The 127002-nt window shown below is 40.0% G+C and overlaps 1 protein-coding gene across 1 annotated transcript; it reads right to left on the bottom strand.

Annotated features, from left to right (window-relative positions):
* Positions 1-20393: 20393 nt before the first annotated feature.
* G6P (Glucose-6-Phosphatase) lies at positions 20394-110749 on the bottom strand. The gene is made up of 7 exons (XM_067148574.2): positions 110405-110749; positions 109790-109954; positions 76582-76800; positions 53094-53224; positions 37621-37909; positions 22752-22930; positions 20394-20474 (listed from the first exon to the last, which is right to left on the bottom strand). The coding sequence occupies exons 1-7, from the start codon at positions 110464-110466 to the stop codon at positions 20407-20409; spliced, it is 1113 nt and encodes a 370-aa protein (XP_067004675.2). The 5' UTR covers positions 110467-110749; the 3' UTR covers positions 20394-20406.
* Positions 110750-127002: the final 16253 nt, after the last annotated feature.

Genomic DNA, 127002 nt, shown 5'->3' on the forward strand with positions numbered 1-127002 from the left:
TTTCGTTAATGGTATTAAGGGGTTCATAGTTGAACATGCAGTACTTTTCCAGGCTTTTGACAAAATGTATTGGCTCACACGTTTTTATATGAGAACGTTATTTCACGCAATAACTTCCAATTTAATTTAATTTCGTGTGGCTATTACTAGCCGAGTGCAGCCCTTGTAAGGCAGACCCTCCGACGAGGGTGGGCCACTGGAATTAACCAATCGAACCCGGGGCCCTCTGAACCGAAGGCCAGTACGCTGACCATTCAGCCAACGAGTCGGACACTGCCAATGATATACTATCAAGTTTACAGTCGTAGTTACTGGTACGTTGCACAGCTTGCACTATAGGAGGATCGGTCTCGAGATTCTCGCGAGAGTCTCGAGCTAGATCGTTGCCCCATCACTAGCGTAATCTTGACACAGCAATATTCACGAGGTGACAGCTGATCAATGGCATTCTTACATTCAGCATGTGGTGCGCGAAGAGAAAAAGTTGTGGGATCTGGAAAATGGCATAGATAATGTAGGTAATTGAAAAAAATGGTTACCTATTTAAGAGAGGAATCTAGTTATGCAAGTGACAGCGAATCGTCTGATCTACAGGGAATCGAGCTGCTTGCAAGTTCTGATTAATGAAATGTCACGTAAGTAGGCATACTTGTTAATTTTCATGGCAAATATATTTTATAGCAATGATGTATTTTTGTATCGTATCTCAACTACTGTATGCTCAAATGTCTACATCCTTCAATTTTCATTTATGACCATATTGAGGTAAAAAGCAGGCAGCGAGACACGTGGATACGCAGAGTGATACAAAATGTTTGTTCTGCTTTATTCTCTCGTTGGAAATAGTTTAGCTTTAATGATCTTGGCTGCGCGGTTTATAATAAGTTAGTGAGTGAGGACATTGGACTCATCTTGCCTAGTACACCTCATTTTGGCTTTGCCATCAGTTTTTGCGGTTTCTCTCTAAAGTATAACATCATATACACACACACAAAAAAAGACTTAAGCCTATCTGTGATTCCAGCACTTTACTACCGAGCAACTGCAGTCGCTTAAGAGCGGCCAGTATCCAGTATTCGGGAGATAGTGGGTTCGACCCCCACTGCCGGCAGCCCTGAAGATGGTTTTCCGTGGCTTCTCATTTCCACAACAGGCAAATGCTGGGGCTGTACCTTAATTAAGGCCAGTGCCACTTCCTTCATACTCCTAACACTTTCCTGCCCAATCGTCGCCGTAAGACCTATCTGTGTCGGTGTGACATAAAAACAACTTGTAAAAAAAAAACTACCGAGCAAATCCAAGAATGATATTACGCATGGTATACAAAATGCAGAAATATGATTGTCTCATAATTGTTATATTACACCTTTGTACAGAGGAATGGCATCACTGATCAGCAGCAGCGATTGGTGGTGGGGGGAATACCTAGCGGAAATACGCACAAAATGTCGTTCGTCGCGGCTAACCGAATTATACAGCGCCACAGCAAGTAGTGGAGGCCCGCGGAGCAATGTGTAGCATGTTCTGCGACGAAGGATAGCAGAGATAAATTTTTGCAAGGTCACCCTCTTGCCGCACGCATTCGTCAGTCTGACAGTCTCACTCAGTCAATATGTCTGTTCAGTTTTGTCAACTGTGTAGTATTCGGGAGATAGTAGGTTCGAACCCCACGATCGGCAGCCCTGAAGATGGCTTTCCGTGGTTTCCCATTTTCACACCAGGCAAATGCTGGGGCTGTACCTTAATTAAGGCCACGGCCGCTTCCTTCCCTGTCCCATCGTCGCCATAAGACCTATCTGTGTCGGTGCAACGTAAAGCAAGTAGCAACTGTGTAGTCAAACACTAAATGACTGTTGAATTGTATACTCACGCCGTACTTCTATTTAATTGCAATACATACTAGCAATGCTAGTAACGCCATTCCTTATGCAGTCAGTCCCCGCCATGAGTGGTGTGAAAATGCTGCTCATAGGGTCGGACGATGCATGCATTTCGGTGGGTTTGGCAGACTGATATGTAATACCAAGTTCTGGCTCGGTGAGGAAAGCAACGGGAGACCACCTCACTCCTCATTTCCCTAGTATGCCTTTTCAGTGATACCTAGGCCATCTATGACAGCTGATGGCAGAGCTGTTGAGGATCCAACAAGCCTTAGGGCTGAAGACCAAACCAACATACATACATGCATACATTATTGTTCCTTCAATGTATAGTACTATTATTACCACACATAAGTTGATAGGCTGTCAACCTTTATATCTCTGTTGAAATTCCCTCAGAAAGCATTTAAAAATACTTCAATTTTATGGCTTGTTTTTATCAAGTTTGATGTCACTCCCCCCACCATGCTATATCCAACAGACCTGGGTAGTTTTTGCTGTCTATATGTTTTTGTGCCCCCACCCACACTTCTTATTCCCAATCGATGCTACTGTCATTGATTACAAGAATGGGATACATTTAATTAGTAAAGAATGAAAATCACTCATTGTTCTCCCTTGGCACTAATCACTTCCTAAGAGTAACTTCACCTTCTACCGTTGTCTGCATTCTTTGTTCATGTTGGTCAGTTTTCTGTATTTTCAGTCCTCGTGTGTATTGCACAAGCTATCTGGACAGTTTTGATTGTGTTGAGTGAAAGAGATGACCGGGTCCAGAAAATGTTGAAAGAGCTGTAGCCCTAATTGATTATGGGTGCAGCTTCTGACATGTTGCAAAGGTCCCAAGATTATGTCCTAAATGCATACCAGTAACACCGCACTTTTCATAGGAAACCTGGATCTGGTCATTCAAGGTTTACAATGGCCCGAGATGATCGACTGTTAATTCTACAGGTGCTAAGAGATCATCATATCACAGCCATAGATGTTAGACATCACTTAAGAGGACGTGCACGATGTCAGAATTAGTGAGTGGACAGTGAGTAGTGAGTGGACAGTGAGAAAAAAGACTCAGAGAGGCGGCTCTAGTTTCAAGAACTTTCAATGGCCTTGATTTGATACGTCAGCATTGGGCAGCCCATCTGCAATTTGCTTAAGAACATCAGAACTGCACGCAGGAGCAATGGAGCAATGACCTCTTGACCGATGAATTGAGGTTCAATTTCAGATCTCCAGATGGAAGACAGAGAATGCGAAGACCTGAAGAGCGCTATACTACCTGCACCTTCTCAGCAAGAACAGCCTATGGAGGATGTTCTATCAACGTTTGGGGAAGCATTAATTCTCATGGCTGGACTGAGCTGGCGTTTACTGAAGCACTAAATGCACACCAGTACATCAAGGGGTTCTTTGCAAATATGTCAACACTTTCGCCTTTCATATGGAAGGAAACTTTATTTTTATGCACGATAATCCACGCCCTCATGCTGCTTGATGTATGACAACATTCCTCCAGGATTCTGGAATAGTCACTCTCAACTGGCCTTGGATGAGCATTCTGTCGACAATTTTTTCAAACCTTGCATGAGCTTAGGCAGCTCTTTGTGTCGCACAATCGACACCTTAACTGAAAGCCTGCCAAAGAGAATGAAAACTGTTATTGATGCAAAAGGTAAATGAGGGTCCTGGGTCCTGTAAAGTGGTTCTGTGGCCAGGCATTCCATTTCAGTGGCTTGTAGGAGGGCATTCGGATGGTGAAATGGATGGTGCCCATGGATCACTGTGCAGAGCTTCTGTTTATTCCATTTCTGGCTTTGTTTTTGTTCTTAAAATTGTGTTCTATGGTTGCTGAAGGTTATTACTAAAGAGTGTTTGAAAGATCATGACAATATATTGCACTTGGGACGTATACATTTAACATATCTTTGATCGACAGTGTGTATAAAAAACTCAAAGGTCCAACAATATTAACTAAAATACAACCTTGTGGAACCTCTCTCTTATCATTACAGGCTCAGGTAACTGCTGGTTTCTCAATTCACAGAAATATGTTTAAGAAATCTCAATAAATTGGGATAACTAGCCGCTAATGCAGTTGTATTTATAATTTTACAATCATACATTTCCTTTCAGCTTGTTATACCCTAGAATACTTTTCTGGCTTATGCCTCTACAAGAGAACCAATGATTCTTTTATAATTTGTAATGATTTACACAATATCAATCATTCTCTTGTTTCTCACATCAGTACAAAAGTAAGATGACAAAGATGCAGACAAAATACGTTTTATGAACAAACATGAATTCACATTTTTCTTCCCAAAACTAAAATATAAAAGACAAGAAATTAAACAGAAGTGGCTCAAATGATAGGATGATAAATGCAATGCTCACTTTGATGACAAGATCTTTAATAGAACACAATTGTGAAAGCAAAGTATTATAAAATTTCAAATTTTCAATAACAGATATTTCAAAATGCACAACAATAGCATACAGAAATATAATAATGTGGGTAACAAGCTTATCTCTAGGTTGTGACTTCTCAAATAAATAAGTAAATACTGATGCAAATATTTAATCTAATAAGGTACATTAAAAAAGTTTTACTTCATAAGCAGAAGAGATTTTTTAGGTGTTCCAGAAGCAATACACCATAGGTGAAAAGTGTAAAATTTTCTTGAGGTCTGCCAGTACAGAGGACAATGTCGTAAACATTTCGGTAGAACTATTTTCAAAATTTAAGGAGATAGGATTTGTGAAAAGTTACAGGTCGAGCTCAAATGAAAAACATATAAGTAACTAACCCACATTCCTAAAGGTAGCCTACTCAAAAATGAAATGAATTTATCAACAGTAACAACATCAGTCATTCCACCCTTAGTATCCATAATAATAATAATAATAATAATAATAATAATAATAATAATAATAATAATAATAATAATAATAATAATAATAATGTTATTTGCTTTACGTCCCACTAACTACTTTTTAAGGTCTTCGGAGACGCCGAGGTGCCAGAATTTAGTCCTGCAGGAGTTCTTTCACGTGCCAGTAAATCTACCAACACGGGGCTGTCGTATTTGAGCACCTTCAAATACCACCGGACTGAGCCAGGATTGAACCTGCCAAGTTGGGGTTAGAAGGTCAGCGCCTTAACCGCCTGAGCCACTCAGCCCGGCCTTTAGTATCCAAGACGGAAGGTCTAAGATTGGGAAGGTAGCGACAATGGACTTAATGAAGGTACAGCCCCAGCATTTTCCTGGCAGTCATTCGACCCTTAGTATCCAAGATAGAAGGTCTAAGATTGGGAAGGTAGCGACAATGGACTTAATGAAGGTACAGCCCCAGCATTTTCCTGGCAGTCATTCCACCCTTAGTATCCAAGATAGAAGGTCTAAGATTGGGAAGGTAGCGACAATGGACTTAATGAAGGAACAGCTCCAACATTTTCCTAGTGTAAAAATGGAAAACTACAGAAATGCGGATGGGAAAAGAGTGCTATTTACAATCCGTCAACTTTCTGTGAGTCACGCGGAACAGTCCAGAGTCGAATACTTGGCTTTGTCGTTATTTTGGGATTCAAACCCACCATCTCCTGAATGCAAGCTCACAGCTTAGCGACCCTAACCACATGGCCAACTCGTTCGGTACATACATTTTACTCGAGAAGCTAACTGTAGAGGATCTTGGCACAAGCAAGCTGTGGCAGAAGTGAATCATGGTCCACAATTTGACAAATGATACTTTGAAGCATCAAAGGGAAGTCGATTCTAGAATGTTCATTCATACTGTTATCAGGAAGCAATCGCATGTCAGACTGTATTTGTTATGGCCTCTAAGAAAACTGAGTGAGCGAGTTTACCTTCCGTGATAAAATCATCACATGCAAAATGAATCTGAAGTCTTAAGATGTTCTCTATGATGTTCCCAAGTATTCCAGAACCTGAGAAAATGTTTCTACCTTGGCTTCATCGGTATAGGTCTCTACTACTGCGATGTCCTTAAAGGGTTCCAGATAATCAGACCTAGCTGGATGTAAGTCTAATGCAAACCAGTTTTTCAGATATACCTCCGTGTGTAGGGTCTCTAAGAAGTCTGTTTAAATTCAGTTGGAAACTTTGTGATGAAAGCGCTCTCTCAAACTGGCGACAGAAACATGAAAACATAATATATGAATATGATACTGAGTGACATACATATATCACACACTTGCAGTGTATTCAGAAGTAAAAGATATTATTGTCATTATTATTATTTCATTTATATATTTATTCTTAATATTTTAAGCTGGAAGGTACGAGTAATTCGTTTTGTACAAGCGGATGGGAAAAGAGTGCTATTTACAACCCGGCAACTTCCTGTGAGTCACGCGGAACAGCCCAGAGTCGAATACTTGTCCTTGTTGTTATTGTCTTGGGATACGGAAGAGGTTCGGGGCGTGGTCTTGGTATGGCAAGAGGATCTTGCACTCGTGACTGGATGAAGAGGATCAATCTAGACATACCATATGAGAGTAGGGACAAGATGAGGTCAATATAGGCACATGAGAAAACAGCGGATGACTTGACTGAAAACAGTGGAGGGGTTGATTTTGAAACTTTGGTGTACGTGAGAGGAGATGTAACTTATGAGAAAAATGCTTGTCTTAAAATATTTCTTTTTTTTTTTTTTGTTATTTCGTATGTCTTATGGTGATGATGAGGCAGGAAGGGGCTAGGGATGGGAAGGAAGCGGCCGTGGCCTTAATTAAGGTACAGCCCCAGCATTTGCCTGGTGTGAAAATGGGAAACCACAGAAAACCATCTTCAAGGCTGCCGACAGTGGGGTTCGAACCCACGATCTCCCGAATGCTGGATACTGGCTGCACTTAAGCAACTACAGCTATTGAGCTCGGTCTTAAAATCTTTGGTGGAACAGGAGAGGAGATGTAACTTTTTGTGAAATATGCTTGTCTTGAATCTTTGGTGGATCGTGAGAGGAGATGTAACTTTTGTGAAACATGCTTGTCTTAAAATGTTTGGTGGAAAGCAGAGGAGATGTAACTTTTGTGGAACGTTGACTTGAAATTTTGTGGAATGTGATATGTGGTTCTGACCTACAAACTGTGGAGTGCTTAGGCACTAGGTATTTTATCACGTTTGGCGGCTTGGTATCTTATATGTTGGTCAGAACTATGGGATGCTGTATTTCAGACTCCATAATTTTTGTTCTGGAACAAGCGTGTGTTGCTCGAGTGTATGTATCTTTAAACCAAGTGTTAGAATCAGTGAACACAGAATAATAAAAGACAGTATGTATGTATGTATGTATGTACAGTATGAGAATATGCAAGTTGTTGTGTTGATACACAGAAACCGTGAAGGGTATTTATCCACATATGTGCTTTGTAATTAATGTTCAACAGACTGACTGAAAATGGTAGCTTGGTCCTCGCTTTTGGTTTCCCTGTTTTTATTGTGAATGTGGAGTCTTCCAGCAGTATTTTGTGAGTGTATTTTATGTATATTTTGGTGTGTTGATGTGCTCATGCACGGATGTTATTCAGAATATAGTTAGTTGTTATAGAATCAGTGGAGTTACTGATGAACCTAGGTGCAGTTCCTACTTATTTAGTCATTTTCAAAACATTAGGTAAGGCCTGAAGCAGATGTACCAGTACACAGTTTTATGTACACACCCTGGGAGAGAGAGAATCATCATGCTGTATTAAAATTTGGGGGATCCATTCTGGTGAACTCTGGCGCCCATACTACAGACATTTCAATTAATTATTTTTATTAATTTATTTTATTAAGTTACTTGAGTTATTTATATATTTTAATCATACTTCAAATACAAACAATTGTAACCAGTTGCTTTTAGGCAGCATTTGTCCACTGTTCTGTTCCTACCCTATCAATGCCGTAGTGATTGTATTTGAATTGTTTGTTTATACTTATCCAGATCATATTGCAATGACAGAAGTGATTCATTTCACTGACATGAGAGATTATTCTCATGAATTTCATAGTGCAATTTATTGAACTGTTCAAGTTTTCCCCATATCTTTCTGAAAATAACAGCAAAGATTGTGCAGATTTGGTAATGGAGAATTTCAAGTCCTTCAGGTATCCTCAGCCAGAACTGTTTCTTCATGGGATGGGATCAATTCACTCATTACTGTGTTTCTCTTTGCAAAAACGGGTACTAACCTCTGAATGAATGAAGGAATAGGATATTCTTCTCTCCCAGTTATGGATGACCACCAATTAGGGAGAAAGCCATCTGAAGGAGCTCGCAGTACTTTTCCTCATCTATCCGTAAATTGCTATACCAATCGTAGCTCACATATAAGTTTATATGCAAGTGTTTTCTTCTCTCCAGTAATCACTTTATGTGTTGTTTCAATTTCATGTACTTATCATATAGCATTAGTATGAATAATTATAATAATGCCATTTGCTTTACGTTCCACTAACTACTTTTTTACGGTTTTCAGAGATGCCGAGGTGATGGAATTTAGTCCCGCAGTAGTTCTTTTACGTGCCAGTAAAGCTACCAACACGAGGCTGACGGTTTTTAGCACCTTCAAATACCACCATACTGAGCCAGTATCAAATCTGCCAAGTTGGAGTCAGAGCAACTGCAACGTGCCTCGATAATGTTGTGAGATGAACAGCAGGCAATGGTATGTTGATAAATGGGGTTAAAAGTCAGGTTGTGAGTTTCACAAACAGGAAAACCCTCTCAGTTTTAATTACTGTGTTGATGGGGTAAAAGTTCCCTTTGGGGATCATTGTAAATACCTAGGTATTAATAAAAGGAAAGATCTTCGTTGGGGTAATCACATAAATATGATTGTAAGTAAAGGGTACAGATCTCTGCACATGGTTATGAGGGTGTTTAGGGGTTGTAGTAAGGATGTAAATGAGAGGGCATATAAGTCTCTGGTAAGACCCCAACTAGAGTATGATTCCAGTGTATAGGACCCTCACCAGGATTACCTGATTCAAGAACTGGAAAAAATCCAAATAAAAGCAGCTCGATTTGTTCTGGGTGATTTCCAACAAAATAGTAGCGTTACAAAAATGTTGCAAAGTTTGCACTGGGAAGAATTGGGAGAAAGAAGACGAGCTGCTTGACTAAGTGGTATGTTACAAACCATTATTCTCGCCATTATTCCGTATTGATAAATAGCTAATCACAAAGTTGATACAACGAGTAATTTTAATACCACCTATTCAATACAATTTATTCCACTATTGTGTGGTTAAATACACATGGAAATTACCAGAAATTTGTGGTGTACATGTTTCGCCCAATAAACAGTGGAGGGGTTGATTTTGAAACTTATGCGATAAATGCTTGTCTTAAAATTTATTTATTTATTTATTTATTTGTTATTTGCTTTACGTCGCACCAACACATGGCGACGATGAGGCAGGAAGGCATATTTAGTTCTGCAGGAAGTGGGCGAAACATGTACCCCTCAAATTTCTGGTAATTTCCATGTGTATTTAACCACACAATAGTGGAATAAATTGTATTGAATAGGTGGTATTAAAATTACTCCTTGTATCAACTTTGTAATTAAGTGGTATGTTCCGAACTGTCAGCGGAGAGATGGCGTGAAATGACATTAGTAGACGAATAAGTTTAAGTGGCGTTTATAAAAGTAGGAAAGAACACAATATGAAGATAAAGTTGAAATTCAAGAGGACAAATTGGGGCAAATATTCATTTATAGGAAGGGGAGTTAGGGATTGGAATAACTTACCAAGGGAGATGTTCAATAAATTTCCAATTTCTTTGAAATCATTTAGGAAAAGGCTAGGAAAACAACAGATAGGGAATCTGCCACCTGGGCGACTGCCCTAAATGCAGATCAGTATTGAGTAATTGATTGACTGATAGAAGGCCAGCGCCTCAACCGCCTGAGCCACTCAGCCCGGCAGTATGAATAATTAATGTGTAAAAAATATTTACATTGACTCAGATCTAGTACACTCCTTTCAATGCTTTCTATGCACAGCACACAGATCAAGTTTACTAATATCTTGTCACACATATTAACTAATTATTTTAAGTCCTTTTAACTTAACCGAGCATCCAAAGTTCATCATCATACATAGAAGACAACTGGAGAGCTGAGCACAAATTTAACCAGCAGTACCTTAAGCGACTTCTTGGCAAATCATTAAGAGAGAGAGAGTGAGAGAGTGAGAGAGAGTGTGTGCACGTGCGTGCGTGTGTGTGCAAGATAAAGGCAAGTATCACAAAAATCAGCATTTGCATGAGGCCCTTTAAATGTCACTCTACGGGTAATGGATTGGTCAATTAGGGTCTGTGAAAAGGTCCCTATGCAGCCCTAAACATACAGTTTTACCAGTGGTTTGTTACCATTTGAAGATCTGGATCCTAATTCAACTAGGCAGTAACCCCCAGGATCTTGGAATGTGTGTAGAATGATTGTCACTGGTCAGTAAGAGCCTCATCATACAACATGCTGTGCTCATGGTATGAGGCTTCTGAAATCACCTCTAAAATGTGACAGGTACAAATTGTAACTACTGATAAGGATTCAAAACAATTAGTAATTAATATTAACAATCACAGATTTCTAGCATATACTGTAACTACTGTACTTATAAGGAATTAAAACAATTATTAGTCTACATGGGCATGGAATTAAAAAAGACTTAACCACAGATTTCTAGCATATTCATCCATTACAAACAATGAAACAAGTTTCAAGAAACAAAGTAGACTAACAATAAAGAGATCGTACAAATTTGTACATATTTTTGGCTTAACAACTGTTAACAATATACAGTATATAACATTAATTAAGAACTAGTAACTGCTAGCTTTTATCTTTTCAACTTGTAAAGACTCGCATTCATATATCTGGTACAATTTTCATACTTAAAAATTCTTTGTCCACAATGAGAAACAATCATAGTTTTACACCGACGTGCTGTAGAATCAACAATACGATCTCCATTACTCTGGACAGAATCATTCATTATTCCAATGCAAACATTTCTATAACTTTTCTCAGAACAAAGAAGATATGATATGATATAGAAACTATATTCCAGTTAGAACTCAGTAATTGCAACACATTTTACGGCTACAGAAGCAGATCATTGTCCCAGCTTACTTGTAACTTATGTAACAGCAATTTGAGTGTTGTGTAGAAGAAAAATATTAATTAAAAGCAATTAAATTAAATTCCTACATGACACTTATTACAACAAATTTAATATTATGGTCCACTTGATGCCTTTTTGTTCACATGGAAAATAATCACAGAGAGTATCATTTCACATAGCACCTGAAAATACAATTTAGGTTGGGCATCAATAGGCTTATTAGTAGGACTACAAGTTATGGTATGAGAAGGACATGTTTAAGTGTAAGAAAGGGTCAGAAGCTCCAACTTTACCATGAGCAATAAAGACATCTAATAATAATGAAAACACTGCAATGTACTAACACGCTATGTTCTTCTACCATAGATCCACTCACTCAATGAGTACCCTTCTCTGTGGAAAAATTATTTGTTTTGTTTGATGTCTCATTCACTATGGAATTTTAGAGCATAATACAATTAATTTGATTGTCAGGCACTAAAACATCACATTCCATCACACCAATTAAATGAGTCAAGTGAATCACAGAGTATCAAAAATTATGAAATGAATTTTATAAAAAAGAATGTATTACTTCAATAGCAAAATACTGTCAGAACAAAAGCAGGAGCAAAAAAGCATAAGACCAATCCAGGTAAGGACAGCTTTTCTCAACAAAAGAGAAATCGATCACATCAAATATGTAAGAATGAGGAAGTTATTTGTAAGGGAATGAGTGTAACCTGAATAAAAATCAGTGAAAAAAAAAAAATAGCAGTCTTTAAAATGTTAAAGGAGAATTATGATGGTGAGACAGGAGAACTGGATGATGAGATACTGAATTTTGTTCCAAGGGATCAATCAATTTGGCAAAATCTTATCACAGAAAAAGAAAGGTTGATAGAACACTCGTGGCATATTCAAGACTCGTTCACATAAAGCATAGAGGAAGACCAAGGCAGACTAATGTCTGTAATACTGTGCGTGTAAATCACATCATCAGGAATAATAATAATAATAATAATAATAATAATAATAATATTGGCTTTATGTCCCACTAACTACTTATACAGTTTTTAGAGACGCCGAGCTGGTGGAATTTAGTTCTCCAGGAGTTCTTTTACGTGCCAGTATATCTACCGACAAGTGGCTGAGGTATTTGAGCCCCTTAAAATACCACCGAACTGAGCCAGGATCGAACCTGCCAAGTTGGGGTCAGAAGGTCAGCGCCTCTATTATCAGACATGGGGAGGTCACGATGTCCGCATCACCGATTTTGCTCAAAACTTTGTAGGTTGGTAATATTACATCATAAAATCACACTGGCAAAGTAGTAGTACCAATATAAATGGTCCGTTATTGGACATTATAAATTTTCCAGCTAACTCATTCCTGGTTGCCAGCGTTTCGCCCTCATGTGCTAGGCTGGGCTCATCAGTTGGTACCTAGCACACCTACCAAGATGCTGGCTAGTGCATACCGGGGGGGGGGGGAGGGGGGCATTTATATTGGTATTATAAATTTACTCAATGGAACAAATATTTCAGATTCCCTATGGGAATCAACATCTATATCATCTGATGGCCAAGCAGGCATCAATTTTTGATAATGAGACAAAGTATCTCATAGTGCATTGGCACTGCCGGTGGCTACAATTAGCCTACGCAGTGCCCCCCCCCCCGGTATGCACTAGCCAGCATCTTGGTAGGTGTGCTAGGTACCAACTGATGAGCCCAGCCTAGCACATGAAGGCGAAATGCTGGCAACCAGGAATGAGTTAGCTGGAAAATTTATAATGTCCAATAACGGACCATTTATACTGGTATTATAAATTTACTCATTCGGAACAAATATTTCAGATTCCCTATGGGAATCAACATCTATATCATCGGCAAAGTAGTAGCACGCAACTCTCAAACAATTTTGTAAAAAGCGATTTTGAAAATGTCGAAAAAAGTTAAAAGAGGTTTAGCATGCCAGGTACCATCAAGCGAGACACTGTGGCACGGTAGTAGAGTGGTTAAGGTTCTCAGTTATGAAGATGGCAAGTTCAAGTCATGCTGCTACCAGCTTTATATCCCCCTTTTCCCCTTCTTTTTTTTTTCATCTACTAACATTTATTTTCTCCTGTTACAATCAAAATAGATTTAAACACTTTCTTTCCCAGTAATTCGGCCTCTTCTTTAATCTCTACAGAGTTGCCAGGATCCAGTAAGCGATTTATATAAAGAAGGTAATCGATGTAAGCCACGGCCTTTTTCAACTGTTTATTTATTGCTTGCTCTACCGGGAACTCGTTTGAACTTTGCGTAGCTTCACATTCAAAAACATTTTCATTCAAACATAATTCAACATGTGAGATCTCCATGTTGATCGAACTCATGATGAGCATGTCCGGTTACATAGCACACAACCATTACACGACACAACGCGGTCAGACAGTGACTAACTGCCACTCTCATTCGCAACACGAGGAAAAGGGGGATCAGGAAATGTCAGAAGAAAGTTGAGACGAGCGTGACTCGAACTCGCCATCTTCACAACAGCAGTGGAGAACCTTAACCACTCGACCACCACGCCACAGTCTCTCACTTGATGGTACCTCGCATGCTAAAGCTCTCATAACTTTTCTAGATATTTTCAATTTTTTTTTTCAGAAAACTTTGAGAGTTGCGCGCTACTACTTGCCAGAACAAAATCGGTGATGCGGACATCGTGACCTCCCCTTGTGAGCTACTCAGCCTGGCATCAGGCATAACAAATTCCTACTGAGCATTCTGAAGATGAAATTTGTGGTTAAAAAAAGGAAAGACCTAGGAAAGATATTTTGACAAGGTTACAGAAACTCTATGAACAGATGAAGAGGACAGCAAACAACAAAGAATAGTGGTTGCAATGCCAAGACAGAGCCTTTAATGACCGATTGTTTAGTTAGATATTGCACAGCTTTTAGTGCTGGGAGTGTCCGAGGACATGTCCGGCTTGCCTGATGCAGGTCTTTCTAAATGATGCAGATGGACGACCTGCACAACTGGATGTGGGATGATGATGATGATGATGATGATGATGAGGTAGGAAGAGGGTGAAATCTGGTGTCAGCAAACAGCCTACTTCTGTCGAATGCCCTCACTCCATACAAACACTAAGGAGAGGTCTGAAACTGAATCCAAGCTTTTGGCACGCTATCCAGTGATTATAAATTGTATACCATCACCTTTCCTACCCTGCTGGCCAATATTCTGTTGAAATATTTTTCCAAAAGGTGAATATAATTGGTGATCATTTGAGATCGTGAAAATGAAAGGTATATGATACAATCACAACCCCACCAGTACTTACCAAAGTAGGGAAAGTCTACACCAGGCTGACTGAGAAATGGACGCAGGAGAAATCGTGAGAAGATTCAAAATGTAAACGAGTGCTTCAATGAGATGGTGTGGCAAGGTGAGCAAAACAGTTATTTGGGAGCAAAAAGTGTGATGTTACAGGTGATAGATGCTATGTCCCACTTCTATTCTGGTTTGCCTGTAGAACTGGGACTCTACAAAAGAATGAACATAAAACCTGAAAAGGGCATGACTGAAGAGGTAAAAGAACTGAACCACAAAACGAAATTTCAATGAAACAGATCACACTGGAGAGTAAGGCAAGAAAAACATACTTAAAAGAAGAAAAAAATATTGGAAGATAAAAAGGAGCATGCTGGGGCCCAGGAACCATTTATGTTCATTTTTTATGGCTATTTCCCAAAATCTGATTTTTTTAAGCAGTTACTTGCTTGGAACATCACATCTTCCACACTAATTAATATAAATGCATAACTCCTTTTTTAATTACAATGTAGAATTTTCAAAATAGTGCATGAATCAAAATATGAGATGTAGGGCCTACAAGAAATATGTCTCAGGGCACTCACTTCAAGCCTAGATCAAAATAAGCACATTTACCTGCACAAGCTGTTAGTGCTCATGAACACAACCATTAACCAAAGATGACCTGAACCCTTAAAAACATCAATAAACAACATTACATATAAATGTATCAAACAGGTGCAACTCAATGGAACTGTTTTTCACAGCAAATCTTTTTTTTTTTTTTTTTGCTATGGGCTTTACGTCGCACCAACACAGATAGGTCTTATGGCGACGATGGGATAGGAAAGGCCTAGGAGTTGGAAGGAATCGGCCGTGGCCTTAATTAAGGTACAGCCCCAGCATTTGCCTGGTGTGAAAATGGGAAACCACGGAAAACCATCTTCAGGGCTGCCGATAGTCTGATTCGAACCTACTATCTCCCGGATGCAAGCTCACAGCCGCGCGCCTCTACGCGCACGGCCAACTCGCCCGGTTCACAGCAAATCATCTGAGGTGAAGATGACTTTAATAAACTGTTCTCCAAATATATTTTCAAACTTTAAGATGAAAGAAATAGAATGCAGATTCACTTTTAAAAAGGGCCATTTGATACTGGAATGCTTTTGTGCAACCCAGTCCTGCCACTTTAAAGAATGGTTCAATGGACACTAACAATACAATATAATAACGACAACAACATTTTTTGGGGTCCAAGTATATGGTAATAGACCACTATAGCATTTAAAAACTAACACGCTTTCTCCACCAAAAAAACTAGTACACTATACTCCAACAAATATAGGGTCTATATTTTAGAAAAATATAATTAATTTGTGCAACATTCAATGCATAATCACAACCAACAACATTCAATTGCAAGCTATATAAAAATCAACTTGTATTATACATAAAAGCTATCACAACTCAACAGGCATATATATAATATATTGTCGTCATGCCTAGAAAAAATGCTATGTGAAATATTTTTGAGCTTAGAACTTTAACTAGTAAGGTTCTGTCACCTAGGGTGCAATATTGTATGAGTAAAATCAAAGAATTCTCATTCTTAACAATATGTTATATCTGTTATGTGACAATATTTCTCCAACAGTATCGCCACATAGGAGTCTTCTCAGACATAATGACAATATATATTTCTTTGGAAATTCTAATGCTCCTACAAAAGCAAATGTGTTTAGAAAGTGTACAGAATAGTAATAAGCTAACAGTTTTTATGACTTCCAAGGTAAACAGCACGAGGCTAAAGGAAGAACTAACAGGAACAGAATGCAGGAAAAATAATTAATTATCAATAGACTGATATTCAGAAAGCAGCAACAAGCAAAATATTCTCAACACGTACGTCAGCCCTGTAAATACAATGTTACTGAGGAACATTCCAGATGCATTTAACAGAAATTATTAAATGTTGCATATTGTATATATCTTTAATGAGGTACCTGTGAAATTTTGTTCATAATACATTAAGTCATGCTCCTTAAGCTCATGACAGAAAGTGTAACAAGGGAAGGTAATTAAATGATGTTAAATTGAGTTCAGAAATTGAATCAGGGTCCTACACTGATGAGAATTCTGAGGGCAGACATTACCTGTGAATCCAACTCGTCCCGTTTCTTCACAGGGTCAGGTACGAAGTGAGATGAATCTATTCTTTCTCAAAACCAAACCCCATGGCACTACAGCCCTTAAAGGGCCTTGGCCTACCAAGCGACCGCTGCTCAGCCCGAAGGCCTGCAGATTACGAGGTGTTGTGTGGTCAGCACGACGAATCCTCTCGGCCATTATTCTTGGCTTCCTAGACTGGGGCCGCTATCTCACCGTCAGATAGCTCCTCAATTCTAATCACGTAGGCTGAGTGGACCTCGAACCAGCCCTCAGGTCCAGGTAAAAATCCCTGACCTGGCCGGGAATCGAACCCGGGGCCGCCGGGTGAGAGGCAGGCACGCTACCCCTACACCACGGAGCCGGCTTTATTCTTTCTCAATTACTGTAATGAAATATATTTTATACATTAACAAGCAAAACCAAACCCCATGGTGCAACAGCCCTGAAGGGCCATGGCCTATGAAGCGACCGCTGCTCAGCCCAAAGGCCTGCAGATTACGAGGTGGTGTGTGGTTGGCACGACGAATCCTCTCAGCCACTATTCTTGGTTTTCTACACCAGAGCCGCCACCTCACTGTCAGACAGCTCCTCAATTGTAATCACGCAGGCTGAGTTGACCTCGAACCAGCCCTCAGATCCAGATAAAAATCCCTGGCCTGGTTGGGAACCGAACCTGGAGCCTCTGGGTAAGAGGCAGGCATCCTACCCCTACACTGCTGGGCCAGCATTTTATCCATTAGGGGAATGTAATCATAAATTATAATTTCTTATTCAATCCACCATACAGTACTTCTCCATGATCAATGACGAAGCCCCTAAAACAACAATCACCACCACGATACTATTATATCACTGAAGTTAGGGGTCAAACTTGAAGGCCATAAGCATATTAATTATTTTTCATGAAGATTCAAACTAGGAGGGTAGGACTGTGAAGATTGTTCACAAAGGAAGATCTTCACAGAAACATTTCTCAAGAAGAAAAACATAAGAAAAAAAGATGTTCTCTAGCTAATTAAAACTGGGGGTGTGTACAGGAATCTAGCCTACTAGAAAAGAGTTCTGGAAGCTTCCTTTAAGAGTACTATAAAAACAGGGCACTTAAGGGCCGTATGGTCTGAACTGCTCCACTGCTTGGGAGTGCGACTTGACCTAGGTAAGGCAGGGGCGAGGCCAGCGTGAGGAAGATCCAGCGGCACAAGCTAATGGCAGAATTTACCTAGACATGTGATAGCTCCTGTGGATAGTTTGGGGGGAAGGTTTCAACCTCTTTTCTTTTAATGTAATTTTGTAAACTGGTGGTTTCAATGTAGAATTTTCAGCAAGTCTGAGGATCTGGTTCTATTCCCTTCTGGGAAATATGTAATGTAAGGGAACAAAGAGTGATGACCCTCTGTTGTTGGGTGATTAAAGCTTTCAACCTCTAAATTTCCTAAATCTTGTCATGGCATTAATGTTTCTCCTTTAGTCACCCCCCCGTGTAGTATAAAATTGGCCTCTGTATCTTTGGGCCATAAGCCCACTTAGGGTTTTAACATTTTATATAAGGAATGCTGGTGTTTCGCCTCCTTGCCTTTTATTTACGACCGGTTATGAGCAACCTGTTCTTTTACCATTAAGGCCACATAGTATGGGCAATTATGCCCCTGTTTATTTACTTGTGAGTGTAAAATTTCCCTTATGTCAGTTCCCTTTGGGAACATTGACTAATGTAACTGTTGAGCAAGAGATAAGCCCACATCGGGGCAACTGTGTACTAATACTTTAATGTGAGGCCAACCGATAGGTTGTCAGGTGGAAATTTAGTGCGCTATAAGAAACTGATGCTTCTGCGAGGCTGGACTACGGTATATTTGGAGCGCAGAGTCCTATGCAGTATATATGACTGGAGTAAATCGTGCTCTTGTAAAATATTGTACCTATCAAGAGCAATAATGTTCTTTTCTATGTAAATTATTTGACTGGTAATTATGTCATGTTTTTGTACTTGATTTTTGGACTTTTAAGTCCCTGATACTGTTAGAGCAGATGAGCTCATTAATAACCTGTGCTAGTTGTTGTTACTGATTCAGATTTTCTATCTCTCAATTTTAACAAAAGGAAAAAAAAAGTATTTTCAAATTTGTTGTGTTAAGTTCTGCTTTAGTTAATTCCTTGTCCACCCACTCAACTTGCAACTTGAACTTGCAAACTCCCAAGCGCTTCTTATCCCTCTGTGAACCACAGAAACCCCGGAACAATTATTATTCCTTATTGATATTTTTGTTCTACATTTGTTTTGAATATTTTATGGTATTTGTGCAGATACTTAAAAACACCTATCTGTACTCCAAAGAGAGGAGCATGAAAGTGAATGGACCACAAATAATGGACGAGGTGAAAATGGATGAAAATTTGTGGATGTAAAATCAATATAACAATCGAGTGTGAGCACAGGGAAGTGGAAGAAAGTGAATGGACTATAAATAATGAACGAGGTGAAAAATGGATGAAAAGTAGTGAATGAAAGGCCTACCAATCTTTCTTACTGGAGAGTTCCTTTAAACAGTACTTAATTTATAAAAAAATGTATGAAAACATTATTTATAAAATGTTACAACAATAAATGTACAATAAAACACAACCAGTCACAACATTCACTTTTGATATTTGCAAGGTATGTTTCTCTTCTTGAATAAATATCACTTTCTCTTCTAAAATGAGATAATTTTTGTCTTGTCACTAACTCCTGTTGTAGACATACTGATCACCTGTATTGACGTGAAAATTAAAAAAAAAACTTTTATTCCCACGTTATGTAGTGAATGTATCATGTGGGCCAAATGTAGCAAAAAGTCATCTCACAGCACTGCTTTGTATACCAGCATAGTTAGACCAATACTATGACTTCTGTCTTTTCTTTGAACCAGTTCTGTCTGTCATGTGATAAAACATGTGCAGCATTCTGATAACAAGAAAGGAGAAAGAATATGTTCAGCTTATATGACTCAGAAAAATATTATATGTACTACACTCCCTTTTTGCTGGGACCTGTAAAAACTTATGCTTAATTCAGAACTATGTACAACTAGGCTATCTTCACCTCTATAAGTTTACAAATAAAAAAAAAGGTAATTAAAAAATCAGTAATTTGCTGAAATGTGATGCTCCTCAAAGTTCTCTAACAAGTTTAGAAAATACTACCAGGATAAGACAAAACCCCTTTTTTTTTCCTTGGTACCGTGTAGTTTACCTTCAATTAAATTACCATTGGTTCATTACCAATCTCATACTACTTGAAGTTTTTCGAGAAAGAATAATGTAGAAATCCTAACTATTGAAATAAAAAAATATGACTTTTGGTACTATACTGTCGAGCATTACCTTCTTAGAATTCCGAATGAATGGAAGATTTCCAGTCTGTCAAATCAGACAGCCCAACTGCCTTGAATGAAAAGTACAAAAAAGATATACAGTACGTCCCAACAATAATACACTGTATAAACTCTCTAAACATATAAGAGTAAACACGAACCTGAGGGACGACTTGCCAAGCCACAAAACATCTGGGTGGAAGAGCGAAAAAAGGAGAAGTCAAACACCTGAGGGCCTTTAACAGAAGTGGAAAGAAAAAAGCACAAGTCTGAGGAATATGACAAGTAGCTTGTGTAAACAAGAACCATAGAACCATGAATAATATCTAAGGAGTTTTTAAATTTAATCACTTGTCCAAATTAACTTGAAACTTTATCAATATCTACAAACTGCCTAAAGGGCATAGATTATTATTTTAACAAATTATAAGATATTTTATTGCAATCTGTACTTAGCAAAGCAATAACTTACTAATCTCATTCTGATGTTGTAGACTAGACAGTTTCAATTATGTCTGCTTACAAGTTCATAAGTGTGTAAAAGTATTTTACACAAGTACTGCACAATCTGTCCCTAATCCTGCCATTCAGTAGTCCAACACGTCCAGTAAACAGTCCTATTTTTCTGTCCGGTGTACCATGCTGAAAGAACAGGATCTGAATTTTGTCTCTGAAGAGATTACAAGAAAATGCTTTAATCTCTTGACATAAATAAACTAACTACCATCACTGAAAGGTTTCTTACCGACAATAACAACGGGCAGGCTAATTTCCTTTCCCAAAATGCAATGTGCAATACTGTTTTATTTTGATGGTTCGTAAGTGTTCTTAAATGAAGTGAGTGTTATTTTTTTAATATTACCCTAAATACACTCATGTTCATAAAAACCAGAACACCTTGAAAGACTAGAGTTAGGAAGTTCATATTCACAGGACATGTGCAATAGTATGTTCTGAAGAAATGATTAGCATTTGAATCATGTCGGCCCTTAGGTTCAAAGTCCACATCAATATCTCGGTGCACCACCACCAACTGGTAAAATGTGGCTGCGGCTCTCGTTGTCACTATAAACCGAAGACCTGAATGAGGGTGCATTATTGGCATGAGAGAACGTGATGCATCCATCCAGGAAATTGGGATGAAGTGTATCAGCAGTGCAAAGGGTGTGTACAGAATGGTTCACAGGCCATAGAACACAGCGAGATGGGTCTGGTCGCACCACTCAGACCACCCCCCGAGAAGATCGATACCTCATCCAAATGGCATTGCAGGAGAGATCTGCGTCCTCCTCAGCTTTGGCGCAACAGTGGAACAGTGTAACACATCGTACACTATCAGGAGTGACAGTTCGTCACTGTTTATTATGGTCTGGGTTACCAGCGGGTCATACACTTCTCTGCCTACCTTTGCCGAATGTGCACAAACATGCTGGACTGCAATGATGTATGGAACGACATTGCTGGGGACAGGAATGGCAGCAGATAGTGTGTTCGGATGAATCCAGGTTCTGTTTATTTGAAAATGATTGGCTCCTTTTGGTTCGCCGCAGACAGGGGGAGAGGTATCACACTGACTGCATTCGCACAAGACATTCAGTGCCAACTGAAGGCCTTATGCTGTGGTGTGCTATCAGTTACAACCACCAATCACAGTTGGTGTGCGTCCAGGGCACAGCGACCAGTTTGACCTACATGAATGACATCCTGTGACCCGTAGCCATACCCTTTCTACATGACACCCAGACGCCATATTTCAGCAAGACAATGCACGACCACATATTGCTGCATGAACACGTGCCTTCTTATTGTCGAAGGATGTCAGACTGTTGCCCTGGCCCACCCAATCACCGGACTTGTCGCCAATTGAAAATGTGTGGGATATGGTGAAACGAAGGGTGCGGCACTGTGACCCAATGCCAACCACAAAAGATGAAATGTGGAACCAGGTGAATGCAACATGGATGGCTATACCCCAGGACGCCATTCATGCCTTATACGTGTCGATGCCATCACGCATGGAACAAGTTATCAATGCCCATGGAGGACTGAGTACCTACTAGGCAACAGGACACATGCTGAACCCAGGTGACTGAAAGACAATCGTTTCTGTAGAACATATTAATGAACATGTCCTGTGAATATCAACTTCCTATCTCTAGTCTTTCAAGTGATCTGTTTTTTATGAACATGAGTTTATTACCTGTATGTACATAGTATACAGAACATAATTAAATACAGTATGCATAAATTAACCTCTTTGAATAAATACAGTATTCTTTCCCCTATAAGACAGAAATGATAGCCTACAAATTCCAATATTTTGGACTTTCTAGTAATCTGGCACCCACCTGGTAGCAAGAGGGCCAGATTTCTGAGATGACACTGTACTTTACCATTCAGTTTATGATGGTGTGTGTTTTATATGTGTACTCATGCATCATGGTATTTTATGCATTTATTTAATAATTACTGAAGGCATCTGAGCTGTCCAATACAACACATTACGCAACTAAAATGCTTCTTTTCAATTAGATTTAACATACAAACATAGGACACACATTACAATCTGAAAGATTTTTCAGTATCAAAATTCTAGCTGTCAACATCTTGTGTTACTTATGTTGAAATATATACATAACATACTGTACACCTAGTAAACACAGCTACTGTAGAAAAAGACTGAGCCTTGTTTACATTATATGAACTAAATTGTAGCATCTACAGTACTATATATTTCACGTGCTTGCATCAGTAACTTCAAATCATGTGCATATCACTTTAATCTCTTACTTTTTAATCATCCAATGCCCAATTATAAAGCTTACAGCATTCGTGGCAATGTGGTGGTAAAAGAAACTTATCAATATTAATGATGCATAGCTTCATTAAAGCATTATTTGAGTTTTGCTTTGGTTATACCAGCAAGCTTCTGAGGTATGATGAGGAGGAGGAATGCTTCTGTTGCAAATAGCATGAACTGGCAGCCATAGAAGACATGAACATCCTTTGTAGGAATTGCATCTGTAGCCATTCGGAAGGCTACAGCTAAGAGGAAACAACAGCCTATTCCTACCAGATAGCTTTGTGGTTTCCGGAACCTGAAATACAAACAAACTTACTGACAACTAGGTAACTGCTGCTATAAAAATGTAAAACTGGGGAGCATAAAGGATATATAACACAAAACTCAAACATTTTTAGCATATGGATGAACAAAGAACAGATAAAGTGTTGTTTGAGAAAGAACTCAAAGGCAAAAGATCAAGAAGTTGGCCAAGGAAGAGAAGGATCGATCAGATTAAAAGCGATTGAGCTGGACGAGGACTGGATTTGCTGCAGGTTATGAAAGAAGACATGTACACAGACAGAAGTAAATGGACAGCGCTCATTCACCGCACCCGGCAAACTGGAGCTGTTTCAAGATGATGATGATGATGCTGATGGGTGAAAAAGAATATATTATACCAGAAACGCGAGTACAGATTATATAGTTTTAAATAACAAAGTATTTCAAGGTGAAGACAGGCAATCGTTCTGTCTTGGCTGATGTGGAATGAGTGACGTAAGCCACGCTGCCTGCTAACCACGGCTGTGACACGCCACTCAAACCACCTGATTTGTCATATTTAACAAATCCCAAAGTAATTAAGTTATGGCTAAATGAATAACAACATCCTGTGGACAATCATTCTAACTGCAACATATTCAAGTTTCATTAAAATCCAATCATGGACATAAGAGTTATTAAGTATAATAAACTGATGCAATTAACATGATGTAGCCCACCGGCTGTGGCATTCCAGTATATGACAAAGGCAGTCAATGTTGAACTCAACTCATTCGTGATCCAGAGCTCTGCGTGGCAAGCTAGCTGCTGGACATGACGACAATCCACACTGTCTTAGGACAAAGTTTTTAAATTTTTTTTTTAGTATTTGCTTTACGTCGCACCGACACATAGAGGTATTATGGCAACGACGGGATTGGACTGCCGACAGTGGGTTTCGAACCCACTATCTCCTGGATGCAAGCTCAGAGCTGAACGCCCCTAACCGCACCGCCAACTCGCCCGGTTTAGTACAAAGTAATACTGTACGAAGGACTTAGAATTCTACAAGAGAAAGTTACACTTAAACTCTTCGCGGACTTGTATTACTACATGGTGAGTTGGACTTGTATTTTGAGCAACCGTGTGAAAGAACCTTGAATATTTCTCCTGAAATTAACTTTCACTTTGTTAATCATTTTTAAGTGAAGAACTTTGATCAGATAAACTCTTTCATTTAATGCAAGTGAACACTTACAATAGTGAGGGAACACGCAATAACTTCCCATCACTGCGAGAGAAATTGTAAGCCGTAAATAGTAATGACTGTGCTTATTATTCACTTGGACGCTCAATTCAAGTGCCAGTGGGGAGTAGAAAATAATATTCGAACAGATCCGTGTAATATAAATTTACATTCTTATTGATAGTCAGCAGTGTTCACTCTTGTGAACAAACTCTCTATTTCTATCTACAGTAGAAGTCTGCTATAACGAGAATGGCATATAACAAGAACCCTGTTATACAGACAGTTCTTTTCTGTCCCTTCAAAACTCCTATATTAAACTGTGGATTATCCTTCGGTTACAGCAAGAGCCCTATCGCTGACACATCCTTTATTAAGAGCGATTAAGTGTGCACGATTTTTTCTGTTACCAACATTTATCCACCCAGCGATTATATTGCATGCGATCGATCATCTTCGGTATCGTTTCTTCACTATGTCCACTAGCGAGCTTTCTCGTCGACATTTGAAGGCGATGTTGGAGTCGATTAGCACTACCCGTCGACTGGTTGTGTAAAGAAAAATGGAAATGAAAGAGAATATGTTTTCGTAATACATGCATAAATAACGTGTCAGATGGCAGTTGTTATCTCTTAAAAATAAAAGCTGAAGTAAACAATTGCTTAATTTTAATGCTAAATACTGCAATTAAGTAGGAATGGGATACACCTCAATATATGGCAGAGTGCATCATAGATTTCAGAGGTTAGTTTTATATTTTCTTGCGTCTGGTTAAATTTCAGCCGGCCCCATGGTGTAGGGGTAGTGTGCCTGCCTCTTACCCAGAGGGCCCGGGGTCAATTCCCGGCCAGGTCAGGGATTTTTATCTGGACCTGAGGGCTGGTTTGAGGTCCACTCAACCTACGTGATTAGAATTGAGGAGCTATCTGACGGTGAGGTAGCGGCTCCGGGCTAGAAAGCCAAGCATAACGGCTGAGAGGACTCGTCGTGCTGACCACATGAAACTTTGTAATCTGCAAGCCTTCAGGCTGAGCAGCGGTCGCTTGGTAGGCCAAGGCCCTTCGAGGGCTGTAGTGCCATGGGATTTGGTTTGGTTTGGTTAAATTTCAGAGAAGCCATTCCCATGTAAACTTATAGTGAGCATGTTGTATCTCTACTGGCACTTGGAATATGTTTTTATGATACATACAGCACGGTTAAGTTAGGTTAGGTTAGGTGACTCTGTTTGAAAAAGAAAACAAACATTTGCCGTAAAATACAATTTGTTATCTTCGATACCATATCGTTTTCTCACTATGTTCATACATACATACATACATACATACATACATACATACATACATACATACTGTACCGGTTACGACCTGTACATAAGTATTTTTTGAGCATAAATTACGTTTATTTACCAAACGTAATGTTCCGAGCGCGGATGGTTTGTCTACCAACAGCGAGGACCAGCTAGCGAAGTGTATGACGACTGTGAGCTGTGACGTAGCCACAGGGGCTAGCTAGGCCGCCCGCTTGTCTCAACACGTGTTGCCAGCCTTGACTGGTATTTTCTGGATTCCACGTCACTTGTTCTAGTGAGTTCGATGGAGAAAATTTGGAAATTTCTATAATAATTGTGCTAACGAGTCGAGCGATATGTCATCTTGTTTGGGATCACCTAAACGTCCCAATGCTCGAGTTTCAAGCAAATCCATCGAGGGATTCGGGAGATATTCAATCAAACCGTATTATGACGTAGACATCCCGGATTGAATAAAAAGGGGACCTACTGTAGCCTATTCACACAGTCTCAGCTGAGTAGTCAGCGAGGACACTCTTGCTGCTACTATCATCGTGGAACTCTGTCATTATACAAGTGTGGGAAGACGATTCTTCCAAGTTTTATAAAGTGGACTCATAAGACTTCGAGTGTGGTAGAAATTTTTTTAAGTCTTCGTAATTGAACTTGGAATATTTACAAGTGTTCATTGAATGGACTTGTATTATTTACGTGTCATCGAAGTTGGAATTTTTTTAAGTGTTAACTGAATGAACTTGTATTATTTACGCGTCTTCGAAGCTGGAATTTTTCTAAGTGTTCACTGAACGGACTTGTATTATTTACGCGTAAACGAGATTGGAACTTTTCTAAGTGTTCGTAAAATGGACTTGTGTTTTTTACGTGGAATATTTGCAACTGTTGAGGAACTCATTCTTCTAATAGACAGTGATTGATTAACATTGCTAGTGATGAACTTTAACTTTCCAACGGCTTTGAACAGAGTTAGGATTTCACTTGCATTTACTCAAAGACTTGTACATTTGCCAGTGTTGGGTTAAAAGACTTATAAATTTTGTCAGTGAATTTATTTATGTGAATGGACTTGTGTTTTCGTAAGTGGTCACTCAAAGACTTTATGAATTTCACCAGTGATTAACTTTAAATATATTCAAACTTCCAAGTGAATGGACTTGTGTTTTTTCGTTCGAGTTTAGGCAAAGACTTGCACCTTCGCCAGTAATGAACTTTGAGTTTAACTATAATTTCACAAGAAGGGACTTGTGTTTTTTCATTGCCAAAAGTCATACAGGGAAGGGGATCTTCCTAGTGATGAACTCTAAAATTATTAATACCACTCATATCATTTTAGGAGTGTTGGAAGTCTTGATGTACAATTATCAAGATCTCTGCTTATAAGTTGATCATCCAAGGTGTTCATGGACTCAGTGCTACTAGTGACCTTGGGAACATCAATCCTCTCAGTCTTATTGGGCTGAGGTAGTACATGACTATCTACAACATCGCCTGGATCATCGGGGTTCAACCCGGGCCTCAGAGTTCGAGACACCTCTACTCGCCGTCAATCCAGACAGTCCAGCTGCCTCTGTCTGGAGTATCTGGAGTCCCTGGAATCCCTCGAGTCTTCTGGAACGTGCTTCAACCAGCTTGGCTTGGTGAGCTGGAGAACCCAAGCCATACTATTGGAATACGAGGAAGACAGTCCATTTCTACTTAGAGGTGATGTGCAAACTCATGACTTATTTGAATAAACTCTTATACAATCAGAGTCAAAGTTTTTCTGTAGATAGGACCCTACCTCCTGTACCGAGCCCTAGCTACGATTAATCCAGTTTTTTTGCCCTGAGATCTCTATTTCATGCCCCTATCAAATTTAATCTGAGAGTCGGGCTCTTTTACTGGTACAATACATACATACATACATACATACATACATACATACATACATACATACATTCTCTACTGGCACTTGAAATATGTTTTCATGATACATATAGTACGGTTAAGTTAGGTTAGGTCAAGGCCAACTAGATAGACAGGCCATAAGGCTCCCCCTCCACTTCGGACGCTACGTCACACAAGTCGCCAGCCGCTTCACTTCTCGCCAGTGACTTGTAGGCTGATTTGAACCTCGCAGCAGTGAGGCTATCGATGGTGTTGAATGATTTAAACGTGTGTGAACATTGTGAATTATGGCTAAGTCATGTTGTATAGCTGATTGTATTTCAGTGTTTAAATTTCCTACTGACTGGTTTCAGAAACAAAAGTGGATCATAGCCATCCATCGAGCCAAATTCGTCCCTTCAGCAAGCTCAGTTTCGTAATTAGGGACGATTCTGTTAAAAGACCTGATGAGTCTATTTTAACTGTAAAACCTAACCATTTAAAACTCTCAAACGACGCTGTTCCTAAGTTTGAAAATGTGCCTGCCTATCTGTCTAAAAATCTTCCAACACCGAGCAAAAATCCTATTCAAAAACAAGAAGAAATTGAAAAACGGGAAGAGGAAGGAAAAAAGAAAGCTGAGGAAGAATCTGACAGGATCAAGGACTTCAATGACGCACAGGGTAATTTCAGTATTAAACGCAAATTAGATTTGGACAAAGTTTTCGTCAATTTTAACAACCAAAGTCTCTGTATTTTCAAAATGTATATGACTGAGGAAAATATTCTGAAAATTGGCACTTCCTTAACATTAAATGAGGCTGTTGATTTTAAAACCATTAAACATGATATTTTCATGAGTGATAACCCTGATATACGTGCACTAGGTGACGGGGGCAAGATATTAAAATGGTCATATTAGAAAAGTATTTATAACTTCCTGTTTAAACCTGCTTGTAACTCAAAAGTGACTGTCCACGACAAAACAGAAGTATAATTTTGCAAGGAACAGTTAAATATAGCCTTTGCAAAGAAAGTATCTTAGTCCTGTATACCAATAACATGCCTCACTTCAATATTTTTCGCATTTCCTGGGGCGTAAAAGAAGATAAGACAGTCAACGTTTCTTACAATGCCTCACCCGGTTATTCACAGTCTTTTACTTCAAAACTAGGCACGGGAAATTCGGGTATTGATGATTCACATTGGAATTACTTGAAAAAGAAACTAAAATTGTTAAAGGAGCATGAAAGATTTTGTAACTTGTTGGATGGAGTCTACGTAAAATGTGAGCTGAACTATAAAGGAGGACAGGTTTTATTTTTTGTTTTTATTTTTGCTAGTGGCTTTACGTCGCACCGACACAGATAGGTCCTTTTTTTTTTTTGCTAGGGGCTTTACGTCGCGCCGACACAGATAGGTCTTATGGCGACGATGGGATAGGAAAGGCCTAGGAGTTGGAATGAAGCGGCCGTGGCCTTAATTAAGGTACAGCCCCAGCATTTGCCTGGTGTGAAAATGGGAAACCACGGAAAACCATTTTCAGGGCTGCCGATAGTGGAATTCGAACCTACTATCTCCCGGATGCAAGCTCACAGCCGCGCGCCTCTACGCGCACGGCCAACTCGCCCGGTACAGATAGGTCTTATGGCGACGATGGGATAGGAAAGGCCTAACAGCTGGAAGGAAGCGATCGTGGCCTTAATTAAGGTACAACCCCAGCATTTGCCTGGTGTGAAAATGGGAAACTACGGAAAACCATCTTCAGGGCTGCCGACAGTGGGATTGGAACCCACTATCTCTCGATTCAAGTTCACAGCCGCACGCCCCTAACCGCACGGCCAAATCTCCCGGTAGGAGGAAAGGTAGAGGGAGCTGCTTTTAGTAGTAAAAGCGGAGAAAATAATACTACTTTAGCTACAACTGCACAAACTTTTATGTTGTCATCCAACACAAAAAATAAATAATTGTTTGATACTGGTCATTTATTTAAAATCTTAATAAATAACTGGCTTAATAAAGCTGACAACTTATCCTGACTTTGACAACCCTGAGTCAGACAAAGAAATGTCTGTCTAGTGCGGCCTTGGTTTACTCTTGCCCTGGACCAAAAGGCGTCGTACCAGACTCTTTTAGAGCTACAAAATGTAATACTACTTTAGCTACAACTGCACAAACTTTTATGTTGTCATCCAGTCTTTAAAAACATAAAGATGTTGTTGATTTGTTTCCATGTAAGAACCTAACGTGACATTTCTTAGAAGAACTAACTTTGCAAGTCTTTAAAGTATTAACAGGTAGGCCTATAGCTTATAAGGTTAGCATGCATAATTTCTAATAATAAGAGAGTTAGTAGGAAAATGTTTGAAAAGCTGTGCAAAAGCAATTTACAAACTACTTTTCAAAACCCATTTGACGAAACACAAAAAATAAATAATTGTTTGATACTGGTCATTTATTTAAAATCTTAATAAATAACTGGCTTAATAAAGCTGACAACTTATCCTGACTTTGACAACCCTGAGTCAGACAAAAAAATGTCTGTCTAGTGCGGCCTTGGTTTACTCTTGCCCTGGACCAAAAGGTGTCGTACCAGACTCTTTTAGAGCTACAAAATGTAAACCTGTATACTAATGTTTTTACATGGGGATTCTCAGAGAAAAATTCTGATTTCGCTTGTCAACAATGTTCTGGAAAATGGAAACATCATATTTAAAACATGCAGTGATTAAATAAATAGTTTTAAACATTTCGTTGACAAATCTATAAGTTATACATCTTTTGCAATATATTATTGAATAACAATAGAAAAGTTACCGTAGACAAACTCATGGCTAAGAAGAAGAAATCCTCAGGAAAATAAAAACCTTAGGAATTGTTAGGTAAGTTTTAAGTTGCAGCTTAATTTCTAAAAAAGGTTTCAGACTATTGTTGTGAATTGCCATCATGTATTTTCCTAGTAACAATACAACTATTTGTATACGTATTATGCGTTCTAATCTTTTACATGATACTGTATTCAGTTACAAGTGACAGACGTCAGCATAATTTTACGTAAAGAAATGTACATATACTGCCCAGCCAGTTTTCTCCCCGCATAAAACTCGTGTAGTATACAAGCCTAAGTAAAGCCACAATTGAAGGAGTGTTCAATTATATCGTTAAGGTTGAATAAATGAACAATATTATGGTGAAAGAGAGAGCGGGGCCTACACTGCCATGCTGAACGCCAGCCACTCTTGTGACGTCACGGTCCGAGCCTTGTAGTCTGTCTATCTAGTGCGGCCTTGGTTAGGTGACGCTGTTTGAATAAAGAAACAAACGTTTGCCACAAAATGTAATTGATCATCGCTACGGTACTGTTTTCTCACTATGTGCACTTGTGAGCTCTCTCGTCGGCAGCTGAAGGCGATGTCTGAGTCGAAAATGTTTTCGTAAAAAATACACAAATAACATGGCTGATACCAGTTGACTCATTAGAAATAAAGGCTAAGTAAACAATCGCTTAATTGTAATACTCTACACTGAAATTAAGTAAAAATGCGATACAACTCAAGATATGGCAGAGCGCATCACTGATTTCAGAGTTAGTTTATGTTTTCTTGCGTCTGGTTAAATTTTGGAGAGGCTATTCCCATGTAAACTTATAGCAAGAATGTTGTATCTCTACTGGCGCTTGGAATATGTTTTCATGATACATACAACACGGTTAAGTTAGGTTAGGTGACGCTGTTTGAATAAGAAAACTGAAACACTTGCCACAAAATGTGATCGGTCATCTTCAGTACCATATCGTTTTCTCTCTATGTACATACACTTGCGAGCTCTCTCATCGACATTCGAAGGCGATGTTGGAGTCGATTAGTAATGGCCGTCGACTGCTGTTCTCTAAAAGAAAATTCAAAATGAAAGAGGATAACACGTTTTTGTAATAAACACGTAAATAACGTAGCCGATAGCAGTCGTTAACTCATTAAAAATAAAGCTGAGGTAAACGATTGCTTAATTTTTAATGTTATATACTGAAATTAAGTAAGAATGTGACACAACTCAAGATATGGCAGAGTATATCTCTGATTCAGAGGATAGTTTATATTTTCTCGAGTTTAGTTAAATTTCGAAAAGGCTGTTCCCATGTAATTTTGTAGCGAGGAGATTATCATTTCTCTACGTGCGCTTGAAATACATTTTCATGATATATACATAGTTAGGTTAGGTGATGCTGTTTGAAGAAGAAGAAAACTGGAATGTTTGCCACAGGGGCCTCTGGATTGATACTTCGATCATTTTTTCACAATGAAAACGAGCAAGCATTAGTGTGGATATCATCCGTGAAAATGCAAGTCTTGAACAAACTTATTGCCGTTTCATACAGATTTTAATGTGTACGGAATTTTTCGCAACTTTTACAAAAAAAATCAGATATAACAACACTCTGTTTATGCCGTTATGAATTCTTGCTATAACAGACTTCTCTTCATCATCATCTTCATTTCCCGTTTCCAGCTTCTCGGGTCAGGTTGTGAATCAAGGATCTCCATCACTGCCTGTTTCTCCACCATTCTTCTCCTTTTTTAAAATACATCTTCTGGGTTTCCTCCCCTATTCTCTATGCATTTCCACCCTGAATCTGTCCACATTTTACGGGGTCTTCCTCATGGTCTCTTTCCTGTTAACTTCTCTGAAAAAGCTTTATTTGGCACTCTCTCTTCTCCCATTCTCATCATATGCCCATACCACTTAAGCCCTGTTGTTTCTATTCTGTCTGGAAGTTTCAAGATTCCTGCCCTTTTCCTTATCTCTTCATTTCTAATTCTATCCGTTCTGGCCTTGCCCTAGATACCTCTTAGGAATTTCATCTCCGCTGACTGTATTCTACTCTCCTCTCGTTTTGTTGTAGTCCACGATCCAGCTGCATAGGTTAGTATGGGTTCATAACAGGTTGAATATAATACTTTCTTACATTTCTTCAGGACATCATGGTTCCACAAAATATCCCTTACACTCTGGTAGAAGCTGTTTGCTTGTATTCTTTCCCCAATTTCCTTGGTTATCTTTCCATCTTCTGTGATCACACTTCCCAAGAACTTTAAACTTATAACTTCTTCCAGAATTTTACCATTCAGGTTTACCTTTCCTCTTCCTTCCTTCCCTCCCCTTGCCATCGCTATTGTTTTATTTTTCCCTGTACTTACTTTCATCCCAAATTTTTCTATCTCTTGATTCCGTACATCTAATTGTTTTTGCATTTTCGTTTCATCCTCACTCCTTATCACTATATCATCTGCAAACAACATGGCTTTTGTTGTCTGTCTTCCCAATCTCTGTTTAATCTCCTCTGGGACTGCAAAAATACCACAGAAAGCGAAAACAGTCATGTACCACACTTACTTCGTACCAATCTTCACGTATGGTTTAGAGACATGTACCCTACTAAACAAAGACTTCAGTAGAATCCAAGCAACTGAAATGAGATTCATTAGAACCATGAACCAAACAACCAGAAAGGACAAGATCAGAAATGAAGTGAATAGGAAAGTAGCTGGTATTGAGGTTCCTATTATCAGTGTCATAAAGAAACGCAGACTTCAGTGGTATGGGCACGTAATGAGAATGAACAGGGAAAGACCTGCCAGAAAATATTTCAACCTTAATCTCGTAGGAAGAAGACCACAGGGAAAACAAGAAAACGTTGGATAGAGACTGTAAGATCAGATGTGGAGGAGAGAGGATACAAATGGGAGGATGTACTGGATCAGAAGATGTATGAAGACAGGAGATGGCGAGCGCTTGTACACCACACCCGGGAAATCGGAGTTGGGAAATGATGATGATGATGATGATGATGATGAATTTCATCCATGACTATGATGAATAGTATGGGGGATAGTATACTTCCCTGTCGGAGACCAGTTTCAAATTTAAACCATTTTGTTTTTTCTATACTAGTCTTCACACTACTAACACAATTTTTGTACATAGCTTTTATCATTTGCTCTTCCACTCTGTTAACTTGTTTTTTTCCTTAATGTGTCCCATACCAACTGTCTGGGCACACTGTCATAAGCTTTCTCAATGTCAATAAATCTCATCACTATGCCTTTTACAAAATCCCATCTTTTCTCCATCAAATGTCTTCATGTAAAGATCAGGTCAAACGTTGATCTGTCTTTCCTAAAACCATACTGTTTTTCCATTTCTCCTTCTAGCTTCCTCCTCAGTCTTCCTTCCAATACTCTCTCAAATAGCTACATGGGCAATAAGGGTGATCCCTCTGTAGTTATTACATTCCATTTTATCACCTTTTTTAAATATCAGGATAATTAAACCCTTTCCCCACTCTTTTGGGATCTCTTTCTTCCTCCAGATTATTCTAAATAATTTATACAGCCATTGTAGCCCTATTGGTCCTGCTGCTTTTACCATTTCCGTGGTTACCTCATACACTCCTGCTGCTTTTGTATGGCTTCCTCTATTTCTATCAACGATATCTCCTTTTCTTGTTCTTCTTCTTTCCCCATTGTTTCTTCTTGCTCCTTCTCATCTACCAGTTCACTATATTTAATATTTAGCAATTCTGAGAAGTATTCTTCCCACCTTTCTAGTATGCCATTTCTTTGCGTCAATATCTGCCCCGTTTCAGTTTTTACAAATTTTGTACCTTTCGTAAACCATTCTTCACCAAACCATACAAAACCTTTTTACTTCCCTTAATATCCTCCTGTAAAGTTTCTGTGAAACATTCCCAGCTCTTTCGTTTCTCTTCTTGTACTATTTTCTTACATACCTTTTTGGCTTCTTTATATATCTGCCAATTCTCTGTACTATTGCTGCCTATCCACTTCTTCCAAGCCATTTGTTACTCTTTAACTGCTTCCTTTACCCTGCTGTTCTACCAAGGAATCACCTTTTTCCTCCCTCATAGTATTTCACAGGTGTTTAATGCACATTTTACAAAACCATTCCCGAAACATGTCCATTCCTCTTCCACGCTGCTCACGTCATCTTTGGGAATTTCTTTCTTCAGATCCTCTTGAAACTTTTCCCTTATTTCTTTCTCTTTTAACTTCCATCCCTTTATTTTTCTTTCCCTTTCTTCTATTTACTTTGTTATTTTACCAAGTCTTAATTTGGCTACCACCACTTCATGGTCTCCTTCGAAATCTGCTCTTGGCATCGCTGTCACACCTTCCAGTTGTCTACGTTTCTCCTTCTCCACTAGAATAAGATCAATCACTGTCTTTGTCTTTCTATCTCTCCAACGATGTTGTTTGAGTCATCAGTCCATAGACTGATTTGATGCAGCTCTCCATGCCACCCTATCCTGTCCCAACCTTTTCATGTAACTATTGCATCTTCCACGCTCCGACTCGCAGAATATCAGTATCCATCTTCCTGATTATCGCCCCCTCTCGTGTAGTTCCTACCCAAGATCCGAATGGGGGACTAGTTTACCTCCGGAATATTTTACCTAGGAGGAAGCCATCATCAGTACATCATTCATACAGAGAGAGCTGTCTGTCCTTGGGAGTTAGTTATGGCTGTAGTTTCCCACTGCTTTCAGCAATGTAGCAGTATCAACACAGCTAAGCCATGTTGAGTATTATTACAAAGCCATATCAGTCAATCATCTAGACTGCTGCCCTTGCAACTTCCGAAAGGCTGTTACCCCCCCTTTTGATGAACCACTTGTTAGTCTGGTCTCTCAACAGATACCCATCCGATATGGTTGCACCTGCGGCTTGGCTATCTGCTTCATTGGGACACGCAAGTCACCCCACCGCAGTAACGTCACATGGTTCATAGAGGATATCTAATTTTTTTAGTTCTTTTTTTCTAAACCACGAATTGCCAACAATTAATCCATTCCTTCTATAAAAATCTATTAACAAATCTCCTTCTTAATCTTGGTTTCCATACCTATAGGGGCCAATTATCTCTTCTTTTCCGTGTCTGTCTGTTCCAACATGTGCATTCATGTCTCCCATTGTTACAATCTCTTTGTCTTCAATACAACTTTCCAGTTCTTCTAGAAACTCTTCTAAATATTCATCTACATTCCCTGCTTGGGATGCATAAACCTGTATAAAATTCTTGACTCCACTCTCAAGTCCATGTCAAATTTTAATTATCCTGTCACTGATCTGGTCAATTTTGTCCACATATTGCGCTAGGTCTTCTCTCAATATAACACAAACAACATTTGTTGCCATCTTTCCTCCACTCCAATATAATCTATACCCTTTCTTCAATTCTTTTTGACCTTTCCCCTTCCTATTTGTCTCACTCGTTCCCATCATTGCCAGTGCCATTCTCCATATACTCGATCAGTTCTTCTACCTTGCCTTTCAAAGTCATGATACTGACGATACTGATTCTTGTGATGTCTGGTAGCCCACTTCTCACAGTTCACTTCAGGGTGACGCCCTAGCATTTTCCGAGACCTCGATTCACTCACACTTATTTTCTAAGCTGTTTGTACGATGCCCCTTTCGCCATCTCCACTGTACCAAAGTCCATCTTCTCCGCTGTAGATGCCATTGAGGTCTTCATCCATAACCCATAGCCCTCCATATTTATGACCCCTGGAGAGAGGGTGTCCCAGTATTTTAAAGCTCCCAAGAATTGGGCTACCTGTTGGTCCGCGGGTTGTAGTGGGTATTACAACCAGCCCTATGTACTTTAGGGACCCCCTATCTGCCACCTGGGGATGCGCTCTGTAGGGGTCAGGTTCCCCTGGTTACTTATTGGAAGTTAACCCCAACCACAAAGGCTGAGGTCATCTGCAGACTTGCGGGCTTCTACTGTATTTAAATAAGTGAAGATTACAACTTTCTATGTGACGAGTGATCCAATGTTCAATTCCAGTAAACATTCGAACCTAATTCAGTTTATTATTCACATCATTAGTGAAAACCAATTAGTTCCTTTCTACAAGAGCATTCATTATTTGTGTAACATAGAATAGGCCTGTTCTGGTGGAATCCAAGGGACTTACAATATGACACTCGTACAGTAACCCACAAGTGAAGTGAACCCCGCAATGAGACCTTCCAGAACGTCCAGAGCTTCTGTTGAGAGACCCAGGGGTGGTTCCATTGTGCTGATATGAGATCCATGGTGAGGGCACCCAAGGGGACATCATTCCATGGCAATGACATAGCCAGCAGAACATAAAGGAAGACAACACCCCAGAACAGCACCACTTATAAAAGGCGATACAATTTTGAGCTTATGAATAATCTCAGTACTTTCAAAGTGATACAAATCATTGAACTAGCATACTTATGAAGTTATTACTAAAAATTACGGGCATTTCCTGGTACAATATGCTACAGAGAATTGTGAAAAATATCCTTTAGGTTACTGTACAAAAGAACAATACATACAAAACCAAAAAATAGTACTATAAAATCTCTAGAGTTAATAGTGCATATTTTTTACAGATATGTTATACCACTATGTAGACATTATTGCATACCAGTGGCGGCGCATGATCCTTATCAAAGTGTTAGCACACTAGTTTGTAGAAACATGGATAAAAGCAATTTATCGGTATTAGTGCTTAAATAGAAGCATACAATTTTAATTAAACTTACACAAATCAATCCTCCCCTTACACCTGCAGATATTACATCTTGTAACATAACTCTTGCCAGCGATTTTTGGCAGCAAAAATGTCTATAACAGAATCATGGAAGCCCAGATTATTCTTACAGCTTTTCCAGAGGTTCTTCTCAATTGAAATGATCATTTTGATAATCTTTTTTGTGTTTGCGTACTTCGTAAATAAGCCTTTGTCCATTTTATATCCGAGAGAATTCGTTCGACAAAGGGACTAGTAGCAAGAATAATCAAAATTAAAGAACAGAGTTTGATTACTTAAGGTATTGCCACATTTAATCCTGAACATGTTAAATATTTATAAAGTTCTAGTATGCAGGACTTCTTTAATTCTGTTGGTGAATAAATGGCCAACAAATCGGTTTTAACTACCAGGATGTTGAAATGCGAAGAGTGCAGCTGAGCAGCAAGGGACAGTGATACATGGTTTGCTCGCACACGGCAGTCTTTGCTGACTGTTACCCCTGGCATTTATTTTGTTGATGAACAATGATGTTCTTTATAGGTAGCAGAAAAATAAAGTAACTGTGAAAGACGAAGAGGAAGATGTTATGTTTGAATTGGTTACTTTCTTTAAAAAATGAGAGATTATTCTCTTTCCAATCAGGCTGAGTCCAAACTAGGGAATAGAAAGAACATCTTATAGGTGTCAAACCAGAAATTAAATTACTCAGAAATATGATGCTTATTTATGAATTACCTGGAAACTGGTGATGCCAGAGCAACACCAAAAACGGCACCTGCATCTCGTACAAGTGAAAAGAGAGGGGTTGTGTTCACATGAATATAATCTGGACTGTCGCACCACTTGAACGCCATGCGAACTGACCATTGAGGATCAATTCCCAGAGCCTTCTGCAGCCAGTATGCACCAACTGATATACTTGACATAAGAAGAGAAGCCAGTAGAAGTTTCGGCCGTGATCCATCTTGCCACCATCTTGTCACTGATGACTGCTTACTGGTGAATAGCCAGCCAACACCAAGACCTGAAAAAAAGTTTCTTTTATCTACCTTTCTGGAAGCACAACAGTAGAGCAATGAGCACTTCCATACAATGTTATCTGAGTACCTAAGCAATAAATGAAGCTGCTGATATGCATGCTGAAAAGTCTCAAGCTCTTAGGTAAGAATCATAACACTGATCTTTCAACAATATTTAGACCTTTGTCATGGATAGTGCTCTACTTTAATTCACTGTTGATCACAATTTTTAATATATCATGCTTTGTTGTGTGTGATTATTTTGCAGCAACCAAATTTTAGAAGATTTATCAGTAACAGCTGTTATCTGGCTAGCCTATTGGCAATGAAATAACATACCCTTCATAAACAGTTTAATGCATTTTCAGGATTCCTAAAACTAACTAAATAGAGATGCAGCATGTTTTACTTCACTTAAATTTATTGAAATACTATTTACAGTTATTTGCAAGTTCATTTTGCATTCAGAGTTTTCCACACAACACAGATTTTAAACATATATGCTTGAACACACCATATCCGGCTACTTGACTAAATGGTCAGTGTGTCAGTGGCCTTTGTTTCAGATGGATTTGGGGTCAATTCCCAGTTGAGTTGAGGATTTTAATCACATCTGGCAAATTTCTCTGACTCAGAAACTGGGTGTTTGTGTTTGACCCAACACACTCCTCTTCACGAAATAGTGAATACATCCCTCCGCATTGTGTTGGTGTCAGGAAAGGCATCGGCATAAAGCAAGGCCAAATAATTGAAAAATGGCGGCAGTGAGGAAGTGCGAGCTCAGTAAACCCATAAACCACCTCGCAAATCAGCAAGTTTAGCTAAAATTTGTGTGTACCCTACTAGATCAAGTTACATTATTACATAACATTCAGTGATTAGATAATTCATTCATAATGTCTCTAAAGTCTGTGAACAAGCAGATTTCTTCATTCGAAGAAAACCTTAACAACATCCAAGCTCACTTCGAGAAGGCAACGCACGCCACCAACAACAGTGCTAACAACCCCAGCAATGTTCCCCTAGATGAATTCGCCCCCGAGTTCCAGTCTTTCAGAGCTTCTGTCTCCAAGGAGCTCAAGGAGGTGAAGTCTGAACTTCATAACTGCATAACCATACCTCCAAACAGGATGACCTAATTGACGAAGCAGAGCAGTACAGCAGGAGAAACTGCATATTACTCCACAGGGTGGCAGAAGCTCTGATCGAGGATGTCTACGATGAAGAGTTTGGTATACAATAATAAAGTTTTATTATGAATCCACCTGTTCAATACATTATAATGTTGTCACATTTAAAATAACTTCATTAGTTAAAAAGTTATATATGGGACATGTTTCGCTCCCTTATAGAGCATCATCAGCCAAATCTGAATCTCAGAATAATTGTTATTTACGTAAATAATGACTTAAGAACTATTAGAACATTTTTGACAAACTTAAAACTTATTCTATTAGAATATCATAAAATATAAAATCTTTGTATACATGGCTTAATGACATGTGCTTAATAGGAAGATACATTAAAATTATGGAAGAGAGAGCACTAAAATATAAAATAAAATAAAAATGTATATATCATGTCCAAAATCTTAGAAAGACGTGAAAATCAATCTTAGGAGCTAAATTTGAGGATTGATTTTCACGTCTTTCTAAGATTTTGGACATGATATATATATTTTTATTTTATTTTATATTTTAGTACTCTCTCTTCCATAATTTTAATGTATCTTCCTATTAAGCACATGTAATTAAGCCATGTATACAATGATTTTATATTTTATGATATTCTAATAGAATAAGTTTTAAGTTTGTCAAAAATGTTCTAATAGTTCTTAAGTCATTATTTACGTAAATAACAATTATTCGAGATTCAGATTTGGCTGATGATGCTCTATAAGGGAGCGAAACATGTCCCATATATAACTTTTTAACTAATGAAGTTATTTTAAATGTGACAACATTATAATGTATTGAACAGGTGGATTCATAATAAAACTTTATTACCGGGCGAGTTGGCCGTGCGCGTAGAGGCGCGCGGCTGTGAGCTTGCATCCGGGAGATAGTAGGTTCGAATCCCACTATCGGCAGCCCTGAAAATGGTTTTCCGTGGTTTCCCATTTTCACACCAGGCAAATGCTGGGGCTGTACCTTAATTAAGGCCACGGCCGCTTCCTTCCAACTCCTAGGCCTTTCCTATCCCATCGTCGCAATAAGACCTTTCTGTGTCGGTGCGACGTAAAGCCCATAGCAAAAAAAAAAAACAAAACTTTATTATTGTATATCAACAGATTTCAATACGGATTAAAACATGAAATTAGTCACTTGCAAAGAGTTTGGTGTTGTGAAATCCCACCTAGGGATAGACTTGACACTGGACAATTTAGATCGCTGTCATAGGATTGGAAAAGCAAGGAGAACAGCAGCTGAGGTAGGGACGGGAGGGAAAAGACCCATCATAATAAAGTTAACACGATATTATGAACGTAAATGTGTCTGGCGTGCAAAGAAATCGCTGAAGGGATCGGGTACGCTGATAATGGAATCGCTAACAGCAGAGAGAAAGGACATACTAAACACTGCGTATGACCACTTCGGTCAGAAATCTGCATGGACTCAAGATGGACGATTCATTTTTTTTTTTTTGCTAGGGGTTTTACGTCGCACCGACACAGATAGGTCTTATGGCGACGATGGGATAGGAAAGGCCTAGGAGTTGGAAGGAAGCGGCCGTGGCCTTAATTAAGGTACAGCCCCAGCATTTGCCTGGTGTGAAAATGGGAAACCACGGAAAACCATTTTCAGGGCTGCCGATAGTGGGATTCGAACCTACTATCTCCCGGATGCAAGCTCACAGCCGCGTGCCTCTACGCGCACGGCCAACAGACGATTCATTATTCTAAGCTCTGATGGGGAAAAATGACAAGCAACCACACAAGTTGACCTTAACAATGTTATTCAGGCAGCTGTGGAGTGAAACAGTGTAGTGAAGTAATGACAATGTGAATTAGTTTCAGTTTGTATTGTAACGTGTTGGCGGGGTAAATAAGTAAATAAATGAGTACAGCACCTGGTAGCGTTCTATTTCTACACACACACACACACACACACACACACACACACACACACACACACACACACACACACACACACACACACACACACACACACACACACACACACACACACACACACACACACACACACACACACACACACACACACACACACACACACACACACACACACACACACACACATTAAAGCCGAGATTATAACTTACACGCGTACACGGTCACACACTTACACTGTTCGCGCGCTCTCTCTTAGTTTCTCTTATGTTCCATCCACACACACACACGCGCAGAGAGAGAGAGAGAGAGAGAGGGAGAGAGAGAGAGAGAGAGAGAGAGAGAGAGAGTCATCGATTATGTACACTACACTCACTCAGCCTCTCGGTCACACTCGCTAGCGCTGTCACGGTCTACAGCCTACACGTCAGTCTCGCAGGTCGGGATAGTATCCGCTGTTCACTCAATCCGTCGAACCCCATTCGCAGTCTACACACGTCGTCACCCAGTGTACCCTTCTTCACCACTCCAGAACACCCAAGGTTCTTCTCTAGCAGCTGGCCACAAGGGACTCGCACACACACGACATCAGGGAAACAGGAACGAGTCCTTGGCTCCAACAGGCAGATACTTCATCAGGCTGCACTCTCCCAGGCCACCACTGACTGCGCTCCAGCAAACTAAATCTCGCTCTCACTCACTCTTACTCACTAACTCCGTCTAACTCTCACTGACTGACTAACTGTCACTCCAAGTTACTCCTCTCCTTATATACCTGCTCTGGGCCTTCCAGAACAGTCCAGATGCTAGATGTATCCAGGAACCTCGCGAGATGGAACATTCCAGATTAATAGTCGAGTAATTTCTGTTGTCCCATGCGGTGCGACCACGGATAGAAGAGAGAAGGGGCGGCCCAGCACTTAAATGTTGCTCGCGAGTGGCGTGGTCGAGCGTAAGGGGGGTGGGGCGATGGGTGACAAGCTCGGCCGGCTGCCAGTTAGCATAGCGGACACTATAACCATTACAGTATTATAGTGTTTTGTGAATGTGATTGAGTGCATGGAAAGCTGGCACGATATCAGAAGAGATTCAAAGGAGAGAAGCATGTATTCTACTTTGTATTCTGCTTTGTGTGATGAGTACCGTTATAACCAATGCTAGCTGTGGACCTGACTGTTCCCCCTACCCCTAACCTCTCCTAACCGAGAAAGGAAACACCCCGCTGCCAGCTCTCATTAGTGAAAGTATTTCACGCCAATTCATGATCACTGAACTGCATTCACTTAAATTCTCAATCCCTACCTGCTCACCACGAGGATCTAACATCTCTCCTTGAAAACAGCATTGTGCATGTAGTGTGTGTTAGTGAGAGTTGGTTACGCACAACTATCCCTAGTAGTATGGTACACATAACGGGCTATAATATTTACAAGCATAACCGAATAGTTAAAAAAGGTGGAGAAGTAGCCTTGTAATGTAAAGTGCGGCCAGCATCCAGAATTCGGGAGATAGTAGGTTCGAACCCCACTGTCGGCAACCCTGAAAATGGTTTCCCATGGTTTCCCATTTTCACACCAGGCAAATGCTGGGGCTGTACCTTAATTAAGGCTACGGCCACTTCCTTCCAACTCCTAGCCCTTCCCTGTCCCATCGTGCCATAAGACCTATCTGTGTCAGTGCGACGTAAAGCAACTAGCAAAAAACAACAACTTCTGCCCAATGCGCTCATTTTCATTCGGTTCATTTTTGCAAAGATCATTGTGACAACAGTTAAAATCCTAATAGGAGTTGTTTATTGGCCACCTCTCAGACATTGAAGACATTCTACAGAGACTATCACCTGCTTATGAACATATTTTAATATTTGGAGACTTCAATACTAATTTACTGGAACAGGCTGGAGATACAAAACAAATGTAAAGTATTTTCCACACGTATGACATGACAATACTTCCACTAAAACTGACAAATCATACCTCATCTTCATATACACTAATTGCTTAATGATTACTAAAAACCCACAGAAAATAGTATCACATGGACAGATTCCTACCCCTAGAAAATCGACACATGAATTAATATATTTGTCTTACCCGCTCAAAGTACCGAAGTATAAATCGAGATACATCACATTCAGCGGCATTAAACATATAAACTTAGATCATCTCAGAGTTGATGCCTTGAATAGTCCTTGGGATGACATAAAAAATATAAACAATATCGATAAGAAAGTTGAAACTTTTAGTTCACTTACACTTGGCCGCCTTGATTAACATGCTCTTAAGCACACGGCCAGTCTCTCAACTTCCTTCTCCATGGCTGAACGATGACATTAAACAAAGGATGTCTCATCGCGGCGCGTTACACCAGATCTACAGACACACACTCTCTCCCAGCGCGCTTGAACAGTATCGGACACTTTGGAATAGAATTAAAGTAATAATCCGAACTAAGAAAACTTTCTTTTTACAATCACCTGGCTGGAAATTTAAATGTGTCAAACCCTTGGAAGCAACTTCGTTCCAATGGAATTGGGAAAGCTTCACCCCAGCCATGTAATGCAATAACCTCTCTGGAGAGATGAAATGCTGATTTCTGAAATAAAAAAATTAAACTGGAAATGCAAACGATATCTCGGACTGTAAATTCACTTCTGAACCAGCCACCACCAAATAGGCCATTCTTTGAATTTTGCAAAGTCACAGAGATTAACGTGAAACGTGAGCTATTATCAATCACACCATCTGCTAAAGGACCTGATGAAATACCCACTCATAATAAAACACATTATGACATTCTTCCTGTCATTACTCATATATACAACACGTGCCTCACAAGTGGCCTTTTTCCAAAAATGTGCAAAAATGCCATTATAAAACCTGTTCCCAAAACTTCTTCACTTGTACTTATAACAGATTATTGACCTGTTTGCAAACTTTCGCCTCTCTCCAAGCCTCTTGAACGCATATTACAAGTGCAATTAAATTACTATTTAAATAAATACAAACTATTTGGCCCTTTACAGTCAAGTTTCAAAAAGGGACACAGTACGGCCACTGCCCTGCTGAAGGTTACAGACGACATGAGACGTGCTATGGACAAAAGGCAGGTGACATTTACACTTCTTGATTTTAGCAGTGCCTTTGACACAGAAAATATGGAAGTATTGGTTGCTAAATTGAAATCATTGCATCCGGGAGATAGTAGGTTCGAATCCCACTATCGGCAGCCCTGAAAATGGTTTTCCGTGGTTTCCCATTTTCACACCAGGCAAATGCTGGGGCTGTACCTTAATTAAGGCCACGGCCGCTTCCTTCCAACTCCTAGGCCTTTCCCATCCCATCGTCGCCAAAAGACCTATCTGTGTCGGTGCGACGTAAAGCCCATAGCAAAAAAAAAAAATTGAAATCACTTCACCTTGGACAGATAGCTCTAGAATTCTTTTTTCTCGTATCTTACTGAACAACGCGTAATTCTTCAGAATAGGTCATCTGAATGAAATAATCAGAACTAGCACAAGGCTCAGTACTTGACCGCTTTCTTTGTTATCTATATTAATGACAAGCTGATGTGCCCGTGCTTCGCTACGGAATTCTACATTGTATACAGAATTCTAGGTTAGGTAGAGTACATGTTGTGGGTAAGATTGTACTCAATTGTATAGCTCTTACCGTTACCCCAGAAACGCGATGGGGAAGTCACCAAACATCTTTTCTCATTTAAAGACTGGTTAGGGAACTTTCGTTGTAATGGTAGGCCCTCTTACCCACCATCAGTCAAAATCAAGTTGGGGAATTCTTATTATAAAGGCAGACACTCACTCTCCACCTGCATTTTTACATCCTTAAAAAGGCTGTCTTAGTGGTTTTTGCAACTGAAACCAACATAGGTTGTTACAATGACGTCAGTAGGAATGTCACGCTTATAAGCAATGCTATCATATGAAATATTTGATCAAATGAAAAACCACAAATTTCCTCATTTTTAACGAACAATACTATGCTGCCAATCTAACAATCCAAAGTTCCAGAGCTGGAATGACCAGACAACAGACAGCTGTGAACACTCCTCTGCAGTATTCCGTTAAGTTTTGCATACTGCTCATTCAAATCAACGCGTCAGAGTAGGGATCGAATTGCTGGAATACTATGATGAACCACTGTGTTACGTACCAGTAGTATCAGAAAATTTATGAACCAGAAGAAAGGCATGCTAAAGAAGAAAGTTATCTAACTCTCCAGCTATTTCCCGCTAATATTCAAGCAGGCTGTTATATTCGATATACAGCAGTAATTCCATCTATCAGAGATGAGTGGCACCATAAGAGACAAAGAACATCACAACAAACAATGGTCGATGTATTAGTTTTCATCCAACCCTCAGACCCAAGTAAAAATCCCTGACCTGGCCAGGAATCGAACCCGGGGCCTCCAGGTAACAGGCAGGCACGCTACCTCTACACTGCAGGGCCAGCAAAAATCTACCCCAAGCAACAGAAAAACTAGAAAAGAGTGGTTTGTCCCTTCATGATTCTATTTCAATCCTTGAGAAAGTGAAAAGTAAACTTAAGTGTGCCCCTCTAAAATATGAATAAATATTGAGTGCAAAACTGTGCAGAAATCTCATTTCAGTATTTTATGCTCTGTTAACAAATAACTTTCAGAAAACCAGCAACAATTCGCTTTACGTCGCACTGACACAGATACGTCTTACAGCAATGATGGGATAGGAAAGAGCTAGGAGTGGGAAGGAAGCAACCATGACCTTAATTAAGGTTTAGCCCTAGCATTTGCCTGGTGTAAAAATGCAAAACCATGGAATCACAGAAAACCATCTTCAGAGCTGCCAACAGTGGAGCTCGACCCCATCATCCCCTGACTGCAAGCTCACAGCTATGTGGCCTGAAGTGTGTAGCCAGCTTGCTCAGTCTATTCTACTTTTGAGACAAGCAGACAACACCATTACAGAAGTCATGAAGTCAGGTAGAGGGAGAGGCATTTCTGTTAATATGTGATTCCAAATTCATTGTGGGCAAAATGCTCATACAGTGACCATCAATGGGTTAAACAGCTTTTCTTACATAGTAACAATCTTTGACACATCTGCCAAAAGGTCATAACATTAGGGATGAGCAGACAATTCTGGAAGCCCAGCCGAGTCTAGCATAGGAACAATTTTCTGGCACTAGGTTCCTCTCTTTCAATTTTATTAACCTACTACCCTGTCAATCCTTGTTCTCTCCCAACCCTTGAGGTATTAGGTTTCACAGCTCTATACTTATTTTCAAATGATCTCAACACATCTTACAGGGCATCATGATAATAATAATAATAATAATAATAATAATAATAATAATAATAATAATAATAATAATAATAATAATAATAATAATACATACATACATACATTATCATTATAGACTGTTATGCCTTTCAGCGTTCAGTCTGCAAGCCTCTGAGAATTTACTAAACGTCGCCACAATCCTCGATTTGCAACTAGTGTTGTGGCCTCATTTAGTTCTATACCTCTTATCTTTAAATCGTTAGAAACCGAGTCCAACCATCGTCGTCTTGGTCTCCCTCTACTTCTCTTACCCTCCATAGCAGAGTCCATTATTCTCCTAGGTAACCTATCCTCCTCCATTCGCCTCACATGACCCCACCACCAAAGCCGGTTTATGCGTACAGCTTCATCCATCGAGTTCATTCCTAAATTAGCCTTTATCTCCTCATTCCGAGTGCCCTCCTGCCATTGTTCCCACCTGTTTGTACCAGCAATCATTCTTGCTACTTTCATGTCTGTTACTTCTAACTTATGAATAAGATATCCTGAGTCCACCCAGCTCTCGCTCCCGTAAAGCAAAGTTGGTCTGAAAACAGACCGATGTAAAGATAGTTTCGTCTGGGAGCTGATTTCCTTCTTAGAGAATACTGCTGATCGCAACTGCGAGCTCACTGCATTAGCTTTACTACACCTTGATTCAATCTCACTTACTATATTATCATCCTGGGAGAACACACAACCTAAATACTTGAAATTATCGACCTGTTCTAGCTTTGTATCACCAATCTGACATTCGATTCTGTTGAATTTCTTACCTACTGACATCAATTTAGTCTTCGAGAGGCTAATTTTCATACCATACTCATTGCACCAATTTTCAAGTTCCAAGGCAGGCTTTCGGAACAGTCTGCCATTAAGACCAAGTCGTCAGCATAGGCCAAACTGCTTACTACATTTCCACCTAACTGAATCCCTCCCTGCCATTTTATACCTTTCAGCCGATGATCCATGTAAACTACGAACAGCAAAGGTGAAAGATTACAGCCTTGTCTAACTCCTGTAAGTACCCTGAACCAAGAACTCATTCTACCATCAATTCTCACTGAAGCCCAATTGTCAACATAAAGGCCTTTGATTGATTTTAATAATCTATCTTTAATTCCATAGTCCCCCAGCATGGCGAACATCTTTTCCCTCGGTACCCTGTCATATGCTTTCTCTAGATCTACGAAACATAAACACAACTGCCTATTCCTCTCGTAGCATTTTTCAATTACCTGGCGCATACTGAAAATCTGATCCTGACAGCCTCTCTGTGGTCTGAAACCACACTGGTTTTCATCCAACTTCCTCTCAACGACTGATCGCACCCTCCCTTCCAAGATTCCAGTGAATACTTTGCCTGGTATACCAGTCAATGAGATACCTCGATAGTTGTTGCAATCCTTCCTGTTCCCTTGTTTATAGATAGGTGCAGTTACTGCTTTTGTCCAATCTGAAGGTACCTTACCAACACTCCACGCTAATTTTACTACTCTATGAAGCCATTTCATCCCTGCCTTCCCACTATACTTCACCATTTCATGTCTAATTTCATCTATTCCTGCTGCCTTATGACAATGGAGTTTATTTACTATCCTTTCCACTTCCTCAAGCATAATTTCACCAACATCCTTTTCCTCCTCCCCATGAGCTTGGCTGTTTGCAACACCACCATGATGATTTCCTTTTACATTGAGAAGATGTTCAAAATATTCCCTCCACCTCTCCAGTGATTCCCTGTTACTCAAAACACTGTTCATTTCCTTTTTCCCTCCCTTCCTAAGATTCTTTATTACTGTCCAGAAAGGTTTCCCTGCTGCTTGACCTAGCCTTTCCAGGTTATTACCAAAATCTTCCCATGACTTCTTTTTGGATTCAACAACTATTTGTTTTGCTCTGTTTCTTTCATCTACGTACCAATCCCTGTCTGCCTTGGCCCTTGTTTGGAGCCATTTCTGATAAGCCTTCTTTTTACGTTTACAGGCTGCTCTCACTTCATCATTCCACCAAGATGTTCGCCTTTTCCCATCTTTACACACAGTTGTTCCTAGGCATTCCCTTGCTGTTTCTATTACAGCATCCCTGTATGCCACCCATTCACTTTCTATATCCTGAACCTGCTTACTGTCTACTGTTCGAAACTTCTCACTAATCATATCCATGTACTTCTGTCTAATTTCCTCGTCCTGGAGACTTTCTACCCTTATTTGTTTGCAGACAGATTTCACTTTCTCTACCCTAGGCCTAGAGATACTTAGTTCACTACAGATCAGATAGTGGTCTGTATCATTGAAAAATCCGCGAAAAACTCGTACATTCCTAACAGATTTCCTGAATTCAAAGTCTGTTAAGATATAGTCTATTATGGATCTGCTAACCCTAGCCTCCCATGTGTAGCGGTGAATAGCCTTATGCTTGAAGAATGTATTCGTAACAGCTAAACCCATATTAGCACAGAAGTCTAGCAAACGCTTCCCATTCCCATTAGCTTCCATATCTTCCCCACATTTACCAATCACCCTTTCGTATCCTTCAGTTCTATTTCCAACTCTCGCATTGAAATCGCCCATTAGCACTATTCTATCCTTGCTGTTGACCCTGACCACGATGTCACTCAATGCTTCATAAAACTTGTCAACTTCATCCTCATCTGCACCCTCACATGGTGAATACACGGACACAATTCTTGTCCTAATTCCTCCCACTGACAAATCTACCCACACCATTCGCTCATTTACGTGCCTAACAGAAACTATGTTGCGTGCAATGGTATTCCTGATAAAGACTCTGCCCTTCCCTTTCTAACACCCGTCAAGTACACTTTATAATCTCCTATATCTTCCTCGTTATCTCCCCTTACCCGAATATCACTTACTCCTAGCACATCCAGATGCATCCTCTTTGCTGACTCAGCCAGTTCTACCGTCTTTCTTCCATAAGCCCCATTAATATTGATAGCTCCCCATCAAATTCCATTTCGTTCACCAAGTTGTTTCCAAGGAGTCCCTCGCCTGTCAAATGGGAGTGGGACTCCATTACTCCCATAGGTCTGAGGCTTGCCTGAAGTGTTCTGAGCTCGGTAAATTCATGAAGCAGGATGCTGCCCTACTTGCACATAGTCCAAGTGAGGACCTCTCCTCTAACGGGTTATGGACCACCGGTGAATTGTATAGTCCTAGCCGCCTGAGCACAAGGAGGGCCACGACTCAGAATATGTCCGAGATGCCCACTCCCATTCCATAGCAACTGGTATCCCGACTCTCAGGACCACTTACTAGGCCACTCAGCCGTTGCCCATGGTTCACGAAATAATAATAATAATAATAATAATAATAATAATAATAATAATAATAATAATAATAATAATAATAATAATAATAACAATAACAATAATAATAACAATAACAATAATAATAACAATATGCAGTTTCCAGCTGTTGGCCAGGTCTGCTTGGAATAAGCCCCTCCATCTCTTCTCGTCTTCCACCACTTTTCCCTCTTCACTCTTGTCTAGTCCTCTCCTCTTCTCTGCACACACTCTTCCACTCCTTTTATCCACTGGTCTCTTGGTCTTCCTCTTGATCATTTTCCTGTTGTCTCCATTTCATGCATCCTCCTGGGTATCCTTTCTTCTGTCATTCTCTTCATGTGTCCATACCATTTAAGTCTAGATGCCTCTATCCTGTTCTGTAGTGGCTCTTCTTTTACTGTATCTCAAACCTTTTCATTTCTCATCTTATCCATTCTTGTCACTTCTATCCTGCTTCTCAGAAATTTCATTTCACTTGCCTGTATCCTAATCACAGCTCTCTGCCTCATTATCCAAGTTTCTGCTGCATACGTCAGAACAGGTCTTCCACGTTTGATTATTTCCTGATCATTTCTTCCACTTTCTTCTATGATACTTCTCAGGTACTTGAAAAAACTCTCTACCTTCCTAAGCTGTTCCCCTCCAATCATTATCCCTCTCACAGGTCTCTCCTTCTTTCTAGCGTGATCACTATCTTGCTCTTTTTGGCATTAAATTTCATTCTGTATTGTTCCATATCATTTTCCCATGCATCTAACTGTTCATGGATATCCTCTTCCTTTTCTCCCCAGACTAACAGGTCATCTGCAAAAATCACCTTCATTTTTCCTTCCCCAATTATCCTTGCCACTTTTGTCATAATCTCATTCATTACAGCAATGAAGAGCAAATCAGTCTGTTTTCTCTCTCCTCCTACTTTCACACAACTAACACTTCCATGGTACATCTCCCACGCTCTTTCTATTGTCTGTTTATCGACACCTGTTTTCTTTAAGGCTTTCCATACCATGTTTCTGCACACACGATCATATGCTTTTTATTGACTGCTTCTCGACACCTGTTTTCTTTAAAGCTTCCCATTCCTTGTTTCTGCACACACGATCATATACTTTTCCTTGTTTCTACACACACGATCATATGCTTTTTCAAAGTTCAAGAAGGCCATCAGTAGATCTTTACCCCATTCATAATGAACAATCATATCTCAAAGTGCATTTCTTAAAGGACTACCACATTGTCACGTATTTTAAGTGAAGATGACTTACAGAACTATAGCATCCCATCCACCCTAGGGTTATTTGAATCTCTTTATTGACAAATTCATATCCTCTGGTAATTTTAAATCAGAGGAAGGAAGACACTTTCTCAGAATTATGTTCAAGGAAATAGAGTGTCATAGGGAACTGCACTGGATGTTACACTGTTCATAACAGCCATTAATGGCAGAGTTGGCACTGCTGGGTTCACAGTACTGTACTTTTTTTTCTCTGCATTGCAGCTCGAGAAAGATGGTAGTTGCTGAAAGACAATTACAGTCACATAATCACTTTAGTTTGTTCTCTCTCTCATCACAGTTCAGTCAATACAAGTTATTCAGTTATTTACGAGCTAAAACAATTACACTACGGTCACTTCTGAAACTGTCACTTGGACCCAGGGCAGTTTCTATGCCACAACAGCAGCAGCACACTTCACAGTTTACGCACATGTACACAGTCTCACAAATATGTACGTGGTACAGAGTTCGGACGCTAATGGCAGTCTTCACACTCTATCCCAAGTTACTCAGCTGCACTGTTCCATCAGTCAACACTCAGCACTTTACTCAATCCATGACTGTAGCACTCCTCGCTCTCAATCGCTCTCCAACTGAGCCCACACTGAACCATCTCAAGCTCATTCGGCCTGCCTTGTATAGGGAGGCCAGAACTTCCACATACTTCGCGGAAGTAGAAACGCCTGGCAATCACTGGAATCAGAAAGATCTTGGTTCCTCTCATGCTATCAGGGATGTCTGCACAGAGATAATGCAGCAATGTTAGTAGTGGTGACAAAGGGCTGACCAATGCACTCTTGACTGGTTGCCTGCAGTAGAGAGAGGACGGGACCGCAGCTTGGTGATGTCCACAGGTGGAACCAGGCTGACTTGCTTCACCCAAGGCCACACATTAAAATGGTGGACAGAGCCACATTATTCCAGACATTTGACACTTGTCAATAAAGCAGTTTATTTTATGCTGTGAAGATACATGAAAAACTGCAATAATCATGTTATAAATGTGTTTAAACACTTACCATCAGAAAATATAAAAGAATATAAAAGAAACTGGCCAAGAGCTTCATGGAGAGCTGGGATATGTAATAAAAATGTAAGAATTGAAAGTAGCTATAGATACCCTATCTAGACCCCTACCATGTTACTATACTTCTATTGTGAGTGGAAATAATATGACATAGATACTCTTGTCTGTCTGAGATATTTCCAGAGCTCTGGTCACCTGTTTTGAGATTCATATCATTTATGAAAAGATAGGAAAATTAAAGTAGCGATGTTAGTAGTGATGACAAAGGGCTGACCAATGCGCTCTTGACTCATCTCTTGACTGGCTGCTTGCAGTGAGGAGAGGGCGGAAATCAATTAGGAGAAAGCCTATCGTGGTGTAGGGGTAGCGTGCCTGCCTCTTACCCGGAGGCCCTGAGTTCGATTCCCGGCCAGGTCAGGGATTTTTACCTGGATCTGAGGGCTGGTTCGAGGTCCACTCAGTCTACGTGATTAGAATTGAGGAGCTATCTGACAGTGAGGTAACTGCCCTGGTCTACAAAGCCAAGAATAACGGCCGAGAGGATTTGTCATGCTGACCCCACAACACCTCGTAGTCTGCAGGCCTTCGGACTGAGCAGCGGTCACTTGGGAGGCCAAGGCCCTTCAGGGCTGTAATGCCATGGGGTTAGTTCTATTGATCTGAAGACAGCAATGTATAAAGATGTGGAGACTGTTGTGTTTTCATGTTAGTCCTTGGTTCCTTTATCTATTACTCCCTCTTTCCACAATGATCAGTCATTGTGTTTATCCTATATATGTTCCTTTTCATATTCCTATTTCCCTCTATATGACCTGATTTGACATTGGTTTGTTCCTTTCCATTGCTTGTTTCGAGACTCAGAACTGATGTTCATGGATAGATCTGAAAATGGTACGAATTACGAATGAATGTTGAATGTCCATACTTTGTGACAATGTAAGTATAAGATCTTGCTCTCAATGGTATCCAGCATATTTATTCACTATGGAGATTTTTGCAACACTATAGGCTCTGCAATTTATACAAATAAGCAAATTACTGTACTTCCTCATACATACCAACCATCAGCAAGTTACAGACCAACAAATATTTCCAAAATTATGTTACCAGAGGATGAAAGCATTCCAATTCATTCCCTGAAGCAGAAACTTCCAGAGATCTGCAATGTTCTTCTGACTTACCACAGAAGAAGCCCAGAAAACACTGGTGTGGAAAATGAGTGGCAACATAGAGTCGGGACAGTGCTACAAAAACCATGGCTAGGACAAACAGCAGCCACAGGAAGCGGATCACATTTTTCTTCTGACCATTACTGGAACAAACAAAACGAACGAACAATCAGAACCACTTTTTTTTTTTTTTTAGGGCTCTTACTCCCTGCTTCCTACAAGTAATGGAAAGGATACATATGAGTGAAGAATTAAATAAAATCTGGGAGTGTAAAAGCCTGCCTTCCTGATGTTTGACTGATGTTTGTTGTTTAAGGGGCCTAACATCGAGGTCATCGGCCCCTAATGGTACGAAATGAGACGAAATGACAACTTAAAAGTCCAAAATCCTCCACTGACCAGAATTCAAAGCACGAGTACGAAGAATAAATAGATGGATATGAATTTAAAACGATCAGTGGATCCAACCCACAGTGCCTCACATGCACAGAAGCTGGCACAAAACAATAGTATTACTGACCAAAGGACTGCTTCTAAAGCACGATGCTGAATCGATTATGCTTATAGTCGAAACGGGTCCAAAATCCAGGTCATTAGCCCCTCATAATGGTATTTATCGCTAGAAAATTAGAACCATGCTGTGTGTAATGTTGCGGTACTAGTCAAAAGTAGCGGAGACTCACGGTATTCCACAGTACTATTTACAGGTAGTGTAATGCGCACATGTAACACAGATCTATGGCGTTTCGCACATTGCGGCGCTATTTGCAGGCAACGCAAACCTATGGCATTCCTCACATAACTGGACTAACCACAGGGACTCGTACTATTCCGTAGAATTCCTCACATGGTGGAAACTGAGCACAGGTAAGGCAGAACGTGGTGTCGCTCATATAGGGGTACGAATCACAGGTACTGTAGGACCCACCTCCTGATTCACACACTGTCGCTACTAATCACAAACCTTTTGCGTACCTAAAAAGGTGGTACTACACGCAGGTAAATGCAATCCATGGTGTTCCCTGCATGATGGTACTAATTACAGGTAGTTTCATGGTTCTAATTGGATCATCCCTTGGTCACCCCTTTTAGTTGCCTCTTACGACAGGCAGGGGATACCGTGGGCGAATTCGTCTGCCTCCCCCACCCACAGGGGGTGTGTGTTTGGTCCATGAGAGGTATTTTATTTCCCTCAAGTCCGCCGGCAAGCCGATTAGGACCACCCTATCCGCCACCTGGGAGTATCACCTCTCCCCCTGCTACGCCAGCGTAGCAGGTTCGTGGCCTTCCTGATGAAGCTGGTATGCATAAATGAGCTCACCAAAGACTGAGAAGAAATGGATGAAGAAAAATGGGACTTATTAAAAGAGAGCCTATTTACTTGAATACAGCAGTCCCTTTGTGTTTTCATGTTTGTCTTTGCCTCTTTATTTATTGCTCCCTCTGTGTTGTACATGATTGTCTTTATCCTGTTAGGTGTTGCTTTTCATTTTTCTATCTCCATGAATGACCTGAAAGCTAGGTATAAGGATAGAAACATAAAACAAGGACAATATATCACGTCACTTTGGAGATAGGACGCAACATTAAGTAAGGATAAGGATAAACATCAAAATAAACAAGGTTTATACATGTGGTAGAAGACTAGGAACACAAACCCAGAATGAGAAAATGAATGCTATGGATAACTATATATAAATGTCAGGAACAAAAGAGAGATGATGTTTTCTTCTATCTTTTCTTTGTTTATCTGGCTTTCTTCCTATCTTACACTTTCCACATCAAGAATAAAGATCTTTAAAAAAAAATTAGTCTTAACAAGTGTCATCTGATGAAACATGAAAGCTTACTGAGGACAAAGAAAAAATTGACCGGGAAGACCCAAGGAAGATTAAGTGAAATCAAGCTACAAGGATACTACTGTGTGAAGAAAGGGAGTTTGGTTTACCATTATGTCAGCATTTATGAGAATACGTTTGCTTTTGTGATAAATAGAAACAGACATCCATACACATTTTTGGAAATCCTCCAATGTCTACATTTTTCATACTATTATTACAGAAGTGCAGACATAATTCTGAAAAACAACAATTGCAACAATTCTGAAAAAATTATATTATTTTTGACCAGAACCCAGCCACATCAAGCTCATTCTTTGAGGCTTCATCAAGGATATCTTCCATGCATGAAATTGAACACAGCTGACACTGGTGTGCTAAGTCCCAACTGACGAGCCTAACTTAGCACACGAGGGCGAAACGCAGGCAACCAAGAATGAGTTAGCTGGAAAATTTATAATGTCCAATAACGGACCATTTAAATTGGTATTACTGAAGCATGTGCCGACAGTCTGCTCATCTCTGTAATCAAATTCGACATTACCATCTTTAATGTAGCTCCATCTTTCCAAGTTCTTCTTGGACATGCCAACTCCTAACGTCAGCTTGTTCAAAGACTCTCATACCAACTATCCCTCATCATAGCCAGGAGGTAAACATTCAGCTACTTCTTTCCAACCAGAGGACAGGCAGCTGTTTGCTGTCCACAGTTGCAGCCAGCTCTTTTCAACTGGGATTGTAAGCTCACCAGACAAAAAATTAGTCACCCCTGGAGAAATAATTACAAGCACCATTTAATACCGTGTAACTCAGACTCTGGATTTGATAACCGCCTGGATTCGGTTAGGAAGTGAGTCCACAAGGTTGTGCAGGTACGTCACATCCAGATTAAGCCTCTCGCCGACGATTTGATCGCACAATTTCACCAAATTGCGGGGATGCTGATGCTGGCGTTTCACCCGCTGTTCCAACATGTCCCACAGATTTTCAATGGGGGTCAAGTCAGGTGATTTTGCAGGCCAATCGAGATGTAATAGGATGGGGGACTGTTAATAAAATGAGTCACATATGCGTCCACCCCGATGAACTTTGCTGTCGTCATCTTGAAAAATCGGGGTATCAATAGCATACTCATGATGCAGATGTTAACTGAAAGGCAACATTTATCATCCAGAATGTTTAAACAAACATGCTAGTTCATGTTAGTGGTCATCTTAGTGAGCGGGCCCAATCCATGGTACAAAAAACACCCCCACAACATCACAGACTCATCTCCGGCTTGAACCTGACCTTGCACACATCCCTGATGAAATGTTTCATTTGGCCCTTGGTGCACTCAACGATGTGCGCCATTGGAATACAGGCAAAAATGTGATTCGTCAGACAACATTTCATTCTGCCAGTCAACTACTGTCCACATTGGATGATTTCTAGCCAATTGAGAACACGCAGCTTTATGTGCCTGTGTGAGCAATTGCCTCTTGCGAGGTAACCGACTACAAATGTTCATTGCATGCACTTCCCGTCACAATGTTCTCCTGCTGATAGGTTGGAATGGACCTTCATTCACTGACTGCAGCAATTCCTCTTGGGTTTGGAAGCAATTTTGATTCACAAGCTGTGAAACGCGTCTCCGGTCCCTCTCAGCCAGGATCTTTTTCCGACCACAATTCTGATAATACCAATATAAATGGTCCGTTATTGGACATTACAAATTTTCCAGCTAACTCATTCTTGGTTGCCAGCGTTTCGCCCTCATGTGCTAGGGTAGGCTGCTCAGTTGGTACCTAGCACACCTACCAATACGCTGGCTAGTGCGTGGAGGCCACTGCGTAGGCTAACTGCAGCCACCGGCAGTGCCAATGCACTAAGAGATTTTGTCTCATTATCAAAAATTGATGCCTGCTTGGCCATCAGATGACGTGTTTCGTGACCACGTGTAATACACCACTGCTGGTAGACACATTGAACAGTCTGCTATGAAACACTAACAAATTCAGCAACTTCACGCACTGTATGACCAAGGGCACAGCCAAATACGACTGCCCCCTTCCTGCCACTCTGTCACATCTTTACATCTACCCATGTTGACGTACACTGTCTGCTTGAAACATCAATGCCTCACTGATCGCTACCGCCTTATCCTCACGTAGAGGCAGTGTACGTGCGGTTGAGCATGGGACTCATTCGCTGCGCTAGCTGTACAGGCTTAACGATCCATCTGTGCATGCGCACTAGGGTGAATAATTTTTTGTCCAGTGAGCTTGAGTTCCTTTGATGTTCCCAGATTTGCATCTTTGCACAGGCGGTTATGTCCATACGACAGGTTGGTTCTCTCGTGTTTCACTTTCATTCTTTCCTCGTTTGCTGCTGCTTCCCATTGGATAGAGGGTGGTGCTGCTCTTGTAAGAGGATAAAGCCATTAAGCTGGAGTAGACTTTAGACAGCCTGTTACTAATTTGCAAGTGTCACTGAGCGCTATATCCACATGTCAGTTGTGATATGAAATGTACCAGACAGGACAGGTGTACTCTGCAGTAGAATAGCACAATGCTAATGCTGAAGTTCGGATAGTCTGCGGTATGTAGATTTCGCAGCAGGTTGTTCCCGGAGAAAACTTGCAACTTGCAGTTCATGCAGTGTTATTTGAATGTGAGAGATCTGTCAAGGTCTGTATTCTGGAGTGCCACATGGTTTAGTTCAACACTTGACAACTCATCTTCAACCTTCAATGGGCTTCCCTGTTTCTCAGATGGAAGGTGCACACTTGTGTCTTAGAGGGATTTGGTCTAAGCTGGTTTGCGCTGTAGTAACTTGATAGACTTTCAAGGGTATTAGACTTTTCTCCATTGTTTCAGAGCCTGTGCTCTGTGTGGCCAAAGTGAGATCAGCACCATACAGTAAACTCCTACAGCTGGGGGCTATGGGTTGTTTGTATGTATGTAGAACAGAGTTGGGGACAACACACTTTCTTGGGGAAAGGTGTTCTTGTGCATTCTTAATTGACGCACTGCCCTTGAAAGTCTACAAAAAAACCTACAATTCTGGAGAAGAATGGGGGGGAGGAATTGTTAGCTTGATATCATTGCAAGTAATAAGCTTTAACAGCTTCATTTTTATTAAATATCTGCTACTTGATATCACTGGGTAGATTGTAGACCTTAACCAGTGGTAGCTAATGGATGACAGAGCCATATGCTGTTGATAAATCGATGAAAACCACTCCTGTCACCTTACAATCTTCAAATTTATCCTCTATAAACTGTGTAAAATTCAGAAATTCAGAGAATTAGAGTAGGTGAAGTGAGAGAAATGTGTTTCCATGTATGTGATTGTTAAAAATGTCAATGCTGCTCATCCAGATACACCCTTCAGTTTGTTAATTGTAAACATCAGTAAGCTTATCAAGTAAGTCATTAAATATTCTAAAAATCATGTTGAATTTTTAGGTTATGTAGCCTCTCTAAAATATTACATCAGAAAACTATACTATTCAAAAAGTTAGGCCCTTCTTTATTTCAGATTTTCTGTACTATGAGGAAGTGCTCATTTAATGACAACCAAAGGGAAAAACGCACTTGTTTTTGCCAAGGGGGAAGGCTGAATGTAGGGTATTCAACCCAGCCACTTACATTTTTGTTGCCCAGCATGGAGTGAGAGTCTTGCAACAACACATCAAAACAGAAAAACATATGAGGTGTGTTAAAGTTCAACAGGGAAATTGATTAACAATTTTATATCACAAAAGTTGTCCATGGACTGTGCTCCTCGATTATTAAAACAGATATATCCAAATTAAAAATTTGCAGCTCAATATCGAAAAGTTGTACAAAGGCAGAAGCATTTTTAAATTCTGTTCTTACTCTGCAATCAATAGAAATTATAATCAAAGCTGTAGCAGACGGATCCTTTATTGGTGTTTTACAGATGCTACTAACTATGGTAATATGAAAGTAGTCTAGCCTATTTCTAACACTCATTCTTCAGAATAAATGTATTGCTTTCAGGGGGTGATAACTGCAATATTAAGGAATATTGAATTTTCACGACCCCATTGTAATCAAAACCAACTTTCAACCTATTAGGTCGTTTTACGTACATTTAGTACGTGTTGAAGAGATGTTAAATACAGAACAAAAATGGCCAACCGGACACCAGTGGGATCCGAACCCACAACCTCCCAATTTCGAGTCGGTTGCTCTACAGTGTGATGGCAGTAGTGCCGGACCTTGAGACAGTATTAAGTAGTTTGAGACTCCCCCCATATCCTTTTCGAACTGGCGTGTGTGCGCTGCCATCTGGAAATTCTGTGGCAATCGGCTTTTGCCAATATATTTTTCTGAGGACAGTATGCCATTGCGCTGCTGTTCTGGGTACCGCGTCTGTGCCTACTGCGCGTGCGCGAGTGGTGCCAGGCGAGTCTAATGCGGACGGTCCGCGACTACTTCCGAGAGGAGTTGGCGTTCTGCAGCCGCCATGGATGGACGTGAATGTGTGTGTTCCGCTATACGGCGGGTGGTTGTGCTAAAACCCCCTAAAATCGTACTTAAGAGGGATAATCCCTTATTGCATTAGTTGTTGGCCTCCTACTGTTTTATTGGACTACGTTTTTGCTACGATAATTCTCCAGGATCCTTGGTGAACAACCTTAGTTCACGGCCTCGTGGTTGCCGCTCTTCAATAACAATGGCCAGGTTTGAACTTCTCAATTTTTCTGGACTCAAAGGTATGTAACTGTTTTGGATTAAAGTAATTCTGGGAAAGCAAGAAGATTAATGTGTTTCGGAGCACTTCAAGATAATAGTAATAATAATAATAATAATAATAATAATAATAATAATAATTGGGATTAAGGCTTCCTCTTCAAAATTTGTGCGGGATATCGTGTGCGTCTGTGAACCATAGGAAACGGTTTCGGCAATTAATCATTTTAGAATGCAGTTCGCACGGTGAAAGAAATTAGTATGTTTATCTTAAAATTAAGAAAAGGTTTTTTTGCACTTTGATTGTACCTTAAGGTGTGAACCAAGGCGCTGTTTCCAAGGTAGCGGGGTTAGCTTTCCTTCGGGTTCCTTGCCTTCTGGGATTTATTTCTCCTTACTTTGTTTTATTGCGTTGTTTCTGGGATTTCTGTGATATTTTATTTTAAAACCGTTTGTTTTCCTTCTTATTTGTAGACTGTGCTTCGCTTTTCGTTACTATGGCAACGCGTGTTTGGGTAATTGTTGTGGGCAGTTTTGTTTTTAATGGGGATTGTTGTTGGTTCATGTGTTTTTCTTGAATGAAATATTTTTGTTGCCTGGTATCGTTGGCTTTTCTTTCATATAAAGTGATTAATTTCGGCCAACCTCTTTGTGGTTTCGCCTCGTACTTTGTCTGGGCGAAATGTGTAGCTTCTACCTTTATTTTCGTGTGACCTTGGAAATTGCCCTTGGTAGAAATTGGAATGAATTGTGGTAAAGTTAAAAGGCAACCGGCCTAAAGGTCATGGAACTACTGATTGTTTACTAAGTATGGTATTTGTTTTTCTCTTTAACGCGTGATCGATCACAATTAAATCAATATTTTACTTATCTTGTTTGAGGTATGGAGGTCACTGTTGTTTTTCCTTGTTGATATTTACGGATTAGTTCCTTTATTATTTGTTAAATGAAGTCTACATTTTCTTATTTAAAGGTGCCTTGTTGGCTATTTATTAACCAAACATATCAAGTTCTTGCAAGTTAATCCAATTACTGTTAAACGAGTATTTACTTTCTTTAACACCTGGTTCAAGTTATTATCTGACTTTAATCTTCTCCCTTAATGATGAACCTAGATTTCCTGCAGATATTATCTTTTGAACTGTTACCTCTCATTTTAATTTCGATTAAAGTTTTCTTTCATATCACTAAAAGTTGGTTTTCATTTACCACATTTGGTGCGGCACTGCAACTATTTCTTTGTTTGAGTGTCCACGGGCCTTAAGCCGCTTTTCCTCTACGTTTTGGGTAAGTGTCTCTATTTTTCCTTTTGGGTAATTTTAGTATCATGTTGTTGGCTGGTGTTGTTTTTATCCTTTATTTTTGATGTACTGTGACTTGTTTTAATTTTGCCCCTTGATCTCTCTTGTGTTCGCTTTATCTACCCATTGGGGGCGGGCACAATAGCAACCTTCACACCAGGCTGTGCCTCTCTCTCTCTCTCTCTCTCTCTTTCTCTCTCTTCTTCCTTTTTTTACCTCAGCTGGTGGGTAAGGTTATTAACCTCATCACCACTAGGATGTAACCGGGATCCTAGAGGGTGGTGCCGGTTAGAACCTGTAGCTTAGATCCTTTCCAACAGAACAAGGATGACCTAGGCCACCATAGTTCAATTGTAGAGCAACAGACGCAAAATCGGGAGGTTGTGGGTTCGGATCCCAGTGGTGTCCAGTTGGCCATTTTTGTTCTGTACTTAACATCTCTTTAACATGTACTAAATGTATGTAACACGAACTAAAAGTTTGAAAGTTTGTTTGAATTGTAATATTAAGGTTTATGGGGCTCGCAAGAGGCAGTGATAATAATGAGTTTGTTAACTTGAAGAGGATGGTTAACCAATCACTGCTTGGAATGGGCTGTCCTGCACAAATCCTTAATAACTGCATCCAGCACAGCACAGAGTTGCTTGACAATGGCATTTAAATACTGATAGTGAAAATATAGAATTACTTTCCAATTTATCCAGTGCAACTGAATTGCACAAGAAGTTCAGTCACTTTCTAGACATAAAATACCTACAAATTTAAAGAGCAAATCTCAATAGCTGCCTGTGTACTCTGCTGTTCAGAGATTAATACAAATGTATCCATCCCTGAAGACATTCCTTTTACCCAAACCAGACCACCAGCTATAATAAGAACTTCTTTGAAGACCCACTCAGCAATATCTATTTGTGACATCCACAGTCTCTAATTTATTAGTGTATTCCATTCATATGTAATGAAATGATGTATGGTTTTTAGTGACAGGAGTATCAGAGGACATGTTCAGCTCGCCAGGTGCAGGTCTTTTGATTTGACTCCCATAGGCAACCTGCGCATCGTGATGAAATGATGACGAAGACGACACATACACCCAGCCCCCGCACCAGCGAAATTATCCAATGATGGTTAAAATTCCTGACCCTGCCGGGAAGTGAACCCAGGGCCCTTGAGACCAAAGGCCAGCATGCTAACTATTTAGCCATGGAGCCGGACATTCACATGTTAGCAGACCAGAAAAGGAAGACAGTTCTCTTACTGATGTAATCATTACATAATCTCCTTTAGGAAAGACCCAGTAAAAGCAGACATTTTTAAAATAATGGAAAATGATTGTTACGCACAGGAAGTGAAAAGATTTTAGCGCAATATAAAAATACTGTATGTAGGCTACCTAGACTAACTGAATATTTGGATGGAACCTATTACCGTTGTTCATTGTTCTATTTCAAATGGCTTCATCTTACAGAAACAGAACACTCTTGGGAAAGCATTGCAAAATTTATACAATTTTTGATGAAGTGAGGTGTCCAAATTGATGACAGTGAATGTTATGACCAATTTTTCAATTTGAAGAAATTTGTTACTTCATATAATGAGATAACAGAGTCAAGCCAAGAAAAATAATGTGACGATATTAAACTCTACAGAAGTGAAGAACAGCATGCAAAGATTGTGAAGAGGGCTCAATTCCTTTTCCCAATACCAAGCCACATTGCCAGTGTTGAAAGTCTCTTTTCTCTAATACAAGCACAGTGGGCCAAGGAAGGAAACTGACTTACCAATGATTCTATGAAGGGACTTGCATTAGTGATTAAAAAAAAAGAAAAAAAAGGCCTGCCTAATGGTTAACAATTTAAATTTTGAGCCATAACTCAAACCCTGCTTGCACTGATACAGATTTCAAAAATATCGTTCACTGAACTGATTAAGAGTGACTAATCAGGTGGATTATCTCTCTCCTAATGACAAGATATATTTGACTACATTTAACGTTAAGAATTTCATATTTAGGTTCCGTATTGAAACAAGATTTACATCAAAGAAAGGACAATATATTTGACTACAGTATTTGTGTACGAGGACGGTTTGAAAAGTTCTCGGAATCACCGCTAGATGTCAGTGCTAGAGCAACGAGGTTCCCGCGCAATAATCACACACCTTTTGTGAGTGAACACGTGGCGCATCAGTGCTCTAGCTGCAGGAGTATGGTAGTGACGACTCTTTGTTGTTGTTCCCAAAACAACAATGGAAAAAACTGAGATTCGAGCAGTAATTAAATACTTTGTAAAGAAAGGTATGAAAGCAAAGGAAATTCATGCCAACTTTCAGAACACACTGGGGGGGGACTGCTGCTTCATTTTCAACTGTTGCCAAGTGGATCAGCGAGTTTAAATTTGGTCGGGAGAGCTTGGATGATGATCCGCGTAGTGGACGGCCAAAAAGTGTTACGACCCCAGAATTTATCGCGAAAGTGCATGAAATGGTCATGGAGGATAGTTGACTGAAAGTGCGGGAGATTGCTGAAGCTGTAGGGATGTCTTCTGAATGGGTATATTATATTTTAACTGAAGAATTGGGTATGAAAAAATTATCCGCAAGATGGGATATTGGACATTGGACATTGACATTGGACAATAAACGCACCAGATTGGAAATGTCTGAACAAAGTCTGGTCCGTTTTCAGTGCAATCAACAAGATTTTTTGCACCGGTTTGTGTCTACAGATGAAACTTGGGTCCACTACTATACCCCACAGACAAAACAGCAGTCAAAGCAGTGGAAACATGCTGATTCACCACCACCACCAAAGAAAGCAAAGGCAGTGCGTTCGGCTGGAAAGGTCATGGCCTCAGTTTTCTGGGATGCAAAAGGCATTCTGCAGATAGATTATCTTCCTACTGGCCAAACAATTACGGGGCAATACTATGCAAACCTCCTAGACCAACTACAGGAAAAGATACGCGAATCAAGGCCTGGTTTGGCAAGGAAAAAGGTCATCTTTCAACAGGACAACGCTCCGCCGCACACAAGTGTTATTGATGGTTAAAGATGGTTTTCCGTAGTTTTGCATTTTCACACCAGGAAAATGCTGGGGCTGTACCTTAATTAAGGCCACGGCCGCTTCCTTCCCATTCCTAGGCTGTTCCTGTCCCATCATCGCCATAAGACCTATCTGTCGGTGCAACGTAAAGCAAATTGCATATATCTCTCCATGAACAGGAGAATCTTACTACCTTTTGCACCCATTTTTGCATCAATTACTCTCAACTGATCTTTAAACTGCAGCTTTGCAAATTTTCTTACTGTTAAACGAGGTAGCTTTTCTGTTCCACCTATCTGTGCATAACAATGCTATCTCATATTCCAAACCACAGTTCGCCCAATGGTCAGGCATTAAATTTAAAAATAAGGACTTGTCTTGTCAGCTCAAAATGTGTCAGGATGTCAGTTCCTTCAAATGATCTCCTTTCCACTTGCGTACAGTATAATCATGAACACCCTTACAGCATCCATTCACAATGAAAATTAAACATAAATGTAAAGCAAACATAAAAAACAAGATGCTATGTAATATACTGGAACTGTTCACATACTGTTCGTAGTTGCACACACAATTTATCAGAATCATGTTAAGGTAGGAGGTATGCACATAACCTATTTCCTATTTAGCCACAAGCAGCTATTTTAAATCAGCTGGCAGCTATAGAGCATAAACCAGCGCACATCTTCACTTATTCTCTTTCTTTATTGGTTAGTATGTTTGCACCGTCATTGTAAATGCCAATTCTGAAGGCCCCTTTCACAAGGAAAATTAAATGTTAGTAACTTCATCTTTTTTTTTTTTTTTTTTTTTTTTTTTTAACGTTGTACCAATACAGATAGGTCTTATGGTGATAATGGGTCAGGAAAGGGCTAGGAAGGAAGTGGCTGTGGCCTTAATTGGGGTTCAGCCCCAGCATTTGCCTGGTGTGAAAATGGGAAACCACAGAAAAACATCTTCAGGGCTGCCGACAGTGGGATTCAAACCCACAATCTCCCAAATGCAAGTTCACAGCTGCACGCCACTAACCACACAACCAACTCGCTCGGTACCATAATAACATGAAACTTAATATGCATAAGTGTTGACATTAATACTGTACATGAGTGGAAAGTAGGTCGTGAACAGATTTCACAAATATCTTCAAGATTGCTGCTCACCCTCTTGGCGTCAAATTAGTCTCAGGCTAATATTTGTGTTCTAACATAATCATGGTTTTGCAGCAAACGCCAGCATAAATCAAAATTAATACTTAAACGAATAAATGATGTTCTAGTAAGTTATATCTCTAGGATATGATTGCATAAGTATAAAAAATGAAAAATATATATCCGAAGTAAATTAACATAGGAAGGACACAAATTTTGCTGGAATCTCAGGAAAAAATGAGTAAGCATAAAAAAACACATTACAAAATATGTAAAAGATGTTTTACAGTAGTTTTTCTTTTCTTCTTTGATCCTCGTCTGTCTTCATCAGGGTAAGGATGCTGCCATGTTCATTTCATCTACATTTCACTCCATTACATAGCAGCTTCTTGTTTCACCCACGATCTTCCTGCAATTTGGTAGTGAACTCATCCCAACACTTATCTTTTTTTTCTTCCTTTCTGGATTTGAGTGCTAGATGTTCTGTTCCCTATTCTAATATTTTGGGATGATCTATCATCTAAACTCCATAAGACAACAAATACTGTAATCTTTACTGACAGGGAGAATAGAATCTGGTCATCTTCAATCACCACTCGAAGTTATCCCTAACTGGTGTCATACTTGGAAAACTTTAATCCCAATCCAGGAAAAAAAGTAGTCATTTGATCATAACACTATGAAAATTATAATCCACAGCTTGTTTCCAGTCATTCGACCAGGTCAGGAATGGAATGAATGAAGCCCCCATCTAGTGGTGAGGATGGGAATTGTGCTGGCTGCCAAAGCATGTCGCACTCGTCTGGGGCAATTATTAATGAATGACAGATGAAATGAAATGATATTGGAGAGTGTTGCTGGAATGAAATATGACAGGGGAAACTAGGGTATCCACAGGAAAATCTGTCCCGCCTCCACTTTATCCAGCACAAATCTCACATGGAGTGACCGGGATTTGAACCATGGAACCTAGCGGTGAGAGGCTGTCGCGCACTGTCGCCTGAGCCACTGAGGCTTAGTTTGATCATAACACTATGTAACTTCCAATTAACGACATCCTTCCTGATACACAAGCCCATCACAGCAGTTGCAAAGAAAATAATAAATAAACACATTAACTATCAATAAACTGAGATGTTCTAGAAGGCAAAAGTAGCCCCTCTAGCTACTTCCACAACCAAAATATAACTAAAACATCCCTTCTGTTTGCTACATAAAAGTACGGCATTTAAGAGAAAGTAAACATGCTGAGCACTCACTCAAATTTAATGCCTTGATGTAGAGAATAATTGAGGCGTCTAGTATCAAAACCGGCCAAGTCACTCAAGGCATATTTTTCAATATGGACGAAAAACCTGTAGAGACAAAGCAATGATGGTCAGAAAAGATTTTTTTTCACAGTTATATCCTTAATGGTTTAATATTTAAGTTCCGCTGTTTTGAGAAATCTAACTCATAATAAACCCATCTTTTTTGTTAATTTAAATTTTGACTTGGCTGTTTTTGTTGCAATTTTGTACAATTTCACAAGGTATGAAAGTAAATTTTTCAGTTCACCACTCGGAACAATATCCACGTTACAACACACAATAATGACAAAATACGAGCACACCGGAAATAGGATTGCTTTGGCGCCAATGATGGCAAGAAGCCCGCGAATACGTAAACCAGTGTTGCAAACGAACAAAAAACAAATTATTATGACTTCAAAGAATATACATTACAAGGAACGATTTTGCCTACTGATACGATCACATTGTTGCTTAATGTAACAATACAAGCTTCCAGACAATAATGCTGCATCATAAAGATTGTTGCTCGTTCCTTGACTTGGCCGGTTTTGAATTCACTGGCTGCATGACTTGGCCGATTCTGTTGCACGACCGAGAATTCAGTGCTCTATAACATGAAGACATGGACGATTTTAAAGCATATTCTTGTTTCACCTGATAGTGCTATACTTCTACTTCAAATTTATAACCTTAACTCATTTTCGCAAATTTTGTGACTTGGCTGGTTTTGATACTAGACGCCTCAATTACAAAACATGAACCAAATTAAAATCAGGGATGGAAAAAATAAATTTTAAAATGTTTAAAACATTTTGTTTCAACCGCCTCTTTTGTAATATTATCTGGTAGAAAAAGATAGAGTCTTGCTTTTCACATTAACATACTGATGCTGTGAAACATTATTTAATGTATGCCTATTAGAAAACTTGAGTGAAATTAAAAATACTGTTAATGATCGTGTTATTAACGAAATAAATCGTCAGTCCTCGAATGAGGGTGACCATTCAAATCCGGAATACAATCAGGTTACAATTTCAAGAGAGTTTAAAAACATGAAAAAGTAATTCAAACTGCAATACTAACCTACTCGTCTCAGAACTGGACAGATTAAGCTCACTCACCACTCCATACTTACTAAAGAACTCCCTCCCAATATGTTTACGTTGCTATTCTCCAATTTCTATCTGACTAGACGGAGGCAAGAAGCCAAAATCAACAACCTTCATTCTGCACTTAATGACATCAACAAATCAAAAAACACATTTTAGTTCTTAATAATAACATTCTTAATCAGTTATAACTGAGTATCTCTGCATATTTAGCCACTTGTTATTAATACTGCATATTGTATTTTATAGTTAGGTCACAATAAGACCAAGCAGTGAAGTGATCTTTAACACGTTCAGTGCAGATCATGGGCTGGGTGTGCGACGCTAGTTTCTAAGTACGTGCGGACCACATGCCTAGCGTGTTGTGGGACAGGTGCTGAAAAACATGAATTAAAGGTTCCCCGCATGCTGTGAAAGACTCTCCTAGTCATCCCGCACACCGTGTAAGTCCAATCTACTAGCAGGTTCATCCGTAGCCAGATTTGCTCATGCGTATTCCATTTCCCACGTACTTCCTCTCCCCAGTTTTCATCATACGTCATCATTCCTTTTGGGATCTTTGAGTAGCAAGACAACTTCAATGCAAGGTAAGACACTGAATTTTTCAAGAGAATTTTTTTTTTTTCCTAGTTGTTTTACGTCACACCGACACAGCTATGTCTTATGGCGACGATGGGACAGGAAGGGATTAGGAGTGGGAAGGAAGCGGCCGTGGCCTTAATTAAGGTACAGCCCCAGCATTTGCCTGGTGTGAAAATGGGAAACCACGGAAAACCATTTTCAGGGCTGCCGACAGTGGGATTCGAACCTACTATCTCCCGAATACTGGATACTGGCCGCACTTAAGCGACTGCAGCTATCGAGCTCGGTTTCAAGAGAATTACGAGCGATTCTGCTTTTGAAATAAATTCCACTACTGCAATAAGTTCAGTGAAAGGACTGAATTTGTAATTGTAATTTAACCTTGCATCATATTTATGAATAACTTTCAAGAACTTATAGTCTTCATGTCTGACTGAGTCATGATGCTTATGTTATCATTTTATTTATAGTTTGTTCAGATGGTAGTTCAATGCAATTCCTTCAACATCACAAAGTCCACCCAATAAATGGCGAACTTCAACAGAAGAAAATAAGCCTCGATAGTTGGCAGTTTTGTAATAATAAGGACACTGTGACATAAAATTGTATAATAGAGAAGAGTAAATATGAATATGTTTGTAATCATACTTATGCATTTATTTGTTATCTGCAGAAAATAATGCACAGTAATCTACCCACGCACCTAGCGTGTGATCCGCCCAATGATCGGTATTACCTCTAGATTTCAACCACTGTGTGGGTCATGCACCACACGCGTGAGTGGGATAAGTCCTTGAGTTCGATATAACACATCCTACCAATGTTCACTACTTTTTCTTTTGGAGGCGGCTCTTTCACCTTTCATAAACTGATACTTGTGACACCATGGACTCACTTAAAAGTTATTCATGAAGCAGTGAGCATTGTGCCTGGACCACCAAGTTCAGTGGTAGTAGAGAACTAGATTTATATTTTGAACTTGCAATTTCTTACAATTTTTCCTCACCTTAGTTTTTTCTACTTTCATTTCTTATATCATCAAATGCCAGTTAAACTCTTTTTCCTACCTCTCATTTTACTGCATTAGTTTCAGAACCAGACCACAACATAAGCAATAAGGATATGAACCAGTACAGCTGACACGGGCTGTATACTGATCTAACAATATAGTAGGTGATGTGTTATCTGATCCTGTAATGATTAAGAGGGGGGTCACACAGGATAATATTATTGGGCCTTTATGTTCTCTTATACAGTCAAACCTCGATATCTCGTACCTCCATTATTCAGATTTTCAGTATCTTGATGTAACTTAAATTTCCCGGCCGTTTGTCCTATTCTTCATGTGTATTTATTTCTCTATTACTCGTAATTCGATTAAACGAATTTCTTGATTTCTCGAAGCAAAAATTTCCTCCCTTGAAGCAAAAAAATAACTCTGTAACTTGAATTTTGTGCAACATTAACTGTGCAATATGGCATTTATGGTTTGTGAGAAACAGTTAACAAGTAAAGAAAGGTTTACAGGGGACGGGAACTGATAAACTAAAACTTCTAATGATTGGAAAATCGGCAAAGCCTCGCGGTTTCTCGGGTGTGAATTAATTACCGGTCACGTACAAAAGCAACTTCCGAAGTTGCAGATGACAAACTCCATTTACAAATCTCGGCTGCGTGGTATTGAAGAGAAGTTTCAACATGAAGGAAGGTTAACAGTAACAAATAGAAGAGACTAAGGAATTTTTTCCAATGTGTTAACCGAGGTGTCTTTCTTGTTTCACTACTGCATGTGCTGATTCTTGTCTTTTTTTAAAAGTTGCTATAATAAGGGTTATGATTAAAGTGATGCCGTAAAATAGAGTCTGTCTGTATATTTTTAAATACTGTGCTATACATGCTCAAAAACAGTATTCTCTATATCTCGAAATGTCAATAACTCGAAATAAAATTTAGCTCCCGAGGTGATTTGAGTAGAACCTACAGTACATAGTCTAGACAGAGTGGTCGGAAACAACGTGAACCGGGTATATGAGCGCAGTGTTCTCCCTAGGACCTTTTTAATGGGCGCACCACTCTGCCATTTTTACAGACCACCTGGTTAACATAACCTAGATAGGGAGCTAGTTGCACACTATTAATACATATCTGAGCCAGTGGGTGTTCCAAATTAAAAAGCAAATACTGTAAAACTGTTTATTTAAATGATAAATCTTTATTATTGTCAGCATAGTTACACTAATTACATCAAAGTTAAATGTTTAGCTTGACTATCATGTAGTGTCCTGTGCGAGTGGTGTCTGGATTAGCATGGAATTGCATGAGAGCACTCGATTCCGCCTGATGTCACAAACCCGTCACAGCAACAGTGGTAATCCCCAATGACGCATGATTATAAACGCAGTAGAACATTAGACATTCAAAATTCTCTGCTATGTCTTGTTCGTGATAAAAACACTAAAATAATTCCATTTTGCAGTTAAAGTTTACCTGTCTCATACTGTTAATGCCCTGAGGGGAATAAATTGATTTTTTATGATATTCATTTTTTACAAGGTATTCCCCAATCGGCTGACGAAAATTTCTGGGGAGAACACTGTGAGCATTAGAGGGTTGGTGATGCTTAAAAATAATTTGATATCTCGCACCGTTGTCACTTTATCAGCTGCTGAATTTAGCCAATCACATCACTTTGCAGGCAAATTCATTAGGGCTTTGTGCGACGGTGTTGCTAAATCTGTAAGCGACTTCAAAATCAAATCAAAATATCTTTATTTGCAAATGAGGTGTCTACATCGGTAGCAAATGGTACACTAAAATACATTACTGTCAAGCACTAAATATTAAATTAACAAGAGAAGAAAATTTTCCTATAATACAATATTATACAATTTACGCTAACAATGTTTTCTATTAAACACACAGCTCATCCTTAATAAATTTATATTGTTTACAAAATTCTACTTATAATATCTCCTGTACTACTTACAAATATAGTCAACTGATATACAGTATGTGGAATTACTTCAAATGATACTATACAACAGGTATAAGATTAAACTTTACATTGCATTTATTTACATTTTTTTATTATTATTTTTTTTAACCCATTCTGGAACCTAAGTAGCATAACAACCTGCTGCGTCTTAACCAGAGCCCCTTTTGCCACCACTTTTCAGAGTTCCTGAAGGGCCTTCACAGCTATCGTAGCAGTCCCAGGGCCCTCGAAGTCCCCACTGTATTTCACCCCTACAGGCAGTCCCCTACTTTGGCTGTCCAAACTCCTTAAACCAGGGGATGGAATTAATTTATTCACACACATTTTTTTTTATTTACAATAACCTGCACTGGTCGAATGCCCTCTAACACTTCATTTATTTTCTCTATTGCTGTTTATTCTCTTCTTGAATATCTGTACAGATTTTCGAAAAGGATCAAACACTACCCCTGGTAAAATGTTCCACTCCTTCACACCCTTCCCAATGAATGAAAATTTACCCCAATCGCTTCTGCTAAAATTCCTTCTAATTTTATATTTGTGGTCTATCCTGCCAATATAATTATTTTCTAACTGAAGCCTCTCACGGATATCTCCCCATGCTGCTTCTCTTGTATAGGCTCTATATAATCCTATAAGTCTAGTTTTCTCCCTTCTCTTACTTAAAGTTTCCCCACCCAAGTTCCTTTAACATTTCTGATACACTACTCTTTCTTTTGAAATCCCCTGTTACAAATCTTGCTGCTTTCCTCTGCACACTATCTATTTCTTTTATTAGGTATTCTTGGTGAGGATCCCAAAACACTGTTTGCATACTCCAATAATGGACGAACCATATTTAAGTAACTTTTTTCTTTTAATTCTTTATTGCATCCTTTAAGTAGCCTCATTATGACATGTAACGATCTGTATGCTTTCCCAACAATGTTATCAACATGACCCTTCCAGTGCAAATTACTTTCAAATCTCACACCTAAGTATTTGTACTTGCCATCTTTTGGGATAACTACCTCATCCAAAGTATATTCAAATTCAGTTTTAAATGTTGTAACAGTTGATTTGCCTTCATTAACCTTCATATTATTTTCTTCAATCCATTGTTGGATACTTTCAAGGTCCCTTTGTAATTCTGAACAATCCTCAATGTTGTTTATTTCCCTATAAACAATTATGTCATCTGCATACAATCTTATTTTTGATGTTATATTGTTCCCTAAATCATTTGCGTATATTAAGAAAAGTATCGGACCGATTATACTACCCTGTGCAATTCCCTTCCAAACTTTCTCTTCCTGAGATACATTATTTCCTACTTTGACTTTCCGAACCCTTGAATTTAGAAATGTTTTTATCCAACATGTAACCCTTACATCCAATCCTATTCCCTCCAATTTCTTTAATAATATTCCATGTTCCACTCTATCAAAGGCTTTGGAAAGATCTATGGCTATGCAATCTAACTGACCTCCTGAATCCAACTGATCTGATATGTCCAGCTTGAGAGCTATGCTGAGAAATCAGCATCAAACACAAACACACCGTGGGTTTCAGCCATTGTCACCGTAGCGTACTTGCATTGGCGCAATCCTGTCAGCTCGGAACCCCTACCCTTGCGAAGTTTCATTCTTTCGTCTGGTGCTCTCATGCCAATCTTGAGCCATGTACTGATTCAGCAACACCGCCTTGCAAAGTCCATTTGAATTTGCCTGCGAATTGATCTGACTGGCAAACTCCAGCAGCTGGAAAAATGACAACGGTGCAAGATAGTGAATTATTTCTTTCAAAATATTTATCGGCATGACCAACCCTCTAAGGTTCATATTTCCGGTTCACGTTGTATCCGACCACCCTGTATATAAATTATATGAGTAAGGAATTGAAATCACAGCTAAGGCTATTTGCAGATGATGATATACTGTATAGAGCAGTAAATAAGACATAGGATTGTGACTACAAAAAGACCTCAACAATGTTGTGAGATGGACAGCAGACAATGGTACGATGGTAAACAGGATGAAAAGTCAGGTTGTAAGTTTCACCAAGAGGGAAAATCCTCTCAGTTTTGATTACTATGTTGATGGAATGATAGCCTCATGGGGATCACTGTAAGTACCTAGGTGTTAATACACAGGAATCTTGTTAGCATGTTCTCGGTTACCACATTTTCCCATTTAACACAATGATTGTTTAAGTCCCAGTCCTAGTCCTACTAAACACATGTTAATATATCCCCTTAATATGTTTTCTATTCCCGCTTACGGCGATCAAATTTTCATTGTACTATTTATTAGGGAAGCGAGTTTTCTTCATATTTCATTATATAAATACAAAATTCGGCATCTGAAAAGCAAAACGTGATATTGCTTTCTATCTCTGATAGTTTCTAACAGATTATTTTAGTGTGTTTTGAAGGTGTAGGACTGGTTTGAGCTACGACGCAACACGGAAGTTATAGCTGATACTTCTCTCCCTACCTTCCTTTGTTTCTTTCATAGGTACATTGTTTTCTTGTTTTCCTTCGCGTTGTCTTGGATTTCGCACAACCCTATGTCTAGTCGCTATATTCTTTGTTGAATTACTGTTAGACAGAAGTTGACTTTTTGTTTCTGTTTTAAATTATAAATTTAGGTAAGTCGTGTATGCAGAACCATCAAGTAGGAAACAACAGAACCTGTGGATTAAGTCTATTTTTCTTGTAGAGCTTCACTTAATCCAGTCACTATGATGCTCTTTGAATTATTAGTACATACAGTAGACAGACAATTATGATGATGATGACTGTTGTTTAAAGGGGCCTCTAATGGTACATGATGAAGCGCAATGATATGATTATCAAAATTCTAAAATCCATCCACTGACTAGAATTCAAAAAGACGGCAATGAAAAATTATTATGAACTTAAAAAAACAAATCGGTAGATCCGATCCACAAGGGTATAAACAATGGTATAAACTGAACAGGGGACTGCTTCCAAAACAAAATCATATTTCAATGCCTGTTGTCCTAAGGGGTTCAAAATCCTAAGTCACCGGCCCCTCATACTGGTACTAATCACTGATAAAGTGAACTCGTGGTGTTCCTCCTACAGTGGTATTAATCACCGGTAATGTAGACCCATGGTATATCAGTTCAATATGTTAAGAAATACGTTGTCTTCTAAGCTAGCAAACAAATGATTGTTTCATTCTTGTCCAGGGTCGGAATTTCTTTTGTTAAATCTGGCAACCTTCTGTACTGTGTTGTAATCAGGAGCGTCTCAATGGTATGGTACGAGTTAGCTCACCTGATTGCTCGTACTTGCGTATTTCAGTGGTGTGATAAAAGTTTACTCGGTGTGTTGTTACGACCCATTTTATTGTGTTTTACCACCAACAAAACGTCAGACTGCTCGGCGCGACCCAATCAGAGGTTGTGCTTTCAGATACTCAATCAGATGTCAGACTGCACGGCGCGAACCAATCGGAGGCCGCACCCAAGCAACCAACGCAGTCACCAGTGGGATACAGGAGAGAGTACCTACACAACGCTACAGAAGATGACTACCGCAGCAGTGGTCGAAACGTCTGGAAGGAATGAGAGGAGTGGACCACGGCATAATACCCCAGAAGATTTCTACTATTTTGACAACGGCCGTGAAAGCCTTCATATTTTGAGGACCTGTGTTATTTTTTGTATCTTATGGATATTTGCTTTTATCATTATTCTTATTTTATCTCGCCTTTGATTCGGGCTTGCTCAGCCGATTTACATGCTTATTTTGGGATTTTACTCTCATTTTACTTGTTTCATTTGACTCATGTTTATTTGTTGTTATTATTATTATTATTATTATTATTATTATTATTATTATTATTATTATTATTTGTTTCCGTAACTATGGCAACTACTTTTTAACCTCCTTGTGTTCCATATTTGTTTTCTTTTCTGCCAGCATTGCTACACTGACGTTTTCGATTTCTGGAGATACAATCTCTATGGAGATGGTTGGGAGCCATGTTTCTTTTAAAAAAAGCCTTGACTTTCTCTGGGGAGCCCTGATAATATTTTACTTGTGTGAAAGCTACTACTTTCACCTCTTTATGACATCTGGTCCCTAAGAAAGAAATACTTTGGATCACGTTTTAATTACTACTGTCTGGTACTGATTGAATATAATGATACCGCACTGTTGCGACAGTGTAAAATTTCATGAGATCCAGTATGATGAGTCAAATGACTCGATTGCGATTGACATATCTTCACGAACTATGTACACAAGTATTCGACTCCCTGGGTTTCCCCATTGCTTGTTCTATGACCACATCTTAATCTTTACTTGCTGAGCTTATGTTTATAAAGCTTATTCGTTTTAATTGACCTCTGCTCTATGTTATTGTCTCTCTGTTTTGGGGACATGCCTTTTACACTTTGTTTCTAGCCTAAGATGCCCGGATTCAGCTCCTGGCAGTTTCTAGCCAGTTTCGACCGATCCAGAGTAAATAGGTAGGTAGGTGGTGTAGTGTATATCTCTCCGATAAGACCCCAATTAGAGCATGGTTCCAGTGTATGGGACCCTCACCAGTATGACTTAATATAGGAGAACTGGAAAAGATCCAAATGAAAGAAGCACGATTTGTTCTTGGTGATTTCCAACAAATGAGTAGTGTTACAAAAATTTTGCAAACTATGGGGTGGGAAGAATTGGGAGTAAGGAAACGAGCTGGTGGACTAAGCGATATGCTCTGAGCTATCAATGGAGAAGAGGCATGGAATGACATTTGTAGACGAATAAGCTTGAGTGGAGCTTTTAAAAGTAGCATGAATATGAAGATAAAGTTGGAATTCAAGGGGAAAAATTGGAGCAAATATTCATTTGTGGGACGGAAAATAAGGGATTGGAATAACCTATCAAGGGAAATATTTGATAAATTTCTAAGTTGTTTGAAAACAATGAAGAAAAGCCTAGATAAACAATTAATAAGGAATTTGCTACCTGGGCAATGGCCCTGAATGCAGATCACTGATTGATTGATTGATTGATTGATTTATTGATTGATTAACTGATTCATTGTAAATTGTTAAAATTGTTTAAATTTGGGCAGTCAATGTTGTTCCAGTAATACAATTGGAAAAAAGTAAAACAGCAGGAATAAAAATGTAAAAACCAAAGTATAAAATTGGTTTAAATTGGCCAATCCTGATTTAAATAAATAAATAAATAAATAAATAAATAAATAAATAAATAAATAAATGAAGTAAAACAAACACACTACTGCTTTCTACTCAATTTCTTTTTAGATAAGTGTAGATCTACAACTCTATATTACCATTTTAATATCAACTATTACAACAAATCCATCAAACAAGATGTACCACACCCAATGAAGCAACAAATAAGAATCTCCTGCTCAAAAAATCAAGATTACACCTAACAGGCAAACACCATGTAACACCCGTACATAAAATTTAAAAAATAGAAATGCTGATTAAATTAAAAAGCACACACTAACCTAAGACGAGAGTTGTTAACAACAAATCGCTCAATACACCACTGCACCACGACATAAGCAACGGCAGTGGCTCCCATCACATGCCCTGATGGAGATCCTGGACCTGTCTCACAGGTTAAGTGTGTCTGTCGAAGAGGTGGCGGGACGTTGGTTAACGAAGGTTTCTCCAAAAATGCCATTTCTCGTACCCACCAATATGGACGGTCTTCCATTAATAACCTGCACAAAAGGTTAGCACTACATGAACAGAGTAAATTGCAAGTAAAGAATAAAGACATTTATTATCTATGTGCAAAACACCTTTCATTTTACAAAGGTGCACACAATGTTCTGTATATAAACTGAATACTCTACTCCATGCAAAGGAGTTACTGTATATACATAGCATTCCAGAACACGAAGTGATGACTTAATAAACAAGGCAATTTTGTACAGTGTAACAATGGGTCATATCATAATCTGATAAACTCCTGTGTTGCTAGACATAAAACCTCATCAAACATTTTAATAGGTAATTGCTCACATGTATTCATTAATATATTTTGTATTAAATTTTATAGCTATCCAATTTCTATAAGTTGAAATCTACTTATCTATCAAAGCATTATACACTACAGGTAAACAAAAGTAATTTGGCCAAATAACATAATTTTATAGATTCTGGATCATTTGTAAAATACAGGTATGATAAAAAGAAAGCATGCATTCATGATCCCATGTGCAGAAGACCACCATTTGATACGGTATTTCAGCACTGAGTGATATTCTCTTAACGAGTAAAGATTTAGTAAAACACTAACTCCTCAGGAAGTCAAAGAAGTGATAGAATCCTTGAAAACAAAGAAATCCTCTGGATAGGATGAGGTAACGTCACTTATACTAAACACTATATACTAAGCTATTTTTAAAAAGCAGTTGTTTACTACAAGAGAATATCCAGAAAGAATGAAGTATGCAGTTGTAATTCTTCTTCATAAGTGTGGACCATTCATATTTAAAATTTCCAACTATTATCTACACCATGGCCGGCCCCGTGGTGAAGGGGTAGCGTGCCTGCCTCTTATTCGGAGGCCCCGGGTTCGATTCCTGGCCAGGTCAGGGATTTTTACCTGGATCTGAGGGCTGGTTCAAAGACCACTCAGCCTACATGATTAGAATTGAGGAGCTATCTAACTGTGAGATAGCGGCCCTGGTCTAGAAAGCCAAGAATAACGGCCGAGAGGATTTGTCGTGCTGAGCGCACGACACCTCGTAATCTGCAGGCCTTCAGGCTGAGCAGCGATCGCTTGGTAGGCCAAGGCCCTTCAAGGGCTCTACTGCCATTTTTTTTTTTTTTTGGTTTATCAATGATTTGATAAGTTGAACAGGACGCACAAGGAAGGAGCTAATGCTTCTGCGCACTGCACTAAAATAATGGCCGGTATGTTGTCTGGGTTGGAAGCAGCATGTGGCCGAGTTTTTTGAAAGCTATTAATTAACAGATCAGATGTAAGGCTTTTCAGGCGTTTGCTCTAACAACCAGCGTTTCATCTTAGGTCTGACACTAGACTCATCAGAGTGGGATGTGTCAGACCCTACCCACTGACGCTCGGGTGTATGCAGGTGAACTTATCAGAAGCCCATTATAAGAAGCACAGTCTGATAACTGCATAAGGGAGATAAATCTCCACAATGGAATTATTGCCCGCCTAGCAATTCCGAATGGAGATCCTAAGTTCCCATGGAGGGAATTAGATACTTTTTCACCAAAAGAGCATTAACTCATTCTCCGTGAGTAAAGGTTGGAGAGGGAGAGGGGTACCGGCTGAGGGGGGTTTGGGTACAGATTTGTACTTTTCCGTGACTCATTATAGTTCCCTTTAAATTTCTCACTAAATGCTGTGGCAGTGGCCTTGGGGGAGGTAACTGCTGTCCCATTAGAATAGAATGCCCACCATTTATTCCATAGACCTTCACTTCCACACCACGTCCAAGAATTAATTTCACATTTGGATACTACTTACATATCATATCATATTCTTTATTCTTTCTCCAGATCTACATAATATGTATATAATCCATTTATGTGGAGATAAAATAACAAATCTTACCTAAACCAGCTCACAGAAGGAAAAGGAAAATAACTGTCACCTGATAAACAAACAGACACACGAACAAAACAAAATAATAATAATAATAATAGAAAAAAAATGGCAATAGGCAGAATAAACACTGCCGCCTGACCCGAGATCAACTCTTATTGATAGTCTGTTGGCCGTGGCAGAAATGTAGTCTGGGAGTATAATAATCAGAAACTAAAACAATAACGTATTGCTGCATATAGATATTAAACAATATTGCTATGTAGAATGCGAACTAAACCCATAACACATTGTTGTGGAGAGTGTCTACACAATAACATATTGCTATGTAGGATGCAATAGTATAAGCAGACGGTGTCTGTTCTTTAAACACGCGGCATGTCTCTTCCGGCCTGGTACGTTACTCAGCACAATCTTTTCTGAACACTGACCTTCCTGTATTTCTACTTACATTGCAAAGCCAGCTATCTTGTTACCTCCATTGCCGTGTCCTTGAGCACTCTTTCTCCTCCCGTTTCATTGTTACCTCCACTGCCGTGTCGCTGTGCACTTTTTCTCCTTACGTTTCATTGCTATTGTCCGTCCTTGAATTCCACTGCCTCGCTACACTTATTTACTTTTATCCACACACAGTTCACCTTCTGCTAATTTAATACTTGATCACTCTTATTTTAACTGCAAAAACACACATCCTCCACTATTCCCTTTAGCTTAAACAATTTACTTGCTGCTACTGCTTGTTTTTTTTACTCCTTGTCATTACACCTACGTCCAGGTTACTCGTCTTCTCCCCCATTTCTTTCAGGCTCAAGCTCCTCCCTTTTACCAAGCCACCTCGTGCTTCTGTCTTCTCCCTTTCACTCCGTTTATGTGCACTCATCACGTCTTGTGGTTCCTCCCCCCCCCCCCCCCATTCACTCCGTGTTTCTTCCTTTCGTCTCTGGCACCGAACTCCGACCTCATCTCCTCAATCATCGTCTTGGACTCCCTCCTCATCTCTTCACTGATAACCTGTATGATCTCCTCTACCGTGATGTCTCCTCGTTGCGAGCTCTTTTCTAATGCCCTATTTTCCTTGGTTTTTCCTTTGTTTCCATGCCCGTTTTCACCAACTAAACTATCTGTAGTTCGCATTTCTTCTACCCTCTTCCCCATTACCACTTCCTTCTCATTCTGCTCCATTTCACGTAATTCCGTTACTGTCCAATATTTGGTCCATTGACCATTGGTTACCACTATTAATTGACCGTTGATGTAGGCACTTAACCCTTGCAATCGAGCCCAGACCAAATGTCTTTTCAGGGTGTTTATATTCTTGATCCCATCTCTTCCCATATCTCTTTTAATCCAAATTTTTGCTCCCTGTATATTACCCGCTCCTCTTATCACTATTTCCGCCATCAGGGTGGAAAACAACTTCATTTTTATCAGTCTGTTACCCCGTGTTTTACCTACCCTTCGCACATCATCAATATCAGCTTCGCTAAAATTGATTTTCATCATTTTTTGGATGACTTCCACCACTGTATATAGTCAGCACTTTGTCCTCACCTTTTTCTTCCGGCACCCCATATTTGAATAAGCATTTATTCCTGCGTTCTTGATTACCATATTCTACTGCTGACTTCAACTTTCCCATCTCTTCCTCCATCTTCCTTATTTTCGTCTTGAGTGATGTAATTTCTCTCTCGTTAGTTTCCACTTTGGTCATTGTTTCCTCCGTTTTTCCCTGTATCCATCGCCTTATATTTTCAAGTTCCTTCACTTGTTCCTTCATCACATTTTTAATCTGTTCAAACGGTCAAACCTCTTCTACAACTTCTTTGACCACTTTTCTTATGACCTCCACGTCTTCCCAGTTCATGTTGCCACTGTGAATCGGACCGGGATTTGTTTCCACACCCCCTATAATTAACAGTACCATAATCACCGCTGCCACCTGTATTATCTCACCCATCATTCTCGTTTCTACTTTACCTCCTTCACTCCAGGCTGTTTCCATCTTCCCTGCCATCTTCCAATAACCACCCGATATTGGTCCACACCAATCATCTTACTCTTCCCTCCCGTCTTTCTTCCCACTCGCCAGATACTACTTACAAGTGTTCTGTAATTTCTACATCTGTACACTATTTTTGATTTGTCAAGGAGTGCTTCAGTACTATTACACATTTTATCATTAAAAACATCACACAAACTCTGAGAATTCGTGTCACTATATGCACACTGAAAATAATGTTTATAGTAGAGAAGGTGATCATTGCTAGTTCACTTGTAAGTGCTTTGAAATGTTATTAATAATAATAATGTTATTTGTTTTATGTCCCACTAACTTCTTTGACGGTTTTCGGAGACGCCGAGGTGCCGGAATTTAGTCCCGCAGGAGTTCTTTTACGTACCAGTAAATCTACCGACACGAGGCTGACATATTTGAGCACCTTCAAATACCACTGGACTGAGCCAGGATCGCACCTGCCAAGTTGGGGTCAGAAGGCCAGCTCCTCAACCGTCTGAGCCACTCAGTCCGGCGGAGATGTTATTAAATATATTCATTGAGGTATGTGGAATGAGTTAAGGTGCGAAAAATACTGCATTCTTGCACACTTACCAGAGATATAGAACATTGAATAGTGTACTATATAGGAGTAAGAGAGCACATGTCAAGTGTGTTTACTGTATGACCTACCTCATGCCATAGGATGCAAGAGGTAAACTGAACTTGTTATCAATATTTATCCAAAATAATGTACAAGTACAACTTTGTATTTATAGACATGATATAGGCTTTTAGGCTTATGCCATGTCAAAAAATAAGTGAAATTCTTCATGTTTCGCAGAGAACTGTGCTCTGCATCTTCAGAAGAAGATCTTGACTGTCCACGAGGAAGACTTCTCCAAGAATGAAAGTTTGAATTTAGACGTTACTAATAGAAATGTACGTGGTACGTTCATTCGTCACCAGATGGCTCACCATACGCAGTACAGCACTAGCGTTCAAAGCGGAAGCTGACAGAACCATCAGAATCATTCAGCTTCTGCTTTGAACACTAGTGCTGTGTGGCGTCCGGTAAGCCATCTGGTAACGAATGAATGTAATACTTCCACTTCAATTATAACGCCTAAATTAAAAAACTCATTCTTTGAGAAGTCTTCCTCAAGAACAGTTGAATTTTTCTTATGAATACGCCGAGCAAAATTCTCTGCGAAACATAAAGAACTTCACCTTATTTTCTGGTCTAGAAGTACAGGCCATGAAAGCATCAATGGTAACAACTTTGTATTTAATTACTTTACTGTTTGTATCTTATGAATTTAAATGTTAAGTTGTTGAGTTACCAATTCATGAGCCATGCTGACTATGTAAATAATTAAGTGACAATAAAGAAGTTCAATTTTCATTTCAACTGAACTGGTGATTATTTCTTAATTCATATGCACAACCCATCAAGCCCTCTCCCAGCCATGATCATGAAACATAAAGAATCTCCAGAATGAAGTGTAGCCTATCTTTTAAACAAACAATGCTAATTGAAATAGTCCTGTTTACCTTAATGACATAAATTTCAATCATTGCCCTTCATACTGTCAAAAATGCAAAGCGATAACATCTCATAATCAGCAATTAATTCAGACACAAAATAAACTTTTTATCAGACAAACTGTAGTACAATACAATTTATTATTAACATAATCGATTCTATGCGCACATATAGCATGAATCAATTTTTTAGTTGTTTATGTATCCACAGCATCTAAAATTTATATGTTGAATAAAACCAACATTTGATCTTAACTGACTATAGGTCAACATTACTGCTCTTATGACAAAAAAGTTGCCACATCGAACGGCTCTGCTCAACAGCATCACGGGAAAACAGTGTCTCATATATTCGTGAAGCTCAGTATTTAATTTCAAGATAAAAGGGAGAAGAAACTAAGCTCAAAATTATTTTCAGGAACTCAAACTTTGAAGGAACAGCTAAATAACAAATGAGGGGGCTCATTTTGGTTTTCACAGGAATATGGAAAACCGGTGGTAGGCCTACATACTTTTTTGAAAATCAGTACTTAAAAATAAAAGGAGGAAGAAACTAAGCTGTGAATTATTTTTAGGAACTCAAGGGGATTGGGGGTTTAAAAGGGTCATTTTGGTTTTCACAGGAATATGGAAAATTGGTGGTACATACTGCTTTGAAAATCAGTAATTAAGTTAAAAATAAAAGGAGGAAGAAACTAAGCTGTGAAATATTTTTAGGAACTCAAGGGGATTGGGGGTTTAGAGGGGGTATTTTGGTTTTCACAGGAATATGGAAAAATGGTGGTAGATACATTTTTGAAACTCAGTCAAATTAAAAATAAAAGGAGGAAGAAACTAAGCTGCAAAATTTTTTTTTGCTAGTGGCTTTACGTCGCACCGACTCAGACAGGTCTTATGGCGACGATGGGAGAGGAAAGGGCTAGGAGTAGGAAGGAAGTGGCCGTGGCCTTAATTGAGGTGCAGCCCCAGCGTTTGCCTGGTGTGAAAATGGGAAACCACGGAAAACCATCTTCAGAGCTGCCGACAGCAGGGTTTGAAGCCACTACTTCCCGGATGCAAGCTCACAGCTGCGTGCTCTTAATTGCACGGCCAACTCGCCCGGTGCAAATTATTTTCAGGACCTCAAGGGGATTGGGGGGGGGGGGGCGGGTTAGAGACGGCTCATTTTGGTTTTCACAGGAATATGGAAAAATTGTGGTACATATATTTTTGAAACTCAGTCAAGTTAAAAATAAAAGGAGGAAGAAACTAAGCTGTGAATTATTTTTATGAACTCAAGGGGATTGGGGGGGGGTAGAGGGGGCTCATTTTGGTTTTCACAGGAATATGGAAAAATGGTGGTAGATACATTTTTGAAACTCAGTACTCAAGTTAAAATTAAGAGGAGGAAGAAACTAAGCTGTGAATTATTTTTAGGAACTCAACAGGACTGGAGGGGGGTGGGGGGTTAAAGGGGGCTCATCTTGGTTTCACAGCAATATTGGAAAACGGTGGAACATAAATTTTGAAACTCAGTACTTAAGTTAAAAATAAAAGGAGGAAGAAACTAAGCTGCAAATTATGTTTAGGAACTCAAATGGATGAGGTTTCTTGAGGGGGTTCATTTTGGTTTTTACAACAATATGGGAAACCGTGAAACATAAATTTGTGAAATTCATTATTTAAATTCAAGATAAAAGAGGGAAGAAGCTCTGGTGAAAATTGTTTCTATTAAATCAAGGGGACAAATGGTTTAGACGGAGCTCATTTTAGTTTCCAGGGCATAATGGGAGAAATCGGCGGTGCATAAATTTGAATTGAAGATAACAGAGGGAAGAAACTAAGCTCCGAATTACTTTTATGATCTAGGGTTTACGTTTTCACAGTGACAAGGATAAACTAGTGCATATACAAAACCTCAGCACTGAAGCTCAAGACAAAGTGGGAGAGAAAATAGACAAGAGATAATTGTTATATACTTGGGGGCGGGGATGCAGTTAAATGCATTTAATAAATTTGCCCAGGCAAGACCGGGTACTACTGTGCCATCGTATTGCCCCATGGAAAGAATGGGAAAAATTAAATGTGCTTTTAAGAAACAGCTAAATAACAAAACCAAGCACAGGTAAGAATCGTACCAAAATTCTGTATCAGTTCAAGTCATGCCGTGATGTATCACTGCACACCACAGCATCAAAATCTTCAGTAACTGTTGTACAGTATGAGAACATTAGAACACACACACACACAAAAAAAAAATAGACGACTTCTCTCCAACAGTAATAAGCTGTCGGCAATTCACAGCGTTAACGGATTACGTGTTACATGTACTAAAGCAACTCAGAAAAAAATGAAAGAAGGCAACAAAGCAATGGCTGTTCTCACCATTGTGCTTCCTCTCTGAGAAAGTATTTATGAAATAGAGAATATTAAGTAGTTATTTTAATAACTCACGGGCAAAAATATGCCTCATTCTCTTTCTTTCCTTCTTTCATAATACAGTATAAAGTACATCATAATATTCCTTAATCACGAGGAATTCTGAGTGTCTAAGAGAGGGTGTGTTCACTCCTTGCAAGTCCATAAGAGCAGTAGTGTTTTCTTCACATGGAATGATCTATAGTAACTTCATTACAATTTATTCAAATGTTATAAAGTTGTAGCAAAATGAAAACATTTTAGGAGCTAAGGTCTGACTACAAAAGAAAGGAATATAGAGAAGTTTTTGCTTTGAGAAAGATTAGATTTGGATCCTGCATAGCAAATCTTTTTTTTTTTTTTTTTTTTTTTTTTTTTTTTTTTTTGCTAGTTGCTTTACGTCGCACCAACACAGATAGGTCTTATGGCGACGATGGGACAGGGAAGGGATAGGAGTGGGAAGGAAGCAGCTGTGGCCTTAATGAAGGTACAGCCCCAGCATTTGCCTGGTGTGGAAATGGGAAACCACGGAAAACCATCTTCAGGGCTGCCGACAGTGGGGTTCGAACCAACTATCTCCCGAATACTGGATACTGACCACACTTAAGCGACTGCAGCTATCGAGCTCGGTCATAGAAAATCTCTTCACAGGAATGGACGTACTGGAAGAAAACTTTTATTAATTTCTTGACAGCTAATTTGGGAGAACAACTCATGGAAGATATAAAGCTTCAATTCCTACAGATTATTCTTTCATTAGTGATTGTAACAGCTATCGTACAGCTATTGCTGGCCTTGAAACCATATTTGTAAACCCAAAGAATGGCATTTAAGCTACACAGTGCCTGAATCTGTAGACGAATATTTACAGGCACTAAAACTACTGGGGAAAGAAACTTCTAGATAACATTACAATTAGATGAAGTATTTTCTCAAGCACATGCCTTGGGAATGGCCATCAGACAATCTGAAGAATAAGGATAAAGCAATGCATTGCCTGACAGTGCAGTTTCAGGCAACACACAAGATATAGGTAAGAAAACTGATGAATCACTTCCTGATCGCACAAAGACAGGGTAAATATTTCTTCTTTTTTCTCTTTTTTTCTTTTTTGCTAGTGGCTTTACATCACACCGACACAGATAGGTCTTAAGGCGATGATGGGATAGGAAAGGTCTAGGAGTTGGAAGGAAGCGGCCATGGCCTTAATTAAGGTACAGCTCCAGCATTTGCCTGGTGTGAAAATGGCAAACCACGGAAAACCATCTTCAGGGCTGCCGACAGTGGGATTCGAACCCACTATCTCCCGGATGCAAGATCACAGCCGCGCACCCCTAACCGCATGGCCAACTCGCCCGGTAAATATATCTTCTGTGGTTTCAATTGCCACATGAGAAGTAAGTGTTCTGCTTTAAATGCTAATTGTAAAACTGCAAGAAAAAAGTACAGTAAAGTACAGTATGTCAGTCTAAAAGGAAAGTTTATGATACTGTAGCAACTGCTACAGGTTACTTTTATTAGTTCTAGTCATACTCTCTGTTGGGCTTCACTGGTTTCTTTAAATAAATCTGTCTTACAAACTAAAGTTAACTGAGTTCAGGCTAGAACCCTCACTGACACAGGAAGTACCGCTAGCTTCATTAACAGCTCCCATTGTCAACAGAAACAAATGAGAAAGAATGCCTGCAAATGCACAGATATCAATGCCGGCATTGGCTTTGTTTCTTAGTAAGAGGTAGCTGTATTGCTACTATAGTTCTTAGTAACTTAAAAGCTTTTCGGTCTGTCAAACACACAAGTTAAATATAAATATTACATTAAAACATTCCTGTAAAAAAGAACCATTATTAAACAAGGAATAAACATACACACTATTAAACAAAGAATGACATATTTTGTTCTTCAAGGAACATTATCAGATTCTACCAAGTCACATTCAGTATTTGGAAATATTTATGTTTATTTTTGTCCAAACACCTATGATATTGAAATTTGGTAATGACGTCCTGCCTTGTTTCAACTCCAGCATACATTGTGTGGCGTTTGAAAACACTTGCTCCATCATTGGCTCAAATCCAAACAGTTGCCAGTCCACTGCCCTCTATTACATCACTCCACCACCCTAGTCAGGCCTACTGATTTTTAATGACAGTGTTGTATACCTCTAATGAGTGTGTTGTATTATATGACACAGAGATCAGAAACACATTACTCAACCACAATTAATTTCATTTTTTAAATATTACATGAACAGAACATTACACACATTGTGGAATGACTTGCTGTAAGAACACGAATGTTACATCTCGTTATAAACCTCATCTATGTCTTCTTCTGGATAGTCGCTTTTGTTTATATTACTTGCATGTTCTAAATGTTTAAAAAACTCATGGTAATCTAAAGGGACATAGGGCAATAGTGCCATTAAATCATTAAATTTCTAGTGAGAAACAGGTAGTAGGACATTTGAGAGCTGTTTCAAATCTACAAGAATTGTATATTCAAGTCTGCGGAACCCATCAAAAGACGTTTTTAAATACACAGTCCACGTTCTTTCCAGTTTCACTCCGCATTTTGATACAAGACATTGCCGTTTATCAATATCCCTTTTATTATGAACAAGAGGAGGGTTTGCAAAGTCAGATGAAATTTTTAAAATCTTGAAGTTCCATATTACGAATGGTGCATTTGCTGGGAGTTTGTCTTATCCGATGTTGCCAGTCATAGGATGTTAAATGCTCATATTAATCAGTTTCTTCCTTTTCCTCTTGATCAAGGCATGAACACTGTCAGCCTCCATATGGGAAAGGCCTTTTCATAAAAACTTTTGAGTTATGGTTTGGTGAAATACCAATGCCTTATAATTTGGGTTATATTTCCAGCCATAGTAAATATTCACTAATATAAGGACTGTAGAAAACAACAGCTTACCTACTCAGGCAGTACTACAGTATTACTGCCTTGAAGTATATCGTTCTCAACGAGGTTTTATTTGGTGTAAATAAATATCACACGCGATATGTTCACTTCGTGATTGGAAAATCACTTTATTGTCACAGAGTCTATTCTTCAACAACACACAACTCCCACCCTGTTCGCTTAACGACTATACAATTATACACAATTATAAGCAACACTGCAATACTATTAAGAGAAATACACTGAAGCAATTTACAGTCGATTCTGACAAGTATAGATATCAACAAGTCCTCACACTGATTATTCACTTCACCATCACAAGGCAAGATTAACTACCGGCCTCTTGGCCGTCAGCTCGATATATATACCATTTGGCAGATAGTCTAGAAATCTCTAACTTCTGGAAATGTTCTTTGTCGACTAAGTGGAACACCAACATCTTCTTTAGTTCCTGGTTTCTTCGTTCAGTGGGATTCACCTGTGGATGGTAGATCGGCGTAGTCCAGTGTTCAATTCCCCAATGTGATAAAGCTTGTAACCATTGTCTCGAGATGAACGACGGCCACTGCCATGAATAGACACCAAGGATACCCATACCGACTGAAAACTTCCGTTCTTGAAAGTAGTATGACATATCCTGATGTAGCTTCGGGGATGGCGAATGCTTCTACCCATCTGGCGAATAGATCGATCACCACGAGGATCCCAGTCTTTCTCCGAGATGTCCAGGGGTGCCCATAAGATCAAGGGCGAGAACCAACTTCATAATTTTATACCCATGAGAGTTTAGATTCATTTTTCTCAACTCTTACCATATACACCTCAGAGATAAAGACATCAAATCACATGTAGAACTGACTGGAATGCAACTGTGTTTCCTTAGGTTATCGAATATCGACCAGACTGTGCAGAAGTGTACAACTGTATGTCCATATGGTGTTGTACACCTCTATGTAAAAGTGGACTTTGTGTTCCTTTAAAAGCTTGTAACTCCCCCAATACTAGAAGTAGGACGTAGTGTTGTATACCTCTGGGTAGAGGACAAGAAACCCATATGGGTGCGCCAATAATCCCATTTAGGTTAAAAATGGACGTAGCATCATATACCTCCGAGTGTAGAAATATTTCCAAATATTGAATGCGACTTGGAAGAATCTGATGATGTAATAAGAACAAAACATGTCATTCTTTGTTTAATAGTGTGTATTTTTATTCCTTGTTTAATAACGTGTTTTTTATATTTAACTTGTGTTGTTATATCTGCAGACTTGCCAGAGTGTCCATACCACCCATGTCATTATTTTCTAATCTCAGTCAGGATTGTCATCTTATCACTATAAAGTTTTGCAAACATTCTTGAGAAGGCAACGAATTTCTAAAATCTCTAAAAGTTTAGAGTGAGGGTGTAATCGAAAAGAACATGTCACCCTAGAGGGCGCAAGTTCTTGTTACATCGAATACTAATCACAAGAAGCGAATGGTTGTGGAATATTCACAATCTACCAGTAGATTTACACAACTTGATGCGTACCTCTTCCTAGAATCGAAAGCATAGTAACAAAGATAGCTAAATACAAATTTTTCAGCAATATTGATCTAAAAATTGCATATCATTAAATCAAGCTGGACCAAATGTATAGATTATGTTTATTTTCTGATCTCAGGCTTAAGAAACTCTAAATTCAAGAGTTTTGTTATACTGCTGTATAACGTATGTACACCTCCGTAGTGTAATGGTTAGCGCTATTAGCTACTGTCCTCAGGGGCCAGGGTTCAATTGCTGGTAAGGTCAGAAACTGAAGATTGGCACCACCACCACGGGACAAGGACACAAATTTACATTTAATTTATAAAATCTTTCTCACTAAGGAAGATTTTATAGCTGAATGTACACCACTAACCTCCAAGTATTAAATTATTTATCATCTCTGGAAATGTTCTGCATTCCACCCATGGTTCAATATGAGATCAACTTGATTTAAGTAATGGTGGGAAGTATCAATCATTGATGATGTTGAGTCTTCATTTTTAGGAATTAAAACAATGTCATTCGCAACACCTAATGCTGTTACTAAAGACCTTCTACAAGTTGGTAACTGAACCTCAGAGGCATATTCTCCCTCATGTAATTCTTTCAATATGAAGTCAGCTGTCAAGTTAAAGAGGTGAGAGTGGCAAATCTTGAGATACGCCCTAATGGACAAGTATCTCCTTGGTGCGAGTGGTTGCATCTATTTCAGTATTTACAAAGACACATAATATAAGTGTCTATAAAAAGATGACTATGTTCCACGCCACTTTATGCTTACCAACATGATCTATTAAACAAGAAGTTCCCTAGGCATTGGATTACATACAGTTTTCTAACATACCCAGCACTTCTTCCATGGCCTTCACAAAGCCCTGACCTCACAATAGGTTGCTTTGCATCACTACACATGCAATGTAAACTGGAACAAGTAAAGTGGTATGTCTTCCAATCAATCACACCTGAAATAGACTACTGGAAAGAATGCTCTAACTAATAACTAATCAGGTGAGTTCATTAATTTATATTAAATTAAAAATTTTATCCTAAATCATGGGTATAGTAATACGAAGAGGGAAAACTTTGCAAGATATAAACACACTATGAAGCAGTGGGAATTTTTTTTTATCTTTACAATGTACATCATCATCAACAGGGTAAGAAGAGCACTGTAGTGTGAGGAGACACTGCAAAATACACTCCAGTTATATGTTTATACAGGATGATTCAAAAGGTAGTGTAGAAAGTGAAGTAGCCCTTACAATGGTCAAAATACAACTTTTGAATAGGAATGTATATTCTAGGACAAAACCCTGCATCAGGGAAAGCCTGGGAATATGAGAAACTGCATAATAGACAAGTTTTTTATTTATTTATTTTTCCAAAATTCTCCACATTCCTAAATAATTCCAATCTGACAATCAATGAAGTGACAGTAATTTGTGCACACAGTGAAAGTAGATGCAGGACGTTCATTGCAATGTGGTGGATAACAGTTTGAACAGCTTTTTATAACAACAACTAGCTGATGTACCCGTGCTTCGCTACGGGATACTACAACAGAATTATAGGTGAAGTATTGTACACGTTGTGATTAAGATGTTATTAAATTACAAAGCTCTTAGCGTTACGAGAGAAACAGGACGGAAATGTCGCCATATGTAGTTTCTCATCTAAGACTGGGTTAGGGAATTTTCACTGTAATGGCAGGCCCTCTTGCCTACAACCAGTCACAATGGATTTGGAGAGTTTTCATTATGATGGCAGGTCCCCTTGCCTACTGCCAGTCACATTGGAGTTGGGCAATTTTCATTATAAGGACAGACACTCACTATCTACCTGCCTTTTTATGTCTCAGAGGTTTCCCCAAAGTCTTAAGCTATCTGCCAATGGGCAGAAAATCAACGTGACAGTAGGATTACTGCGAGAAAGCTGTATTTCAATCCTTATCTGCATTAGTACAAATCCAAAGTACAGGTCAGCTATGCTTGTGGTTGAGGTAAATGGAGAAAATAACGTGATTCACAGCAAGAGGTTTTTTTGCTACTTGCCTTACGTCGCATCGACACAGATATGTCTTATGGCGACGATAAGAGTTAAATTATGAATATGGCAGTATGTTATTAAAAGGCCAGTCTTCCTGGTAAGTAACGTATTAATTTAAAAATGAGAGTAGTGTAGATAGTATGGAATACGTTACAGGTAGCATTGGGTACCTTTAAGATATCCGTTCTGTTAGTGGAAGGGATACCATTCTATTGGAGAGCTTCGGTATAAACAATATTCTGGGTCTCACCGCCTGGCACATGTATAAAGAGAGAATTAGAAGAGCTGACCCGAGAGCAAGCAACGTATAATTGTCCATGTGAGAAACAACCTGAATTTCCAAGTTCTACCCCAGCGGTACTTAGTGTTTGGCCTTGCGACTTATTTATCGTCATGGCAAAGCAGACGCTTATGGGAAATTGAAGTCGCCTAAATTGGAACGGATAATTGGTAGGAATTAGGGGAATACGTGGTATATATACAATTTCACCCCTTCCGCTACCTGTTAAAATATCGGCCTCAATGATATTCCTGTGCAACGTCCTTACTCTCAGGCGGGTACCGTTGCACAATTTCGGTGCGTTTAGGTTCCTCAGTAGCATTATCGGCACTCCTGTTTTTAAAGTAATCTCATGTGCTGGCAAACCGGGTGCAGAAATAGAATTGAGGAACTCAAGTGGATAATGAACAGCATCGTCGTCGTTCATGACCGAATTAACTGACATGTATTTTCGTTCTTCGCCCGGAATTCTAGACATGATTTTCCTATTTATTTCTGTGACCTGTTCATTTTTTGGAGCCAAAATAGCTCGCTCACAAAGCCACGTATTTTGAACAGTATGGATATTGTGAATGTCCTGGAAAACACTGTCAATTAGGGCATCCTGAGCCTGAACGATTTTAGCCAATGACGCAGGAATAGTAATAATATCACCAGAGCCCTGTAATGTTCCATTTCCAATTTTCAATAGTATCTCACTGAATTCCTTTTCTCCCTGACTGCCAAGTTGCACACGCATGTTGATTGTGAGAGAGAATTTCTCAATCAAGGGCCATAAGTAAGATTTCTTCAGTGAAGCTTGCACTTCGTCCGCTCTCATCCCACCTGCTACAACTGGCAGAGTCTGACGGAAATCTCCCGCGAATAACATCGTTATGCCCCCCATAACCATGTCCGTCTTCCTTATGTCTTTAGCGTCCGATCTAATGCTTCAACCACCTTTTTGTTTGCCATGGTGCACTCATCCCAAACAATCAAGCGGCATTCTCTTATAACCTGAGCCATTCCGCTGTTTCTTGAAATAGAGCATACGGGCGATTCCATCCGGTCAGAATCTACGGGTATTTTGAACACTGAATGAGCTGTCCTTCCTCCAGGTAAGAGAGTCGCGGCGATTCCAGAAGATGCCACTGCCAAAGCAATCTTCCCCTCACTTCTCACTCTAGCCAAAATTAAATTGATGAGGAAAGTTTTGCCTGTGCCCCCCGGAGCGTCCAAAAAGAAGAGTGTGCCCATTTCGTGACTGATACTGGAGAGAACTCTCTGATAAACGGCTTCCTGCTCTCGTGTAAGATTGCGCTCGTTGTCAAACACAATCGTTCTGAGTGCAGGGGTATCGTAGGATGTTTCCCTCAAATAATCTTGGTTAACAGTTGGAGCTATGACTGGTGCAGGTGGCAAACCGTACTGTTCAAGGTTTAGCCCTCCAATGTGGCAAACGACCTGTTGTAACTCTGCGAGGCACCGGTCGTATACATATGGGCTAAATTCCAAATTTATTTGAGGGTTGTTTAGTCTCTCTTCGTAAATATAGTCTTCTGCGAGGGTGTCACGGAATTTCACCCATAGATCTACAGCATCACTCAAGTTACAAAACACCAGCATAACGGCAAATAAGTGTCGTAGCTGAGGTGCACTGTTGCGTAGGGCTGCCTCCCTGAGCGTATCTTCCCAGTGAGTGTCATCCTCAAGGAGCCCTAGAGCCCTACAGGCAGCCTGATAGGTCGGGTGCACCACTCCATGGACAGATCTCAAGTGTTCAAAAGAAGTAGGTCCCCTGACTGTGTGCAGGAGCAGCCTGAGATGGTAGCACTCACTGTTACCCGGGTGAATTGTGTACACCCTACCAATAGCGGGATCCTTCTTTATGCCTGGGTAGCCCTCTAGGGGCAAACCTACTTTCCTCCTCGAAAATTCCCCTTTCTGCTTATTAAATGTGTAGTAGCTTGGTACTTCGTTGTACAGCAACGTTTGAGCGAAAGGATCAATTTGGCAGAGCTTAAAGAAAGCCATTAGCGTTGTGTTTCGCGGATTTTCCACTCTTTCTCTGACATTTGAAGGTTGGAAATAAACTCTTTGGCCGTTTTCTAAGTGCACGTCCAAATGAATGACAGGAGGGTACCTCTCATGAATGGGAAAGGACAATATTCTCCAGGCTGCCTCCGAAGTGCTTATGTAACGTCCAGTTTGATAAGCAGAGACTTCATCGTTGTCATTTTGGATACAGAAAGTGGCCTGGTCGCTACCTTTATTGACATATTTGCATATGTATTTAACAGACTTAACGCTGCTGCAATATTCTACATTAATGTGTGTCATGAAAGTCCGAGCAAGGACCGGTGAGTATGGGACAACCCACCTATTGTCCACACGTACAGTTTCGCCACCGACTCTTATGAGGGCCGTGAAACCTCCAGAATTTGGGTCCCTCCTTTTGTATATGGGATAGCTATCATCCCCTGTAACTGTATGATCAACAAATTTCTTAGGATACTTTTTGGTGCAGTGTCCTTCCTTCATACACAGCGAGGAACGGTTGAGTTCGCCACAGGGACCGTGCACCATATGACTCTTCACAATTCGGTAGAGCTCTGGATCGATATCAGGGTCAGGGAACTCAGCGTGAATGACGTTATCTATCCTTCGGTCACGAATCGGTTCTTCAAGCCACAGCAAGATATGTGCATGAGGCAGTCCTCTCTTCTGCCATTCCACCGAGTACATATAGCAGCGTGAAGTGCCGAATATTTTACCCTTCGTCAGAAGTTCAATCAATGCCTTCAATTTGAGATAGAAGACTCGGGAGACTATGTCATAACGACACTGAGGGGATTGTTCTGGCAGTAGAGCAGACTTAATTTCGTCCCAGTTAGGGTTGGTTGTTAAGGTTATGAAAAGATCGGGCCGTCCGAACTTGCGGACATAACAGAAAGCGTCCTGGGTCTTAGCATGCATGTACCGCGGCCCTCCGGTAAAACTCGAAGGCAGAATGACGACTCGACCCAGTTCTTCCACATTCGTGTCTTGTCTGAGTGCGTCCTGGAGGTGAATGTAGCTCTCGGCACGCAATTTGGATTGGTTACTTCGTATGAATTGTAACCGTTCACTTTCTATTTTCGCATACATATCAACCAGGTACTGATTAAATAGCTGCCTGAAAGAAAATAGATAATTAGTGACCCCATCTCTATCCATAAGTCGGTAACAGTAGAACTCCATCGCTGACGTCTTCTTATTTGTCGCTTCTCCGGTGGAAGGGTTGACATGGAAAATGGAGAAGTGGTATCCGTCCTCTCCTTGGGTGAACATCAGAGGGTACTGAAGAGCGTCGTATGACCGGTGTGTCTCGCAAATACGCCTTAGTCCTTCCTGTCGTGTCCGCAATATAATATCCCTGCGATCACTCAATTCACCCACCATAAGCACAGCCATTTCGTTTGTGGTGGGAGCATTATACCTCCCAGGGTGCTCCCCTGCGGGCTTTCGGTCTGCCTTTATTACTATTTGGTAGTCTGCGATCCTCTCTGCTTGTAGGGACTCCACAGTTGACTTGAGATCTCGGACATAAGGGTTCACGCTGTGTAGCATCTCCTGTATTCCTCTTATTAATGTTGTGTTTAAATCATTAAAATTGGAGGTTCTTACCCTCACTTGTTCGTTAGTATCGGACACAAAGTAAATTTGTAGGTAGGAAGGTGACTGATCTTGGGCAGGGAAGAGGGACCCAATAAGATGGTAAACCTGGCCCTGAACTTTGAATGTCGGCATATATCCGGACTCTCTAATTTCCTTAGCGCCAAAGGAGGTCATTTGGAATGCGCTATTGTACGCTCTGATATGAGTAAGGAAATGTCGGGATAAGGGATGTGTATTGGTAAGCAAGGATAGCAGGGGTTCCGGTGGCTCAGGTAACGGGGGCAGTTTTACTTTTCCAGAACAACAGCAAATACCCTTGGGTTCTCCCTTCCATCGCAAGGCTTTACAAAATTGGCAGACAACTTCCATTGCGCCTATTTTTGCTCCTTCATTGTAGATGATAAGTGGATCATAAGGAAATCCACTGTTCATTTTATCAGCCCATCTTCTTCGGTTCCGTGTAAGATGCCTCTCCCTCTCAAATTCCAGCCTCTGCACTCTCTCCTCATTAGACTCTACTTGTCTTATGGCTGCGTGCCTCTCACGGTCCTCTGTCAACCTGATATTTCTATCCTCATCCTCTTCATTCCGCCGAAGTTCTCCAATCCTCTCATTCTCCCTATGAAGAATCAACTGCCTTGCTTCAACATTCAAGCGGTACCTCTGCCTCTCCTCAGCAAGTCTAACTTCCCTCTGATCATTAGTTTCATGCAATCTTGTTACAGTATAGCGAGATCTATTAACGGCCAACCTTTCTTCTCTTTCTCCGCTAGATTCCCTGTCCAACAATCGAATGTGGCGTACCCTGTCTCGTTCCAATCTCTCCTCTCTTTCGGCCTCCGTCTCTTGATCCCTGAATTCAGTGTGGCGCACCCTGTCTCGTTCCAATCTTTCCTCTCTTTTGGCCTCCGTCTCTTGATCCCTGAATTCAGTGTGCCGCACCCTGTCTCGTTCCAATCTTTCCTCTCTTTCGGCCTCCGCCTCTTGATCCCTGAATTCAGTGTGGCGCACCCTGTCTCGTTCCAATCTTTCCACTCTTTCGGCCTCCGTCTCTTGATCCCTGAATTCAGCGTGGCGCACCCTGTCTCGAAGCAATCTTTCCTCCCTTTCGGCATCTGTTTCTTTCTCCCTTAATTGAATGTGGCGAACTCTATCTCGACACAACCTTTCCTCTTTCTGGGCTTCAGTCTCCAGTTCCCTCAATTGAGTGTGGTGTACCCTGTCTCGACCCAATCTCTCCTCTTTTTGGGCTTCGGTCTCCTGTTCCCTTAATTGAAAGTGGCGTACCCTGTCTCGATCCAATCTTTCCTCCCTTTGGGTTTCAGTTTCCCGTTCTCTGAGTTCCAAATGACGCACCCTGTCTTGAGTTAATCTTTCCTCCCTCCCGAATTCAGTTTCGTTCTCCCTCAGCATAACGTGTCGTACTCGGTCTTGATGCCGTCTTTCCTCCCTCTCAACCCCACTTTCTCGTTTTCTTAACTCTGTGATACGTGCATGATTCTGAGACAGCCTTTCCTGTGTCTGGGACTCAGTCTCTGCTTGTCTTGACTGCGAAGCATGCTCCCTCATTCCCATCAAACGTTGAGATCTTTGCTCTTGGGATTCACGCGAGCGAATCAATCGCAAGCGCTTAGCCTGCCTAGATACAGCGCTGATATTACTCCTCTTTCGAGAAGGCATAATTGGAAAGAAATAAGACGATAATTATAGAGTCAAGAGAAGCGAAGAAGAGAAAAAAAAAGGAAAATAATCCTAGGCTAATCCCAACTACTATATAGTAGTAAGTGGGACGTAAAAACAATTATTATAATTATTATCCAACTCCAATAAGACAATGACGTCAATAATTCAAAGCCATATGATATATTGGATCAAATGAAAAGCGGAACAGCTTCTCACTTTTCACGAACAGAAATCAGTTGGCGTAAGAAAATAATTATAGTGTGAACAGAATATTGAAGAAGAGAACGAAGACAATATGCCTAGGCTAATTCCAACTAAAATAATATAATGATATCAGTATTCTTGTCAGAATAAAAAATTCAACGACTGGAAAGTCGCGTTTGAAAGCAATGATCTTACAAAAAATGTTCGATCAAATTAAAATTGGCTTAATTTTTCACTTTTAATGACAGTACTATGCTGGCGTTCAAACCGTGTCAAGTTCCAGAGCTGGAATGACCCAGGCACTCAACAGTGCTGAACAATGCTCTGCCGTGGTCCGTTAAGTGAGCATCCTCCCCATTCCTATAAATATAAGATATAACAGAGCAGGGATGGAATAGGTGGAATACTGTGATGAATCAGCGTGACACATACCATTAGCTATCAGACCATGTATGAACCAGAGGAATGGCATGCTGAAAAATAACAATTATTTAACTCTCCAGTAACTCCCGCCAATATTTAGGCAGACTGTTTTAGTCAGGTAGTTAACTCCCTTATTTCGAGCGATATGCAGCAGCAATGCTATCTATCGGTGATGAATGGCAGCATAAGAGACAAAGCACACCACCAGAAACAATAACCAATGTAATGTTATTGTTGATGAGTGTTAAGAGCTTTCCGATATTGTAGGCCTTCACATTTGGGTTTCCTTCCTACTGTCTGATATCAGGGCATCCAATGTAAGGGAGACTTCTTCTATTAATCTTCAAGCGATCATTCCTTCATGATTCTTTTTTTCTTACTTAGATAGTCATATTCACATTTTTGTTGATGACCACGCGGCTTTTAACCTTAACATAATACCGACAGAATCCACCCCGATCGCCAGTTAACAGGATTGAACAATATTTCCATGTTAAGGGTGTTCGGTGTTGTTGTGGAGCAAGCAACAAAAATGTAAAGTCATCAGAGAAGTACCATTTCACCCATTCATAGCATAGAATGTAATACCTTATTCCTGACTGAACATATCGATTTTCATTGAACACTCTCGAGCCATTTCATATAGATTACGCCACAAAAGTGTAAATCATGAGTATCTAGGTTATCATAGCCGGTGCGGCAAAACTGTAGAAGACATGAATGATAGAAAATTGTATTTTCTATAACTTTAGTGATGTAATATTTGTCTATATAACCACTATTAAATTCCACTTGAAGTACTTTTTCGATAGGACCAATAACATAGGTATTTAAACATTAAATTTTAGGTGCCTTCCCCTAAACTACCATTTCACCTAGCGTGAAGGAAATTATTTATACCCTAGACTGAAATGCCTTATTCCCTTACTTTACATACCGGTACCGACTTTCATTAAATTCTGTTCACTTATGTTCTTGTGGTTCGGCATTGACATAGACTTAGCAGCAAAAATTGCAATTCATAAATATCTGTTATCATAGCCGGTACGGTAAAAACGCATAAGACAGAAATGATTGGAAATGTAATTCTATATAACTTTAGTAATGTAGTATTCATCGATTGGGGCACTAATAACATAGATATTTTAGTATTAAATTTTAGGCCTCCCCTAAACCACCATTTCACTCAGCGTGAATACAATTATTACAGACAGATAGACAGACGACAGACAGATGTACCCCGGCTTCACCACGAAATTCTACATTGCATACAGAATTCTAGGTTAGGTAGTGTACACGTTGTGAGCAAGATTGTATTAAATTACATAGCTCTTAACGCTACCCTAGAAACGTGACTGGGAAGTCACCAGACGTCTTTCCTCGTATGAAGACTGGGTTAGGGAATTTTCATTGTAATAGTGGGCCCGCTTGCCTATCTTCTTTTTCTTTACAACTTGTTTACGTCACACTGACACAGATAGGTCTTATGGCGACGCTGGGACAGGAAAGGGCTAGGAGTGGGAAGGAAGCGGCCGTGGCCTTAATTAAGGTACAGCTCCAGCATTTACCTGGCGTGGAAATGGGAAACCACGGAAAACCATCTTCAGGGCTGTCGACAGTGGGATGTGAACCCACTATCTCCCGAATACTGGATAATGGCCGCACTTACACGACTGCAGCTATTGAGCTCGGTCGCTTGCCTACCATCAGTCACAATCAGACACACACTCTCTACCTGACTTTTTACATCCTCAGAAAAACTGTTTTAGTGGTGTTCCCAACTGAAATGAACATAGGTCATTACAATGACGTCAGTAGGAATAGCGCGATTAAAAGCAATGCTTTCATATGAAATACTCGATGAAATGAAAAACCACACACATTCTCACTTTTAACGATCAGTACTACGCTGCCGATCTAACAGTCCAAAGTCCCTGAGGTGGAATGACTAAGCCGCAGACAGTCGTGATCCGTGAACACTCTGGGGCGGCTGTCGAATAGTCGAGAGTCCCAGGGCAAAAACTATGCCCGTTTACTAATCTGTTTCCTGGGAGTAGCCGATGAGTCGAAAAATCTCAATTCACTACACCGCTGGCGGAAACCCCCTCTTCACTGATAATTTGGAATAAAATGAATGTAGAATTTAATAAAAGTTAAGAGGAGGAAGGTTTCTTAAGAAACGACTCTTTTCAGGGTTGATTTTTTACTTATTTAGTGAACTGTAGTGCTACAATTTGGAATAGGCCTAAATTGTTATTCTAGACCAGGTCATACTACTGTTAATACTGCTACTACTAAACGTTTTCATTCCTCCCCTGAAGGGGGAGGTGGGCCTCTTAGACGGTTATGCCGTGTCTCAGGCCGGGAGATTTGTTACGGTGGAGGAGATATGCGGAGAAGGTGTGGGGGTGTGGGGGTGGACGGCCGTGGCCTATACTACGAACTGTCCCGGCATTCGCCTTAGTGCAGGAGAATGGAAAACCCAGGGCTAAAGCTATGCCCTTTTACTAAACTGTTTCCTAAGAGTACCCCCGATGAGTCGGAATATCTTAGTTCACTACGCTGACCGCGGAAAAATCTATCTGACTTGGAGGCAATTTTTACCTCCAAGCCAGAGGAGAATGAAAGTGAAGAGGATGAAGCTCTTTTTAAGAAACGACTCTTTTCAGGGTTGAACTTTGAGTTATTTAGTGAATTGTGGTGCTATAATTTTCCGGCCCCGTGGTGTAGGGGTAGCATGCCTGCTCTCGCCCGGAGGCCCTGGGTTCGATTCAGGGCCAGGTCAGGGATTTTTCTCTGGACCTGAGAGCTGTTTCGAGGTCCACTCAGCCTACGTGATCAGAATTGAGGAGCTATCTGACGGTGAGATGGCGGCCCCGGTCTCGAAAGCCAAGAATAACGGCCGAGAGGATGCGTCGTGCTGACCGCACGACCCCTCGTAATCTGTAGCCCTTCGGCAGGCCAAGGCCCTTTGAAGGATGTTACGTGCCGTGGGGTTTGGTTTGGTTTGGTTTGGGTGCTATAATTTGGAATATGCCTAAATTGTAATTCTAGATCAGGTTATACTACTACTACTATTACTACTACTAATACTACTAAGCCTCTGCCATAAGAGTGTACACTGCTCATTCAAAACAGCGCGACAGAGTAGGGATCGAATAGCTGGAAAACTATGATGAACCAGTGAATTACGTACCAGCAGTACGGTATCAGAAAATGAATGAACCAGAGGAATGCCATGCTAAAGAAGGAAGTTTTCTTACTCCCCAGTTATTTCCCGCCGATATTCAGTCAGGCTGTTATACCCGGTACGCAGCAGTAATCCCATCTATCGGAGTTGAGCGGCTGCATAAGAGAACATCGCCACGAACAATGGTCAGTGTAATGCTATTGTTGATCCATGTTATGCACTTTCTGTATTGTAGCCCTTCACTTTTATTCCGACTCTGACATACCACTCTTAATCATAGTCGGTACGGTAAAATTGAATAAAATGTAAATGGTCGAAAATTGTATTCTCTATAACTTTTCTTATGTAGTACTTTTCGATAGGACCAATAACATAGGTATTTCAAAATTAAAATTTAGGCGCCTTCCCCTAAGCTGCAATTTCATACAGGGCAAATAAAACTTTTGATAGCTTAGACTGTAGTTTCTTATTCCCCGACTCTATATACCGACTTTCACTAAATTCTGTTAACCCATTTTCTCGTGGCTTGGCAACAAAAATACAAATTCATGAATATCTGTGTTATCAAAGCCGGTACGGTAACAATGTATGATATAAATGATCGGAAATTGAATTCTATATAACGTTAGTTATGTAGTATTTATCAATAGACCACTAAAAATATAAATATTTGAGAATTAAATTTTAGGCCTTCCCCTAAACTACCATTTCACTCAGCGTGAGTAAAATAATTTATAGCCTAGATTGTAGCGGCTCATCCCCCGACTTCACATACCGATTTTCATTAAATTCTCGTCAGCCGTTTTCTCGTGATGCGTGTACATACATACAGACAGACAGACAGACAGACAGACAGACAGACAGACAGACAGACAGACAGACAGAAATTACGGAAAAAAAAAAGTGCATTTCCTTGTTACTATAGACATGACCGATACAGAAATACCATTCTTTTCAAATTCTGAGCAATGTACAGACAAAACTCTTACTTTATATATATAGATATACAGTGTCCAGTGTCTGTGTGCACAAATGATTAACACTTCATTCATTGCCATTGTTGAATTGGTTACGAATGTAGAGCATTATGGAAGAATAAATAAAATTCTTTATTGTCCATATACCCTCACATGGGGTTTTGTCATAAACTTATGATCCCATTCAAAAGTTGTTATATTTGAACCCCTCTATCAGTTACTTCAATTTCTACGCAACCTTTTGAATCACCAGCCTATAAAACATGGGATGACAAGTCACAAAATACATGATCTATTTAGTCATTCAGGCTCTTGTTATTATCAGTACATTACAGTACTGGTTTTGACCCTGTGTGTGGGTCATCTTCAGCTGCTGAAGAACCTTGATCTTTTTTAAACATATATACAAACATACATCATTAAAGACCATTATGCATTTCAGAATCCAGTCTGCAAACCTCTGTCTGCTAAGCATTGCCACAATCCTCTATTTGCAACTAGCGCTGTGGCCTTGTTTAGTTCTATACCTCTTATCTTTAAATCATTAGAAAGTGAGTCTAACCATCGTCGTCTTGGTCTCCCTCTACCTCTCTTACCCTCCACACCAGGGTCCATTATTCTCCTAGGTAACCTATCCTCCTTCATTTGCCTCACATGACCCCACAACTAAAGACGATTTATACGTACAGCTAAATCCACTGAGTTCATTCCTAACTTAGCCTTTATCTCCTCATTCCGAGTACCCTTCTGCTATTGTTCCTACCTGTTTGTACCAGCAATCATTCTTGCTACTTTCATGTCTGTTACTTCTAACTTATGAATAAGATATCCCGAGTCCACCCAGCTTTCGCTCTCGTAAAGCAAAGTTGGTCTGAAAACAGACCGATGTAAAGATACTTTTGACTGTGAGCTGACTTCCTTCTTACAGAATATTGCTGATCGCAACTGCGAGCTCACTGCATTAGCTTTACTGGACCTTGATTCAATCTCACTATCTTATCATCCTGGGAAACACACACCCTAAATACTTGAAATTATCTACCTGTTCCAGCTTTGTATCACCAATCTGACATTCAATTATCTTGTATTTCTTACCTACTGACATCAATTTAGTTTTGGTAAGGCTAATTTTCATAGCATACTCACTGCACCTATTTTCAAGTTGCATTATATTAGACTGCACGCTTATGGCACAATCATCCATTAAGACCACGTTGTCAGCATAGGCCAGACTGCTTACTACATTTCCACCTAACTGAATACCTCCCTGCCACTTTATACCTTTCAGTAGATGATCTATGTAAACTACAAAAAACAAAGGTGAAAGATTACAACCTTGTCTAATCCCTGTAAGTACCCTGAATCAAGAACTCATTCTACCATCAATTCTCACTGCAGCCCAATTGTCAACACAAAGGCCTTTGATTGATTTTAATAATCTACCCTTAATCCCATAGTCCACCAGTATGGTGAACATCTTTTCCCTCCGCACCCTGTCATATGCTTTCTCTAGATCTACGAAACATAAACACAACTGTCTATTCTTCTCGTAGCATTTTTCAGTTACCTGGCGCATACTGAAAATCTGACCATGACAGTCCCTCTGTGGTCTGAAACCACACTGGTTGTCATCCAACTTCCTCTCAACCACTGATCGCACCCACCCTTCCAAGATGACAGTGAATACTTTACCTGGTATACTAATCAATGGGATAGGCTTGATAGCTGTTGCAATCCTTCCTGTTCCCTTGCTTATAGATAGGTGCATTTAATACTGCTTTTGTCCAATCTGAAAGTACCAAACCAACACTCCATGCTAATCTTGCTACTCTATGAAGCCATTTAATCCCTACATTCCCACTATACTTCATCATTTCAGATCTAATTTCATCTATTCCTGCTGCTTTTTGACAATGGAGTTTATTTACCATCATTTCAAATTCCTCAAGCGTAATTTCACCAACATCATTTTCCTCCTCACCATGAGCTCCATTGTTTGTAACACCACCATGAGGATTTCCTTTTACGTTTACCTCTCCAGTGATTCCCTGGGATCTATTATGATTTCACCTGATTTACCCAAAACACTGTTCATTTCCTTTTTCCCTCCCTTCCTAAGATTCATTATTACTGTCCAGTAAGGCTTCCCTGCTGCTTGACCTAGCCTTTCCAGGTTATTACCAAAATCTTCCCATGACCTCTTTCTGGATTCAACAACTATATGTTTCACTCTGTTTCTTTCACCTATGTACAATTTCCTGTCTGCATCAGCCCTTGTTTGGAGCCATTTCTGATAAGCCTTCTTTTTACGTTTAAAAGCTGCTCTCACTTCATCACTGCACCAAGATGTTTGCTTTTCCCCATCTTTACACATAGTTGTTCCTAGGCATTCCCTAGCCGTTTTTACTATAGCATCCCTGTATGTCACCCATTCTCTTTCTATATCCTGAACCTGCCTACTGTCCACTATTCAGAACTTCTCACTAATTATATCCATGTATAATCACAGGAATAGAACCAGCTTTTGGGTGGTTAGGCCATGTGCATTATGCAGAGTTTCGTCCAGACGTGCCATTTGGACTCATCAGCTGGAATGGCACGCCCCTCCAGGACTCTGCTTAGCAGTGGCAGACCAAACTGTGTGGCCCCGCCGTGTTAGCAAATCAAGTTTGCTAACCTGCTAAAGGAGAAATGATTTCTCCGATTAAAAAATGCTCCCCCATTGGAGATACAATATCAAAAAAGGCTTTCACAGCCGCAGATCTTATAATCACCCAAAAGCTGATTCTATTCCTGTGAATAGACCGTGAAAGCCTTTTTTGATATATCCATGTACTTCTGTCTAATTTCCTCGTCCTGGAGATTTTCTACCCTTATTCATTTGCAAACAGATTTCACTTTCTCTACCTTAGGCCTAGAGATACTTAGTCCACTACAGATCAGATAGTGGTCTGTATCATCGAAAAATCGCCAAAAAACCTGTACATTTCTAACAGATTTCCTGAATTTGAAGTTGGTTAAAATATAGACTATTATGGATCTGGTACCAATATCCCCCCATGTGTAGCAGTGAACAGTCTTATGATTGAAGAATGTATTTGTAACTGCTAAACCCATACTAGCACAGAAGTCCAGCAAACACTTCCCATTCCTATTAGCTTCCATATTTTCCCCACATTTACCAATCACCATTTTGTATCCTTCAGTTCTATTTCCAACTCTTGCACTGAAATCACCCATTAGCACTATCCTATCCTTGCTGTTGACCCTGACTATGATGTCACTCAATGCTTCATAAAACTTTTCAATATCATTCTCATCTGCACCCTCACATGGTGAATACACTGAGACAATTTTTGTCCTAATTCCTCCAACTGCCAAATCTACCCACATGATTCACTCGTTTACGTGCCTAACAGAAACTATGTTGCGTGCAATAGTATTCCTGATGAACAGCCCTACCCCAGACTCTGCCCTTCCCTTTTTTAACACCCGCCAGGTACACTTTATAATCTCTACCTCATTATCTCCCCTTACCTGAATATCACTTACTCCTAGCATATCCAGATGCATCCTCTTTGCTGACTCAACCAGTTCTACTTCCTTCCGTAAGCCCCATTAATACTGATAGCTCTCCATCAAATTCCATTTAGTTTACCAAGTTGTTTCCAAAGAGTCTCCCGCCTGTCAAATGGGAGTGGGACTCTGTTACTCCCATAGGTCTGAGGCTTGCTTAAAATGTTCAGAGCTTGGTAAATTCATGAAGCAGGATGCTACACTACTGCACATAGTCCAAGTGAGGATCTCTCCTCTAACGAGTTACAGACCACCGGTGGGTTGTATAGCCCTAGCCACCTGAGCACAAGGAGGGTGATGACTCAGAATATGTCCGACGTGCCCACTCCCATTTCGTAGCAATTGGCATCCCGACTCTCAGGACCACTTACTAGGTCACTCAGCCGTTGCCCATGTTTCACAAACTAGGACGTGACTACAGTAACCCACACCATGAACTTATAACAAAATAACATATAATCTCCTCTCTCTTCCTCATTATCTCCCCTTACCTGAATATCACTTACACCTAGCACATCCAGATGCATCCTCTTTGCTGACAGCCAGTTCTACTTTCTTTCTTCCATAAGCCCCATTAATATTGATAGCTCCCCATCTAATTGCATTTCGTTCGCCAAGTTGTTTCCAAGGAGTCCTCACCTGTCAAATGGGAGTGGGACTCCGTTACTCCCAAAGGTCCACAGCTTGCTTAAAATGTTCTGAACTTGGTAATTAACTACTTATTCTAATTTTAGATGACTAATTCTAAGTTATGTAGGTGGATCAAAAGGTTAGTTGCACTAACATGCCGCAGCAGCCCGCTGTGTGTCACGAATGTGGGCACAGCGGAGAAAGGGACAGACACTGCCCACGCGTCTGTTAGGCAGGTCGCTGTGGTGTCTCGTCTAGTACTGTGTGAATAGCGACCAAATGCAATGGCGCATCAACTGGACGTTAACTCCAAATATGAGGTGCGTGCGACAATCCGATGGGCCAAAAGTAAGAACTGCACGGACATACATCGTGAAATTAGTGCTGTGTATGGAGAGCGGGTCATTTCCCGGCAGGGTATCGTAAAGTGGTGTCAGCAATTTGAAGCCGGACGCACGGATATCAGGAACAACCATCGCGAAGGCAGGCCCACAACATCCAGGACCTGTGCAAAGGTCAACAGTGTGAATGCGATCATTAGACAGAACCGGTGAATTAAACTGAGAGAAATCACGACGTAGCTGAACATGTCGTATGGAGGTGTGTTCACCATTGTTCACGAGGACCTTGGATATCGTAAGCTGTGTCAAAGATGGGTCCCACGTCTTCTCACCGATGAACACAACGAACAACGTTTCCAATCCTCCCTGGTATTTTTGAAACGTTATGCCGCAGACGGCAATGGGTTTCTGCGGCGAATCGTCACAGGTGGCGAAACGTGGGTCCACCACTTCACCCCCGAAACGCAGAGAACATCAATGGAATGGGTGCACCCCTCACCACCACAACGAAAGAAGGCCAATGTTCAACCTTCAACCAGTAAGGTTATGGCGACAAGTGTTCTTTGACATGGAGGGTTTGCTGCACATAGAATTCGTGCCGAAAGGAACGACGATCAACGTGGCGACGTATTGTCAAACATTGCACCGGTTGCGTAAAGCGATTAAAGAGAAGCGCCGGGTGAAATTGAGTGCCGGTGTGATTTTGTTGCAGAATAACGCAACACCTCACAAGGCCCGCCAAATGAGAGAACTGCTGCAGCGTTTCAAGTGGGAGGTCTGGCAACATCCACCCTACAGTCCCGACCTAGCGCCATGTGACTTTCATCTGTTCGTAAGCTCCAAACAGAGCTCGGTGGTCGATGTTTCCAGACCAATGAGGAGGTGAAGGCTGCTGTCTCCAAGTGGTTGCAGAACGCTGGAGGAAATTTCTATGCATCTGGCATCGACACGTTTGTTGTGCGTTCACAGAAATGTTTGGAGTCTCTTGGAAACTATGTGGAAAAGTGACGTTACAGTGTATGTAGTTATAGTCATGTTGCTGTTGTATAGGTGGTGTAATAAATGGCCATAACTGGGAAGTGCAACTTATTTTTCGATCTGCCCTCGTATATTGATACATTGTAGTGTTTAAATGTGCTTGGATGAGAAAGTCTAAAATTGTTTAACAGTTCATTATGATGTCACTGACCTTAATGTTCAATCTCTCACACACACACACACACACACACACACACTCTTTTGAATTACTTGTGATCATTGGAATTATCAATACAGGACATGAAGCTAATAGCTTAGGATAATTTCAATAGTTACTTTGTTTTATGAATATTAAAGTATACTTTTATATTATACATGTTCAGTGTCAACTGTTCAAGACCAGGCATGTCAAACAGTGCCCGCAGTGAGACACTGCACGGCCTAGAAATGACCTTGTCACATGCGGGCAGAATTTTTACTCTCTAGAAGGGAGGGAGGGAAGTTGAACTGACAGTACATTTGCTCACAGTAAATCAGATCTTATGTCATGTGAAACAAAAGGATGATGCAAGACGAGATTGGTAAGAGGAAAAGTTATGGTAGGTTTGATCCGGAATGGTTGCACTAGTGTGTAAAAAGCATGGTGTCTGCAAGAGCTTTAATATTAGATGTCATTATGATCTGTATCATCCTCGTCAGTACAGTGGTATTACTGGTGATGAGAGGCTAATATTAATAGTGGAACTATGAAGTACTTTGAAAGCTGTAAGCATACAGTACTTAAGTGATGTGTTTTAAAAACTAGTTTATTAGGAGAACATGAAACAGTAATGTTCCAAATATCGGCTTTCCTTACATTCAAATGTCGGTTAGCTCAAACTGTCCCAGAAAATTGCAGTGAATAGCCATCCCTTTAAAGTCGGCGAGTTTATTAAAGAGTGTATTGTGGCTGCAGTACAAATATTGTCACCTAGTGATGTAGAAAGGTATAAATCAATCTGCTTATCACAAAATACCATTGCTATGAGAATTCAAGAGCTTGCAGATGATACATCATTTCAGCTTAGAAATGTTAGCAAGAAATATGTAACATTTTCATTAGTGGTTGATGAGTGTACAGATGTTGCAGATATTGCGCAGTTGGCTGTACACATCTGTGGTGTAGACACTTCTTTGGCAATAATGGAGTAGTTATTATATTTGATTCTTCTAAAAACCATCACAACTGGTGAAGACATATTCAATGCTACTGTGCAGTCTGTAAAGGAGCTTGGCTTATCATGGGATAAACTTATATCGGCAGCGGCAGACGGATAGGAACAAGATCTGATTATGTTGGCAGACAACTCCAAAATGCAATCAGAACGCAATTGCTGGGTTATTGCCATTCATTGCTTAATTCACCAAGAGGCTCTCTGCATAAAATCGGTGAATGAATCATGTGATGAACACGGTAATAAAACTTGCGAACTGCATTAGAAGTCATGGACTGTCATATCGGCAGTGTATTAACCTTCCAAAGATGTATGAATGTGAACAGTATCCCATACTACTCCGAAGTACGGTGGTTAAGCATGGAAAATATCTCTTCAAGGATTTTTTGAATTGCAAGACCATATTGCTAATTTTGTAGATTAGATGGGCAAGGAATTACCCCAACTCCATGATGTTAAGTAGATTAGCGACTCAGCATTTTTAGTGGATATCACCGAAAGTTGCAGCTCTTTCCTTGTACCGTAGTGTTCAGCCAGAACATGTGCCTCAGAATTTATCATTGGATCTTATAGAGTTTATGATGTGTGGCTGAAGCAAGAGCACAAAGAAAGGGAAATTATTGACTTTTACTGAACACTTCCCATTACGCTTTCCACAACTCCAAAAGTTTGCACCAGAAATCCTGTCAATCTTTGGAAGTACTTACAGATGTGAACAGTTCTTTTCCAGAATGAAGATCAACAAATCTTGATTCCAATCTTGGCTAACAGACATACATCTCAATGCAGTAATGAAAGTAGTGTCTGCCAGCACCATCAAGCCTAACTTTGACCGAATTATTGCCTGCAAACGTCTATAGGGCTCAGAAAATCAGTGAAAATAAATGGATCGCTTTTAGGCAACATATTTTTGTTATTTTTCAGAGGAAGCAAAACCACAATGCCCAGGATGTAGACAAGTGCTCATCCGAAGGCTTTTAAGTTATTTCATCACGCCTTTGTTTTGTCAACTAGACTCTTAATTTTTGAATCTTGTATCTTGAACATGTCAGAATTTGATTCTTCATTTAATATTTCGTTAATGTGTGTGGTATTTATGTAGCCTACAATTCTGTTGTCTTTGTATATATATACTGAAGAACGTGTTTATTATTAATCCATGTAAATTAACAACTTATGGTGCCTTATTAATGACATTGGTGAAGGACAGCTCTCATTTAGAGGTAGCGCACTTCGTTCGCATTGAAGGAAGAAATACAGTGCAACCCTAAAGAATCTCCTTTGAATTTCCCCGCTCGAATCAGCGTGGGCCAGCCGAGACCGCACGGGAGTAAAGGCACCTTGCACGCAGCTCACCTGGCGAGCACTTGACCTTGACATGCCTGGTTTAAGACAATAAGGCTTCTAATCCACAAAAGCACACACAAAAATGTTTCCCTCTTAAGACTAAAGAATGATAGCACTCGGAAGTTAAGCTTTAAAGATGTCAAGTCAAACTACTACTTAGAAGTAAAAAACAAATACAATTATTATTTTTTGTAAAAGCAATTTATGAAATAAATCTTACCATTTTAACAGAGTGTTTGACCATTCAGCAAGAATTGAAACAACAAGAATATCTGCAGCAAGGGTTGTGTTCAGACTAGCAGCAAGAGGGAATAAAATTGTAAATGCATACAATGGGTCTGACACCTGAGTTACGGTGAAGAAGAAGTTATCACTGTTAGGAAATCTGCAATAAAATAAATGCGTATGTAAATAAATAAAATTAAGTAAAATACAACGAACAGTAATATATGAATGCAGCCCTTCTCTATCCCATATAATTTCAATCTACTTTTGACAGATTTTATTTATTTGGTTTAGGCCTATGACTTAGTACGGTATCGGGAGTATCCGAGCATATGTCGGGCTCGCCTGATACACAATTCCAATATATAATAAATAACAATGAGTAACACAGAATTGCAGCTGGACAATGAAATCAAAACAATACAAATTATTTTTACTCTATATCGCCTTTAATTCTTCGATGCATAACTAGGCCTAAATAAGTAAAATTAAGTAAAAGATAAAGAACAGCAACGTATGAATACAGTACTTATTTTTTTATACAAACTCCATTGCGTAAATGACATTTCTCACATAACCTCAATAAGGAACAAACTTTGGAATAACTTACGTGTTTTGAAGCGTTTTGATGCCTGAAGCACCATACTTATACAACCCTTCTGTCACAGTCATGCTTGCTACTTATCAATGAAGAACACAAAATTACATCAGCTGACTGCACATCACCGGCTCATCCACTCACTACGATATCTGTGTTGTGCCAGGTCAGTTCAACTGTCAAATACAATAACAGATTTCATATAACCCCTTGTTTTGACTTCTAACTCTTCGCACCCAATGAAAGAAAAGAATATCATTATCATCTTTGCGGTTAAGACCTTCTTTACGCACGCCTTTATCTCAACATCATCGCCAAGACACACTCCATTCCCACTCGTTCAAGTGGCGCCTAAACACGCATGTATCACCTTGGTGTCATGCAAAATACCAGGGCGGCTGCGTCAAGGCTGCAATGCAGTAGTGCTGGGAGAGGAGGCAGTCCTCCGAGTGATTGAATCGGTTGTAGCAAGTGAAGCGCTCTACCGGTATTCTCCGGTACTACTGCGGAGAATTGCGGAGGTATACGGAGGGTGGCGGAGGAAACGGAGCGAACGTGCTCTGCTCATTCAGACAAAACACTCCTTCCTCTCAGTTGGTGCCTGTGACGGGTGAACTTTCTGGCACCGTTACCTTCACTGTATAGCTAATGCCAAGAGAACCATCAGTTGTTCGGAATTTTTTCGATGCAGAAGGCGATCAGAAGAAATCTGCCAAGTGCAAATTATGTGCACGTAGTTTTTCAACGGGAGGCGGCACATCTAATTTATTTGATCCTTTAAAGATGAGTCATAAGCAGTGTTTGGAACCAACAACTGACCAAAGTAGCGAGGTGTACGCCCCAGGCAGTCAAGAGCATAAGCGCTTGAATCGGAGTGTGGCTATGTTTGTTTCTATAGGTATGCAACCACCCGAAATTGTCCGGGATGAAGGCTTCAGGAAGTTTGTTAACGTTTTAAATCCGAGGTATGAACTACCATGTCGCCGAACTCGGTCTGAGGTAAGTGGAAAATGAACTCATATTGCACCATTTATTGTACAGTATTACAATTAATTGCCAGCTATTTCTGTGATCGATACCTATGTTATATTAATGTTTTCTTACGGAATTCTAGGCGAAATACATGACGAAGTACGCAATAAGCTGAAAATCGAACTGGCAGTCTATATAGCTTATCCCTTTCTCAAAACCAAGCATATGACACTTTTTCAGGTTGAAGTCGAGCTAAGGACTACGATCCAAAGGCGTGATAGGCTATAAGCAGCAGCAGAAAGTTCTACATCGTTGGAAGAAAAGCCTGCGGCAGGAAGAAACGAAGGCAGACGTAATCTCTTAGCGTTTTTGGATGCAAAGCTGGCCCAGAAGCGACGTGCTGCGACGCCTACGTCGAATACCACGATACTCCTAAGGCAGTACGTGGAATTAGAGACAGAGCATAGGTTGACTGACCCTGTCAAGTACTGGGCTCAAATGGCGAACCAATCTAATCTGCTTCATGAAATAGCTGGATACTACCTTTATATTCAAGCTACCTCTGTCCCAGCTGAGAGAATGTTTTCGGCTGCCGGGCAAATAATCATAGCAAGAAGAAATGCTTTATCGCCAGAACGAGCAAACACTTTGCTTTTCTTACATGGAAACTCTAAATATTTCTTCAAGTAACGTATGTAGCCTTGAACTTCGTTTCTTCTTGACTGAAACATTTATTTATTTATTTATTTATTTATTTATTTATTTATTTATTTATTTATTTATTTATTTATTTATTTATTTATTTATTTATTTATTTATTTATTTATTTATTTATTTATTTATTTATTTATTTATTTATTTATGTCTTTGTTTGGTGTATATCTGTGGCTCCGAAGTAATTTTGTGTATTTATTATGAGGTTGCCTTTTTATAACATACTTCTCTTTAATATACCAAAAATTATTAATTATTGTTACATTAAAATGATGTATCGGTATTATATAGTATACGGTAGTTTCTTCATTCAAAACAACACTACTACATCTGTTGCTTAAAAACGGTACCATACGTAACAGTCCAACGGCTTGGCCGCGTTGACACTCTACTTAAAATAGGTCATACTAAAACAAACTACTCCGGTACTACCGCTCCTTTCCTTGGATAACGGTTTTATCGGAGGAAGCGGAGGCAACGGAGGTAATCGGAGATACCGATTCATGTTGCGCGAACAACTGCTCCGCTCCTACCGCTCCTTTCCCAGCACTACAATGCAGCAATAAGCTTAACGGCTTAACATAACTGCACGTGCCTATTGTAAAGATATTCGGCAATTATTTAGTTCATAATGAACAGATTGTATTCCTGGATAAAAACTACAACTCTGCAGTATATTCAAGAAATAAGCTATTCCTGCTAAATAAATGAATGAATAATTTATTGGCAGTTTGGGCAAGTTTGGGGCATTTAACTCGAGTTCTCGACTTCTATGAATGAAGACCGAAAAGAGTTCAGACCTGGTTCAGACTCTCATAAAAGTAGGAGTGACGGGTAAAGAAAGCCTACTTCTTCAGTCAAGAATACGGGGTGAAATTGAAATAAATAAAGTCCGCTAAACCGGTGGTACATTAGGCCATTCTAAGCAAATTATGTTCATAATATTTGGGTCTATCTTTAACCTTAAAATTAAGTTAGGCTATATAAAGTGGTTATTTTTTTTTTTTCGGTAATTCTTCAGGCAACAATGGCCATGTCTACTGTTATAGAGGGGCTTAGAGCAAAGCAAGGTTTATGAGAGAATATAGTTGCGTACTCCAACCATGAAATGCCACCGGCCGGTGGACGGGGAAGAGGCTGGAGGGAAAGGGGGGGGGGCGCTAAACTGGAAAAGCTTTACGGTATTTTTTAATATAAATATTCACGTATGATAAAAAAATGAACAAACCACAAAAACCAAAAGCTATAAAAGGAGCTAAACGAAGAATGTGTGAAGTGTAGCTTGAGCATGAGTTCTTTTTTTTTCTTGCTAGTGGCTTTACGTCGCACCGACACAGATTGATCGTATGGCGACGATGGGACAGGAAAGGGCTAGGAGTTAGAAGGAAGCGGTCATGGCCTTAATTGAGGTACAGCCCCAGCATTTGCCTGGTGTGAAAATAGAAAACCACGGAAAACCATTTTCAGGGCTGCCGGCAGTGGGATTCGAACCTACTATCTCCGGGATGCAAGCTCACAGCTGCGCGCCCCTAAACGCACGGCTAACTCGCCCGAGGAGCATGACGTAACGAATGGGAGGATTGATAGGGCAGTAAACTGTACGTGAATGTATTTTAGAGTGACTTTCTACGCAGCAAGTCATCTGTAGCCGCGCAAAATATGCGAACTGAGGCTAAGGTTTGAAGCTACTGGAAACAAATACTGTAGTTCATTTGGTTTTCTCAATTTTATTATTATTAAGGAAAGAGCGCACAAACATGCATCAAATTAGAATACAATGATCAAATAGATACAACAATACATTATTCTTTGCTATTATGGTTTTCTCAACGGAGCTCGGTTTGAAAAATGAATGGAGAAGAATTTAAGAACCAGGCACTTGAGTTAGCTACTACTTATAAAGAAGAGCTATGTAAGTGGAGAGTTATAAGTATCATGCCTTGGATTTAAGCTCTAATATGAAAACGGCTGTCCCATCAGGTCTTCTGGCGTTAATAGGCACTCGAAGGTGCCTTTCCCAACAATAACGACAGCATTGAGAATTTTCCTCACAAGACCAGTCTCAATCGCCTCAAATGGAAACTAAAGACAATTAAAGAAAAAACTCGAATGTGTAGGCCTATGTGAGGGTCTACAGAAGACAGAAGTACTGTATTCAGTCAGCAGCACTAGCACAGCCAGGACCGACCGGGGGGGAGGTAATAGCTATAAAATGTTGATAGAACATAATGAAGGTGCTTGAGCGTGTGTGGTACCGGTATACGCATGCATGAGTGTCATAATGGCATTGATAAAAGTGAAATATGTTGATATTCAGATTGCAGTACACTAGGTATACAGAACAAGAACAATATGATCAAGATCAACAGTTTTACAGTGAATGGTATGTTCAGATTAAAATTTTTAAAAATCAACTTTCAGGGCTTCCTAAAAATTAAATTCAAGACTGTTTGTTTTACAATTATGTCTCTGTGAATGTTTAAAAGGGACAACCAACTGAGTCCACTACACCTGTTTATTGTCAGTTTCTGATTATTTTATTTTGTAAAAGTTTCATGGAGGGGGGTTCTAACCACCCACCAGTAGCCCCCTTGGCTAAGCCCCTAACCAGCACTATGTAAAGATTGTTAGTTACAAGGAAAATTGCCAGATAGAAGCGGTGACTAATATTAACGACGTATTAAAATTTACCTACGATAACAAAGACATTTACAATAAGATACAAACATTGAAAACTAGAAAAGCAGCTGCAATTGATAAGATTTCTGGGGATATACCCACAATAGAAAATGGATTGGGATGTAGTACCATATCTGAAGTAGCCTACTTATTTGATTACTGTTAGCATGAAAGAACTATACCAAATGAATGGATAGTTGCTATAATAGTCCCTGTTTATAAAGGAAAAGGTGATATACGTAAAGCCGAAAATTATAGGCCAGTCAGTTTGACATGTGTTACATGTCAGCTTTGGGAAAGCATTATTTCTGGTTACACGAGACATATTTGCGAAATTAATAACTGGTTCGATCGAAGGCAGTTCGGGTTTAGGAAAGGTTATTCCACTAAAGCTCAACTTGTAGGATTCAAGCAAGATATAGCAGGTATCTTGGATATGAGAAATGAAAATGGTCTGTGTATCCAAAGTATCCAGGGTAGATCATGGAAGACTAATGGCAAAAATGAGTTCAACTGGTCTAGACAAAAGAGTGACTGAATGGGTAGCTATATTTCTAGATAAAAGAACTCAGAGAATTAGCTTAGATGAAGCTGATCCTGTAACCGAACCATTAAGAGGGGAATTCCTCAAGACAGTAATATTGGACCTTTATGTTTTCTCATATACATAAATGATATGAAGAAAGAACTGATTTCCCTGTCATCTTTCATTCCAGCAACACTCTCCATTCTCATTTCATAGCATCTATCAGTCATTACTATCACTTTGGGAGTGGCGACCCCATCGTACTAACAGCCTACATATGATTCATTCATTACATCCCTGACCCGGTCAATGACTGTAAAACAGGTTGTAGCAGTGTTGTACGCTGGGATCAAGACGTGGGTTACTACTAGACTACGAGAACGGGGTGTTTCAAGCTATAAAAAAAGGTCATGTGTTCCTTGCACGCATCTGGTTTTCCCACAAAATCAATTTTCTTTTGAACGCTTGAATTCTTTCCACCAAATCGCAGATATTGTGCTTTTCGCTCTGAAGCGAAGTGTTCAAAGTATTCAGACGGGCAGTAATGTCACTTAAAAATGCCAAGTCTGCCACCCACTTAGGATTACGCAAAAGAACTTCGGGCCGCCCTTTCATGTCACAAGAGGTATCTATTGCGTTCCGCAAGCAAAAAACACGATGAAGCACCTTCGCCTTGCTTAGCCATCTTACTTCTCTATGGTACGGGATATCCGGATACTCCGCTTCGATTTCATCCAAGAACTCTTTGAATTGACGGTGCGTGAGTCCATGGGAGCGAAGAAAATTCGCACAATTGTTCCCATTACGTCTTTAAGCTTGGCGATTTTTGCACAGATTGCCTCCTGGTGTATCAAGCACTGGATCGCCGTCATTAGGGTACTACCGTTCTGAGCCATTTTTTTAATTTTACATAGCTGAGGAACCCCGTACGTACACTACGTAAAGCAGGAGCTCCATCCGTCGTTACACTCGTCAACCGCTCCCATTTTAATCCCACTGACTCAAAAATAATCTCCACAGGTTGGAAAATTACGAAACCGGTAGTGGTGTCTTTGAGAGCTACCAAGTCTAGGAAATAGTCGGTGACCCTAAGATCGTCATCCACCCCTCGAATGAAAATAACGAGCTCAGCTGTGTCTGCAATGTTATTTGATTCGTCGAGGGTGATGGAAAATGATACCAAATTTGCTGCCATATCCATTAATTGCCGTTCCATGTCAACGGCCATATCGTCTATTCTGCGAGCCACAGTTTGAAGAGAAAGAGAGATTTTGTAAAATTTCTCAACTAGCTCTAAAGGACAAATACATGCCGCCGCTTCCATTAGGCACTCCTTGATTAAATTCCCTTCCGTGAAGGGTTCCCCAGCTTTGGATATTCGCAGCGAACATTTGTAGCTTGCTCGTAAAATGGGTCCACCAACATCACTCACCTCAATCTTCAGTAAAAAAAAGTAAATAAATAAATAAAAATACGGCAAGTCACAATTTTAATGCTCTTCAGATAGGCTAATTCAAATATTTCTTCATTCCCGTTTGTAAACAATCTTTTTAAATTAAGAAAATAATACTTATAGAATAATGCTGCTTGAAATTTTCTTTCAATTCTTCCAACTTCGATTGGCGAGTGGCGTCTGTCAAATGACCATAATCATCCCTGTGGTTAGCACTGTAGTGCCGTTCCAAATTGTGTTGATTTTGAACACACTAAATCTCGGTGGCACACTAAACATTTGGCATGCCCTTTATAAGCTGTACAGAAAAAATGAAATTTCCCATTTTGCTTTAAAGGCTGTTGCTTCACCACTCCTTTTTTGTATGGTGTTCAGTCATGACAGCTGCGTCCGGCTCCATGGCTAAATGGTTAGCGTGCTGGTCTTTGGTCACAGGGGTCCCGGGTTCGATTCCCAGCAGGGTCGGGAATTTTAACCATAATTGGTTAATTTCGCTGGCAGGGGTGCTGGGTGTATGTGTCGTCTTCATCATCATTTCATCCACATCACGACATGCAGGTCGCCTACGGAAGTCAAATCGAAAGACCTGCATCTGGCGAGCCGAACTTGTCCTCGGACACTCCCGGAACTAAAAGCCATACGCCATTTCATTTCATTTTTATGACAGCTGCGAAACTGATTTAGTTACACTCTGTCAATAAAGCGCATTGGACTAGCCTAGCGATTGATGGATCGGCTGCTCGCTCAGCCAGCCAAGCTCCTCGCACCACTACCGAAACTAGCTTCCCCCAAAGCGCTCGGAGCACTGGCTTGGAGCGCGGCCAGAGCGCTAGCGCTCGGGAAGCGCTGTTTGGATGGCCCTGCCCTAGAGTTTCCGTAGAAGTAATCACTGCAGTTAACATATTATCCATGTACAGTCAAAAGAGGTGCAGAATTGCATGTTGTAGGAAAATATAAGTTTCGTAAATGTGAGTTAACACAATGCGGTCAGAAGTAGAGGTGTTCAAGCGAGCAAGCCAGTTTCAATGGCAGTAACTTTCTGTTATGTGGATCTCACAGTCACGAACCATATTTTTCGATTAATCGAGAGTTCATTTCGAATAGTGTAAAAAGAAATGTGCGTGACGAGATATGTGAACGGCCATTGAAGTTGCAGAAGTTTATCCACCCATTCTGCCGAGAAGGAAAAGTTTCCAAACGGTATGACGATTCTGAAGATAATTCAGCAGAGCAGTAGGGGTAGCGTGCCTGTCTCTTACCCGGAGGTCCCGGGTTCGATTCCCGGCCAGATCAGAGAGTTTCACCTGGATCTGAGGGCTGGTTCGAGGTCCACTCAGCCTACGTGATTACAACTGAGGAGCTACATGACGGTGAGATGGCAGCCACTGTCTAGAAAGCCAAGAATAACAGCGGAGAGGATTCGTCGTGCTGACCACACGACACCTCGTAATCTGTAGGCCTCCGGGCTGAGCAGCGGTCGCTTGGTAGGTCAAGCCTCTTCTGGGCTGTTGCGCTATGGGGTTTGGTTTGACATAACATCTTACAAATTCTTACTTAAATTCGAGCAGTTTCTACGTGGGAGTGACAGGGTGCGAAATCGCGGGGGGAGGGGGGGGGGGGAGGGAGGTATTCCACCCCCACTGACGATTTTATCTCAAAGGTTCCACCCCCACTAAAATTGCCCGTGGGGATACTTTCATTATAAAATTATGAGGAAAATGCTGAACGCATATCATTAATGACTGAAATTAATTATTTTTACAGCAATAATTCAAGTGACTGCCAGATCTTCAGCAATGGCAATCCGGACCTGCAACCTATTATTCATGTTTCACTCTGACAAGTCCATCTGAAACCCGGGAAAAATAGAAATTACTTGAAGCTCTCCTCCTTTGTAATTGCTATAAGTAGCTCGAGCTTACACCACTCCTGTACTTCTTGGAGAGGATATGTTTCCGATAAATAGCCAATAGGACAATATTTACTTAAGCAGTGTAGAAACCGACAATTTTTTTTCAGTCAAAACTTAGCCCTGGTAGAGGAAGGTTCCACTAATAAAGCAATAAATCAGGACAAATCGCGCCTCGTCTGGCCTTTGGTAAGAAAGCGACAGTCTCTCAAAACTTCTCAGCTGATTGGAATAACGTTCTAATGTCTATTATTCTCGTTATAACAACAAAATTCAAACAAAAAGATCTACAATTTACATTAGTCTGGAGGGGGAGGGGGAGGGGGAGGGAGGGAGGGAGAAATTTACCCCCTCCCCCGCGAAATACTGACTGAAATAAACACTAGTAGTTAAGCCCTATGCCCCCCCCCCATCATTTATTTCTGATTTCGCACCTTGTGGAGTGATGCAAACAAAGTCAAAAATTTTACTGCTCCAGGACGATGATGTTAACGCTGATCGCCTTTTGCTCTACAGAGGAATGTTTCATGAGTTTTTGCTGAATGAAGGAAAAATAATTGATTACTTAGAGGACATTACCAATCACTTCGAGAAAGTGGTTCATCTTAACGTTGTCCGGCTCAATGGCTAAATGGTTGCCGGTCTGGCCTTTGGTCCAGAGGGTCCCGGGTTCAACTCTCTGCCGGATCGGGGATTTTAAACGTAATTAGTTAATTCGTCTGGCTCGGAGACTGGGTATGTGTGCCTTCTTCGGTGTATGCCGTCTTGCTCATTAGAAATCACAATCAGTTGTAATCGTGCAAACGAAGAGGAAGGTTGCTAAGTGAGTGAGTGCTGACATGGGGATTTCGACAGAACAGTACCGGGCGACGATAGATCGTTGGCACGGTAGAGGCAGGCCCGCGAGTTGTAATATAGAATACAGTGCCGCACGGCAGGTGGGACTGACTTCAATTCTGATGGCAGCATCAGTGATGGCAGTGTCGTTGGTTATTGGAGGGGTCGAGATGAACCCTGGACCTGGTCCTGCTGGTACGGTTGGATGGGAAGAGATGGAGAAGATAAGGGGAATTGTTAAGGGCCAAGTAGAACAAACAAGAGAGCTCCTACGACAGCAATCCAGTGAACTGAGAGAAATAATTAAAGAGGAGCTAGCAAAAGTAACAGAACTGGTGGTCCAAAATAATAAGGAAATATCAAGTTTGAGGGATAAGGTGAAAACAATGGAAGAAGAGATAAAATAACTGAGGTGGCAAGAGACAAAGCTCCAGCACGAGACTCGGAAGAAAAAATATTTTTATAAACGGGTTACCTGAGGACGCTAAAGACGAGCAAGTATTTAAAGTACTTGAGCTAATAAATGAGAGGTTGAAGATTAACTGCAGAGAAGCCGACATAGACGAGATTCAGCGAATGGGGAAGGCAAAAGGCAAGAGACCAGTGAATGTGAGGTTCGTATCAACTCTATTGGTGAAGAAGATTTTGGATAATACACGCCGATTGAAAGGTAAAAAGTTATGGATCAAGCAGGAGCTGGAGAAAGAAGCCTTTAGGAACCAGAAATCGCTCCAGTTCCACCTGGGAAAGGCTAGGCGTGCCGGATTAATTGCCTACATTGCAACACATTAGTGGTGGGTGACTGAAGTGGACTAGGTCTATAGTATGTTCAGTGGAGCAGTTAAAGAATGTGTTCAACACAGAGAGTACGCTGGCCGATGAAGAAGGTGAACGCACATGACAGCTCAGATCAGTAGAATGCGGAGCAGTGCGCGGCGACCAGGAAGTGAATCGAAGAGGACAGAGAGAGCAAGAAGCTGACGCAGAGACAACCAGTAGGCAGTGCAGCCATGGTGACCCCTACAACGACAGCTGAGTGCTGACTCTGCGAGAGACACAATACCCAGACGCAGGCGTGTGAGTCTGAAGGACTTCTGACAGAGAAAAGGTAATTTAAATGAGGATGGCTTTGATAGGGAATGTGTTAGTACAATAGATGAGAACTCTGATGAATTGGGTGTAACTAGAATTACGAGGTCCAAGACAGGCAGCCAGTATGAGGTGCAGGGGAGGAAGAAATAATTAGAAATGACAGTTGGGTGCATCAATATTGAAGGTTTTCGAAGTAAACTACAGAATGAATCTTTTAAAGAGTTGTTGCGAAGCTTGCACATCCTCGCGTGTGTGGAAACCTGGATTCCACCGGAAAGTAAGATAGAAGTAGACGAATTTACAGTTTATTATAAGGCAAAAGAAAGGCGAGGCGGCAGGGGTAGATACCCTGATGAAATAATCGTTATGGTTAGGGAGAATGTGCAAGATAGAACAGACCATATTGAATCAGAAAGGAGGGTATGGTTTGGTAAAACATAAAATTTTACAAGGAGAGTGAGCAAGATTTATGTATCGGTTTCGTCTACAATCCTCCTGAAGCCTCTACATTAGCGAAAAAGGATTTCTTTGATGAGCTGGCATTAGAAATTAATAGGATGGAAAATATTTTTGAGGACGTATGCATTCTACTAATGGGGGACTTCAACGCGAGGATTGCGGATCAGAAGCCGCTGTGCGACAAAGAGGCAGAAGGAGCTTATGTACAAAAGAGAGTAAGTCAGGATAAGGGCTGTAATAAAAATTGAGAAAAGTTGTTAGAGCTGCGTGGTACGGTAGAGCTATATATTTTGAATGAATGGTGGCATGGCGACGAACTAGGGAACCTGACATGCATAACGGAGACAGGGGGGTAGTATCATAGATTTGGCGTTAAGTTCTAGAAATGCGTTGCCTATGATTAAGAATTTGAAGGTTGAGGAATGGGCAGAGTCACATCACTTACCAATTATTGTCCGAGTAAATGATAGAGAGGGCAGGGCATTAACGAGCAACACGATAAAATTCAAAGAAAGATCAGTTACTAAATACAAATGGAGAGAGGAGCTAAAGAAAGAGTTTATGAATTATTATGAGGGAGAAGCAGGTCAGATAATGAAGATTGGAATAGACTCAATGATCGAGAATAACCTAACGGGTGCAGCAGTAAAACAAATAGAAAACACTGTAAAAAAGGGCAGGCGAGAAGGTGCGGCTAAAGGAGGCGAAGAGGATAATAGGAAAGGGTTGGTACAATGATTAATGCAGGCATAACAAGTAAGAAGTAATTAAAGCATTGAAAGCGTACAGAAAGCACGGGAGAGAAAATCATAGGATTGAATTTTGTAACAGGAGAAAATAATATAGAGAAATACTGTGTGTAACTAAGTCTGAATGGCAGAAGCAAAGAGTTATCGAACTGAATAGTAATTCGAAACATAATTCAAGTAGGAAAGTGTGGAGTACAATTAAGAAGATCTGCGAAATGCAAAAACTTCCTCGGCGGTCTGAAATAAATCAGGCTAATTGGGTAGAGTACTGTAAGAAATTATTAGGGGGTGAAGATGGATGGAGACCAATAATAGAAGAAAACGGAACATCGGTAGAGCTGGGGTGTACTGTGCCTCCATTAGATAATGAAATATCGATAGAAGTAAGAGAGGTTTTAGGGAAAGGTAAGAAAGGTAAATCAGGAGCGATTTCGGGTATCACCAACGAATTTTGGAAGCAAGTGACGAAGAGTAAGGATAACCTAGAAAGTATTGTTAAATTATTTAACAGAATATTTGAAGGGGGAAAGTTTTGCAAATCTTGGCAAAAGGGAGTGATCTGCCTAATCTACAAGAAAAAAGGAGAGAAATCTAACCCGAATACTTATAGGGTCATAAGGTAAGTAAAATATACACATGTGTGTTGGCGAAAAGGATTATGAAGTGGGCGGAGGGGAGGAATGATTCTAGGGAGACTTCAGCCAGGCTTTAGAGAAAGGATGAGGACAACTGATAATATTTTTATTGTGAAAACAAAAATGGATAAGTATGTAAAAAAGAAAGGTGGAAAATTGTACATTACTGCCATTAACTTGGGGAACGCATTTGATTCTGTGAGAAGAGAGGCTGTCGTAGCAAAGATGAGAAGGATAGGGGTGTCTCATAAGATGATAAGAGAGGTTGAGAATGTATATTCAGAAGTGAAGTGTTCAATTAAAATTAAGGAGGGAATAGTAATTGGAGAAATATTCTCCAAAGTAGGGTAGGGCTGAAACAGGTTTGTAAGTTGTTACCTGTATTGTTTACATATGATATCTTTCAATCGAAAGGCTTCGAGGCAGGGGTTTATCCAAGTCTTGAGAACCAGGATATTCCAGGTCTCATTTTTGCAGATGACATCCTTATGCTCACATTGACTCCCACTAGCATGCAGGATAGTATAAATTCAGTGGTAAATTACTGTAAAGAGTGGAATTTAAAAGTGAATACACAGAAAACTAAGGTAATGGTGTGTAGAAAAGGATTAATTGTCAAAGAATGAAAGATGGTGGATGGGCAAGACTAGATTAGAAGTTGTTAAGAAAGTAGAATATTAGGGTATGATATTAAGTGGAAATGGAAAATGGGCAGAGCAAATAAAAAGAGATAAACTAAAGGGTATGAGAACACTGTCAGCCATTAACATACTGGAGAAAAAGATGCCCAACACAGATTACAGAGTGTATAAAAATGTTTTTAATGGGTTATTTAAATCTAGAGTGTTGTACGGAACGGAAATATGGGGATTTGAAGGGAGAGTTTATACACTTGATGCAATTACGAGCATTTTTGGTAAAATAATTATGGAACTACCCAGTTGTACAGCTAACTGTGGAGTGAGAATTATGTGCAATGATGTAAGTCTGCAGGCGGATATTATTAAAAAGATAATCAAGTATTGGTTGAGACTGAAGCTGGGACCAGGTGGTGAAGTATTACAGCTAGCCTAAAAACACCAAATAAAATACCAGAACCAAGGATACTGGGTGGATGGGGTATGGAACATTTTGGAAACGGTAGGAATGCGATATTGCTGGGAAAGGGACTGTGTAGAGAAGTTAAGAATATGTAAAAAAATAGTTCTAAGAGTTAAGGATATTGAAAAGCAACGTATTGCTTCACAATGTAAAAGTAAGAGGTCACTAGAGGAATTTTGTAATGTAAGTGGGAGAATGAGGATATATGTAGAGATTATAACAAATAAGAGAATGAGGGGTAGGCCTAGACTATGGTGGTTAATTCTGATACACAAAAATAAAGCATAGCCTATGGATAAAATAGAGATGAAAATAAATGTTTACTATGTTCTGAAAAAAATGGGGTGGGCATACCTTATAAAAGATTGTGTAGAGACAAGGCAAATACGAGAGAAATTTATAGATGAAGATGATGTAAGAAAAATTGATACCGGTAACGAAAATCAGCTGTATGCAATTATTGTAAAATTATTGAACAGAGAATAGATGCACCCGGGAATGATTGCAAAATTATTTGACATTATTAGGGGAATGTGGAGTAGAAAACGGGTGGAAGAAGAAGAAGTGATACATCTCAGTCAGGAACAGAGTTGTGTCTAAGTAACCTGGACAATATAACTCCGGTGAAGTCTAGAGCCATTAGCTACGTAGATTTGAGTTATAGTATGTAACTACTTTGTCGTAGTAGTTATTTAGTCTGCATGTGTTTTGTTTTTTGTTTTTTCAATAGTCTGAAAACACAATATTAATATTCGTTGATGTTTTGTTTTGCTTTTAAAGTTCCATTTATTGTATTAATATTCATTGATGTTTCTGTTTTTCTTTTAATGTTCCATTTATTAAAATAATTCCAACATTCATCCCAAGTTATTCTTTATCTGTTCAATTTCTAAATCATCTATGTTTTCTGGATACTGTTTTATTTCGATTTATTTATGTTTTACAACTACGCTAAATGAGATTAACTTTTGTATACTGCATGTATCACAAATTAAGAAAGAATACGATAAACAATACCCTCTCCCTAATCTATGGTTTCCGAGATTATGGGAGACGGTATTATTAATTAAAATCATTAGGAATCATCTTAGGTAGAGCCCTCACAGACATGCAGGTCGCCTATAGGCTGTCTACTAAAAAAAACCTGTACCAAGCCTCTCCGAAGGCCATACGCTATTTGCTCTTAGAACTGTTCAAGTTTTTAAAAATAGCGATGACAATACCCGTAACAACTTCAATAGCTTAGGTTATACTCGGGCCCTAAAAGACTTGAGGCTTATTTCCGTACAAGTATAGGACAGTAGAGATTAAATTCATTGAGCCTTCTGCATATACATTGAGTAGCCAAAAGTCATGGGAAGACACTGAATGTTAATGTTAATAATGAGTTGCTCCTCCGCGAGCCGTCAAAACGGCAGCAATTCGACGAGGCACCGACCCAACAAGGTGTTGGAATCGTTCTGGAGGGGTCATGGAGCGTAAACCAGCATCGACATCATCCCATAAATGCTCGGTTGAATTAAGATTGGGGAATCTGTAGGGTCAATCCATGGTCGTAACTTCACTAGAGTGCTCCTTCAACTACCTTTGTCCACCACAGAGCATTGTCCTGTTGAAACATGGCATCTCCATCAGGGTACTTTAGGACCAAAAGGGATGCAGATAATTTGAAAGAATGTTCACATAAATCTGTCAGCGCTCCCTGCAGCCGGACAATGGGGCCTAATTGCGACCACGAGAACGCTGCCCAGACCAGAACTAAGCAACTTCCCGCCTAGACCCAACCTTGTTGACACGCAGGATCCATAGCTTCATGGGGCATACGTCACACTCCCACGTGACCATCAGCTCGATACAACTTGAACCGGGATTCATTGGACCATACCACACGCCACCACTGGTCCATGGTTCAATGCCCATGTTCGTGGTCCCATACACGTCGTTGAGCTCTGTGTCGAGGTGTCAGCAAAGGTACACGAGGTGGCCGTCGGCTGGTGAAGCCTATCCGGTACAAATGAGTTCCTGACTCCCAACATTCAACTGGGCGGTGCTGTGACTCACAGTAGCCCGTTGATCGCCCAGTAGAGTTCTGCGGAGGCGACGTGATGTCCGTTCATTAACACCTGTGGTTTTCCCGTGCGGTGGTTTACGAGAGCGGTAACATTCTCTCTGCGATACTGAAGATCCACCCTCGACACTTTTGACCTCAGAAACCCTAATTTGCGTGTAATCTCCGCAATGCTATGACCCATGCGCCGTGCGCCGATGATCGTCCCACGTTCAAAGTCGGTTAACTTGCGGCGTGTTGACATCATCACGACACTGGTGTCTGTGAAAGACTGCTCAACTACGCCGCAGCTAGCTGCAATGCTCAGGGGTCATACACGGCATATTTTCTGATGGGACACCCCTTCCCATGACTTTTGGCTATTCAGTGTAAGCCTACACAAGGAGGCTGCTAAGGTGTTAAATCAAAAAATGAGATTAGAAAGTGGGTATTCCTTCAGAGAAGTACATTTCTCAATGGAGACTGTTGTTCATCATTTCACATGTCAGTGCTCATATTAACCATGCCCCCAACTGAGATTTATCCAGAAAGTGGCTAAGGGAAGCATTAGCCCCAACCTTTCACTCCCTAGTTAAAATTATAAGTTTACAAAGTTATTTTTGTTTAATGAAATTAAACTTAACAGCATAGCGTACTATACTCTGGATTTCTTTTATTTTATTTTTGAACTTTGCATTATTTCTTCATTAAAAGTTCTCCAAATCTGTTATTTACCTAAGTTTTATTAGATTTTACAACATGATAGCATATTTCATTTGTATGTGTATTATCCTGTAATTTACGTGGTTAAATGTAAGAAAGGGCCACGAGCCCTGACTTCGCCACTGCTAAATAAATAAATAAATAAATAAATAAATAAATAAATAAATAAATAAAAAAATAAATAAATAAATAAAGAGAAAGTGCGATCACTTCTCCCCGCGCCCGTACACTTGCTGCCGTCTGTGGCAGGCACCACGGCATCTAGCCGAAACTGTGGCATGGCGGTCGCTAGCTGATTTAGTTGCTGATGCATGTAGGCCTACCTCGTGCTGCGCGTGGAAGTTGTTTATTTTTAACTTTCGTGAATCTGTGAATGTCCACGTGACATTACTTTGATTGAAAATAATGCTTCAGACCTCCACAAAATAAAACGATGGCCATCTGAAGGTCATTGCGCATTGTTTATGCATTTTGAACTGCTGAATCTATTTCAAACGCCCAGCCCACCACTCTAAAATCTCGAGATTTTCAGTAATAATGGATAAATCAATAGAAAGGCTAGATTTTGCAAGATACCGCTCACGTTGATAACTCTTGCTATTTTTAGGTATTTCGTATAGTTTTCTCTTTCGTTATTAGTCAGCACGGCATTTTAATGAGTTCCTATATCCTGAGCGTAGGCTACATTCGTATTGCTGTGAAGGAGATATGCCT

Source organism: Anabrus simplex, chromosome 5 (assembly GCF_040414725.1).
Source record: "Anabrus simplex isolate iqAnaSimp1 chromosome 5, ASM4041472v1, whole genome shotgun sequence".
Taxonomy (NCBI): domain Eukaryota; kingdom Metazoa; phylum Arthropoda; class Insecta; order Orthoptera; family Tettigoniidae; genus Anabrus; species Anabrus simplex.

Coding starts and splice junctions, on each gene's coding strand:
- G6P (XM_067148574.2), bottom strand. CDS start 110,466: ATGACTGTGACAGAAGGGTTGTATAAGTATGGTGCTTCAGGCATCAAA. Junction 53,225..76,581: donor GTTAACAACTCTCGTCTTAG/GTTAGTGTGTGC, acceptor TGTTTGTTCCAG/TAATGGTCAGAAGAAAAATG. Junction 22,931..37,620: donor CTGGCATCACCAGTTTCCAG/GTAATTCATAAA, acceptor TTTGTATTTCAG/GTTCCGGAAACCACAAAGCT.